At 34.3% G+C, this 144,179-nt stretch overlaps 1 protein-coding gene across 2 annotated transcripts; it reads right to left on the bottom strand.

Moving 5' to 3' along the window:
• Positions 1-36,848: 36,848 nt before the first annotated feature.
• On the bottom strand, positions 36,849-117,788 carry LOC101893103 (muscarinic acetylcholine receptor DM1). Of its 2 annotated transcripts, XM_059124974.1 has the most exons (6): positions 116,773-117,788; positions 96,837-97,110; positions 79,499-80,459; positions 78,235-78,421; positions 62,759-62,895; positions 36,849-38,069 (listed from the first exon to the last, which is right to left on the bottom strand). In XM_059124974.1, exons 3-6 carry the CDS (start codon positions 80,431-80,433, stop codon positions 37,253-37,255), a joined length of 2,076 nt encoding a protein of 691 aa, XP_058980957.1. In that variant the 5' UTR covers positions 80,434-80,459; positions 96,837-97,110; positions 116,773-117,788; the 3' UTR covers positions 36,849-37,252. The 2 variants fall into 2 exon arrangements, with proteins under 2 accessions (XP_058980957.1, XP_058980956.1); XM_059124973.1 differs by lacking the exon at positions 96,837-97,110 and having other exon boundaries at positions 116,773-117,787.
• Positions 117,789-144,179: the final 26,391 nt, after the last annotated feature.

The raw sequence follows: 144,179 nt of genomic DNA, 5'->3' as shown, positions 1-144,179 counted from the left end.
GAACAACCCGATTTCAAGTATATCTACATTTTAACCATATTTTTCGTACTAATTTTAGCTTATGTTGATAATTTAAGAAGAAACCATCTTTGCAAATAATTATCACGTTTTGGTATCACCATCATATGATTTAAGGTATTTTCGGGGTCTTGGCCACTTTTTTCATTTTTTGGCTCTTATTTGACATCTTTGTTTCTAAGGGGGAAGAAAACCTCTTCTTATAAAATTTTTATTTTTCGGAAAAGGGCGCATCTTAGTCTTGAGGCTACCTGGGGTAAAAAACCCTGGGGTAGAAAATCATCTTACAAATAATTATCCACATAGGAATTTATTTAAGTATAGTCCCCACATTAGTATATCCCAAGTCCACTTTCCCAACCAATGTGTGGTCAGAAACGAAAATTTGGTATTCTATTGAATTTGTAACCCCCAAGAGAATATTGGTTGGGAACGTAGATTCAGTCGGAAATTGTGGCAGAAACATGAAAAAAAAAAAAAATAAGAAATTATGAAGTAACTTTATTGGATCTTCACCGCACAATTTAAATGACAAACAAAAATTACGGTAATCGGAGCAAAAGAGTATTTTTTTGGCTATTCTGACAACATTCTGCCTTCAAGTATGAGGTGGACAAAACTGAATACCACGCAGTACGGGATTTTAAACGTTGAAAATACAAATTTCAAATTATAGCTCATTTGAATGCTATTTACAATATCAAAAATTGAGCTGAATTTTCACATGGGGCTATTATAAATGCTTTTTATAATATAGGTATTTAACACTCAAATTAAAGCCTATAGCTGAAAAATAAGATCAGGCAATTCAAAATATCTAAAACCGACGGTAATTATAATTTTTGCCATAAATATTAATTTATATTTAGTCATGGAGTCATTACTCATAATCAAGTCACTACTTATAATCAAAATTGGAGTAATTATAATGGCGTCATTACTTATAATCAAAATTGTGCCGCCTACATAAGTCAGATCTGTGATTTATAATGCGTTAAAGATTAAAAATACGGGCCGGCAACGCGGACCGGGCCAGCTAGTATATATATATATATATATATATATATATATATATATATATATATATATATATATATATATATATATATATATATATATATATATATATATATATATATATATATATATATATATATATATATATATATATATATATATATATATATATATATATATAAAAAACACTATAAATGTACATTAGAAAAAATTAAGTCAAAATGGAAAAAAATCATGTAAAATAAAACATTACTATTGTACATTTCAAAAGTCAAAATGAAAATGGTAATATATCACATTTTTACGCGGTTTTTTTTTTGTTTTTTTTGATATTATCTTCTCTATATTATATATATTCTATATTCCATATATATATATATATATATATATATATATATATATATATATATATACATATATATATATATATATATATATATATATATATATACATATATATATATATATATATATATATATATATATATATATATATATATATATATATATAACACTATAAATGTACATTAGAAAAAATTAAGTCAAAATGGAAAAAAATCATGTAAAATAAAACATTACTATTGTACATTTCAAAAGTCAAAATGAAAATGTTAATATATCACATTTTTAAGCGATTTTTTTTTTTTTTTTGATATTATCTTCTCTCACATATATATATATATATATATATATATATATATATATATAGTCTTTAAAGCATAATAAATCACAGATCTGACTTATGTAGGCGGCACAATTTTGATTATAAGCAATGACGCCATTATAATTACTCCAATTTTGATTGTAAGTAACGACTTGATTATGAGTAATGATTCCATGACTAAATAAAAATTAATATTCATGGCAAAACTTATAATTACCGTCGGTTTTAAATATTTTGAATAGCCTGATCTCATTTTTCAGCTATAGGCTTTAATTTGAGTGTTAAATACCTATATGATAAAGAACATCTATAATAGCCCCATGTGAAAATTCAGCTCAATTTTTTATATTGTCAAAAGCATTCAAATGAGCTATAATTTGAAATTTGTTTTTCCAACGTTTAAAATCCCGTACTGCGTGGTATTCAGTTTTGTTCACCTCATACTTGAAGGCAGAATGTTGTCAGAATAGCCAAAAAAATTACTCTTTTGCTCCGATTACCGTAAGATGGGCATTAATTGTTTGTCATTTAAATTGTGCGGCGGAGATCCAATAAAGTTACTTTATAATTTCGTATTTTTTCATGTTTCTGCCACCATTTCCGACTGAATGAGTCCCAGATTGACATTTCGGAGTTTATTTCATATAGACGTACATCCCAAATCTACGTTCCCAACCAATATTCTCTTGGGGGTTACAAATTCAATAAAATGACAAATTTTCTTTTCTAACCACACATTGGATGGGAAAGTGGACTTGGGGGTATACTAATGTGGGGACTATACTTAAATAAATTCCTATAAGGATAATTATCTGTAAGATGATTTTCTACCCCAGGGTTTTTTACCTCAGGTAGCCTCAAGACTAAGATGCGCACTTTTCCGAAAAATAAAAATTTATAAGAAGAGGTTTTCTTCCCTCTTAGAAACAAAGATGTCAAATAAGGGCCAAAAAATGAAAAAAAGTGGCCAAGGCCCCGAAAATACCTTAAATCATATGAAGGTGATACCAAAACGTGATAATTTTTTGCAAAGATGGTTTCTTTTTAAATTATCAACATAAGCTAAAATCAGTACGAAAAGTATGGTTAAAATGTAGAATATACTTGAAATCGGGTTGTTCCGTTATCGGGGGTTATGATCCATATTATGACCTGCCAAAGCGATTTAAGGTATCTTGAATGTTTAGGTAGAATATCTATTTTGCGTTCTTTATAGTCGGTATTTGACTGATTGCAGTCCCAATGTATTTTGTGTTTTCATTTGACAATTTATTTTCATATGAAAGAAGCAGGTCCACTTTTTGAAATTAACCCCATAACTCTTCTTCGGTCATTTTTGTTTGTTTAAATGTGTTCGCACCTTCCAGCTGAAGCACGATGTGGGTCCTGGAGTAGAAAGCATTTAACATCGTACTGCACCCTCATTTCATTTTTAATATTATTCATTCAGAATTCAAACCAAAAAAAAAAAAAAAATGTACACTTCAATATAGAAAAAGAATCTTCAACTAGTTCGCTGATATTTTTGCGGCAAATTTTTAAAGGTGATTACTAAGTTTGTCGGTAGAATGTACTATTATTTTGAAATTCGATTCTATTGAAAAATTGTCGATTTTTCCCGATTCTAGAATTTTCGTATAAAGCGACAACAGATAAAATTTTCATTTATAGATTTTATGTATATATTGGGTATTACGAATAAATACATAAAATCTATAAATAACAGTTTTATCCGTTGTGGCTTTATATTACCCAAAAAAAAACCAACACATCATATTACAATTAAAAAAAAACACTACAAATGTACATTCGAAAATAGTAAGTCAAAATGGAAAAATATGCAATATAAAACATTACTATTGTACATTTTGAAAGTCAAAATGAAAATGTTCAAATTTCACATTTTTAGGCGATTTTTTTGGATTTTATTCTTTTCTGCCAAGAGGCAATTCCGAATTTGTCTAAATCGTTAAAATCAGACCTGCGGTCTTTATGTTATAAGAGTAGTAACTAACACAACTTTCTTTTACATATAGAGAGATAGATTTAAAAGTAGGCGCGTTTATCAGCCCCTAAATAAGTACTTAGGGTTGGATGGAAAGCCAACAGCATCTCGTGTAATAATTCTCAAACCGATATCTTCACTTTTTTGGCAAATATAAAGATTTCAGATAAATCGTAATAGTGGGCGTAAAAGGAGGCGTGGTCAATATTTTTTTCTTCAAAAACCTAACTCGGGGTATGACGAACGTTTGTACAAAAAATTATGCAAATCGGTCCAGCCGTTTTCAACTGATTCCGTTACCAACAAACAACAATTGATTTTTATATATATAGATATATCTTACTAGCTGGTCCGGTCAGCGCTACCGGCCTTCGTTTTTGAATGCTATACAAATCTATTAAAAAGTATATATCAATCTTATCCCCATGTAGGGGATCAAATTAATTTTTAGTATGGTAAAACGCGTAGCAAAATTTTCCAGTCAAATGAGCAGTTATTTGGAATTTACTGTATTTTGTACACGTCATAATTGAGGGCTGAATGATTTAAGAATAGCCAAAGTTAATTACTTTTTTAAACCCATTAGCACCTCAGATTGTGCATTAGAGATTAGGGGGACTTAATCATGTCGGTCTGTTTGTCCGCCAACAGGTGGGCTTCAGAGAGTACTATTACATGGAGAAAATTCTAAAATTTGTAGATATATTGAAATTTTTCTGTAAGATTTTCACCCCCAAATACAAATTTTTAGCCAAACCCTTTCAAATATGGTTAAATCAGGAGGTACCTTTATATGGGCACTACTCCGAAACATCGACCTACATTGAAAACTTTCTTCTACCCCTTATAATCCAAGATGACAAATAGAGGCCAAATCAAAAATATAGCAGAACAACATAGCATGTCATAGCATTTCGCGTGATTTTAATAAGTTAAAATAGTTCTATCCACTTCATAATTGATGGCAAAATGATTTTAGAATAGTCAAATATAATTACTATTTTACACCCATTACCGTAAGATGGGAATTAATTTTAATTGCCATTTAAATTGTAAGTTGGAGACCCCATAAAGTCCATATTTTTCATCATAGTATAATTCAATGACGATTCAACAAATATTCGGTCCCGTGCTACTTTCTTATATTTGTAATTTGTTCATGTTTCCACAATTTATTTCATATAGATGTACATCCCAAATCTACGTTCCTAATATTCCCGATATTCTCTTGGAGGTTACAAATTCAATAGAATACAAAATTTTCTTTTCTGACCACGCATTAGATGTGAAAGTGGACTTGGGGATACTCCAATGTGGGGACTTTACTTAAACAAATTCCTGTGTGGCAATTATCCGTATGATGGTTCCCTACCCCAGGGTAGAATAAATACAATATTTTAGCCAAATCAATTGGTGAATGTGGTCAAGACCAATATGGGCCCTACTCCGAAAATTTCAAATTTTATGCGAAGAGGTTCTCTACCCCCTTAGAAACAAAGATGCCAAATAAGGGCCAAAAAAGTGAAAAAAGTGGCCAAGACCTCAAAAATAGCTTAAATCATATGATGGCTACATAAATATAAAATCGGGTTGTAGCCTTATCCGTGAGTTATAATCGATATCATGACCTGCAAAAGCGATTTAAGGTATCTTGAATGTTTGGGAAGAATTTCTGGAAGGATAGAAATCCTTTTCTTACTAAGAGTCCCAATCGGTCTACTATTTTCCACCCTTTATATTTGGTATTTTACTGATCCCTAAGAATTTTACTGATCCCAAAGAATTTTGCATTTTGAGCTCTCATTGGACGGATTATTGTCACATGAAAGAAGTTGATCCACTCTTTGAAATAAGCCACATTAGGCTTTTTCGGCCATCTTTGTTTGTTTAAATGTGTTCGCATCTTCCAGCTGTACCACGATGTAGGCCCTGGAGTTGAAGGGTAGATGTCAGTAAACATTCTATTTCGCACTTATTTCATTTTTTTGGTGAAAAATTTTATATAGTGAAAAATTATTCTTTATTTTGTTCACAAAAAATCCACTGAATTCAATATGATAATACAAATTGCAAAAAATTGACAAAATTAGAATAACAAATTGAAAAAATCTTCAACATGTTCGCAGATTTTTTACATCAAATGTTTAAAGATACTTACAAAGATTGTTAATAGAATGTACTATTATTTTAAAATTCGATTCCATTGATTTTTTTTTTCGATTTTTTCCCGATTTGAACATTTTTGTAATTAATATATATATATATATATATATATATATATATATATATATATATATATATATATATATATATATATATATATATATATATATATATATATATATATATATATATATATATATATATATATATATATAACACTATAAATGTACATTAGAAAAAATTAAGTCAAAATGGAAAAAAATCATGTAAAATAAAACATTACTATTGTACATTTCAAAAGTCAAAATGAAAATGTTAATATATCACATTTTTACGCGATTTTTTTTTTTTTTTTTTTTTTTGATATTATCTTCTCTCACATATATATATATATATATATATATATATATATATATATATATATATATATATATATATATATATATATATATATACATATATATAGTCTTTAAAGCATAATAAATCACAGATCTGACTTATGTAGGCGGCACAATTTTGATTATAAGCAATGACGCCATTATAATTACTCCAATTTTGATTGTAAGTAATGACTTGATTATGAGTAATGATTCCATGACTAAATAAAAATTAATATTCATGGCAAAACTTATAATTACCGTCGGTTTTAAATATTTTGAATAGCCTGATCTCATTTTTCAGCTATAGGCTTTAATTTGAGTGTTAAATACCTATATGATAAAGAACATCTATAATAGCCCCATGTGAAAATTCAGCTCAATTTTTTATATTGTCAAAAGCATTCAAATGAGCTATAATTTGAAATTTGTTTTTCCAACGTTTAAAATCCCGTACTGCGTGGTATTCAGTTTTGTTCACCTCATACTTGAAGGCAGAATGTTGTCAGAATAGCCAAAAAATTACTCTTTTGCTCCGATTACCGTAAGATGGGCATTAATTGTTTGTCATTTAAATTGTGCGGCGGAGATCCAATAAAGTTACTTTATAATTTCGTATTTTTTCATGTTTCTGCCACCATTTCCGACTGAATGAGTCCCAGATTGACATTTCGGAGTTTATTTCATATAGACGTACATCCCAAATCTACGTTCCCAACCAATATTCTCTTGGGGGTTACAAATTCAATAAAATGACAAATTTTCTTTTCTAACCACACATTGGATGGGAAAGTGGACTTGGGGGTATACTAATGTGGGGACTATACTTAAATAAATTCCTATAAGGATAATTATCTGTAAGATGATTTTCTACCCCAGGGTTTTTTACCTCAGGTAGCCTCAAGACTAAGATGCGCACTTTTCCGAAAAATAAAAATTTATAAGAAGAGGTTTTCTTCCCTCTTAGAAACAAAGATGTCAAATAAGGGCCAAAAAATGAAAAAAAGTGGCCAAGGCCCCGAAAATACCTTAAATCATATGAAGGTGATACCAAAACGTGATAATTTTTTGCAAAGATGGTTTCTTTTTAAATTATCAACATAAGCTAAAATCAGTACGAAAAGTATGGTTAAAATGTAGAATATACTTGAAATCGGGTTGTTCCGTTATCGGGGGTTATGATCCATATTATGACCTGCCAAAGCGATTTAAGGTATCTTGAATGTTTAGGTAGAATATCTATTTTGCGTTCTTTATAGTCGGTATTTGACTGATTGCAGTCCCAATGTATTTTGTGTTTTCATTTGACAATTTATTTTCATATGAAAGAAGCAGGTCCACTTTTTGAAATTAACCCCATAACTCTTCTTCGGTCATTTTTGTTTGTTTAAATGTGTTCGCACCTTCCAGCTGAAGCACGATGTGGGTCCTGGAGTAGAAAGCATTTAACATCGTACTGCACCCTCATTTCATTTTTAATATTATTCATTCAGAATTCAAACCAAAAAAAAAAAAAATGTACACTTCAATATAGAAAAAGAATCTTCAACTAGTTCGCTGATATTTTTGCGGCAAATTTTTAAAGGTGATTACTAAGTTTGTCGGTAGAATGTACTATTATTTTGAAATTCGATTCTATTGAAAAATTGTCGATTTTTCCCGATTCTAGAATTTTCGTATAAAGCGACAACAGATAAAATTTTCATTTATAGATTTTATGTATATATTGGGTATTACGAATAAATACATAAAATCTATAAATAACAGTTTTATCCGTTGTGGCTTTATATTACCCAAAAAAAAACCAACACATCATATTACAATTAAAAAAAAACACTACAAATGTACATTCGAAAATAGTAAGTCAAAATGGAAAAATATGCAATATAAAACATTACTATTGTACATTTTGAAAGTCAAAATGAAAATGTTCAAATTTCACATTTTTAGGCGATTTTTTTGGATTTTATTCTTTTCTGCCAAGAGGCAATTCCGAATTTGTCTAAATCGTTAAAATCAGACCTGCGGTCTTTATGTTATAAGAGTAGTAACTAACACAACTTTCTTTTACATATAGAGAGATAGATTTAAAAGTAGGCGCGTTTATCAGCCCCTAAATAAGTACTTAGGGTTGGATGGAAAGCCAACAGCATCTCGTGTAATAATTCTCAAACCGATATCTTCACTTTTTTGGCAAATATAAAGATTTCAGATAAATCGTAATAGTGGGCGTAAAAGGAGGCGTGGTCAATATTTTTTTCTTCAAAAACCTAACTCGGGGTATGACGAACGTTTGTACAAAAAATTATGCAAATCGGTCCAGCCGTTTTCAACTGATTCCGTTACCAACAAACAACAATTGATTTTTATATATATAGATATATCTTACTAGCTGGTCCGGTCAGCGCTACCGGCCTTCGTTTTTGAATGCTATACAAATCTATTAAAAAGTATATATCAATCTTATCCCCATGTAGGGGATCAAATTAATTTTTAGTATGGTAAAACGCGTAGCAAAATTTTCCAGTCAAATGAGCAGTTATTTGGAATTTACTGTATTTTGTACACGTCATAATTGAGGGCTGAATGATTTAAGAATAGCCAAAGTTAATTACTTTTTTAAACCCATTAGCACCTCAGATTGTGCATTAGAGATTAGGGGGACTTAATCATGTCGGTCTGTTTGTCCGCCAACAGGTGGGCTTGAGAGAGTACTATTACATGGAGAAAATTCTAAAATTTGTAGATATATTGAAATTTTTCTGTAAGATTTTCACCCCCAAATACAAATTTTTAGCCAAACCCTTTCAAATATGGTTAAATCAGGAGGTACCTTTATATGGGCACTACTCCGAAACATCGACCTACATTGAAAACTTTCTTCTACCCCTTATAATCCAAGATGACAAATAGAGGCCAAATCAAAAATATAGCAGAACAACATAGCATGTCATAGCATTTCGCGTGATTTTAATAAGTTAAAATAGTTCTATCCACTTCATAATTGATGGCAAAATGATTTTAGAATAGTCAAATATAATTACTATTTTACACCCATTACCGTAAGATGGGAATTAATTTTAATTGCCATTTAAATTGTAAGTTGGAGACCCCATAAAGTCCATATTTTTCATCATAGTATAATTCAATGACGATTCAACAAATATTCGGTCCCGTGCTACTTTCTTATATTTGTAATTTGTTCATGTTTCCACAATTTATTTCATATAGATGTACATCCCAAATCTACGTTCCTAATATTCCCGATATTCTCTTGGAGGTTACAAATTCAATAGAATACAAAATTTTCTTTTCTGACCACGCATTAGATGTGAAAGTGGACTTGGGGATACTCCAATGTGGGGACTTTACTTAAACAAATTCCTGTGTGGCAATTATCCGTATGATGGTTCCCTACCCCAGGGTAGAATAAATACAATATTTTAGCCAAATCAATTGGTGAATGTGGTCAAGACCAATATGGGCCCTACTCCGAAAATTTCAAATTTTATGCGAAGAGGTTCTCTACCCCCTTAGAAACAAAGATGCCAAATAAGGGCCAAAAAAGTGAAAAAAGTGGCCAAGACCTCAAAAATAGCTTAAATCATATGATGGCTACATAAATATAAAATCGGGTTGTAGCCTTATCCGTGAGTTATAATCGATATCATGACCTGCAAAAGCGATTTAAGGTATCTTGAATGTTTGGGAAGAATTTCTGGAAGGATAGAAATCCTTTTCTTACTAAGAGTCCCAATCGGTCTACTATTTTCCACCCTTTATATTTGGTATTTTACTGATCCCTAAGAATTTTACTGATCCCAAAGAATTTTGCATTTTGAGCTCTCATTGGACGGATTATTGTCACATGAAAGAAGTTGATCCACTCTTTGAAATAAGCCACATTAGGCTTTTTCGGCCATTTTTGTTTGTTTAAATGTGTTCGCATCTTCCAGCTGTACCACGATGTAGGCCCTGGAGTTGAAGGGTAGATGTCAGTAAACATTCTATTTCGCACTTATTTCATTTTTTTGGTGAAAAATTTTATATAGTGAAAAATTATTCTTTATTTTGTTCACAAAAAATCCACTGAATTCAATATGATAATACAAATTGCAAAAAATTGACAAAATTAGAATAACAAATTGAAAAAATCTTCAACATGTTCGCAGATTTTTTACATCAAATGTTTAAAGATACTTACAAAGATTGTTAATAGAATGTACTATTATTTTAAAATTCGATTCCATTGATTTTTTTTCGATTTTTTCCCGATTTGAACATTTTTGTAATAAGATCTCTTTTTCGTAATTTTTTTAGCGATTTTAAAAAAGTAATTATCTTTTAACATTGGTGTGACCGAGTTAAATTATTTCCATATTATCTATTCCATTTCGCCACCACAAAATTCGGTACTACACTTCCATGTAACCCGCCACAATTTCAGTTCTCAAGAAATCAAGTCAATTAAATAAATTGTTATTAATATTCGAATTAAAAAAAATATATATATATAAATATATATATATATATATATATATATATATATATATATATATATATATATATATATATATATATATATATATATATATATATATGAATTCGATATAGCAACATACTTCGCCGTAATAACCGTATTTCAAATTAATTGTTGTGTTGTTTTTTTGTGTTAGCCTAAGGCGTTGTGGGTCAATGGTTCTTATTAAAATCATATCCCAATCTGATCCGATTAAAATATAATAAAAAAAAAAATACTTTTACACCAAATTCCGCCACACCTTTCATATTTCATTGAAATTGGTGCGTCCAATATGTGAAATCGGCCGAGAATATATATATGGGAGCTATACCCAATTCTTAACTAATTTCCAATTAATTTATCACATTTATTATTATAACCAAATTCCGCCTCACATTCTGAATTTCATTGGAATAGGTCATATATATCGTGTTTGGTGCATAACATGTATGAAATCGGCCGAAATATATATGTTAGCTACACCCAAACCTCAAATGATTTCAATATAATTTGGCATATTTTCTGGTGCCAGATTTCGTTTCTCTCGCTTTGGGTGCATCAAATATGTGAAATCGGCTGAGTATATAAATATGGGAGCTATAATCAAATTTGAATATAATTTGTCAAAATTATTTCTGTACCAAATTTAACCACTCATGCCGAATTTCATTGGAATCGGAAATACGTATCGTGTTTTGTGCATCATATATGTGAAATCGGCGGAAATATATATGGGAGCTATATCCAAATCTGAACCGATTTCAATTTAATAAGACTAATTGATTTTGGCTCCCAATTCCGTTACTTATTTTAAATTTCATTAAAATTGGAAATACATATCGTGTTTGGTCCACCAAATACATGAAATCGGCCGAAAATGTGTATGGAAGCTATATCCAAATCTGAACCGATTTCAATATAATTTGGGAAATAAATTTTTTTAGATAAAATCTATCACATGTTTCAAATTTCATTGAAATTGGGGATACATGGCGTGTTTGGTGCATCAAATGCTTGAAATCGGCCAAAAATATATATGGGAGCTATATCCAAATCTGAACCGATTTCAATATAATTTGACAAATTTATTTTCGGATTAAATCCCGTCACACATTCCAAATTTCATTGAAATCGAACATTCATATTGTGTTTGAGGCATCAAATGAACGAAATCGGTCGAAAATATATATGGGAGCTATATCCAAACCTGAACCGATTTCAATATAATTTGGCAAACTTATTTTTGTTCCAAATTCCGTTACGTATTCCAAATTTGGAGACTGTATCTTCAACCAATCAATAGATATGTGCGTATAAAATCTAAATTATGGGAGGTACTTCCGATTCTGATGCTATATCTCCAGTTCCAAGTGGAAATTTAAAAATGTATATAGCCTATGTTACTTTCAGGCGATGTTGCAGTATATATGGAAATTTTCAGGAAAATCTATTCAGCGGTTTTCGAGTCCATAAATTACCAACAAACAAACAAACAAACATACAAACATTTTCCTCTTTTATAGATATACTAGCTGAACCCGGTGCGCTTCGCTACCCCTTTTGATATTATATGCATTCAAAATTTTATTTACGAATATATGTTGGATAAAGAAAAACAAATTTAAAAATTAAAAAAAAAAAAAAAATATTGCACTATTTTAATGCGTTAATAAACGAAATCATTACAAAAGCAGTAACATGACATGAATACACGAAGGGTTTGTCCGTTGGATTTATTTATTTCATAGCAAATACCAAGCGTGCAGGAAACTGCAATTTTTTTAAGTAGAGTGGCATTTCTATTGCAATTAGTGAATTCGAGATAGCAACGTACTTCGCCGTAATAAGCATATTTCAAATAAATTGTTGTGTTGTTTTTTAGTGTTAGCCTAAGGCGTTGTGGGTCAATGGTTCTTATTAAAATCATATCCCAATCTGATCCGATTTAAATATAATTTTAAAAAAATTATTTTTACACCAAATTCCGCCACACCTTTGAAATTGGTGCGTCAAGTATGTGAAATCGGCCGAGAATATATATATGGGAGCTATATCCAAATCTTAACTAATTTCAAATTAATTTATCACATTTATTATTATAACCAAATTTTGCCACACATTGTGAATTTCATTGGAATCGGTCATATGTATCGTGTTTGGTGCATAACATGTATGAAGTCGGCCGAAATATATATGTTAGCTATACCCAAACCACAACCGATTTCAATATAATTTGGCATTGTTCTTCTGGTGCCAGATTTCGTCTCTCTCGCTTTGGGTGCATTAAATATGTGAAATCGGCCGAGGATATATATGGGAGCTATAATAAAATCTGAGCGAAATTGAATATAATTAGTCAAATTTATTTTTGTACCAAATTTAGTCACTCATGCCGAATTTCATTGTGTTTTGTGCATCACATGTATGAAATCGGCGGAAAATATATACGGGAGCTATGTCCAAATCTAAACCGATTTTAATATAATTTGACTAATTTATTTTCTAATCAAAATCCCGTCTCACATTCCCAATTTCATTGGAATCGAACATACATATTGTGTTAGGTGCATCAAATAAACGAAATCGGTTGAGCTATATCCAAATCAGAACCGATTTCAATATAATTTGACAAATGTATATTCGTTTTAATTTCCGCTACACATTCCATATTTCATTGAAATTAGAGATACATAGCGTGTTTGGTGCATCAAATACATGAAATCGGTTGAAAATATATATGGGAACTATATCCAAATCTGAACCGATTTCAATATAATTTGACAAATTCATTTTTGCTCCCAATTTCGTAACTTATTTTAAATTTCATTAAAATTGGACATACATATCGTGTTTGGTGCACCAAATACATGAAATCGGCCGAAAATGTATATGGGAGCTATATCCAAATCTGAACCGACTTCAATATAATTTGATAAATTTATTTTCGGATCAAATCCCGTTAAACATTCCAAATTTCATTGGAATCGAACATTCATATCGTGTTTGAGGCATCAAATGAACGAAATCGGTCGAAAATTTATATGGAAGCTATATCCAAATCTGAAACGATTTCAATATAATTTGGGAAATCAATTTTTTAGATAAAATCCATTACACGTTTCAAATTTCATTGAAATTGGGGATACATAGCGTGTTTGGTGCATCAAATGCTTGAAATCGGCCGAAAATATATATGGGAGCTATATCCAAATCTGAACCGATTTCACTATATTTTTGCATATTTTTTTTGTTCCAAATTCCGTTACGCATTCCAAATTTGGAGACTGTATCTGTAATCGATCAATAGATATGTGCATATAAAATCTAAATTTTTGGGAGGTACCTCCGATTCTGATGCTATATCTCCAGTTCCAAGTGGAAATTCGAAAATGTATATAGCCTATGTTACTTTAGGGCGATGTTGCAGTATATATGGAAATTTTCAGAAAAATCTATTCAGCAGTTTTCGTGTCCATAAATTACAAACAAACAAACAAACAAACAAACGTACAAACATTTTCCTCTTTTATAGATATACTAGCTGAACCCGGTGCGCTTCGCTACCCCTTTTGATTTTATATGCATTCAAAATTTTATTTACGAATATATGTTGGATAAAGAAAAACAAATTTAAAAATTAAAAAAAAAAAAATATTGCACTATTTTAATGCGTTAATAAACGAAATCATTACAAAAGCAGTAACATGACATGAATACACGAAGGGTTTGTCCGTTGGATTTATTTATTTCATAGCAAATACCAAGCGTGCAGGAAACTGCAATTTTTTTAAGTAGAGTGGCATTTCTATTGCAATTAGTGAATTCGAGATAGCAACGTACTTCGCCGGAATAAGCATATTTCAAATAAATTGTTGTGTTGTTTTTTAGTGTTAGCCTAAGGCGTTGTGGGTCAATGGTTCTTATTTAAATCATATCCCAATCTGATCCGATTTAAATATAATTTTAAAAAAATTACTTGTACACCAAACTCCGCCACACCTTTCATATTTCATTGAAATTGGTGCGTCAAATATGTGAAATCGGCCGAGAATATATATATGGGAGCTATATCCAAATCTTAACTTATTTCCAATTAATTTATCACATTTATTATTATAACCAAATTCCGCCACACATTCTGAATTTCATTGGAATCGGTCATATATATCGTGTTTGGTGCATAATATGTATGAAATCGGCCGAAATATATATGTTAGCTATATCCAAACCTCAACTGATTTCAATATAATTTGGCAATTTTTGCTGGTGCCAGATTTTGTCCCTCTCGCTTTGGGTGCATCAAATATGTGAAATCGGCTGAGTATATATTTGGGAGCTATAATCACACCTGAGCGTATTTGAATATAATTTGTCAAATTTATTTTTGTACCAAATTTAGCCACTCATGCCGTATTTCGTTGGAATCGGAAATACGTATCGTGTTTTGTGCATCAAATATGTGAAATCGGCGGAAAATATATATGGGAGCTATATCCAAATCTGAACCGATTTTAATATAATTTGACTAATTTATTTTCTAATCAAAATCCCGTTACGTATTCCAAATTTCTTTGGAATGGTGCATAAAATACATGAAATCGGTCGAAAATATATATGAGAGCTATATCCAAATCTGAACCGATTTTACTATAATTTGACAAATGTATATTCGTTTTAATTTCCGCTACAGATTCCAAATTTCATTGAAATTAGAGATACATAGCGGAAATCAATTTTTTAGATAAAATCTATCACACGTTTAAAATTTAATTGAAATTGGGGATACATAGCGTGCTTGGTGCATCAAATGCTTGAAATCGGCCGAAAATATATATGGGAGCTATATCCAAATCTGAACCGATTTCAATATAATTTGACAAATTTATTTTCGGATTAAATCCCGTCACACATTCCAAATTTTATTGGAATCGAACATTCATATTGTGTTTGAGGCATCAAATGAACGAAATCGGTCGAAAATATATATGGGAGCTATATCCAAATCTGAACCGATTACAATATAATTTGGCAAACTTATTTTTGTTCCATATCCCGTTACGTATTCCAAATTTGGAGACTGTATCTGCAACCAATCAATAGATATGTGCGTATAAAATCTAAATTTTTGGGAGGTACCTCCGATTCTGATGCTATATCTCCAGTTCCAAGTGGAAATTCAAAAATGGATATAGCCTATGTTACAGGCGATGTTGCTGTATATATGGAAATTTTGCAGGAAATTCTATTCAGCGGTTTTCGAGTCCATAAATTACAAACAAACAAACAAACAAACATTTTCCTCTTTTATAGATATATATATATGTATATATATATATATATATATATATATATATATATATATATATATATATATATATATATATATATATATATATATATATATATATATACAAATACAAATTCTCGTACATGTAGAGAAAATGTACGAGAAATTGGGGTAACATGCAATCATCCTACATGACCTCTATCATTTTTGTACCTCTTTTATTATTTGCTTATCGAATACGAGTCGATTAAAAGTCAATTGTTGTTCGTTGGTAATTGAATCAGTTGAGCAGTCATTCTCAACTGATTTGGATACTCTTCTTAATGTTGTTCCTACCCGAGTTAGGGTTTTATTTAAAAAAATCAACCACGCCAAAATTACAGTTCATTTGGTAGAGATTTTAACAAAAACACCCAAAATATCGAAAGTTTAGTGGTATTATTATACCTAAACGAAGGAGATATATTCTAACTTCCTTGGAATATTGTATAAAATTTCAAAGATTAACCTAAATATAGCGCATTTATTATTTCAACGAACGGCAGCATACACAGACGGATACAGATTGATAGGATACAAAAGCTACGAATTCAAAATTAGTTTTGATTTGGAAAATGTTGCTAAGACCTTTATAAAACTTACTATAAAACTAAAGAATAACCCCGGTGCGCTTCGCTACCCCTCTGATTTCATATAAATTCAAAATTTTATATACAAATATTTGTTGGTTAAAAAAGAAATTCAAAAATTTTAAAAGAATCTATATATATAAAAGAATGTGGTGTTAGTTACTACGCTTATAACTCAGGAACCGATCTGATTTTAACGATTCATACAAATTCGGAATTGTCTCTTGCCAAAAAGAATAAAATCCAAAAAAAAATCGCGTAAAAATTTGAAATATGAACATTTTCATTTTGACTTTTGAAATGTACAATCGTAATGTTTTATTTTGCATGATTTTTTCCATTTTGACTTCCTTTTTCCAATGTACATTTGTAGTGTTTTTTATACTTTATTTTTGAATTCGAATATTAATACCAATTTATTTAACTAACGTGATTTCTTGAAAAGTGAAATTGCAGGCGGGTTACATGGAAGTGTAGTACCAAATTATGTGGTTGCAAAAGGGAATAGATGATATCGAAATAATTTAACGCGGTCACACCAAAGTTAAAAGAAAATTACTTTTTTCTAAATCGCTAAAAAAATCTCAAATCGCAAAAAAAAACTATAAAAAATGTTCAATGGAATCGAATTTTAAAATAATAGTACATTCTATTGACAAACTTCGTAAGGACCTTTTCAATTTGGCTTACCATATTGAATTCAATCGATTTTTTGTAAGTAAAATAAAGAATTATCTTCACAATATAAAAGAAAGTTATGTTAGTTGCTACGCTTAAAACTAAAAAACGGCTTGACGGATTTTGACAATTCATACCATCTTGGAATGGTATCCTGGCAAAAAAAAATCGCGGTAAAATATACCAATACAAATGTAAATGAAAAAAAATCTTTTTGGTGTGTTTTTTTTTTTTTTTTCAAGTTAACACACTATATTGACCTGAACATTTTTTATTGTTTTGAATTCGGCATGAATAATATTAAAAATGGAATGAGTGACCTACGTGGACCTACTTCTTTCATAAGTTAGCAATCCGTCCAATGAGAACTCAAAATGTAATTCATTGGTGACTGCAATCAGCGAAATATAAAGGGTGCAAAATGGTAGAGGGAATTTGACATGTAGTAGAAAAGCATTTATATATTTATATTTAAACTTTTCCTAAGCTTCCAAGATACTTTAAATCGCTTTTGCAGGCCATGATATGGGTCATAACTCCCGGATAAGGGAACAACCCGATTTCAAGTATGTGTTACATTTCAACCATATTTTTCGTACTAATTTCGGCAAATATTGGTAATTTGAGAAGAAACCATCCAATGAACTATTTTCGGGGTCTTGGAATTTTTTTTTAATTTTTAGACCTTTATTTGGCATCATTGTTTGTAATGGGGTAGAAAACCTCTTCTCATAAAATTTTAAATTCCCGGAGTAGGGTCCATCTTGGTCTTGACCACATTCATCAATTGATTTGGCTAAAAAATTGTATTTAGGCTACTCAGGGGTAGAGATTAAATTTACAGATTAGTGTCCACATGGGTATTTATTTGAGTATAACCCCCACATTATGTGTACCCCCAACTTTACTTTCTTAACCAATGTGTGGTCAGAAAAGAAAATGTCGTATTCTATTGCGTATGTAACCCTCAAGAGAATATTGGTTAGGAACGTAGATTTGGGACGTATGTCTATATGAAATAAACTACGAAATGTCAAACTTGGACCCATTCAGTTGGAAATTGTGGCAGAAACATAAAAAAAATACGAATATTAGAAAGTAACACGGGAGCGAACATAACTTAAATCGCCATTAAATTATACTATGATGAAAAATATGACTTTATTGGGTCTCCAACGCACAATTTAAAAACAAACAAAAAAATAATTCCCATCTTACGGTAATGGATGTGAAAGAGTAATTATCTTTGAATGTTCTGAAACCATTTTGCCTTAATTATGAGGCGGACAAAACTAAATACCACGCAGGACAGTATTCCAAACGTTGGAAATATAAATTCCAAATTACAGCTCATTTGAATGAAACATGTTGCTAAGCTCTTTACAATACCAAAAATTGACCTGAGTTTTGACATGGGGCTATTATATATGTTCTATATCATATAAGTTTTTAACACTAAAATTAATGCCTATGACTGAAAAAAAGATTAAAATATCTAAAACCGATGGTAGGTATTTGAATTTAGTAATTACAATGGAGTCATTACTTATTATAAAAATGTTGACTTATGGTCAGATCTGTGATTTATTTTGGTTCAAAAAATATGAATTTAAGACTTAAAGTACGGGACGGCAACGCGGAACGGGCAAGCTAGTATATTATAAAACTTTAATGCGTAAACAAACAATTAGCTCGGTCTACCAACGATCGAACATGCCAAATTTAGTCCGCATAGACGATGGGTTGTCCTCCGGATTTATTCTTTTCATAGCAAATGCCAAACGTGCATTGAACTTCAATATTTTAAAGTTGAGTGGCATTTCTGTTGCAATTAAAGAATTCGAGGTGGCGACATACTTCCCTGTAATAATCGTATCCTCAATTAAATTGTGGTGTAGTTGTTTACTGTTAGCCTAATACCACTGCAAAGGCATTGTGGGTCAATGCTTCTTAATATAATTATATCCCAATCTCAACCGATTTCAATATAATTTGATAAAATTTGCTTTTACACCAAATTCCGTCACCCCTTCCATATTTCACTAAAATTGGAGGTACATACCGTGTTTGGTGCATCATATGTGTGAAATCGGCCGAGAATATACATGGGAGCTTTATCCAAGTCCATGTTGTTGTACAACAATCGTAAAAACAACCACATAAACATGTCTAAAAATGTAAACAAAATAATTAATTTTTAATAAATTATTGAAAAATTGAAAATGCAGAAGAATAGTTCTTAAAATATTTAATTTTAATGCTTCCACATCATTCCCCTGAATGTAAAGTTGTTAGCTGTTTGTCCTAATCTCTCAACACTACAAGCAATCGCTAGTAAATCGTGGAAAAGGCAACATCCCTTTCAAGTTGAACCCAAACAACATTCATACATTGTAATGAACAAACTGACCAGTCAATGATAATGGATGTTGATAAGGTGTTACTACCAGGGTTCTGTCGAAAAGAGGACTGCGGGAGCCATTGATCAGCTATGCTTCAGTCGGGTTAGGGGGGTTCTCGTCCCTTTTTCGCAGAACTAATATTATTACAAAAAAATATTCTAGACTCCCTTCTTAGTAAGAAATTTAAAATAATTAACCAAAACAAAAGAAATAAAAACTACCCAAAAAAAAAATACTGTACCTATTCTATTCTTTAATTCATCTGTTACCTCTCTGATGTTTTGAGAGGCTTACGCATCTTTACCCACCCTTACCTTGGTCCTAATAGCGTGGAAAAATTTATGATAGGACCCCATAATTTCATTCGACCTATATTGTCCCTACCACATCCTTAGTATGAAAACACAATATTTATAATTACCAATTCATGTTAATTCTGCCTAATATTTATTCAAATCATTTTATAGATTTATAATAATACGGAAAGTAGGAATTGAAAAGGTTTATAGTAACTTATAGTAACTAGGAAAATGTCTTAAGTATTGTAAAAAAATACATGCATTAAAAAAAATACAAGTACACTAATTGAGTTTTTGTACATATGTAGTAATTAATTAGTAATTCGTTTATATGTTTTTTCTTTTTTTTTTTTTTCAAAGTAAATTCTCTCTAATAGCAATCGAAATGTGCAATAATATAGTAAAAAAAAATTCAAAGTATCAATATATTACAACAAACATATTCTAACTAATTCAAAAGGTGTAAACCCTAAACGATAAGCAAAAAAAAATTTTTGATAATATGCAGAAATACAAGATAGATGTAGCAACATCAATTCAAAAATGTCAACAACAAAAATATAATGTCCATAAAAAGCACTCATTTTACATAATTATGCACTTCATACTCACCCAACAGCAGAAACGTTGAAGGCCTCCAAGTATTGTGTTGTGTAATTATGATGTTGGTGTGATCTTGTTGCTCTGAAGTCAGACAAATGAGGTTTGATCAAACATGTTTACATACAACTTGCGAGCACATGCAATTACTTCATTATCTGTATTTCTGCAGCTTAATTAAGAAGTATGATCTAATGACACGTTTTTTATGTAAATTAGGGTGGTTTAAGGAATATGATGTATGCCTTAAATGGTAACAAGAAAATATGTTATTCTACATAATTTATCTAAGGTAATTTATAATTCTTCATTTGAAACAATACTTAATTTTAAAAGATCCACATTATGATTCCTTCAAAGGGTTATCTCAGTTTATTAATCAAGTCGAATAGGGAAATTGAGAAGTTATTATTGCTGCTGTTTTAGGTGGTATTTGAGACACTAATTCTTCACAATCGTGATTTTTGATATGGCATCAGTTGCAATAATTACATGTGGGTTTGACTTATTAATTAATTAATCGTGACACCAGTCCATGTTATACTTCTGATACTTCATTAAAATTTGTTGGAATACAGTTCCAAAATTATCCCACGTGGGGATGGAGGGATTCGATGCAATTAAGATGCCGTGTTCTATTTTTTTGTTGTCGCCCCCGGTATCCCCTGATGCTGAAATGGTGTCTCGCCTGATGGAACGTAGGTTACAGAAGAATATGTACCGGTATGGAAATGTGGTAATTTTTAAAGATAACCACAAAATTTTGATAATAATTTTTTCTACACGAAAGAACACTAATTAGTCACAATAAAGCTCACAGGTTTTCACTATAATTTAACTTAATTACCTTTTTTTCAAAAATAGATGCAACGTAATTTTTTAAAAAAAAAATCTTATTATAATTTAATTTAATTTAATTTTAAAAAATGTTGAATGTAATATGTAATGCCCAGGTTAGGTTAAATTAATATCTTGAGAACTGTTCTGTACTTAATGAATGTTGGAATGAAAAGAATTTCTGCTAGTCCGGTTGCCAACTCGAAAGGTAGTTTTTTTGTTTTCTTTTGGCATAAGCCAACAAGATTACAACAACATATTACATGATCTCTCACTTGCTTATGATTGATACGTGATAAAAAGCGAATCGCAACATAGTTGCCACTGTTTATTAATTTAACTGCAAGGTGGGGAAATCGTTTTTTTATTTTTCTAAGGTCTTAAGTTTTAATTATTACAAACGAAGTAATATTGCATATTTATATGCAATATTAATTCGAGACCATTTACGTCCGAATATCCTTTGCGTGAAAGGTTCCGACAACCTTACCGTTCATGTCCTCTAAAACATAGTAATGTTGACCAAGTTTTTCCTTTATTCTGGACTTGATGAAAAGAGGAGAAAGCTTTGCGCTAAAGGATTTTTCGGCATTACTTTGGGCGAAGTTCCTTCTGAAAACTTCTTGACCTATATTAAAAGAAATTGGTCTTGTCCTCAAATTGTATTGAGCCTGGTTTCGGTTGTAAGCATCAGAAATATGCTTTCTAATTTTCGACCTTAATAACTTTAGAGTGTCATCTCGGGGAAGAATGTTGCATGGTTCGTCCAACATTTGCAGGTTTCGGAGTAACTGATATGAGGTCCCATGTGTGACCATATCGAAACCAAACAACACATGATATGGGGAATACTTCGTTGCCTGGTGTACAGAGTTTCTCAATGCACAACTAATCAAGCTGAGATTTTCGTCCCATAGTCGATGGTCCTCTTTCAAAAATGATCTTATGCCCGATAAAATCGAACGATTGACACGTTCAGAGGCGTTTGACTGAGGTGAGTATATAGCAGTATATATGGGAGATGCCTAAGCTCGTGAGAAATGCATTGAATTTATTGCACTTAAATTGTGAGCCATTGTCACTAACTAAGATTTCTGGCACTCCGTACAAATGAAATATTTGGGTCAATAAAAATTCTTGAATTACAGAAGAGGTAAATTTTCTTAGTGGGCAAAGCCAGTGATACTTAGAAAAGTGATCTAAGACAATAAGTAAACCTATGTTGCCTTGTTTACTCCTTGGGTAGGGGCCCAAAAGATCAACATATAAACGTTGGAATGGTCGATTAGAAGTAGCTGCTTTGCCCATTTCAGGCCTTAGTACCTGATTCGGTGCCTTGGTTGTCTTACAAATTTCACACGTCCTTACAAAATCTCGCACGTCTCTAATCATGCCTGGCCAAAAGAAACTTCTCCTAACAAGGTCCAAGGTTTTCAACATACCTCCATGGCAAGCTGTAGGACTGTTGTGAAATCTGGTTATTAGATTTTTTCGCATATTCACAGGTATCCACAGCTTCCACGTTTTTTCGTCTTGATCTGCATCACCGTTATAGTGTTCAGTCCGAATATATATATAGTTGTCAATAATTTTTACGTCTGGGTATTTTGATTGATTTTTCATTATTTTTTCTTTGGTAGCTAAATAATCAGGGTCGTTAAAATGTGGAGATGATAAATCAATTTCTGGCTCAAAACAATCTACGCCACTAACTTCAGCACAGTGGATACGGGAAAGAGCGTCAGGTACTATGTTGTCTTTTCCTTTACGGTGACTGAAGGTGAATTTGAAGCCTTGGAGTTTTAAAACCCATCTCGCAAGTCTACCGGTAAGATCTTGTTGTTTCATTAACCAGACCAAGCTGGAATGATCGGTTATGATTTCAAAGGGCTGAAGTTCAACATAGCACCTAAACTTTTTTAGAGCCTCTACAGCCGCCAAGCACTCTCTTTCCGTTACGCTATAGTTCCGCTGTGCGGAATTAAGCTTCTTTGACATATATGCCACTGGTTTTTCATCCCCATTCTCATCCAACTGTACCAAAACAGCTCCAATTCCATAATCACTGGCATCGCAGTGAATGTAAAATTTTTTTGAAAAATCTGGATTCATGAGGATGGGTGCTGAAGTCAAAAGCTTCTTGATGGTATTAAATGCTTCATCAGCTTCTTTTGTCCAAGAGAATTTTTGTTTTGTTGAAAGAAGCTCTGTAATAGGATAGACTATAGACGAAAAGTTCTCTATAAAGCGTCTATACCATCCAGAAAGGCCTAAAAAGCCCCGCACTTGCTTCAGATTCTTTGGAATTGGCCATGAAAGAATACAGTCTACCTTATCCGGATCAGTCTTTAGACCCCCATGCCCTATTATATATCCTAAATATTTTGCTTCAGTCACGCAAAAGTGGCTTTTAGTGATATTAATGGTCAAATTAGCCTTCCGAAATTGTTCGGCAATTCTCATAAGGATCATTATGTGGGATGAAAAATCTTCAGACACAATAATCAGGTCATCGAGATAACCAAAAACACATCTTTTTAAGTCTACAGGTATTAATTCGTCCATCAGCCGACTCATGGTCTGAGGAGCGTTACACAGCCCGAATGGCATGACCACAAACTGGTATAGTGGTCTACCAGGGACTGTGAACGCTGTCAGAGGTTTTGCTTGATCTGTTAGGCCGATTTGCCAGAAGGCATCTTTTAAATCGATCTTGGAGATCAAATTGGCCTTGGGCAAGCGGGCAAATATTCCATCAATTTTTGGAAGGGGGTATGCATCCTTTATGGTGACGGAAATTAAACTTCCGAGCGTCTAGACACAGACGGACTTTGTTGGGCTTGAGGACTAGCCTCATCGGACTACTCCAGGGTGAAGTTGACGGTTCTATAACTCCTAAATCCAACATTCTGTCAATCTCTTTATTAATTAATTCTTCGACAGCCGGAGAAACTGGGTAGAACCTTTGCTTGACGGGCTTTGCATCGCCTACGTCAATGTCATGTTTTATCAAACTAGTTCTACCTAAACCTTGCTTCTCGAAATTGGGGAATAATGCTTTGACAGTTTCCAATTGTTGAAGTTGGATAGGGTTTAGAGGGTATTGACTTGAATTTGATTTCATAAATTCTTTATTTTCTATCTCGGACGACAATTCGGACTTGGAAACGGACATATCTGACAATATAGCGGGCATATTGGAATCGGACGGACCAGTCATTATAACAGACTCAAAATATCGGGAGCAAGCTGGAATTTCTTCCAAAAGTCTAAGCCTAATATGAGACGCTGGCTTAGTGATGGAACGATTAATATCCTGAGATTTTGTGTTTTGTTTCGAAAGGAAACGTCGACATCGAGGAACCCTGTGACCTTTTGTCGTTTCCCATCTGCGGTTTTCACGTTAGACTTAAAATCATGAAATTCTTTTAAATATGAAAAATCGTTTTGTGCTAATTCTGAACCGAGACAGCTGACATTCGCGCCAGTGTCTAAAAGTCCCAGTTCCTTAAAATTTAAAAATGAAACCATAGCATAAAGTCTTTGATCATGTGAACCGTTGACAATACCAGAGATAATATACTTAGAACCAATTTTTCTCTGTTTAAAGAATTTGCGAAGTCTAGCAGTGGATCGTTTTGGCTTTCTACGTTCTTCTAGAACAATATCTGCATTTTTAAAGATTTCGTCTCTTTTCTTCAAATATTCTGACCATCTTTGATGGTAAGGACGAATTGGAAAAGGATGTGTCTGAGAATTATGTGGAATATGAAAATCTGTCCTCTTCAAAATGGTTGTTGGATGCTTATTGTCAGTATTAGATTTTGGTGAGTCTTGATTTTTATTTATTAAGTTAGGCTGGTTGCTATGATTCTGATTTAGTTTTTTGGATGCTGTTGTTGAACGGAGTTTTTGTACCAAATATTCTTTTGGTTGTGCACTTTAAGCAATTTGGCTTATAAGTATTTTCTGCACCACAGCCGTAGCAAAAAACGGTCCTCTCTTTCAAGCAATCTTCCCAAAAGTGGCCAGGTTCTTTGCAGTTCCAACATTTGAGTGTTGAAGAACTAGCAGTAATCGCATCTACAGATATATCCTTCGGCAGATCAAAATTCATTAAAGGGTCATTATAATGTTCTAATTCTGCGACATTTTTATTAGGATATGAGTTTCCTATCATTTGTCTTCCAGAAAACTGACGTCGAGAACTCTCATCTTTTAAGAGATTTTCACGCATCTGGACTAATTTCCTGAGATGCGCTATAGAAAATATGGGAACATACAGTAGTTCATGACGTATGTCTGTACGCAAATTGCGTTTGACAAGTTCGACTAACTCCGTTTCTTCGATTGGGGTTGATAAACGATCTAAAATCGCGGAAAAAGAGTCATAAAAACTTTCAAATGTTTCTCCTGGTTTTTGTTTTCTGGCTCTCAGCTCTTCGCGAATGTCTGAGTCAGATTTAAAATCCTTGTATTGGTAACGTATTGCGTTACAAAAATCTTCCCAAACAATGCTCTGAACCTGTTTTCTATAACGCCAGAACCATTCTCGGGCTTTCCCGGACAATAAAATATTTAAATGTTTGCAGATTACTGAATAATCTTCCTCGAAATTATCTGCTGTTAGGGATTTGACCCTATATAAAAACTCTTCTACGCTTAGACCCTGTGTAGACCCATCAAAGTGGAGATTCCAATTTTTAATTATGGAAGCGATTTTGTCACTTCCTAAACTATAATTAATTTGACTATTCATTGAACAATTTCGGGAATGTGTTCTATTATCATTAGTATTGTTGTTAGCTACCAGTGGGGGTGGTTGATTAATATATTGTTTATGAGAAATCGAATTGTTTTGATTCGAATTCAAGTTCAAATTTTGAAGAAGTTTTGTAACACTTGCTTCTATCATATGATTTATTTTTGAATAATCAATAGTGTTATGAGTATTTTGACTCATGTTGGCTCTGTTCTGGTTTTGTGGAGTATTTGAGTTCGGATTCATGGCTTCTAGTATTCCAGGTGTCGAAACCTCTTCACCCGTGGCAGAAGTATTATCCAAATGATCAAAAACTAAAGAATTATTCGTATCTGGAAATAAATGTCGATTACTTCGGGTGTTGTAGTGTTTTGAAAGGGCACCACGACCTCTACGACTATTCGGTTTAGTTTTTTGTTTCTGGCCTTGAATGGCTTGATTAGAGTGATCAGTGATTTCACTAGGATTTTCCGGCAATATTTGAGATTGGCTGTTCATAGAACGAAGATCAGATAACTCACATGTTTGATTGCATGTTGGACAAGCAGTTGAAGTAGATAAGTGCTTTTCGATACAGTCACGATGAAAAGAATGTTCACATTGCAAAAGATAAAGACACTCATTTATGTCCGTTAATGTTTCAGTACAGATAGAACAGTTTTCATTTATAACAGGTAAACCTTGTGTAAATGGAGGAGTTCGTGCTAATGCCATTGTAATATTTCAAAATTTCTAATATGCAATTAGTGACGTATTTTTAAATGACGTTTGTGTTTTCATATTTGGATGTGGAGGATTAGGGATTTTTATATTAAAGAATAGAATAGTTAAAAAAAAAAGGTCTATGGAATGAAGGTGAAAATTATTGGTTCATGTAATCTAGTCAAACCGAATGAGAAAACCAATATATCTAATTTTGCTTGATACAATATTGGACATTGAGTGCAGGTAGCAAATCAACAATGTATTCCAAATATTATTCAAGATTCGATAGCTAAGACTTCGATTACTGAAAAAATACTATTTCATCAACATATTAGATTAGCAGTCTGAAAAATAAAAATAGTCTCAATTCAAAGAAAAGCTTTCAAGACAGTAGTCGGTCAATATACTCGAACCTTTTGACCTCAAGTATTTGAAAGTCCTGATAACCTCTACAAAGTATTCTTCAATATAAAGCCTAAACTCAAATTTCCCAAACTAATATAATCCGTTGAGCTCTAAAGAAAATTTAAAAGCAAATAGGCCGTAAAAGCACAATAAGATTATACTTCTCGGGCCCCACGTTGGGCGCCATTTCTGTAATGAACAAACTGACCAGTCAATGATAATGGATGTTGATAAGGTGTTACTACCAGGGTTCTGTCGAAAAGAGGACTGCGGGAGCCATTGATCAGCTATGCTTCAGTCGGGTTAGGGGGGTTCTCGTCCCTTTTTCGCAGAACTAATATTATTACAAAAAAATATTCTAGACTCCCTTCTTAGTAAGAAATTTAAAATAATTAACCAAAACAAAAGAAATAAAAACTACCCAAAAAAAAAAAAATACTGTACCTATTCTATTCTTTAATTCATCTGTTACCTCTCTGATGTTTTGAGAGGCTTACGCATCTTTACCCACCCTTACCTTGGTCCTAATAGCGTGGAAAAATTTATGATAGGACCCCATAATTTCATTCGACCTAGATTGTCCCTACCACATCCTTAGTATGAAAACACAATATTTATAATTACCAATTCATGTTAATTCTGCCTAATATTTATTCAAATCATTTTATAGATTTATAATAATACGGAAAGTAGGAATTGAAAAGGTTTATAGTAACTTATAGTAACTAGGAAAATGTCTTAAGTATTGTAAAAAAATACATGCATTAAAAAAAATACAAGTACACTAATTGAGTTTTTGTACATATGTAGTAATTAATTAGTAATTCGTTTATATGTTTTTTCTTTTTTTTTTTTTTTTTCAAAGTAAATTCTCTCTAATAGCAATCGAAATGTGCAATAATATAGTAAAAAAAAATTCAAAGTATCAATATATTACAACAAACATATTCTAACTAATTCAAAAGGTGTAAACCCTAAACGATAAGCAAAAAAAAATTTTTGATAATATGCAGAAATACAAGATAGATGTAGCAACATCAATTCAAAAATGTCAACAACAAAAATATAATGTCCATAAAAAGCACTCATTTTACATAATTATGCACTTCATACTCACCCAACAGCAGAAACGTTGAAGGCCTCCAAGTATTGTGTTGTGTAATTATGATGTTGGTGTGATCTTGTTGCTCTGAAGTCAGACAAATGAGGTTTGATCAAACATGTTTACATACAACTTGCGAGCACATGCAATTACTTCATTATCTGTATTTCTGCAGCTTAATTAAGAAGTATGATCTAATGACACGTTTTTTATGTAAATTAGGGTGGTTTAAGGAATATGATGTATGCCTTAAATGGTAACAAGAAAATATGTTATTCTACATAATTTATCTAAGGTAATTTATAATTCTTCATTTGAAACAATACTTAATTTTAAAAGATCCACATTATGATTCCTTCAAAGGGTTATCTCAGTTTATTAATCAAGTCGAATAGGGAAATTGAGAAGTTATTATTGCTGCTGTTTTAGGTGGTATTTGAGACACTAATTCTTCACAATCGTGATTTTTGATATGGCATCAGTTGCAATAATTACATGTGGGTTTGACTTATTAATTAATTAATCGTGACACCAGTCCATGTTATACTTCTGATACTTCATTAAAATTTGTTGGAATACAGTTCCAAAATTATCCCACGTGGGGATGGAGGGATTCGATGCAATTAAGATGCCGTGTTCTATTTTTTTGTTGTCGCCCCCGGTATCCCCTGATGCTGAAATGGTGTCTCGCCTGATGGAACGTAGGTTACAGAAGAATATGTACCGGTATGGAAATGTGGTAATTTTTAAAGATAACCACAAAATTTTGATAATAATTTTTTCTACACGAAAGAACACTAATTAGTCACAATAAAGCTCACAGGTTTTCACTATAATTTAACTTAATTACCTTTTTTTCAAAAATAGATGCAACGTAATTTTTTAAAAAAAAAATCTTATTATAATTTAATTTAATTTAATTTTAAAAAATGTTGAATGTAATATGTAATGCCCAGGTTAGGTTAAATTAATATCTTGAGAACTGTTCTGTACTTAATGAATGTTGGAATGAAAAGAATTTCTGCTAGTCCGGTTGCCAACTCGAAAGGTAGTTTTTTTGTTTTCTTTTGGCATAAGCCAACAAGATTACAACAACATATTACATGATCTCTCACTTGCTTATGATTGATACGTGATAAAAAGCGAATCGCAACATAGTTGCCACTGTTTATTAATTTAACTGCAAGGTGGGGAAATCGTTTTTTTATTTTTCTAAGGTCTTAAGTTTTAATTATTACAACATAAAGTATCCTACATTTTGCAATTTTAGGAAACATGAAATATACGAATATATTATCTAACGTGGTGTCGCTGTTCCTTAACCGCAAAAAAGTTTCCGAACCAGCGGCTTTGGCATTTTGTTAAGTACAACGGCGATTTTTTCTATTAGTAGGCAAAAAATATGTTCACATCGCCCTGCCGGATACATATCGTGTTTGGTACATAAAATGCATGAGATCGGCTGAAAATATATGTGGGAGCTATATCTAAATCTCAACTGATTTCATATAATTTGACAATTTTTTTTAGATCAAATCCCGTCAAACTTCGATTTTTCTAGAGGCTTTTCTCAAAATTGTATTCATGAAAACGTTTCCACTTTAATTACAAATAACCAAAAGAAAATTTGAGTCAAATCGGCGCAGCCGTTCTCAATTGATGTTGATGCTGCTTTTAATTTTATATATATAGACTAGCTGACCCGGAAACCTCTTTGAAAAAACCTAAACTTTGATATAAATATTGACTTACAACCATGATATGGGAACATTGATATGTCAACACTTTTAAAGTTTTTTTTTCAAATTTGATATTTGATGTTCGTAATAACAGCCTATGACAGAAAAGTGTCTGTGTAGGTCCAAGTCTTCGTATAGCCCCCATATAACGATACCTCCGGAATTGTTTCAAATTTGGTATTCGAAGTTCGTAATGGATACTACAGCCTACGACAGAAAATTGTTTATTCAGGTCCACGTATTCGCTTACCCCCCAACCAAAGGTACCTCCAGATTTGCGGTATTTTAATTGTTTTAGCGACATTATTCACCGGAATTGTTTAAAATTTGGTATATGATGTTCGTAATAGATACTACAGTCTATGACTGAATATTGTCTGTGCAGGTCCTTGTTTTGGTATAGCCCCCATATAATGGTACCTCCCTGTCTTCGGTATTTTGATGATTTTAGCGACACTATTCAGCGGAATTATTTCAAATTTGGTATTTAAAGTTCGGAATGGGTACTACGGCCCATGACAAAAAATTGTCTGTGCAGATCCACGTCTTCGTATGGCCACCATTTAGCGGTACCTCCCGATATATATTTTGATGATTTTAGCTACATTATTCACCGGAATTGTTTAAAATTTGGTGTATGATGTTCATAATAGATACTACAGTCTATTGTCTGTGCAGGTCCTTGTTTTGATATAGCCCTCATATAATGGTACCTCCCTGTCTTCGGTATTTTGATGATTTTAGCGACATTATTAACCGGAATTATTTCATATTTGGTATTCGAAGTTCGGAATGGATACTACGGCCGATGACAAAAATTGTCTGTGCAGGTCCACGTCTTCGTATGGCCATTTAAAAAAATATCCAAATCGGTCCAGCCGTTCTGAACTGATTCAATTACAAATTGATTTGTATATATATAGATTAAATAGTAGGCGTGGTCAGTTCCTCGGTCCCCAAATAAATACTTAGTGTTGTATAGAAAGTCAACAGTATCTCGTATAATAATTTTCAAACCGATATTTTCATTATTTTACAAATATAAGGATTTTAGATAAATCAAGTGGAAGTAGGCGTGGTCAATATTTTTTATTTTTTGGTTCATAGCCTATTATCTTCTGGAATGATATTATTCGTATAATTCCACTTTCCCAATAAATACATAAAATCCATAAATAACTGTTTTGTCCGTTGTGGCTTTATACTCCCCAAAAAGACTACACATCATATTAGAATTAAAAAAAAACACTACAAATGTACATTCGAAAATAACAAGTAAAAATGGAAAAAAATCATGCAATATAAAACATTACTATTGTACGTTTCAAAAGTCAAAATGAAAATTTTGAAATTTCACATTTTTACGAAATTTTTTAGGATATTATCCTTTTCTGTCAAGAGACCATTCAGAATTTGTCTGAATCGTTAAAATCAGATCGGTTCTTGAGTTATGAGCGTACACCACATTCTTTTATATATATAGATTTTTTTTAAATTTTTGAATTTATTTTTTTAACCAACAAATATTTGTATATAAAATTTTGAATTCATATGAAATCAGAAGGGGTAGCGAAGCGCACCAGGGCCAGCTAGTAAGTTTTATAAAGGTCTTAGCAACATTTTCCAAATCAAAACTAATTTTGAATTCGTAGCTTCTGTATCCGATCAATCTGTATGCGTCGGTGTATGCGGCCGTTCGTTGAAATAATAAATGGGCTATATTTAGGTTAATCTTTGAAACTTTATAAAATATTCCAAGGAAGTTAGAATATATCTCCTTCGTTTAGGTATTATAATACCACTAAACATTCGATATTTTGGGTGTTTTTGTTAAAATCTCTACCAAAAGAAATGTAATTTTGGCGTGGTTGATTTTTTAAAATAAAAACCTAACTAGGGTAGGAATGACTGCTTAACTGATTCAATTACCAACGAACAACACTTGACTTTTAATGGACTCGTATTTGATATGCAAATAATAGGATGATTGCATGTTACCCCAATTTCTCGTACATTTTCTCTACATGTATATATATACTAGCTGGCCCGGTCCGCGTTGCCGGCCCGTACTTTTGTTTAAAGCCTAATAAATCACAGATCTCGCTTATGCAAGCGGCACAATTTTGATTATAAGTAATGACTCCAATTTTGATTATAAGTAATGACTTGATTATAAGTAATGACTCCATGACTAAATAGAAATTAATGTGTTAAATACCTATATGATAAATAACATCTATAATAGTCCCATGTGAAAATTCAGCTCAATTTTTGGTATTGTAAAAAGCTTAACATTTCCATTCAAATGAGCCATAATTTGGAATTTGTATTTCCAACGTTTAAAATCCCGTACTACGTGGTATTTAGTTTTGTCCACCTCATAATTGAAGGCAGAATGTTGTCAGAATAGCCAAAAAGTTACTCTTTCGCTCCGTTTACCGCAAGATGGGCATTAATTTTGTTGTCATTTAAATGATGCTTTGGAGATCCAATAAAGTCCACATTTTTCATCATAGTATAATTCTATGACGATTAAACAAATGTTCGATCCCGCGTTACTTTCTAATTTCGTATTTTTTCATGTTTCTGCCACAATTTCTGACTTAATGAGTCCCAGATTAACATTTCGGAGTTTACTTCATATAGACGTACATCCAAATCTACGTTCCCAACCAATATTCTCTTGGGGGTTACAAATTCAATAGAATACCAAATTTTCTTTTCTGACCACACATTGGTTGGGAAAGTGAACTTGGGGGTATACTAATGCGGGGACTATACTTAAATAAATGCCTATGAGGTTAATTATCTGTAAGAAGGTTCTCTACCCAAGGATTTTTTACCATAGGTGGCCTCAAGACTAAGATGGGCCCTTTTCCGAAAAATAAAAAATTTATGAGAAGAGGTTTTCTTCCCCCTTAGAAACAAAGATGTCAAAATGAAAGAAGTGGCCAAGACCCCGAAAATACCTTAAATGATATGATGGTGCTACCAAAACGTGATCATTTTTGTAAGGATGGTCTCTTCTTAAATTATCAACATAAGCCAAAATTAGTACGAAAAATATGGTTAAAATGTAGAATATACTTGAAATAGAATTATTCCGTTATCGGGGGTTATGACCCATATCATAACCTTCCAAAGCGATTAAAGGTATCTTGAATGTTTAGAAAGATTTTCTGGAAGGAATTCGCTCTACTATTTCGCGTCCTTTATAGTCGGTATTTCACTGATTGCAGTCCCAATGTATTTTGCAGGTCCACTTTTTGAAATGACCCGCATAACGCTTTTTCGGTAATTTTCATCTTCCAGCTGAAGGTCCTGGAATTTTATACATGAAAGATCGCCATTTCGTACTGCCCACTCATTTCATTTTTAATATTATTCATTCAGAATTGAAAACAAAAAGAAAAGTACACTTCAACATAGAAAAAAGAAAGAATTTAAAAAAGAAAAATAATCTTCAACTGGTTCGGTGATTTTTTTACGCTAATTTTAAAAGGTCATTACGAAGTTTGTTGGTGAAATGTACTTTTATTTTGAAATTCGATTCCATTGAAAAATTGTCGACTTTTCCCGATTTTAGAATTTTCATATCTTATTCTCTTCTGGAATGATATTATTCGTATTACCCAATAAATACATAAAGTCTAAAATAACAGTTTTATCCGTTGTCGCTTTCTACTACCCAAAAAAAAACTACACATCATATTAGAATTCAAAAAGAAAACAAGTAAAAAAGCTGTAATTTCGGCCGGGCCGAACTTTGAATACCCTCCACCATTTGGTACAAATTTAACAATTTTCAAAAAAAAAATAAAATCCCTTAAAAATCTGTTATATACGACGATGTGGACCTGCATAGGCAACTTTTGTCACAAGCTATTACAATATTCAAATACGAAACTTGAAAAAAATCTGTTTATAAAAAAATCTGTTTATTTTAGGCTTTAATATCGAACTTCACGAACTTCAAATGCGAAATTTGAAACAATTCCGGTAAATAATGTCGCTAAAATCATTAAAATACCGAATATCGGGGGATACCGTTATATGGGGGCTATATGAAGACGTGGACCTGCACAGACAATTTTACGTCATAGGCTGTAGTATTCATTACGAACTTCAAATGCGAAAGTTGAAACAATTCCGGTAAATAATGTCGCTAAAATCATGAAAATACCGAAGATCGGGGGGTACAGTTATATGGGGGCTATAAGAAGGCGTGGACCTGCACAGTCAACTTTCTGTGATGGGCTGTAGCATCCATTATGAACTTCAAATGCAAAATGTGAAACAATTCCGGTAAATAATGCCGCAAAAATCATCAAAATACCGAATATCTGGAGGTACCGTTATATGGGAGCTATACGAAGATGTGGACCTATATGACTCATTTTTTGTCTTAGGATGTAGTATTCATTACGAACTTCAAATACTAAAACTGAAACAATTCCGGTAAATAATGTCGCTAAAATGATCAAAATACCGAATATCGGAGGGTACCGTTACATGGGGGCTATACGAAGACGTGGACCTATATGACCCATTTTCTGCTTTATGCTGTAGTATCTATTAAAAACGTCAAATACCAAATTTGAAACAATTCCGGTAAATAATCTCGCTAAAATCATCAAAATACCGAATAGTGGGAGGTACCGTTATATGGGGGCTATACGAAGACATGGACCTACATAGCCCATTTTCTGTCTTAAGCCGTAGCATCTATTATGAACTTTAAATATTAATTTTGAAACAATTCCAGTAACAAATGTCGCTAGAATCATCATAATACCGCATATCGGGAGGTACCGTTATATGGGGGCTATACGAAGACGTGGACCTACATGGCCCATTTTTAATACCAAAAGTCCTGCAGACATAGTACACATTTGAGTACAATTTTATAAACCTAATTCATTTCGTTCGGAAGCTAGAGTGATTTCCACAGACGGACAGACGGATAGACGGACAGACGGATAGACGGACAGACGGATAGACGGACAGACGGATAGACGGACGGACATTGATAAATCGACATAGAATTTTATGCTGATCAAGAATATATATACTTTGTGGGGTCTAAAATGTATATTTCGAGGTGTTACAAACGGAATGACAAACTTAATATACCCTCCATACTATGGTGGAGGGTATAAAAAACACTACAAATGTACATTCGAAAATAGTGAGTCAAAATGGAAAAAATATGCAATATAAAACATTACTATTGTACATTTTAAAAGTCAAAATGAAAATGTTCAAATTTCACATTTACAAGCGATTTTTTTTAGATTTTATTCTTTTCTGCCAAGAGGCAATTCTGAATTTGTCTGAATCGTTAAAATCAGACCGGCGGTCTTTATGTTATATGCGTAGTAATTAACACAGCTTTCTTTTACATATAGAGAGATAGATTTAAAAGTAGGCGCGTTCCTTAGCCCTTGAATAAATACTTAGGGTTGGATGGAAAGCCAACAGTATCTCGTGTAAGAATTCTCAAACAGATATCTTTATTATTTTGGCTAACATAAGGATTTTAGATAAATCGAAATAGTGGGCGTAAAAGTAGGCGTGGTCAATATTTTTTTCTTTAAAAACCTAACGAACGTTTGTACAAAAAATTATGCAAATCGGTTCAGCCGTTCTTAACTGATTCCATTACCAACGAACAACAATTGATTTTTATATATATAGATAGAAGATAGATTTAAAGAAGTAGGCGTGCCAGTTCTTCTGTCCCCAAACAGATACATGGAGGGAGAGTCAAGAGTACGTCGCATACTACCTGTGGAGCAGATATCTTCATTATTTTGGCAAATATTAGGATTTTAAGTAAATCGAATCGAATGGGCGTGGTCATTTTTTCTTTGCATAAAAATCTAACTCGGGGTAGGACGAACATTTAAAAAATTATCCAAACCGGTCCAGTCGTTCTCAACTGATTCAATTCAATAAAAAATAGGCGCGCTCAGATCCTCACAAACCCCCCAAATAAATACTTAGGGTTGGAGGGAAAGTCAACAATATCTCGTGTAATCATTTTCAAACCGATATCTTCATTATTTTAGCAAATATAAGGATTTTAGTAAATAGTGGGCCCCCTAAATCGGGACATGACGAACGTTTGTACAAAAAATTATGCAAATCGGTCCAGCCGTTCTCAACTGATTCAATTACCAACGAACAACAATTGATTTGCATATATATAGGAAAAAATACATCTTAGGCTTTGAACGTGTAATATTTGTTGAAGCAATATGCTTATTTTAAGGCCAATCTTTATCAATCTTAATTCATATTTTTCTTGACGTTGCACTATGGGACCAACTGCATCTTTTTAAGGCCTAAAATCGCAGGAACGAGGTAGAACTGGCAAAATTCGTTTTTAGATGCTAGATATGGTGGGAACAATATCTACCAAATTTCTTTCAAATCGGCAAGAATATAGATGTAGCTCCCACATATAACTTTCAACCGATTAGAATTGTATGGCTCTCAAAGCCGTAATATTAACTCTAAAACAATGATTTTCGGTACATAGTATCAGATACGACTTAGAAATACTTTTGACATTCCTCCATTGGAGAAATTTACCCATTTAAGCCAACAATTAAAACACATTGCTTCTTGTAACTTTTAATTTTTTTAAATTTATTTTATTAATGTCTTCGTGTTACTTTATAGTTAATATTTTTTTCTCCACGGTACTGGAGTTACAGAATAGTTCTCAAATTCACCTCGCTGTGTTCTTGAGCAGTTGGGATGTGTAATCAGTCATATTATATGAATGCTATGGTGGTGTAGAGGAGGGGTGAACGGATGGATGGTTGTGTTAAATTTTCGGCTAGGAGCATGCTTCCATTCGAGTTCAACTCTAAATTTAGAATAAATGCTCCCTAAACGTAATCCATGGAGAATAAGTGTCAAACGCACCAAATTCAATTGTAATAAAATGTCTTTATACTAAGGTGTATGGTGTGTGGGTATGTACATTTATATTCGAAATATTTTTAATATAAATACATTTATACGCGGTAATCAGTTGTAAACTCCACGAACCATTCCTTCGCGGTTGCGGGTATGCCATTTACACGTAAGAATCCGTATATATGTCCTTCGAAAAGATGCGTTGCAAAGGGCATAACAAACGGGATTAATAGTCGAGTTGATGTAGCACAGGGCATAGAAAAATTCCCACAACTCGTTGGGTATGCAGTCGGAACAGGTAGTTAGTGGTTTAATTAAGACTAGAATGTTGTACGGTGTCCAGGTGATAATGAAGCTTAAAAGAATTGCTGATAGTGTCTTTGCTGCTTTTGATTCTTGTCGTTTTTCTTGGGATTTCTTCTTTTTCTTGCCAGCATGTCGAGCTATGGCATGTGTAGTTTTACCCAATGGCTTGGGTATAATTTTTGCATTTAACGGGATGCGAACATCTGGTGCTATGTGAGACATTCTACGACCCAATGGCAGACTATATTCTGAATCCCTCGATGGCAATGTTCTCCGTGGAAGTAGACTTGTGGGGGCTATTGGTGAATCCTCGTGAATCATTTTTATAGACGGTGCCATATCAATTCCATTTCCAGCGCTAGCCCCATCTGGCGGTAAGCGTATCAATATTGTGTACACTGACTCTTGGCTAACCGAACGTGTCGTCATTTTGTTGTTGTTCGACAGGGATCGTGATTCTCGATTTCCTCCCACAGAGTTCATGTCCTGCATTTGTGACAAGGGAGTCATCGGAGGCCTAAGTGGTATTGGTGAGACATCTGGTAGTAAAATACTCGGTGGACGCACGCCACTTACACTTCCGCCAAGTGAATATGTATCCCGCATCATATTAGGGGCACAACTTGAAAAAAAAAAACAAAAGAAAAAAATTATATTACCATAAATATGCAAAGTTTCAATCTTAAAAATGATTTTAAATTATTACAGATCTATTCCACTGCTTTTATTTTTAATATCATTATTTAATTCGCTACAAAGATTCTGTTTGAAAGTTAGTATACGAGGTACTGTTGACACTCCATTCAACTGTAAGTATCTCTTTGGGGTCAGAGGAACTGGCCACGCCTACTTCTTTAAATCTATATACAAAATATACAAAAGAATATTTTGGGGAAAAGCCTCTAAAAAAGTCGCGAAACTTAAAAAATCGAAAGATATTTTTTGATATAGAATTTTGTGCAGAATTGTTTCAGAATGCCATTGAATTTGAAAATTCTTATTGAGAAATTCCGAAAAAAGGGGAAATTTTGCATTTTTTATTTATGGCGCTATATGGTTGTCATGCCAAAACAAATGATTACAAAATACTTCTCAGAGCAACAAAACACTCAAACTCTTGACGTACTTTTAAATTACGGCTATGCTGAATGGAAAAATTCAGTTAACAGTTATTGACGGAATAGATTTAACAACACTGAAAACTTGAAATGTCAAATAACAATTCATTCGGTAGAAATTGCAACAAACACATGCAGAAGGGCGAATTTTTAATGGTAGTATTAAACTTAAACAATCATCCTAGGAATATTGTTAACCAAAATAATGCGCCTTAATTGCGATTTGCAGGTTTTAACATTGATCGAGAATACATGAGGTTGACAAAACTGAATTGATTTGGAAAAAGTTGCTAAGTCCTTTATAGAATACTAATAATTTAAGTTTGAAAATGTATTGTATACGATGATATAACGAATGTAAAGAGGTATTGGTAAATAGGAAATAAATCATAAATAGGACTTTTGTTGCAATTTTTTTTGGCAAAGGCTTTATAACCTCGAAAATACATTTGAATCCTTCAAAATAACTCAAATTGGCAGGTTATGAGGGTGGAACTAGTATTAAAGAACTAGATTTAATTGTACTGAAATCATCAAATGCCAAATTAGAGCACATTTAGTCGAAGAATATTAGGAGATAATTTTGTATGAGAGCTATATCTAAATGATGTAACATCAATCATTCAAAGAATGATGGCGAGCGGAGAGGCACACGGACATAATTTAATCGACAAATATTTCTACTCTTTTACATACTTTATGGTATCTCTAACATATATAAACCAATGAGATCTTACTTTTAATAGTTAAATTAAAGCCATGTACACAGGACATTAGAAACACTTATAAGAGACCGTGACGTGAGCCTATATTGACATTCTTGCAGTGAGTGTTTACTTTGATTTTGAAATCATTATCGAGGACGAAAGCTCTAAAAATATCAAAAAATATATATACAAGTGAATATGCGAAATTTCCTTCATTCATCAAATAAATGTATTGAAAGAAATACTATAATAAACCAAAAAAAAACAAGGAAAACGTCAATAAGTTTGAACAATGAAAACCGGCAAATGTGTAATGTAATGCCATTGTAAGCCAACATTTTTATCAAAGTTTAGGCTTTGTCGAAGAGAAAAGGTAAACGTTTGCAACTTATATTAGGATCCTAAAAATATACATTAAACACTAATAATATGGGCCAGCAACGGGGTTCGATAATTTCAAGCATCTTTCTGAAAACATAAAACTGGGTACTAAGTTTTATTACTTAAATTGGAATTTTATTTAATTAATAGCTTAACACGTGTAAACGCTTTCTGCATATATTGCATTACTCTAACACAGATCTAAGGTGGATAAGGTTGTGGTAAACAACACATGTAGTTTGTCTCTATTTACGTTATGTAAGTTCTCTTGCAATTTTTTCATGTCATCGCAAAATCAAACAGCATTGGGGTTAGAATACATAAAAGGGCTTTAGTGGGTTCATTTTTATACCCTCCACCTTGTAAAGGAGGGTATATTAACTTTGTTAATCCGTTTGTGACATCCCTAAATATTCGTCGTAGACCCCATAAAGTATATGCATATTCATAATCAGCATAAAATTCTAAGTCGATTTAACGATGTCCGTCTGTCTGTCTGCTGATATCCTGATACTGCCAACATTATTTGACGTAGAGCGTCAAAATTTAGCAGAACAATTTGTATTGTATCTAGGATGGTTGGTATTGGTATTTTGATGATTTTTGAAACATTTTCTCACGTATTTGTTTAAAAGTTTGTATTTGTGGGTCATAATGGGGCCAGCAGAACTTAATGTTTTCTTAATTGTTCTTTTATGAGAAAGACAGTCAACGACATATGCAAATAAAATTTGGTTAAAATTAGAAAATATATGGACAGAAAATATGTAGCCAAAAAATCAACATAGCTGAAATAAATGTTCACCATTATCCTATTTTATGCAAATTTAACGCAATCTGAATTATAAAAAGTCATTTATGAGATACTCGTGATTCTGAGTGATTTTCCACAAATTTTGCGTATGCATGTATTTATATCTATATCAATAAAAGAGGAAAATGTTTGTAGGTTTATAACTAATTTTTTTCTGAAAATTTCCAAGTATACTACAACATTGCCTGAAAGTAACATAAGCTATATACATTTTTTGAAAATCACTTGGAACTGGAGATATAGAGCTTCTAAGGGGGTAAAAGATCTCATCACTCAAATTCTTCAATGTCAATGTTTCGGAGTAGCGTCCATATCAAAGTGCCTCCTGATTTTACCTATTTGGAGAGTTTTGATTATATTTTCGAATCGATTTGGTTTACTTTGGGGGAAGCATCTATTATAAACAGTATACTTTCTAATATATGTGCTATATTACTTTGGTTTTAACCTCTTAAGTTAAAACCTCTGGCTGAAAAATAGTATTGACTTTTTGCGATGCTTATTTATTTCTATTTAGTCCATTTATACCAACAATTGTGCCACTTATATGAGCCAGATCTGTGAATTTTTATGCTTTAAAAACTATGCATCAAAGACTAAAACTACGGGCCGGCAACGCGGACTGGGTCATTTCAACCCGTAAATATTTTGCGAACATCTTCAAAAACAATAAGCTTATATTCTGACCCTAACCCAACACCCAAGCCCTTTGGGATTTTTATCTACCAACCGAAAAGTTTCCCAACCTCATGATTGTCTGCGGCGGAGGTTACGGTTACTTTTAAGGGTTATCAGTATTATAACTGTAGAATATATCCGTTTGGTTTAGGTATATATAATAATACCACTAAAAATTCGTCCTTTTGCATGTTTTTGTTACAAAATTTTACCGAATGAATTGTAATTTGACATTTAAAGTTTTCAGTATTGTGAAATCAATACCGGCAATAACTGTTTATTATTGCTTCTCCATTACGCATGGCCTTAATTTAAAAGTACGTTGAGATTTTAAATGTTTTGATGCTTTGAGAAGTATTTCTTAATCAAAATTGAAAATGTTGATATGGCAAATGTGCAAAATTTCTCGATTTTTTCGGATTCTTTTTTCAATAATTCCAAAGGCATTCTGAAATAAAAAATCTATAAAAAATTCCATATCAAAATAGAACAGTCAATTTTTTCAGTTCCGCGATTTTTTTAGAGGCTTTCCTCAAAAATTTCTTCCATAAAAAGGTTTCCACTATAATTTCAAATAACCTACAGAAAATTTGAGTCAAATTTTTATTTTCTAATATACTTTTTTAATTTTTTTTCATATAGATTTAAAGAAGTAGGTTTGATCAGTTCCTCTGATACCAAATAGATACGAAGGGTTGGAGAGAGAGTCCAGATTACGTCGTATACTAACTGTGAAACAGTTATCTTCATGATTTTGGCTAATATTAGGATTTTAGGTAAATCGAAAAAATGGGCGTAAAATTGGGTGTGGTCCCTTTTTTGCATATAAACCTAACTCGGGGTGGGACGAATATTAAAAAAATTGTCATCCAAATCGTTCCAGCCGTTCTCAATTGATTCAATTACCAAAGAACAACAATCTGTATATATACAGATTAAAAAGTAGGCGTGGTCAGTTCCTCAGCCCCCAAATAAATAATTAGGGTTGGAGGGAAGGTCAACAGTATCACGTGTAACAATTTTCAAACCGATATATTTATTATTTGGCAAATATAAGGATTTTAGATAAATCGAAATAGTTCGCGTAAAAGTTGGTGGGGTCAAAATTTTTTTCTTCAAAAACCTAACTCGGTGTATGACGAACGTTTGTACCAAAAAATCGGTTCAGCCGTTCTCAACTGATTCCATTACCAACGAACAACATTTGATTTTTATATATATCTGCTAGTTGGCCCGGTCCGCGTTGTCGTAGTTTTTGTCTATTATGCATATTTTTCAAAGCATAATTATTCGCAGATATGACTGTTATAAGTGTTCATGTACTGGTCAATTACTTTTTAGTCAAATGAGCAGAAATTTGGAATTTACTGTATATTGTACACGTCATAATTGAGGACTGAATGATTTAAGAATAGCCAAAGTTAATTACTTTTTTAAACCCATTAGCAGCTCAGATTGTGGATTTGAGTCCTCATAAGTCCCCCTAACCATGTCGATCTGAGTGTCCGCCAAAAGGTGGACTTGAGGGGGTGCTATTACATGGAGAAAATTCTAAAATTTGTAGATATGTTGAAATTTTTGTGTAAGATTTTCACCCCCAAATACACATTTTTAGCCAAATCCTTTGAAATATGGTAAAATCAGGAAGTACCTTTATATGGGCACTACTGCGAAACATCGACCTACATTAAAAACTTTCATCACCCCTTATAATCCAAGATGACAAATAGAGGCCAAATCAAAAATATAGCAGAAAAACATAGCACGTCAAACTGAAAAAAAAATTCACGTGATTTAAATAAGTAAAAATATTTTTATCCACCTCATAATTGAAGGCAGACTGATTTCAGAATAGTCAAATATAATTTCTATTTTACACCCATTACCGTAAGATGGGAACCAATTTTATGTGTCATTTAAATTGTAAGTTGGAGACCCCATAAAGTCCATATTTTTCATCATAGTATAATTCAATGACGATTCAACAAATATTCGGTCCCGTGCTACTTTCTTATATTTGTAATTTGTTCATGTTTCCACAATTTATTTCATATAGATGTACATCCCAAATCTACGTTCCTAATATTCCCGATATTCTCTTGGAGGTTACAAATTCAATAGAATACAAAATTTTCTTTTCTGACCACGCATTAGATGTGAAAGTGGACTTGGGGATACTCCAATGTGGGGACTTTACTTAAATAAATTCCTATGTGGCAATTATCCGTATGATGGTTCCCTACCCCAGGGTAGCATAAATACAATATTTTAGCCAAATCAATTGATTAATGTGGTCAAGACCAATATGGGCCCTACTCCGAAAATTTCAAATTTTATGCGAAGAGGTTCTCTACCCCCTTAGAAACAAAGATGCCAAATAAGGACCAAAAAAGAAGAAAGTGCAAAGACCCCAAAAATAGCTTAAATCATACGATGGCTGTATATGATCGATATCATAACCTGCAATTTAAGGTATCTTGAATGTTCGGGAAGAATTTCTGGAAGGATAGAAATCCTTTTCTTACTAAAAGTCCCATTCGCTCTACTATTTTGCACCCTTTATATTTGGTATATTACTGATTGTACTCCCAAAAAATTTTGCATTATGAGCTCTCATTGGACAGATTATTGTCACATGAAAGAAGTAGGTCCACGCTTTGAAATGAGCCCCATTAGGCTTTTTCGGTAATTTTTGTTTGTTTAAATGTGTGCGCATCTTCCAGCTGAAGCACGATGTAGGCCCTGGAGTTGAAAGGTAGATGTCAGTTAATATCGTATTTCGCACATATTTCATTTTTTTGGTGAAAAATTGTATATAATGAAAAATTATTCTTTATTTTGTTCACAAAAAAATCCACTGAATTCAATATGATATTACAAATTGAAAAAACAAAATGGACAAAAAAACAAATCTATGTCTGCGTGTAAAGTACTCACAAGGAACTCCTTGTGTAGATTTTCAAAATACCGAATATCGCGGTGTATCGTTATATGGGAGCTATACGTTATCGTTAACCTATATAGAGAATTCTCTATCGGGGGATAAAGTGCTCACAAAGAACCCCTTGTGACCATTCCGTTGAAAAATATGGCTAAAAACAACAAAATACCAAATATCGGGGGTACCGTTCTATACGACATGGTGGACCTATATGGATAATTCTCTGCTGAGGTATAAAGTACCCACAAGGAACTCCTTGTGTGGATTTTCAGACAATTCCGATAAAAAATGTGGGTAAAAGCATCAAAATACCGAATATCGGGGGTACCGTTATATGGGGGATATACGATATCGTGGACCTGTATAGACAATTCTCTCTCAGAGGGTAAAGTACTCACGAGGAACTACTTGTGTGGATTTTAAGACAATTCCATTGAAAAATGTGGCTAACATCATCAAAATACCGAATATCGGGGGGTACAGTTATGTGGGGGATATCGTGGACCTATATAGACAATTCTTTTTGAAGTGGTAAAATGTCCACAAGGGACACCTTTTGTGGAATTTCAGACAATTCCATTGAAAAATGTGGCTAAAATCATTAAAATATCGAAAATATCTTCGAACTTGACCTGCCTGCAGACAAAAGAGAGATCTGTGCAAAATGTTAGCTTCCTATCTTAATTCGTTTAGACTGTAGCGTGATTACAACTGACGGACAGACGGACGGACGGACAGGGCTAAATCGTCTTAGAATTTTACGCTGATCAAGAATATATATACTTTGTTGGGTCTAAAATGATTATTTCGATGAGATACAAACGGAATGACGAACTCAATATACCCTACATACTTTTTTTGGTGGAGGGTATAAAAAAAGTAAGTCAAAATGGAAAAAAATCGAATAATTCGAATTTTAATTCGAATTTTAATACCAATTTATTTAATTGACTTGATTTCTTGAGAACTGAAACTGTGGCGGGTTACATGGAAGTGTAGTACCGAATTTTGTGGTGGCGAAACGGAATAGATAATATGGAAATAATTTAACGCGGTCACACCAAAGTTAAAAGATAATTACTTTTTCAAAATCGCTAAAAAATCACGAAAAAGAGATATTATTGCAAAAATGTTCAAATCGGGAAAAAATCGAAAAAAAAATAATGGAATCGAATTTTAAAATAATAGTACATTGTATTAACAATCTTTGTAAGGATCTTTAAACATTTGCTGTAAAAAATAAGCGAACATGTTGAAGATTTTTTCAATTTGTTATTCATATTTTGTCAATTTTTTGCAATTTGTATTATCATATTGAATTCAGTGGATTTTTTGTGAACAAAATAAAGAATAATTTTTCACTATATACAATTTTTCACCAAAAAAATGAAATAAGTGCGAAATAGAATGTTAACTGACATCTACCCTTCAACTCCAGGGCCTACATCGTGGTTCAGCTGGAAGATGCAAACACATTTAAACAAACAAAAATACCTTAAATCGCTTTTGCAGGCCATGATATCGATTATAACTCACGGATAAGGCTACAACCCGATTTAAGCTATTTTTGAGGTCTTGGCCACTTTTTTGGCCCTTATTTGACATCATTGTTTTTAAGGGGGTAGAGAACTTCTTCGCATAAAATTTGAAATTTTAGGAGTAGGGCCCATATTGGTCTTGACCAAATTCATCAATTGATTTGGCTAAAATATTGTATTTATGCTACCCTGGGGTAGGGAACCATCATACGGATAATTGCCACATAGGGATTTATTTAAATAAAGTAACCACATTGGAGTATCCCCAAGTCCACTTTCACATCTAATGCGTGGTCAGAAAAGAAAATTTTGTATTCTATTGAATTTGTAACCTCCAAGAGAATATCGGGAATATCAGGAACGTAGATTTGGGATGTACATCTATATGAAATAAATTGTGGAAACATGAACAAATTACAAATATAAGAAAGTAGCACGGGACCGAATATTTGTTGAATCGTCATTGAATTATACTATGATGAAAAATATGGACTTTATGGGGTCTCCAACTTACAATTTAAATGACACATAAAATTGGTTCCCATCTTACGGTAATGGGTGTAAAATAGAAATTATATTTGACTATTCTGAAATCAGTCTGCCTTCAATTATGAGGTGGATAAAAATATTTTTACTTATTTAAATCACGTGAATTTTTTTTTCAGTTTGACGTGCTATGTTTTTCTGCTATATTTTTGATTTGGCCTCTATTTGTCATCTTGGATTATAAGGGGTGATGAAAGTTTTTAATGTAGGTCGATGTTTCGCAGTAGTGCCCATATAAAGGTACTTCCTGATTTTACCATATTTCAAAGGATTTGGCTAAAAATGTGTATTTGGGGGTGAAAATCTTACACAAAAATTTCAACATATCTACAAATTTTAGAATTTTCTCCATGTAATAGCACCCCCTCAAGTCCACCTTTTGGCGGACACTCAGATCGACATGGTTAGGGGGACTTATGAGGACTCAAATCCACAATCTGAGCTGCTAATGGGTTTAAAAAAGTAATTAACTTTGGCTATTCTTAAATCATTCAGTCCTCAATTATGACGTGTACAATATACAGTAAATTCCAAATTTCTGCTCATTTGACTAAAAAGTAATTGACCAGTACATGAACACTTATAACAGTCATATCTGCGAATAATTATGCTTTGAAAAATATGCATAATAGACAAAAACTACGACAACGCGGACCGGGCCAACTAGCAGATATATATAAAAATCAAATGTTGTTCGTTGGTAATGGAATCAGTTGAGAACGGCTGAACCGATTTTTTGGTACAAACGTTCGTCATACACCGAGTTAGGTTTTTGAAGAAAAAAATTTTGACCCCACCAACTTTTACGCGAACTATTTCGATTTATCTAAAATCCTTATATTTGCCAAATAATAAATATATCGGTTTGAAAATTGTTACACGTGATACTGTTGACCTTCCCTCCAACCCTAATTATTTATTTGGGGGCTGAGGAACTGACCACGCCTACTTTTTAATCTGTATATATACAGATTGTTGTTCTTTGGTAATTGAATCAATTGAGAACGGCTGGAACGATTTGGATGACAATTTTTTTAATATTCGTCCCACCCCGAGTTAGGTTTATATGCAAAAAAGGGACCACACCCAATTTTACGCCCATTTTTTCGATTTACCTAAAATCCTAATATTAGCCAAAATCATGAAGATAACTGTTTCACAGTTAGTATACGACGTAATCTGGACTCTCTCTCCAACCCTTCGTATCTATTTGGTATCAGAGGAACTGATCAAACCTACTTCTTTAAATCTATATGTAAAAAAATTAAAAAAGTATATTAGAAAATAAAAATTTGACTCAAATTTTCTGTAGGTTATTTGAAATTATAGTGGAAACCTTTTTATGGAAGAAATTTTTGAGGAAAGCCTCTAAAAAAATCGCGGAACTGAAAAAATTGACTGTTCTATTTTGATATGGAATTTTTTGTAGATTTTTTATTTCAGAATGCCTTTGGAATTATTGAAAAAAGAATCCGAAAAAATCGAGAAATTTTGCACATTTGCCATATCAACATTTTCAATTTTGATTAAGAAATACTTCTCAAAGCATCAAAACATTTAAAATCTCAACGTACTTTTAAATTAAGGCCATGCGTAATGGAGAAGCAATAATAAACAGTTATTGCCGGTATTGATTTCACAATACTGAAAACTTTAAATGTCAAATTACAATTCATTCGGTAAAATTTTGTAACAAAAACATGCAAAAGGACGAATTTTTAGTGGTATTATTATATATACCTAAACCAAACGGATATATTCTACAGTTATAATACTGATAACCCTTAAAAGTAACCGTAACCTCCGCCGCAGACAATCATGAGGTTGGGAAACTTTTCGGTTGGTAGATAAAAATCCCAAAGGGCTTGGGTGTTGGGTTAGGGTCAGAATATAAGCTTATTGTTTTTGAAGATGTTCGCAAAATATTTACGGGTTGAAATGACCCAGTCCGCGTTGCCGGCCCGTAGTTTTAGTCTTTGATGCATAGTTTTTAAAGCATAAAAATTCACAGATCTGGCTCATATAAGTGGCACAATTGTTGGTATAAATGGACTAAATAGAAATAAATAAGCATCGCAAAAAGTCAATACTATTTTTCAGCCAGAGGTTTTAACTTAAGAGGTTAAAACCAAAGTAATATAGCACATATATTAGAAAGTATACATCAACTGTTTATAATAGATGCTACCCCCAAAGTAAACCAAATCGATTCGAAAATATAATCAAAACTCTCCAAATAGGTAAAATCAGGAGGCACTTTGATATGGACGCTACTCCGAAACATTGACATTGAAGAATTTGCGTGATGAGATCTTTTACCCCCTTAGAAGCTAAGATGGCAAATAAGGACAAAATCAATTGAAAAATGTGAATTATTATGCTTTAAAAACTATGCATTAAAGACTAAAACTACGGGCCAGCAACGCGGACTGGGCCAGCTAGTAAAATATATAAATATATATGTGCATATAATATCAATTTTTATTCTGATGCTATATCTCCAGTTCCAAGTGATTTTCAAAAAATGTATATAGCTTATGTTACTTTCAGGCAATGTTGTAGTATACTTGGAAATTTTCAGAAAAAAATTAGTTATAAACCTACAAACATTTTCCTCTTTTATTGATATAGATATAAATACATGCATACGCAAAATTTGTGGAAAATCACTCAGAATCACGAGTATCTCATAAATGACTTTTTATAATTCAGATTGCGTTAAATTTGCATAAAATAGGATAATGGTGAACATTTATTTCAGCTATGTTGATTTTTTGGCTACATATTTTCTGTCCATATATTTTCTAATTTTAACCAAATTTTATTTGCATATGTCGTTGACTGTCTTTCTCATAAAAGAACAATTAAGAAAACATTAAGTTCTGCTGGCCCCATTATGACCCACAAATACAAACTTTTAAACAAATACGTGAGAAAATGTTTCAAAAATCATCAAAATACCAATACCAACCATCCTAGATACAATACAAATTGTTCTGCTAAATTTTGACGCTCTACGTCAAATAATGTTGGCAGTATCAGGATATCAGCAGACAGACAGACGGACATCGTTAAATCGACTTAGAATTTTATGCTGATTATGAATATGCATATACTTTATGGGGTCTACGACGAATATTTAGGGATGTCACAAACGGATTAACAAAGTTAATATACCCTCCTTTACAAGGTGGAGGGTATAAAAATGAACCCACTAAAGCCCTTTTATGTATTCTAACCCCAATGCTGTTTGATTTTGCGATGACATGAAAAAATTGCAAGAGAACTTACATAACGTAAATAGAGACAAACTACATGTGTTGTTTACCACAACCTTATCCACCTTAGATCTGTGTTAGAGTAATGCAATATATGCAGAAAGCGTTTACACGTGTTAAGCTATTAATTAAATAAAATTCCAATTTAAGTAATAAAACTTAGTACCCAGTTTTATGTTTTCAGAAAGATGCTTGAAATTATCGAACCCCGTTGCTGGCCCATATTATTAGTGTTTAATGTATATTTTTAGGATCCTAATATAAGTTGCAAACGTTTACCTTTTCTCTTCGACAAAGCCTAAACTTTGATAAAAATGTTGGCTTACAATGGCATTACATTACACATTTGCCGGTTTTCATTGTTCAAACTTATTGACGTTTTCCTTTTTTTTTTGGTTTATTATAGTATTTCTTTCAATACATTTATTTGATGAATGAATATATCTATATATATAAAAATCAATTGTTGTTTGTTGGTAACGGAATCAGTTGAAAACGGCTGGACCGATTTGCATAATTTTTTGTACAAACGTTTGTCATACCCCGAGTTAGGTTTTTAAAGAAAAAAATATTAATCACGCCTCCTTTTACTCCCACTATTACGATTTATCTAAAATATTTATATTTGCCAAAATAGTGAAGATATCGGTTTGAAAATTATTACACGAGATGCTGTTTGCTTTCCATCCAACCCTAAGTACTTATTTAGGGGCTGAGGAACGCGCCTACTTTTAAATCTATCTCTTTGTATGTAAAAGAAAGTTGTGTTAGTTACTACTCTTATAACATAAAGACCGCAGGTCTGATTTTAACGATTTAGACAAATTCGGAATTGCCTCTTGGCAGAAAAGAATAAAATCCAAAAAAATCGCCTAAAAATGTGCAATTTGAACATTTTCATTTTGACTTTTAAAATGTACAATAGTAATGTTTTATATTGCATATTTTTTCCATTTTGACCTTCTATTTTCGAATGTACATTTGTAGTGTTTTTTTTTAATTCTAATATGATGTGTAGGTTATAAAACTGTTATTTATAGATTTTATGTATTTGTTCGTAATACCCAATAAATACATAAAATCTATAAATAACAATTTAATCCGTTGTCGCTTTATATGAAAATTCTAAAATCGGGAAAATCGACAATTTTTCAATGGAATCGAATTTCAAAATAATAGTGCATTCTACCGACAAACTTCATAAGGACCTTTAAAAATTTGCCGCAAAAAAAAATCAGCGAACCAGTTGAAGATTCTTTTTCTTTTTTCTATATTGAAGTGTACATTTTTTATTGGTTTGAATTCTGAATGAATAATATTAAAAATTAAATGAGGGCGCAATACGATGTTAAATGCTTTCTACTCCAGGACCTACATCGTGCTTCAGCTGGAAGATGCGAACACATTAAAACAAACAAAAATGACCGAAGAAGCGTTATGGGGTTAATTTCAAAAAGTGGACCTGCTTCTTTCATATGACAATAAATTGTCAAATGAGAACACAAAATGCAATATACATTGGGACTGCAATCAGTCAAATACCGACTATAAAGAACGCAAAATAGAAATTCTACCTAAACATTCAAGATACCTTTAATCGCTTTGGCAGGTCATGATATGGGTCATAACCCCTGATAACGGAACAACCCGATTTCAAGTATATTCTACATTTTAACCATATTTTTCGTGCTAATTTTAGCTCATGTTGATAATTTAAGAAGAAACCATCTTTGCAAAAAAATGGCTCTTATTTGACATCTTTGTTTCTAAGGGGGAAGAAAACCTCTTCTTATAAAATTTTTATTTTTCGGAATAGTGCGCATCTTAGTCTTGAGGCTACCTGGGTAAAAAACCCTGGGGTAGCAAATCATCTTACAGATAATTATCCTCATAGGAATTTATTTAAGTATAGTCCCCACATTAGTATACCCTCAAGTCCACTTTCCCAACCAATGTGTGGTCAGAAAAGAAAATTTGGTATTCTATTGAATTTGTAACCCCCAATAAAATATTGGTTGGGAACGTAGATTTGAGATGTACGTCTATATGAAATAAACTCCGAAATGTCATTCTGGGACTCATTCAGTCGGAAATTGTGGCAGAAACATGAAAAAAATACGAAATTATAAAGTAAATTTATTGGATCTCCACCGCACAATTTAAATGACAAACAATTAATGCCCATCTTACGGTAATCGGAGCAAAAGAGTAATTCTTTTGGCTATTCCGACAACATTCTGCCTTCAAGTATGAGGTGGACAAAATTGAATACCACACAGTACGGGATTTTAAACGATGGAAATACAAATTTCAAATTATAGGTTATTTGAATGCTTTTTACAATATCAAAAATTGAGCTGAATTTTCACATGGGACTATTATAGATGTTCTTTATCATATAGGTATTTAACACTCAAATTAAAGCCTATAGCTGAAAAATAAGATCAGGCTATTCAAATTATCTAAAACCGACGGTAATTATAATTTTTGCCATGAATATTAATTTATATTTAGTCATGGAGTCATTACTCATAATCACGTCATTACTTATAATCAAAATTGGAGTAATTATAATGGAGTCATTACTTATAATGAAAATTGTGCCGCCTACATAAGTCAGACCTGTGATTTATTATGCTTTAAAGACTAAAAGTACGGGCCGGCAACGCGGACCGGTCCAGCTAGTATATATATATAAATATACTAGCTGGCCCGGTCCGCGTTGCCGGCCAGTAGTTTTTGTCTATTATGCATATTTGTCAAAGCATAATTATTCACAGATATGACTGATATAAGTGTTCCCGTACTGGTCGATTAAAAGTGTTTTAAAATACCTGTACCCATATTTAAGCCGTGGGCTTCAAAGGTGTGGATGTGCTATTATATATGTGCTAGTATATATCAATCTTATCCCCATGTAAAGGATCAAATTAATTTTTAGTATGATAAAAATCGTAGCAAAATTTTCCAGTCAAATGAGCAGTAATTTAGAATTTGCTGTATTTTGTACACCTCATAATTGAGCGCTGAATGAATTAAGAATAGCCAAAGTTAAATAGAGACCAAATCAAAAATTTAACAGAACAACATAGCATGTCAAACTGAAAAAAAATTTCGCGTGATTTAAATGAGTAAAAATAGTTTTATCCACCATATCTTCTATATATATAAATGAAAGTTGTGTTAGTTACTACGCTTATAACTTAAGAACCGCTGAACTGATTTTAATGATTCATACAAATTCGGAATTGTCTCTTATCCGAAAAGGATAATATCCAAAAAAATCGCGTAAAAATGTTTTTGACTTTTGAAATGTACAATAGTAATGTTTTATTTTGCATGCTTTTTTCCATTTTGACTTACTTTTTTCTAATGTACATTTGTAGTGTTTTTTATATTTTATTTTTGAATTCGAATATTAATACCAATTTATTTAATTGACTTGATTTCTTGAGAACTGAAATTGATAACGGGTTACATGGAAGTGTAGTACCGAATTATGTGGTGGCGAAACGGAATAGATGATACCGAAATAATTTAATGCGGTCACACCAAAGTTAAAAGAAAATTACTTTTTCAAAATCGTTAAAAAGAAACACGAAAAAAGAGATCTCATTGCAACAATTCTCAAAACGGGAAAATATCGAAAAAAAAATTCCAATGGAATTGAATTTTAAAATAAAAGTACATTCTATTGACAAACTTTGTAAGGATCTTTAAACAGTTGCTGTAAAAAATCAGCGAACAAGTTAAAGATTTTTTCAATTTGTTATTCTTCTTTTGTCAATTTTTTTCAATTTGTAATATCATATTGAATTCAGTGGATTTTTTGTGAACAAAATAAAGAATAATTTTTCACTATATACAATTTTTCACCAAAAAAATGAAATAAGTGCGAAATACGATGGTAACTGACATCTACCTTTCAACTCCAGGGCCTACATCGTGCTTCAGCTGGAAGATGCGCAGACATTTAAACAAACAAAAATGACCGAAAAAGACTAATGGGGCTTATTTCAAAGCGTGGCCCTACTTCTTTCATGTGACAATAATCCGTCCAATGAGAGCTCAAAATGCAAAAATTTTTGGGAGTACAATCAGTAAAATACCAAATATAAAGGGTGCAAAATAGTAGAGCGAATGGGACTTTTAGTAAGAAAAGGATTTCTATCCTTCCAAAAATTCTGCCTGAACATTTAAGATACCTTAAATCGCTTTAGCAGGTCATGATATCGATCATAAATAATCATCGTATGATTTAAGCCATTTTTGGAGTCTTCGCCATTTTCTTCTATTTTTGGCCCTTATTTGGCATCTTTGTTTCTGAGGGGGGTAGAGAACCTCTTCGCATAAAATTTTCGGAGTAGGGCCCATATTGATCTTGACCACTAAAAAAATTTATTTATGCTACCCTGGGGTAAGGAACCATCGTACAGATAATTGCCACATAGAAATTTATTCATGTAAAGTCCCCACATTGGAGTATCCCCAAGTCCACTTTCACATCTAATGTGTGGTCAGAAAAGAAAAAATTGTATTCTATTGAATTTGTAACCCCCAAGAGAATATTGGTTGGGAACGTAGATTTGGGATATACATCTATATGAAATAAATTGTGAAAACATGAACAAATTACAAATATAAGAAAGTAGCACGGGACCGAATATTTGTTGAATCGTCATTAAATTATACTATGATGAAAAATATGGACTCCAACTTACAATTTAAATGGCAAATAAAATTAATTCCCATCTTACGGTAATGGATGTAAAATAGCTATATTTTTGATTTGGCCTCTATTTGTCATCTTGGATTATAAGGGGTGAAGAAAGTTTTCAATGTAGGTCGATGTTTCGCATTTTACCATATTTCAAAGGAAATGAGTATTTGCGGATGAAAATCTTACACAAAAATTTCAACATATCTACAAATTTTAGGATTTTCTCCATGTAATAGTATCCCCTCAAGTCCACCTTTTGGTGGACAAACAGACCGACATGGTTAGGGGGACTTATGAGGACTCTAATGCACAATCTGAGGTGCTAATGGGTTCAAAAAAGTAATTAACTTTGCCTATTCTTAAATCAATTAGCCCTCAATTACGAGTTGTACAAAGTACAGTAAATTCCAAATTACTGCTCATTTGACTAAAAATTAAAAACTAATCGTCCAGTACGTGAACATTTATAACATTCATATCTTTGAATAATCATGCTTTGACAAATATGCATAATAGACAAAAACTATGGGCCGGCAACGCGGACCGGGCCAGCTAGTTATCATATAGATGTATATCCCAAATCTACGTTTCCAACCAATATTCTCTTGAGAGTTACAAATTCAATAGAATACAAAATTTTCTTTTCTGACCACACATTATATGTGAAAGTGGACTTGGGGATACTCCAATGTGGGGACTTTACTTAAATAAATTCCTATGTGGCAATTATCTGTATGATGGTTCCCTAACCCCTTAGAGACAAAGATGCCAAATAAGGGCCAAGCAATGAAAAAAGTGGCCAAGACCTCAAAAATAGCTTAAATCATATGATGATTATATAAATATGAAATCGGGATGTACCCTTATCGTGAGTTATGATCGATATCATGACCTGCAAAAGTGATTTAAGGTATCTTGAATGTTTGTGAAGAATTTCTGGAAGGATAGAAATCCTTTTCTTACTAAGAGTCTCATTCGCTCTACTATTTTCCGTCCTTTATATTTGGTATTTTACTGATTGTACTCCCAAAGAATTTTGCATTTTGAGCTCTCATTGGACGGATTATTGTCACATCAAAGAAGTAGGTCCACGCTTTGAAATGAGCTCCATTAGGCTTTTTCTGTCATTTTTGGTTGTTTAAATGTGTTCGCATCTTCCATATGAACCACGATGTCGGCCCTATAGTTGAAAGGTAGATGTCAGTTAACATCGTATTTCGCACTTATTTCAGTTTTTTGTTGAAAAATTGTATATAGTGAAAAATTATTCTTTATTTTGTTCACAAAAAAATCCACTGAATTCAATATGATAATACAAATTAAAAAAAATGCAAAAGAAGAATAACAAATTGAAAAAATCTTCAACTTGTTCGCTGATTTATTACAGCAAATGTTTAAAGACTCTTACTATTATTTTAAAATTCGATTCCACTGAAAATCTTTTCGATTTTTTCCCGATTTGAGAATTTTTGCAATGAGATCTCTTTTTCGTGATTTTTTAGCGAATTTGAAAAAGTAATTATCTTTTAATTAATAATTATCTTTCTTTTGGTGTGACCGCGTTAAATCATTTCGATATCATCTATTCCGTTTCGCCACCATATAATTCGGTATTACACTTCCATGTAACCCGCCATCAATTTCAGTTCTCAAGAAATCAAGTCAATTAAATAAATTGGTTTTATTATTCGAATTCAAAAATAAAATATAAAAAACACTACAAATGTAAATTAGAAAAAAGCCAGTCAAAATAGAAAAAAATCATGCAAAATAAAACATTACTATTGTACATTTGAAAAGTCAAAATGAAAATGTTAATATATCACATTTTTACGCGATTTTTTTGGATATTATCCTTTTCGGAGAGGAGACAATTCCGAATATGTGTGAATCGTTAAAATCAGCGGTTCTTAAGTTATAAGCGTATTAACTAACACAACTTTCTTTTATATATACAGACTATCTGGCCCGGTCCGCGTTGCCGGCCCCTACTTTTAGTCTTTAATGCGTATTTTTTAAAGCATAATAAATCACAGATCTGACTTATGTTAGCGGCACAATTTTCATTATAAGTAATGACTCCATGACTAAATACGAATTAATTTTTGTGTTAAATACCTTTATGATAAAGAACATTTATAATAGCCCAATGTGAAAATTCAGCTCAATTTTTATTGTTGTAAAAAGCTTAACATTTTCATTCAAATGATCTATAATTTCGAATTTGTATTTCCAACGTTTAAAATCCCGTACTGCTTGGTATTTAGTTTTGTTCACCTCATACTTTAAGTCAGAATGTTGTCAGAATAGCAAAAAAAAAATACTCTTTTGGGCATAAATTTTTTGTCATTTAAACTGTGCGATGGAGATCCAATAAAGACCACATTTTTCATCGTAGTGTAATTCAATGACGATTAAAGAAATGTTCGGTCTCGTGTTACTTTCTAATTTCGTATTTTTTCATGTTTCTGCCACAATTTCCGACTGAATTAGTCCCAGATTGACATTTCGGAGTTTATTTCATATAGACGTACATCCCAAATCTACGAAAATACCTTAAATCATATGATGGTGATACTGAAACATGATCATTTCTTGCAATGATGTTTGTTCAAATTATCAACATAAGGTAAAATTAGTACGAAAAATATGGTTAAAATGTAGAATATACTTGAAATCGGGTTGTTCCGTTATCGGGGGTTATGACCCATGTCATGACCTGCCAAAGCGATTAAAGGTATCTTGAATGTTTGGAAAAATTTTCTGGAAGGAATTCGCTGTACTATTTTGCGTCCTTTATAGTCGGTATTTCACGGATTGCAGTCCCAATGTGTTTTGCATTTTGAGCTCTCATTGGACGAATTATTGTCATATGAAAGAAACAGGTCCACTTTTTGAAGTGAACCCCATAACGCTTTTTCGGTCATTTTTGTTTGTATAAATGTGTTCGCATCTTTCAGCTGAAGTCCTGGAGTTGAAAGCTAGATGCCAATTTTATACATGAAAGATCGCCATTTAACATCGTATTACACACTCATTTTATTTTTAATATTATTCATTCAGAATTGAAAACAATAAGAAATGTACACTTCAATATAGAAACATGTAAAAAAGCTGTAAGTTCGGCCGGGCCGAACTTTTAATACCCTCCACCATTTGGTACAAATTTGGCAATTTCCAAATTCTTATATGACGACGTGGGCCTGCATAGGCAACTTTTGTCATAAATTATTACAATATTTAAATGCGAAACTTGAAGAAAAATCTGTTTATAATGTAGCTAAAATCGTCAAAATACCGAATATGGGGGGTACCGTTATATGGGGGCTATACGACGACGTGGACCTACATGGATCATTCTTTGACTTTGGATGAAGTATCCATTACGAACTTCAAATGCCAAATTTGAAACAATTCCGGTAAACAATGTCGCTAAAATCATCAAAATACCGAATATCGGGGGGTACCGTTATATGGGGCCTATATGAAGACGTGGACCTACATTTCTCATTTTTTGATTTAGGATGTAGTATCCATTACGAACTTCAAATACCAAATTTGAAACGATTCCGGTAAACAATGTCGCTAAAATCATAAACCGAATATCGGGGGGTACCGTTATATGGGGGCTTCAGTAAGACGTGGACCTGCACAGATAATTTTCTGTCTTAGGCTGTAGCATCCATTGCAAACTTCAAATGCCAAATTTGAAATAATTCCGGTGAATAAGGTCGCTAAAATCATCAAAATACCGATTATCGGGAGGTACCGTTATATGGGGGATATATGATAACTTGGACCTGCACAGATAATTTTCTGTCTTAGGCTGTAGCATCCATTGCAAACTTCAAATGCCAAATTTGAAACAATCCCTGTAAATAACGTCGCTAAAATCATTAAAATACCGAATATCGGGGGGTACCGTTATATGGGGGCTATATGAAGACGTGGACCTACATGGATCATTCTTTGACTTTGGATGAAGTATCCATTACGAACTTCAAATACCAAATTTGAAACAATTCCGGAAAACAATGTCGCTAAAATCATCAAAATACCGAATATCGGGGGGTACCGTTATATGGGGGCTATATGAAGACGTGGACCTACATTTCTCATTTTTTGATTTAGGATGTAGTATCCATTACGAACTTCAAATACCAAATTTGAAACGATTCCGGTAAACAATGTCGCTAAAATCATCAAAAACCGAATATCGGGGGGTACCGTTATATGGGGGCTTCAGTAAGACGTGGACCTGCACAGATAATTTTCTGTCTTAGGCTGTAGCATCCATTGCAAACTTCAAATGCCAAATTTGAAATAATTCCGGTGAATAAGGTCGCTAAAATCATCAAAATACCGAATATCGGGAGGTACCGTTATATGGGGGCTATATGATAACTTGGACCTACATGGCCCATTTTCGAACTTAACCTGCCTACTGGGAAAAAATACATGTGTGCAAAAATACATAAAATCTATAAATAACAGTTTTATCCGTTGTCGCTTTATACTACCCAAAAAATCTACACATTATATTAGAATTCAAAAAAAAAAAACCAGTAAGGAAAGCTCAAAAGTCGGGCGGGGCCGACTATATGATACCCTACACCACTATGCATATTTAGTAGAGCTCTCGTAAAAAGGTTTATACAGGGCATTTCAGAGCTCTATGAGATATTTGGTACAAAATCAAAATCTATCTAATTCTATCGTGCATTTTACGAACTATAGCTATCTCTGAACCGGGGTTCTCCAAATTTTACGTATTAGCTTCTAGACTGGTGATTTGGGCTGATATTGACCATTTAGTGCACATTTAACCCGAAATCGGATGAAGATATATATGAGAGCTATATCCAAATCTGAACCGATTTCGATAAAATTTAAAACAGCTATTCCTGTGCTCCATCTAATACCTGGTACCAAATATCACGGTTGTGGAGTGAATATTACAAATGTATGGGACTAAAACTCTAAATCGGATGAAACATATATATGGTTGCTATATCTATATCTGAACCGATTTTCACTAAATTTGATATACTTGCTTCTAGGCTGAATTTGGTCCGATGTACTAAAACTCAGTCCATTTGGACTTATATCGGCCATTTGGTGCACAATTAACCCGAAATCGGATGAAGATATATATGGGAGCTATATCCAAATCTGAACCGATTTCGATAAAATTAAAAACAGCTATTTCTGGGCTCTATCTTATATCTGGTACCAAATATCATTCTTGTGGAGTGCATATTACGAATGTGAGAGGCTTAAACACCAAATCGGATGAAAGATATATATGGGAGCTATAGCTATATCTAAACCGATTTTCTCCAAATTTGATATACTTGCTTCTAGGCCGAACTCGGTTGGGTGTGCCAAAATTCAGGTAATTTTGACTGATAGTGGACATTTAGTGCACATTTAACCCGAAATCGGATGAATATATATATGGGAGCAATAGATGTTTCTGAACCGATTTTCTCCAAATTTGTTGTATTTGCTTTAAGGCTAATCTCGGTCACATGTGCCAAAATTCAGTCCATTTGGACTTATATCGGCCATTTGGTGCACAATTAACCCGAAATCGGATGAAGATATATATGGGAGCTATATCCAAATCTGAACCGATTTCGATAAAATTACAAACAGCTATTTCTGTTCTGTATCTTATATCTGGTACCAAATATCATTCTTGTGTAGTGCATATTACGAATGTGAGAGGCTTAAACACCAAATCGGATGAAAGATATATATGGGAGCTATAGCTATATCTGAACCGATTTTCTCCAAATTTGATATACTTGCTTCTAGGCCGAACTCGGTTGGGTGTGCCAAAATTCAGGTAATTTTGACTGATAGTGGACATTTAGTGCACATTTAACCCGAAATCGGATGAATATATATATGGGAGCTATAGACGTTTCTGAACCGATTTTCTCTAAATTTGTTGTATTTGCTTTAAGGCTAATCTCGGTCACATGTGCCAAAATTCGGGCCATTTGGGATGATATTGGCCATTTGGTGGTCAATTAACCCGAAATCGGATGAAGATATATATGGGAGCTATATCCAAATCTGAACCGATTTCGATAAAATTTAAAACAGCTATTTCTGTGCTCCATCTAATACCTGGTACCAAATATCACGGTTGTGGAGTGCATAGTAGGAATGTGAGGGACTTAAAGATCAAATCGGATGAAAGTTATATATGGGAGCTATAGCTATATCTGAACCGATTTTCTCCAAATTTGATATACTTGCTTCTAGGCCGAACTCGGTTGGGTGTGCCAAAATTCAGGTAATTTGGACTGATAGTGGATATTTGGTGCACATTTAACCCGAAATCGGATGAAGATATATATGGGAGCTGTATCTAAATTTGATCCGATTCTCACCAATTTCAATAGGGTTCGTCCTTGGGCCAAAAAAATATTGTTTGGAAAATTTCATCTCATAATAATAAATGCGACCTGCATTTTGTTCACAAGAATACATGGACAGACGGACGGACGGACGGACGGACAGACGGACTGACATGCATAAATCGACTCAGAAAGTGATTCTATGAAAGTTCTCAAAAGTAACTATGGGTCTATCTCGTTTCCTTCTCCATGTTACAAACAAATGCACAAAGACATAATACCCTTACCACTATGTGGTGTAGGGTATAAAAAAAAACACTACAAATGTACATTCGAAAATAGTAAGTCAAAATGGAAAAAAAATCATGCAAAATAAAACATTACTATTGTACATTTTAAAAGTCAAAATGAAAATGTTCAAAATTTCACATTTTTACGCGATTTTTTTTTTTTGTTTTTTGGATTTTATGCTTTTCTGCCAAGAGGCAATTTCGAATTTGTCTGAATCGTTAAAATCAGACCGGCGGTCTTTATGTTATAAGCGTAGTAACTAACATAACTTTCTTTTACATATAGAGAGACAGATTTAAAAGCAGGCGCGTTCCTCAGCCCCTAAATTAAACCTTACGGTTGGTTGGAAAGCCAACAGTATCTCGTGTAATAATTCTCAAACCGATATCTTCATTAATTTGGCAAATATAAGGATTTTAGATAAATCGAAATAGTGGGCGTAAAAGTAGGCGTGGTCAATATTTTTATACCCTCCACCATACTATGGAGGGTATATTAATTTTGTCATTCCGTTTGTAACTCCTCGAAATATTCATGTCAGACCCAACAAAGTACATATATTCTTGATCAGCGTAAAATTCTAAGGCGATTTAGCCATGTCCGTCGGTCTGTCTGTCTGTTGTAATCACGCTATCTTTCGAACAAATTGAGATAGAAGGCTAAAATTTTGCACACATGTATTTTTTCCCAGTAGGCAGGTTAAGTTCATAAATGGGCCATGTAGGTCCAAGTTATCATATAGCCCCCATATAACGGTACCTCCCGATATTCGGTATTTTGATGATTTTAGCGACATTATTCACCGGAATTATTTCAAATTTGGCATTTGAAGTTTGCAATGGATGCTACAGCCTAAGACAGAATATTATCTGTGCAGGTCCACTCTTCCTGTAGCCCCCATATAACGGTACCCCCGATATTCGGTTTTTGATGATTTTAGCGACATTGTTTACCGGAATCGTTTCAAATTTGGTATTTGAAGTTCGTAATGGATACTTCATCCAAAGTCAAAGAATGATCCATGTAGGTCCACGTCATCATATAGCCCCCATATAATGGTACCCCCGATATTCGGTATTTTAATGATTTTAGAGACGTTATTTACAGGGATTGTTTCAAATTTCGTATGTGAAGTTCGTAATGGATACTTCCGCCCATGCCAGAAAATTGTCTGTGCAGGTCCACGTCTTCGTATAGCCCCCATATAACGGTACCCCCCATATTCGGTATTTTGACGATTTTAGCTACATTATAAACAGATTTTTCTTCAAGTTTCGCATTTAAATATTGTAATAATTTATGACAAAAGTTGCCTATGCAGGCCCACGTCGTCGTATAAGCATTCGGTATTTTTAAGATTTTAACAGAATTTTTAACGGGTTTTATTTTTTGGAAATTGCCAAATTTGTACCAAATGGTGGAGGGTATTAAAAGTTCGGCCCGGCCGAACTTACAGCTTTTTTACTTGTTTTCTTTAAAAACCTAACTCGGGGTATAACGAATGTTTGTACAAAAAATTATTCAAATCGGTGCACCCGTTCTCAACTGATACCGTTACCAACGAACAACAATTGATTTGTATATATATAGATTGTAGAATTTTTAACAAAAGTCATACAAATGCAAAGTATTATTGAAATAATTGATTTTTAGTCTTTTTCGTATTGTAAATCTATTTTTAAAACTGAAAAAATTATGAAAAATTCTTGATCTACAAAAACAACATATTTTTTAATTTAGATTCTATAAACATTTGATCTGCTCTTTAATATCTCCACACAAAATAACAATTTCACATTTCAACTCCATAACATTTCAGAACCTGAAAGAATCATCAAATCATTTAACGGGAAAATGCCAAGCTGTTAGATTCTTTCAGATTCTGGAACAAAACAATAAAATATTAATAAAAATAACATTGAAATTACCCCATATCGGATGGATCCTCGGGTTCGTAGGGATATTCATCAGAGTCTTCTCGACCTGAATGCCACCACGCAATGCACCATTCCTTTATGCTCCCCAGACATGGATATGTACCTTTAGTTTTTTGAATACTCTTTATCTGTAAAAATTGTTTGGAATTGAATTCAATAATTAGATGAGACCAGTTAACCGACATTAATCGGTATGTATAAGTATATAAAGTTCTACAATAATACAAACGCTATAATTCAACACCAACCAACCTATGAGAATTAGTTGTAAGATAAGTATATATAATCAGAAATAGGTGACAATCAGAATTTTTTTTACAATGTTACAAAAATAACAGAATGGCGAATCTTGACTATTTAAATAAAATACATAACATATTCGTGTTTTATTTATTACAAAGCAACACCCGACCTGTCGTACACAACAAGTAAAAACACGATAAGTTCGACCGGGCCGAACTTTTAACACCCTCCACTAAGTTTATAAACCATCCATAATATGGTGAAGGGTATAAGAACAGAAGAGGTAAAAAAGTAGTAAGTTCGGGCCAAACTATTGATACCCTCCACCATGATATTGGGACCTATATCAACAATTTTTTGTAAAACAGTTAGGCACCGTTTAGAAACTTCAAATACAAAAATTCAGAAAATTCAGCAGTGTACCAAATTTCAGCACTATGTCTCAAATCTTTCTGAAAATAACGGGATTAGAACAGACAGACAGATATGGTAAATCGGAATAAAATGATTAATTCTTGTTGGATCTAAAATTATTAATACGATGAGTTACGTTCGGTATGAAAAACCTAATATACCCCCAATGTTATGGTAGAGGGAATAAAATATTAAAATATATGGTATATTTCAAAACCCGTAAGAAATGCCAAGATTTTCAGTGAGAAATGAGTATCCAAGGCAATGTTTGACAGTTGTAATTACATACAAATCAATTTACTAACCCAATAACCCAACAAGTTAAAAAGTGTCAGTCGGTATTGCCGACAGATATATACCCTTAGCCTATGTTCGATTATTTAAATATATGTTGTCTAGTTTTACTACTATTCAAACGTTTGACCCTCTATGGAGCAGGTTCCGAAGGAATGGACCAATATTGTCAATTTCGAATCGGACTCCAAAAATATGATATAAATATTGCGATGTTCCTGGTATGGATTATATCGACTTACTCCTTCACTTTATATGAGATATGTAATAATTTTTAGAAATTCTTAAAATGTGCGTGATGTACCAGATAGAGTCTAACGAAATATTCCATTTTTATACTTCATTTAATACTAATAAAAAATATTGAGCGAATTACAAGAATAGATATTCATGTCCAATTTTATGCGAAATCATAAATTCCGATAAATTTCATATTCATATCAAGCTTCTTATTGACAGAAATATTTGGGCATAACATGTTCGAAAGTTATGACAGATAAAATTATTGAAAATTGTGACCATTTGTGGGTGATATGTCAGAAGGGGTTCGCAGATATATATCAACTTCGCAACAGATCTGGTGTTAGCAAAAATTTGTGTATGTGTGAAATTTGCAGGAGTTGGATGCTTATTTCGCTTTATTTGAGCGTTTTGTTTTTCAAAATCATGAACCCTATGTATGGGGGAGGTACCAGAAAAAGGGTTCGATCTATACCATATTTATAACAGATCTTGTGCTGATAGAAATATTCAGATGTACCAAGCCTAAATGGAATCTGATGTAATTTGGCGTTTTATGAGCTTCATGGGTATTCAACATTTCGACATTTTGTGGGGGAGGTACCAGAAGGAGTGGACCGATATATTCCATGTTAACGCCAGATCTTGGGCTTAGAAAAATATTGGGATGTGTAAAATTTTAAGACGTTGGGATACTTACATCACATTTTATAAGAGTTTTAATTATTCAAAATGACCCTTTGTGGGGGAGGTACTTGATGGAGTGGACCGATATATATTTCGCACCGACCTAGCACTGACGCAAATATTAGGATTTGCAAAGTTGGAGCAAAATCATGTAATTGTTTCTCTTATTTCACATTTTATAAGAGTTATAATTATTCAAAATGTTGACCTTTTGTGGGGGAGGTACTTGATGGAGTCCACCGATATTGTCCATTTTCGTACTTTTCCTTGCACTGTTGAAAAGATTAGAATTTGCAAAGTTGGGGCAAAATCGAATCATCCTTTCTCATTCTGTGCAGAAAATGTATTTTTTGAAAATTTCGACCTTTTGTGGGGAAGGTACTAGAAGGAGTGTATCGATATTACCCATCTCCGAACTCGATCTAAGTTTGACAAAAATATTACGATGTAGCAAGTTTGGACCCAATCGGGGACTCCCTTCGACAGTTATCGTGCGCACCAGCCGGACAGACAGACGGACGGACTGACATCGCTAGATCGACTGTAAATGTCCTGAAACGGATTTGGTAATAAGAGACCTAGGGTCTAAAACCATTATTTCGACTAGACACGTTTTGACCGTATCAAATGGAATTAAAATAATTCCAGTGACAGCTCATTATTTTGATTACCAGTGTACAAAAGCATTTTGGTGAGCATTTTCCAGAAAAAAAAAGTTATTCGTGATAGAGTGATTTCCTTTTATTTGGCTGGAAAACCACAAGTGGCTATCGTTAGAGCAATCCAGCATTTAAATGTGAATAAATCTTTTGTGTTACGTTACGTTAGGGAAGTGGGCGGAAGAAAACAGCAACATCAGCAGAAATGGTTCGAAAAGTCAAGAAACGACTTGATAGAAACCCGCGTCGTAGTGGCCGAAAAATGGCCCGTGAGCTGAACATATCGCAATATTCCAATCGGCAAGTATTGAAATATGAGGTCGGGGTAAAGCCATTGAAATTCCAAAAAGTGCAAGAACTTACACCACAAAAGAAAGAAAATAGACTCAAAAGAGCTAAAGACTTGCTTCGCTTGACCGAAAGTGGTGAACTGCCGATGAGAAAACATTCGTTGTCCAGCAGTTTGTAAACGAAAAAAATGATCGTGTTACTTGCCAAAGTCAGCTGAAAAATGTGCACCTTCGGTTGGCCACCAGAACTCAAGCACCGGCCATGGTGATGGTGTGGGCCGCCGTAACAACCGATGGTCGCTCTCCGCTCGTATTAATCGACCGTGGCATCAGAATAAATGCCGAATATTATCGCGAAAATATTCTGAAGAGTGTATTAAAGCCTTGGGCATGCATGCATCGCACTCATCACACCCCACTCAAAAATGTTTACAAATTGAGGTACAAGTTGAGGTTCCTGTCTGTGCAGGTCCACGTTTTGGTACTGCCCCCATGTACCTCTCTTTATTCGGTATTTTCATGATTCACCGGTTTGTATACCTTCCACCATACATAGTATTGAGGGTATATTAAGTTCGTCATTCCGTTTGTAACTCATCGAAATAATAATTTTAGATTCAACAAAGTGTATATATTCTTGATCAGCGTAAAATTCTAAGAAGATTTAGCCCTGTCCGTCCGTCCGTCTGTTGTAATCACGCTACAGTTAAAACGAATTAAGATAGGAAGCTAACACTTTGCACAGATCTGTCTTTTGACTACAAGCAGGTCAAGTTCGAAGATGGGCTATATCGGTCCACGATATTGTATAATCGGTATTTTGATGATTTTAGCCCCATTTTTAAGAGAATTGTCTGAAATTCTACACAAGAAGTTCTTTTTGTGAGTACTTTACCCCCTAAAAGAGAATTATCTATATAGGTCCCCGATATCGTATAGCCCCCATATAACGGTACACCCCGATATTCGGTTATTTTGGTGATTTTACCCACAGTTTTCAACGGAATTGTCTGAAATTCTGCACAAGTAGTTCATTGTGAGCACTTTACCCCCTGAAAGTACATTGTTTATATAGGTCCACGATATCGTATAGCACCCATATAACGCTACACCCCGATATTCGGTTATTTTGGTGATTTTAGCCAAAGTTTTCAACGGGATTGTCTGAAATTTCACACAAGGAGTTCCTTGTGAGTACTTTATACCCTGAAAGAGAATTGCCTGCATAGGTCCACAATATCGTATAGCCCCCATATAACGGTACCCCCCACATATTCGTTATTTTCATGATTTTAGACACATTTTTCAATGGAAGTGTCTGAAATTCCAAACAAGAAGTTCATTGTGGGTACTTTTCCCCCTGAAAGAGAATTGTCTATATAGGTGCACAATATCGTATATCCCCAGTATAACGGTACCTCTCTATATTCGGTATTTTGATGATTTTAGCCACATTTTTCAATGAAATTGTCTGAAATTCCACACAAAAAGTTCATTGAGAGTACTTTACCCTCTGAAAGAGAAATATCTATATAGGTCCGAGGAGTTCTTTGTGAGTACTTAACTCCCAGACATAGATTTGTTCATATGGGTCCAGATTATCGTATACTCCCCCCCCCCCCCCCCCCAAAATATAGCGGCATCTTCCGATATTTGATATTTTTAAGATTTTAACAGAATTTTTAACGGATTTTATTCTTTGAAAATTTCCAAATTCGCTGGTGGAGGGTATTCAAAGTTCGGCCCGGCCGAACTTACTGCTTTTTAACTTGCTTTTTCAAGTTTAGCATTTGAATATTGTAATGGCTTATGACAAAGGATGCATATGCAGGTCCACGTCGTCGTATAGACCCTAATATTGGTATTTTTATACCCTCCACCTTGGAAAGGAGGGTCTATTAACTTTGTCATTCGGTTTGTAACATCCCTAAATATTCATCGTAGACCCCATAAAGTATAAATATCTATAATCAGCATGGAATTCCAAGTTGTTTAACGATGTCCGTCTGACTGCCTTTTTGTCCGTCTGTCTGTCTGTTGAAATCACGATACGGCCACATTATTAATTTAACAGAACAGTTTGTATTGTGCCTAGGATGGTTGGTATTGAAAATGAGATATATCGGTACACGTTTTGGCATATCCCCCATATAACGGTACCTCCCGATATTCGGTATTTTAATGATTTTTGCAACATTTCTTCACGGATTTGTCTAAAAATCGGTATTTGTAGATTATAATGGGTTCTAGCTCGTTTGGCAAAACATTGTATGTATAGGTCTACGTTTTGGTATAGCCTCCATACAAGGGTACCTCCCGATTTTTGCCACATGTTTTCACGGATTTGTCTAAAAATTGGAATTCGTTGGTCATATTGGGTGCAAGCTACAGTGCCGAAACTTTGTATGTATAGGACCACTCTTTGGTATATAACTGTACCTCTCGATATTCGGTATTTTGATGATTTTTGCCAAATTTTCCCATGAATTTGTTTTACGTGCGGGGCCGACTATGTTATACCCTACAACACTACAATATGGAAGATTTCGCTTTTGAAATTAGGATTTTGACTAGGGACATTTCCTATTCCTTGGATTTCCATACAATGGCAGAACTTAATCTTATATTTTTAAGCTTCTTAGAATATATGAACCTTTATTGGTAGTACATATATATTTCTAAATTTTGGTGGTTTCGGCCTCCAAATTGACTATCATTTTGCTGTAGAAATATCCTAATCAGATTTTCCAGCAATGTGGCTCTAATTTCAATTTCTAATAGATAAAGCACCTCGATCAAAAATGATATGCCCACATTTTACCATAAAACGGCACCATTCCATTATTAGGTCGGTAAAGGTTAAAGTTTTCCAGGTGATTAAGTTATAATTTTTGTATTTGTAATACATAACAATTATCCGATGTATTTAGATTTGTCGAACTCATTATCAAGGTAAGTTACCATTTACCATGAACATGAGTTCAATATAGCGGTACCGACCAGTACCAGTCATAAAACTAGTAAGCAAAGGCTATAGTCGCGCGGGGCCGACTATGTTATACCCTACAACACTACAATATGTTAGAAGCCCCCTTATGTCCAACTCCATATTGGAAGATTTCGGTTTTTAAATTAGGATTTTAACTAGGTACATTTGCCCAATATTTATGCACTCCGTCGGGCTGTTAGTTGTTGTAGTCAATTTTACAGTTAAATATAATCCAATGGTCATCCAAAATGCTAGAATTCTTCCCTGTCTTAACTCTCTTCTCAGGCGCATCGATTGGCTTCGATTGTGTGATCAGAAATTTTGTTCTGTTTTTGGTCCATTTCAACCCCTAAATATATTGCGGACATCTTTGAAAACAATAGGCCTAGCCCATCTGATCCTAACCCTTCCCTTTTTCGTGAGGATCGGACGATAATTGCAAACTGTATATAATAACCCCAACCTGTGTTGTAAGGTGAAAAAATATTACAAAATATGCACTTCAATATTAATGTTATGTTTACGTTAGAACTTTTTTCAGGGTTAAACTACTTCAAGAGGATTTATTTGAAGTATAAGTAATCGATATGACAATTTTAATCCAAATCCAGTAGGTTATCCTATTTATATGTAAACGTACTGTAAGTCAAATTGAAAAAAACGCATGCGATAAAAAATATGAAAAAAAAATGTCACAAATACTACAAAATCTATATTAACATCATTATTAGCATCTTTTTATGCAATTTTTGTTTAGATTGTATTCTTTTATGTCAAGAGGCCATTCTGAATTGACAAAATTTGTCGAAATCTGTCCAGCCATTCTTGAGATATAAGCATTCTAGATAACATCCCCTTCCTTTGTATAAGTTAACGACGGAAACATAAGCAGTTCAAACCAAACAACAACAAGTAAAACCAACCAAACGCGCCAATGCTGAACCTGCCGATTTAGCAAGATTTCGTTCCCAGGTGAAATCTATATGGAGGCTATACGATATTGTGGACCTATATAGATAATTCTCTGCCGAGGTATAAAGTACCCACAAGGAACTACTTGTGTGGATTTTAAGACAATTCCATTAAAAAATGTGGCTGACATCATCAAAATACCGAATATCGGGGGGTACATTTATATGGGGGATATACGATATCGTGAACCTATGTAGACAATTCTATTTTAGGGGGTAAAATGCCCACAAGGGACTCCTTTTGTGGAATTTCAGACAATTTTATTGAAAAATGTGGATAAAACCATCAAAATACCAAATATCGGGGGTACCGTTATATGGGGGCTATAAGATATTGTGAACCCATATAGATAATTCTCTGCCGAGGTATAAAGTACTCACAAGGAACTCCTTGTGTGGATTTTCAGACAATTCCGTTGAAAAATGTGGGCAAAATCGTCAAAATACCGAATATCGGGGGTAACGTTATATGGGGGATATACGATATCGTGGACCTGTATAGAAAATTCTCTCTCAGGGGGTAAAGTACTCGCAAGGAACTACTTGTGTGGATTTTAAGACAATTCCATTAAAAAATGTGGCTGACATCATCAAAATACCGAATATCGGGGGGTACATTTATATGGGGGATATACGATATCGTGAACCTATGTAGACAATTCTATTTTAGGGGGTAAAATGCCCACAAGGGACTCCTTTTGTGGAATTTCAGACAATTTTATTGAAAAATGTGGATAAAACCATCAAAATACCAAATATCGGGGGTACCGTTATATGGGGGCTATAAGATATTGTGAACCCATATAGATAATTCTCTGCCGAGGTATAAAGTACTCACAAGGAACTCCTTGTGTGGATTTTCAGACAATTCCGTTGAAAAATGTGGGCAAAATCGTCAAAATACCGAATATCGGGGGTAACGTTATATGGGGGATATACGATATCGTGGACCTGTATAGAAAATTCTCTCTCATTTTGTAAAGTACTCGCAAGGAACTACTTGTGTGGATTTTAAGACAATTCCATTAAAAAATGTGGCTGACATCATCAAAATACCGAATATCGGGGGGTACATTTATATGAGGGATATACGATATCGTGAACCTATGTAGACAATTCTATTTTAGGGGGTAAAATGCTCATAAGGGACTCCTTTTGTGGAATTTCAGACAATTTTATTGAAAAATGTGGATAAAACCATCAAAATACCAAATATCGGGGGTACCGTTATATGGGGGCTATAAGATATTGTGAACCCATATAGATAATTCTCTGCCGAGGTATAAAGTACTCACAAGGAACTACTTGTGTGGATTTTCAGACAATTCCGTTGAAAAATGTGGGTAAAATCATCAAAATACCGAATATCGGGGGTAACGTTATATGGGGGATATACGATATCGTGGACCTGTATAGAAAATTCTCTCTCAGGGGGTAAAGTACTCGCAAGGAACTACTTGTGTGGATTTTGAGACAATTCCATTAAAAAATGTGGCTGACATCATCAAAATACCGAATATCGGGGGGTACATTTATATGGGGGATATACGATATCGTGAACCTATGTAGACAATTCTATTTTAGGGGGTAAAATGCTCACAAAGGACTCCATTTGTGGAATTTCAGACAATTCCATTGAAAAATGTGGCTAAAATCATCAAAATGCCGAATACCGGGGGTACCGTTATATGGAGGCTATACGATATTGTGGACCTATATAGATAATTCTCTGCCGAGGTATAAAGTACCCACTAGGAACTACTTGTGTGGATTTTAAGACAAATCCATTGAAAAATGTGGCAACATCATCAAAATACCGAATATCGGGAGTACCGTTATATGGGCTCTATACGATATCGTGGACCGATATAGCCCATCTTCGAACTTGACCTGCCTGCAGACAAAAGAGAGATCTGTGCAAAATTTTAGCTTCCTATCTTAATTCGTTTAGACGGTAGCGTGATTACAACAGACGGACGGACGGACAGACGGACGGACAGGGCTAAATCGTCTTCGAATTTTACGCTGATCAAGAATATATATACTTTGTTGAGTCTAAAATGATTATTTCTATGAGTTACAAGCGGAATGACGAACTTAATATACCCTCCATACTTTTTTGGTGGAGGGTATAAAAATTGTTAGATTTTAAGTATAAGCTGGAAATTGTTAAAGAAGAACTGTCTAATATAGAATATGCTATTCATTGGGCCAAATCAAACATTGTAAATTCATTCAATTTTTTCTAATACAGATGTTAACACTTTAAGAGATATTTTTATAATGATAACATACCATTTGCTAATATGGATGAGGTATTACATTTTTCAAAAGTCAAAGTCGCTTCAAATAATAATGAAATAATTTATATTGTTAATATTCCTACAACTAACAATGAAAATTGTGACAATTTGCTAATTAAACCTGTAAGGAAAAATAATAAAATAGTTAGACAATATTTAAAAATGTTTTAAGATGTAACGACAAGATATTTGGTGTTAAGAATGACTGCAAGAATTATAATAAGATAAGTATTAGTGACATTGATAATATCCTAGACATAAGTAAATCCGAATGTATTCCAAATCTGCTAAGGAGTAAACCATCCCGCTGCACAACAACTAACGATGAACATGTGGCGTTAGTTGATGACAGCATGATACTACTGAACGAGTACAAAGGGCAAATAGACATCGACAATTCAACAACAAATATATATGGCACCTTCATAATTCATCACCTGAATTCTACAGTTCGAGTTGGAGACCAAACATATTTAACAACTCAGGTCTCTCTTACCAAACCTCTACCTGCCCTACTGCAGCCAAGTAGTTCTAGTATTCAAGAACAAGTGATAACTTTGGAAAGAATGGAAGCAGTAAATGTTAACAATACCCACATAATCAAGAGACTAAAAATCGAAAATATAATAAATCTTACTATCAACATTGGATTGCTAATGATCTTTATAATTTTGGCTACCATTATCTACTTAACAAAAAGGAGGAAAGGAAATGAAACTGCCAATAAGGAAAATAATTCACCCAAACGTAAACCGGAGTCCTCTAATGCAGACCAGGAAATAGAAATTGTGGAAAATGCTCAACTAAACATTCATTCAAAATCAAACTTATCATTACCATTAAGAGGTTCTAACAGTAAGAAGATTCATGACCTTCCATTCTTCTCAAATGTGGTTGCTCATGCGAGGACGCATGAACTTAGATGGGGAGGAGTTAACGACGGAAACATAATCAGTTCAAACCAACCAAACGTGCCAATGCTGAACCTGCCGATTTAGCAAGATTACGCTCCCAGGTGAAGAACTCCAAATAAAACTGTATCCACACCCGCAACAAGTACATGAGTGAGCTGATGGTTTAATGGAAAATTTGACTTTTATTTAACACAAATGTTATGGTCTATTTTACCCACTAAATATTAACCGATTACCATCAAAATTGGAAGACTTCTGCCCAGCCCTAAGCTCTAGCCCCATCCTAACTTCCGCGTCGTTTGGAACATAATTGCGACCTTTGGAGCAACTACAAAATCAGGAAAAAAAACTACAAAATTTGGTCCATTTCAACCCCTAGATGTTATGCGATCATCCCCAAAAGCAATAGGGTTCTATTCTGACCTTAACCCCACCTCCATTTTCGTGAGGATCGGGCCATAATTGCGACATGTAGAGTGATTACAAATTAACATGGACAGACGGACGGACATACATAGCTAGATCGACTCAGCTCGGCGAGATGGGAAGATCCATATATACTTTCCTATGTGGGAAACCACATAATTGTTGGCCCAATCAAACTTATAATACCCCCAACACATAGTGTTGTAGGGTATAAAAAGGGTATACCTGTCGTATATCGATAAATAGAATTAAATCACAAAACGCCATATCGGATCTTTTTCACAGCAACGTTTTGTTTTTGTAGTGATGGATTTTTTGTCCACAACAACTACATTGCTTCCAATGCATACACTTGTTTTAGTGCTGCTTTAGGAAGACGGGTTAATGTCTCTGAACGTAGAGACGGCAACTTCTAGTTGGCTGCACACAGAGGTCCGCGGTTCAAATCCCACAGCAACAAAAAAAATCCATCACTACAAAAACAAAACGTTGCTGTGAAAAAGATCTGCCAATAGAACTTGAGTCGAACCTGGAGAGTTTCTAGTGTATAATTCGCATATGCTAATTTGCAATAAGTTCGAAATATATACTACTTTCCAGAGAACGGCCCTTGTAAGCCATCATCCACATCAAATAAGCCTGATGAGCCGCTTAACCAACGGCGGAACGCGTCCCATAGTGGTGAGTGTGTGATAGTGTCTATCTGGCTTTCCTTTTCACTGCAAATTTCAGATCATTAAGCTCGTCTCGAAAGAGAAAACAAACACTTAAATCATAAAACCTATGATCTTCGCCTTAACAAGGCAAAACTCGAAAGTAAATTTAGTTTTCTCTCACACCCGAGGTACGCTTTTTTATACAAAAAGTGCAAAACATGAATGAAAATTGTTAAATGAAAGATAAAGTAAATCTTTCGAGGAAAAACAATAATTTCTTCTACTATTAATGCTAATTTCATGTACTTTCGTACAAATTCCTATACAAATCAACAAACAAAAAAATTGAAAGGAATTATGTTACTATGAATTACGAATCGTGCTGTATGAACGGGTTAATTCGTATACCTAATTCTGAGAGCGAACCACGTGATTGAAAGTGCAATGAGAACATAACATTAAGAAAATCGACACGAGACGTATTCACTCTACTCTCTACTCACATAACTCTCGAAGGGAGATCCGATTTGGTCCTAACTTGGTACATCGTAATATTTTTGTAAAACTTAGATCGAGTTCGAAGATAATCAATATCGGTCCACTCATTCTGGTACACAAAAGATCGAAATTTTCAAAAAATATATTTTCTGCACAGAAACAGAAACGATTTTGCTCCAACTTTGCAAATCCTAATATTTGCGTCAGTGCTAGACCAGGTGCGAAAATGGAAAATATCGGTCCACTCCATTAAGTACCTCCCCCACAAAAGGTCGACATTTTGAGCAAAAACAACTCTTATAAAATGTGATGTAAGAGTCCGATTGTCTTAACCCAAGGTCTGGTGTCAAGGAGGTAGACATCGGTTCACTCCTTCTGGTACCTCCCCCTCAAAAGGTCGAAATTTTTTATATCCATTACGCTCATAAAACGCGAAATTAACATCCGATTCCATTTAGACTTGGTACATCTGAATATTTCCATCAACACAGGATTTGTTATAAAAACGGTAGAGGTCGGACCATTCCTTCTGGTACCTCCCCCACAAAGGTTCAAAAATTTGAAGAAACTCATAAAAAGCGAAATTAACATCCGATTCCATTTCAGACTTGATACATCTCAATATTTCCATCAACATAAGATCTGTAATAAAGATGGTAGAGATCGGACCATTTCTTTTGCTACCTGCCCCACAAAGGGTACAAGATTTTAAAAAACAAAACGCTCACAGAAAGCGAAATAAGCGTCCAACTCTTCTTAAATTTCGTATTTAGAAGAATATAATTGAATTTATAATTTAAAATTCTCCTTACTTTTATTTGGTTACTTTAATTTATATGGACCCTGCCTATTTGGGTAATATGGTTGTACAAAGCAATTTACCACAGTGTGGAAGGTGAATTTTGTGGTACGGTACGTTGGATACAAGGTGGATTAATAAGGTGTATGCATCAGCAATAACATTTTACAAGAAGAACATTGGAAAGTAGCGAATATGAGTGATATACGTAAACGTAAATCTTCATCGAAAACTTTTTGGAGGTGGCATCTATTTGAACGTGGGAGGTAGGTCATGTGGGGTTTACGAAAACGTGGACTAATACACCATACCAACACAAAATCCTATACACAATACAAAATATTTACGTCAAATAAAGTGGCCGTATCGTGACTTCAATGGACAGAGAGACGGATATCCTTTAATCGACTTAGAATTTTATGCTGACCATAAATGTTTTGTTTAAGATACTGCCTTAAACGCTCGAAATTACCAAATTGGGATTCATGTTATATTAAACACTTTGCATTATATAATGACAATTTTCCGGCAAATGAAGGAAAATGTCCTTTGTAATACGTGCTTCAAATCTCTTAATCCTGCGATACCTTTAATGAAAATATGACTTCCATTTATTAATTACCTGCGATTACATTTTGAAAACAAAAATTTTCGCTTTCAATTGGAAAGCAATTCAAATTTGGTTTCCATATCTGGGTAGGATAGACAACTTGAAGGAAAACGGAAAAATGTTTAATACTAATGGGTTTCTGTGAAAATAATTTTACTAAAATATGATTGTCAACTTCAATGTAACCAATATTAAACACTAAAGGAAATTACACAAAATTCTTAGTAATTTCTTCGGAAATAGGTTTTTGTACATTTTAGAATTTCATTAGCATTTTCCTAGCAGTGCTGTAAAATAGACTTCCAAATTAGTATAATATTGTGTGGTACACATAAGGTGGTCGGAAAAAAGCCATGAGCTTACGGGGTATCTGCAAATTACAGGGCCAACGTTAACTTTTGAAAATGTATGTGTCTAAAAAAGTTATTTTTTATAGAACTTTGATTTCTGAAAAACAAATATAACAAACATCTCCGATAAGAAAAATCGCCAGTCAGTGCATGTCTTAAAAACCTTAAAAAATTGGCCTTAGCTGGTAGTTATATCCTGGAGCTCATATTTCCGCCCGTCTGTCTATTTGTCCGGCTGTCTATGTAGTTTTGCGTACAAAGTACAGAATAAGAACAATGATTTTCTCAGAGAAATGGAATTTTTGTACCCCACACCACCGGGATCCAAAAAAGAAACGACGTTGTTGATGCCAACCGGTATGAGACAACAATTTGACCTTTATAAATAAAACTAAATTATATAATTTAAACTAATAAATTTAACTAAAAACAGCTGTGAATACCCCAGAACTGCACAGTTATTTAGACCTTTCTGAGCTATCTTACTGGTCGAGTGTAAAATGGTGAAAAACTCATCTTGCAGATCGTTCTCTTTCACCGAACATCGAGTAAGCTGGCAAAGATGTAGAAACCCAAATAATATTTGTTTGGAAGTTAACGTCATATTTTTGTTGAATCGAAAATAATGTTGATCCGTCATGATTGATCTTGAAGAGTATGCGAACATCTGACAGTCATGGTCAAGAAAAATTTAAAGCTTGATCTGGAAAACTCAAAAAAGTAATAAAAATACAACCAATCCAATGAACCCAAATATAAAACAAATCTTCGGAGAGCCTGGATGTTATATAAAACGCACCCCAACCAAGAAGAAGAAAAAAATTGTCAAACGATATAATTGAATACATTTAACAATACAAAAGCAGCAGTTCTGATAGTCCGAACATTTAATACTTTCCACCATTTGAAAGGTACTTGAAAAAATTTTGGTTGTGTCTTAATTAATGGCATGTTACAGCGTTACCTAAAATTCGACGTACTCGGTCGACATATTTCACACACAAGTAAAACACAGGTGTATACGGTAAGTCGAATTTTAGGTAACGCTGTTAAGTGTGCTCGTATTTACACGGAAATAGTTGATACTGTAAACATAATGTTTGTACTCGACGGTGTTGTGTTCAATGTTGAAAACTCTCTGCGGACTTTTATAACTTTGTAAAGGATTTGCAATCGGTATTGACATCAGTGAAAAAACGATTTTCCTCTTTACCATACCGATTTGAGAACTTCTCTACATTGTTTGAAAAAATGTCAAGAGCTAGATAAATATGTACCGTCGCCGTCTGTTTCTGGCCAGAAATGCAAAGAAGATGCGAAAAAGGTGCAATCTAAGGGAATGCTAAGTCGCAGTTTCTGACAAAACTCCACAATCTACTCAAGACATTCCGCAATCATCACCTCCTACATCTGGCGTTCCTCCCGTGAAGGAGGAAATTTGAAACAATTCCGGTGAATAATGTAGCTAAAATCATGACTATCGTGAATACATTTAGATACCGTTATATGGGGCGTATACGAAGACGTGGACATACATATACAATTTTCTGTCATAGCTTGTAGGACCCATTGCGAACTTTAAATACGAAATTTGAAACAATTCCGTTGAATAATGTCGCTTATATAATCAAAATACCAAATAACGAGAGCACCCGTTACATGGGGACTATACGAAAACATGACCCATTTACGAACTTACCTACTGACAAATTACACACATTTGCAAAAATTTAGCCTCATATCTCAGTTCGTTCGAAAAATAGTGATTACAACAGGCATAAACAGAGGAACGTAGCTACATCGACTACATTTTAAGCTGATCCAGAACAGTATATATTTTCTGGATCAGCTTAAAATGTAGTCGATGTAGCTACGTTCCTCTGTTTATGCTAACATGAGTATCTCAAGAAGTTGCAAATGGAATAACAAAGTTAATATACCCCCCATAGAATGGTGGACCGAATAAAAAGAATGAGAAAACAAACTATTGGAATATATTGGATGGTTTTATTCAAAGGACTGATAAATACACTAGCTGATATAAAAACTGACCCAATATGAAAATGAAGAACAAGTAAACAATAATTTGTGATTACTCCACACAAGGTTACTACACATACTTACACTTGATTTTCTGGAATGAATCCCTTGATAACTGGAATCTATGATCATGTTAGGCATGTAAACGCTTTCAGCATCTGCAGACGACTCGGAACGTGGCCTTCTCCATGTTTCGTGTTCGCCACCTATACCTCCTAGATGTGTTATAGACAGCATGGCACCAGTGTGGTTAATGACTGTATTCTCATCACTTAAATAAGCGGAGCGAAAAAAATAAATAGTAGGAAGGAAATCACTTTAGTAGCAAAACAATTAATATGATCATTTGAAGAAAAAATTTTAGAAATCCAACAGAAAACTTGATAATGATTGGAAAGTGGATAGATATTTTTTAAAAGTATATGTTTCCCAAAACGAGACAACAAACACCTATCATAGATTTGGAAATTTATGAGAAAATGAACGAATAAGATAATAAGAAACAATATAGGTTGAAAACGTTTAAATTTTTTCTTTTGCAGTTTCAAATTTGTTACTTTCCAATTCAAACGTGTAAAGTTTATTGAATAGAAAAAACCAGCAAAGAAAGTCGGTCGTAAGTATCAAAGTGGATTAATATAACACGTTTGGTGCACAAAAAAGGCAAATCGGATGGAGTTATATATGGGACCTTTATCCAAATCTGAACCGATCTCGATAAAATTTAGCAAATGTATTTCTGAGCTGTGTTTGATATATTTCCCCAAATATTGTTGTTACAGAGTGCATATTACGTCTGCCGAGGACAAAAATAACAAATCGGATGAACAATATATATGGGAGCTATAACTATATCTGAACCGATTTCGATCAAATTTTGCATACTTATTTTCAGGTCCAATCTGATCGTACGTGCAAAATTCCATACTATTCGCGCTGATATTACACGTTTGGTGCACCATAAAAGGCAAATCGGACGAAGATATATATGGGAGCTATATCTAAATTTTGACCGATTATCTCCAATTTCAACTTGTGGTGCAGGGTATAATTAGTTTTCCAGGCAGACGGCCGAAGAAAAAATGTAATATACCTCGTTTAACTCCTTTCTTTGTCATAAAACCCACTTTTCTCTTCCGTAAAAAATGCCCCTTCTGCTAATGGAGTAATCAATAGGATCATACTTTTGGAATATGGAATTTGCAACGTTTGAAAATAATTTATAGTTTATATTTAAACAAGTTATATCTAATAATATTTTTTAATTCCTGGGAAACAAATCGGAATATATTGGGTTTTCCGTATAGTAGCAAACAAACTTAGGGATTTTGTATTAATTTTGACTTACCTAGAATTCGAGCGTTTAGAAGAATCCTTTTTCCCAGCCTGCAAATTAGGCAAATCCTTTTGACGTTTCTTTGTTTCCTTCCATATGCGATAGTATAGGAAACACATTATTGTAACGGGGAAATAAAACGCAGCGAGTGCGGTTAGGAATGTAATATACTGATTGGTTTCAATGAACTGAATGTAGCATTCATCTTGTGGAACCGTGCGTTTTCCCTCAATGTATGGCCAGCTGTAAATCCAAGGAGGCCAGAGTATTAAACTTATCCCCCATGCGGCTGCTATCATACATGCGGCTCTGTTCGTCGTTCTTTTGGCCCGATAGGTAAGGGGTCTTGTGACGCTGAAATATCGATCAAAGCTTATTATCAGAAGATTAAGAACTGAAGCATTTGAGGCTAAATAGTCCAAGGCGAGCCATGTGTCGCAGATGTGCGGCCCAAGGGGCCAATATCCGACTATGGTAGAGACAGCAAACAAAGGCATCGATATCAGACCAATAGCAAAGTCGGCAATTGCCAAAGAGAATAGAAAGTAATTGCTTATAGTTTGTAGTTGCTTGTCGATTTTAAAGGATATCATCACCATAACGTTACCCACAACAGTTAGCAAACTGAGTATGCCAGCTATGACACCCATTATTATCATTGACGACAGTGAATAACGTGGTCCACGCGGCTCCAAAATATTTGTAACATTTGTATGCATTCCTGTGATGGACTCATTTCCAAACAGAACAACAGCTGTTACATTGTCAAGTATGTCCGACATGATTGTGACGTGTGGGAAGTTATGGCTTCCTGAAGATGTCGGCGGCGTTGACGTTGTCGTGGTTGTAGTGGTGGTCGTAGTAGTCGTCCTAAACGAGGGTGCTAATGGCTCCAGTATGCTTGGTGGGCCATGGGCAGCAAGTGCCAAACTTATGTATGACGTCATTGTGTGATGCCCTTTAATGTTTTAGCCTGCAAAACAAATAATAAAAATTAGTATAGTATTGGTAGTGTTTGAAACATAAATAACTTTTAATTTGATATTCCTTAAACTAGAATTTTTTTCAACTTAAGAAAAAAAAAAGTAATTAAAACTAGAATTTTTTTCTTTTTGCTCCTAAATATTTTGGGAACACCTTCCAAAATACTAGGATTCTATTCTGATCCCAAATCTCCCCGCATGCAAGATTTCATGAAGATCGGACTTTATTAGCGACCTGAATGAAATACCCCAACACGTTGTGTTCCAAGGTGAAAAATATTACGAAATGTACAATTCAATATTGAAAGTCAATATAAAAGAATCTCATGCGATAAAAATACATTACAGAAAAATATTTTTATGCGATTTTTCTAAATGTTATGCCTTTCTGCCAAAAAACCATTCTAAATTAGTGAAAATTGTCAAAATACGTCCGATATTCGGTATTTTAACGGCTTTAGCAACATTTTCTAATGTATTTGTGTAAAATTTAGTTACTGTAGTTCAAAATGGGTTCTACAACCGGTGTCAATACATTGTTCATATTGATTCGCCGTTATTCGGTATTTTTATAATCTTAGACACATTAAACCACGGAATTGTTATATATTTGGCATTCAAGACTCGCAATAAATAAAAATCTTTGTAGTATAAGATAATAATAAAATATTTTTAGTTTAAAGTACAATGCGTTTGAATTCAGATACTTTTATGTAAAAAAAATCTTTAGGTAATGATGGAGGGCATTTAAAGTTCTTAATGTTTTTTACTTGTATCTACTACCAACACCATCTATTAAACCGAAGCAACAATAAAATGTCCTGTTTTTATATAGTATGTGTCTTTGTTTAATAATTCTATGTCTTTGTAAATAGCAATGACAGATAGTACATCCTGAAATTTGCTCCCATTCGGCTAGAGTGAATGAATGAATTTGAAATATTTAAAAAATCATTTCAAACATCGAGGTTCGTTCTCTTATTTTTCGAAAGTAGAAATAATACTCCTTTAAATGTCGACTGTTGCTATTACTACGTTCCTCCGTCCGAATTATCCTCAAAGGTCTGTTAGGAAAATTTCAATCAGAGACACTATACACGTTCACCATGCGTTTCGCCGTTGGTTAAGCGGCTCATCAGGCATATTTGGTATGGATGATGGACTGTTCTTTGAAAAATAGCATTTATTTTAAAGCTATTTTTTTTTAAATTTATCTTTGGATTTTTGTGATTTGGAAATGATTTTGACGAGAAAGTACGCATGCGTATACCTCCCAATAAGGTTGGTCATAAGACCAGGTCAACATAGCAATCTCCAAACTCGTTCACGATTCGTCTTGTAATGAACATCAATCGGAATCAATCAAACCCAAAAGATATGATTTCCATCTAATGTAGAGAAATGTCAAATTTTGGACTTAACGTTCCAGAAAACTCCATCAATTCGTCACTCTCATCGAGCAGTAAATTTGCAGCATTACGCGATTTTAGTATAAAATACAATAAAGCACGTGATAAGAAGTTCATTTGAAAAAGCTGCAGGTGTAAATATACCTAATCGCAGTAAGAAATCTTGCTGTCCTCCCTTGCTTATATCCTCCACATACATAGTGTGGAGTGCATATTAAGTTAGTCATTTCGTTTGTAACTCAGGGAAATAATAGTTTTAAACCCAACAAAGTTAATATATATTTTTAATTAGCGTAAGATTCTAAGTCGATTTAGCCTTGTCCGTCTGTTGTAATCATGCTGAAATCCAAACGACATTTGGTAGAAGATTTTCTTCCAACTTCTTCGTATAGCTTCCATATAATTGTCCTTTCCATTTCCACATAAATTTAGCTTTAAATTCGGTATTGGGAGTTCTTAATGAGTTCTGCCTACTGTGCAGAACATTTTATGTTTTTACATATTTGAATTTCATGCGAAGAAAGTTGAGATGAGTGAAAGGCAATTTTGGTATCTGACATAATAAAAAAAGAATATCTGCCTTTATCGAAACAAGTCAAATTATTGAGTATAATGATAAAAAAATACAGGTTCATCTTAAACATATATCAATGTTCAGAGACAAGCTCAGAAAAATATCTCACACGTCTGAAATCATTCTATTCTGATAGATCTTCCAATCTCCTTCCGGTAAATGAGCTCATGGTAACTGATTTCATAGCAATTGTACAACAGCACAGATATTTCCAGCTGTTTCAGATGCAGAATCTGACAAATTTAAATGAAATTTTAGATGTTTCCACTTTAAGTTAATCCAAAAAAGTTCTTGAGATGCGACTTACTGGTGAGGAGAGGTCCAACAGGCACCGAGCTACACATTTAGCATCAACCCGAACCATAACCCTGCTGCCCACGGTTGCTGTTCTCTTTTGCTGAATTAGGGATGTGAGAGATCGCTTCAAGTTATGTGCCGTAGAAGGCGTAGAGTTCAATGTATGGGTTCGGGCTGCTTTTGACGTTGATGGTTACGGTGAAATGGAGCGAGATTGGTAACGGGACTTATCCCCGGACAGCCGCCTAGGAAGGAGTTGGTCTCGCGGACGAACTTTCGGCAGTGATGACATCTGATATCACTGAAACAAGATCCATAAGAAAGCTTCAACGATAAACAATTAACACAGTATTTATGCTCTCGAACCGACTGTAAATGTTCTCCCATGTTCATCACCAGGAATTTCTTGCACAGACGCATGAAGACGCTGGCAGAGACGGCATAAAAATTGTCCCTTAGAGCTCGGTTCGATCGATTGGGTTAATTTTTGGTGTTAGAATGTTTGGGCATGTTTCTACAATACCGACAAAAGGACACAGAACGGAAAGAAGAAAATGTGAATTTAGAAGGACGACAAGCTTAGTAATACGACGAGTAATGACACCTATTTGAGTTACAATATCTGCGACCCGGATATGACGATCGGAAACTCTACCGAGGCGCCAGGAATTTTGCAGAAGATTGTCATCATAATGTGCGGCAAGTATGTTTTCTTCAATGTTCTTCTCAAATGCTTGTCATTTAAATCGATTTTGCAACTCTCGGCGACATTCAAGAGTTAAGGCGGCAAAGTCTGTTGGCTCAGAGGAAAAAGGAGATAGCGGACGAAAAAAAATTCTTCGAACGTAAACTTGAATAAGCCTGCAAACTTTTTGAGACTTTTAACCCCGGCTTTCCGGAGTCCTTCCATATGAATAGCCCCAGGCGGAATAAAGTGCCAACTAAGGTTTTGCACGGAATAATTGGAAATGACAGCGGAACGAGAAGCTTGAATAAACTCTTTCGCCAGGGCTTTGGACGCTTCCACAAACATTGAGCCATAATCGGAATGAAGATGAGCAGGGCATCATCGTCTAGAGACGAATCTATGAAATGCTGCTAGAAAGGTGAAAATGGAAAGATCGGAAGTTGTTTCGAGATGAAATACCTTAGTGGAAAACATACGAACACACATACGCATCCCTTCGTTATACGGCATAAGCGTCCGCAATATGTTTTAATGTCGAGAAATCTCTGTATGTTCAGGAGGAAGAGCATTCATTATCTGTTTCTGACAGTGATTTTTATAAAGGATTCAAAGCTTGCATTTATGAATAGAGGCATTAATGAGGTTCTTGATTTTAGATCGTCACCATGGATAGTGATTATGTTAACAATATCAACATAAAGCCGGGAAAATGCATGCAATTGTATGGAAGTAATATTGGGCGCTTTTCATTGTATGGAAATGGATTTAGATTTATTTAGGTTCGACACATGTTTCTTGAGGATTCCAGATCAGCAGCTTTCCAGATCAGCAGCGAATGTTAACCAATGACAAGGAGGCTTGGAAAGCCAGGAAAGAACTATTGTGGAGTCTGACCAGAGGAATACGTTGGGAGGAATGCGTCTATAATTTCCGCCAGTAGGACAGCTCCACATAGCTCTAGTCGTGGAAACGACAGCGTGTTCACTGGAGCAACTCTTATTTTGGACCGGCACTTGTACGGAATTATCAAATGTTGAACATAGATTTAAGGTGCAAAGTTTTCGAACGGAAGCCGCAGTGGTGTTAATAAGGCCGAAAATCTACACATTCGTATGCAGATACAGAAGTTTTAATTAATTGAGAAATCTCTCTGAGATAGACGTTCCCTGAGAACCTGAATCGAACAAAACGTGTTTGGTAAAAGACTCCTAAGTGTAGCACATTTACCAACGCAGTCCCCAATAAAACTCTCTTTGAACTGGCGAGAAGCAAGATTGAATGACTCCGTTCCCAGAACTATTGGCTTGTGAGGAATTAGGAGTTAAAAAAAAAAAAAAACAGAATTAAAGTTCAAAGCGGATTTACTATTAGAGGTGGAAGGAAGAGTGGATGAATGGCTATGAACGTGAAGCATTGTGTTGTGTCTATTTGGCGCTCAAAGCACTTGTTTCTGCTTGTACAATTTCGCGCGTGATGCGTTTTGGAGAAATAATTGAGGCACAGGCCTTGTTTGTTCTCTTCGAATGTGCGTTGTCTTATGTCCATGGCAAATAACTTTGGGCAGTTCTAAATGATATGTGAAGAATTGGACACAATGGAAATTTTGGAACCGAAACTTTAATCTGGAATGAATTACATTCTGAATTTTTGGACTGTGAGATGGATTTCCCTTTATTCTCATCAGACTTGGATTGTTAAACTTAAAATTGAAAATAAATATAGGTGGAGGTTTTTTTTTGTTTTTTGAAAAAATCTTGCGACCTTGCGCAACCGAATCATTAGTGAAAAAGAGATCAAATTCTTTATCAAGGGGATTATTTATGTTCTCATTCGCCAATAGTAAAATCATTTTGTTATTCGATTTTGTTTTCTGCAACCAAAAGAATTAAATTTGCCTGGTTATTTTTTTACAGCTTACTTTTCTTACAGCTGAAGTCATTCGAACACATTGCCAGTTTTCATGGTTTAAGATTATAGATATCTTATCAGTATATGTATATACATTCAATGTTTTGGAGGATTCGTCAAATTTTACATAGACATTTCTTATCACATTTTTGTCATCATCAATGAAAATGTCAACATCAATGAAAAATCATATGTTTATGTTTAATATGTTAAATAATTATTTAATAATTGTTATTGCATTATTATTATTCCTTACAACATTTTAATAATTTTATACTCTCCACCATACTATGGTGGTAACTCCGTTGGTAACTCCTCGAAATACTCTATCAGACCCAAGCGATGTCTGTGTGTCTGTTGTAATCACGCTATCTTTCGAACGAATTGAGATAGAAGGCTAAAATTTTGCATACATGTGTATTTTGACAGTAGGCAGATTACAACATTTTGATAATAGAGGCATTATAGATCGAAATCGTTTGAAATTTCGTATTTAAAGTTCGTAATGTGTACTACAGCCTATGATAATTTGCGTATGCTGGTCCACGTCTTCGTATAGTCACCATATAACGATACCTCCCGATATTCGGCATTCAAATGATTTAGAATTGTTTCAAATTTCGTATTTTATACTTCAACCTGTGGCAGAAAATTGAATATGCAGGTAGACGTCTTCATATACCTCATATATAACGGTTTTCATTTAAACGATATTTTTTATGAAATTTTCATAACATTTTGCAAGTTCCTTTCAAATGGGGAAGGGTTTTAAATATTCGGCCGTGCCGAACTTAGCTGCTTTCTTTACTTGTTCATTTTAAACTAGTAACGGTCAATAGATTTGGTATATAATTGTGTTCATCTCAGGATAGGTTCGCTTAAAAAAATTTTAAATGATTCGATATTTCACAATATATTTCAAAATATTTCACAACATGTTCAAAAAAGACTGGAGTTAGGTGAGTAGGTTTGGCTGGACGGCGAAATAGGTGCAGCGTGTCTTGTTTACCTTTGCCACAAGCTGATGTTCTGCACATTACTGTCGATCGGGTGGCTGCACCATCCGGATCTTAACTGAGTCAAAACTTCTCGGCTTTGTCGGGGCAGTTCTCGCTCTTCAGCTGCAAAAGTGTTGACCTAGAGGCTCTCTCTTATATCTCTGTACCTCTCTCTCTAAATCATGAAGGGTTTTCCTTACGTGCCTAAGCGGAGGTTACCTGCTCTTCAGCTGCAAAAGTGTTGACCTAGAGGCTCTCTCTTATATCTCTATACCTCTCTCTCTAAATCATGAAGGGTTTTCCTTACGTGCCTAAGCGGAGGTTACCTATCAACCAGATGGTGATACATTGACAGCATTTTATTATACTGTCGCACAGGTAAGTCGGCTCCTCATGTAATTGGACGACAGGTGTCATAAGGAGGAACCATGTTGTGGTTCTAAGGGCGGCATTCTGGCAGGACTAATATTTTTCCACTGTAGCACTAACGTTGGCGGCCTATCATGTGCTGCCGACCAGAGTCTTGAGAACCTTGTTCCTACTTCTAATCTTATCGCCCAGGATAAAGGGTAATCAGTGTAAAGTAGAGTTACCAGCTGATTACAGTGTTTTCTAAGTGTGCCCGATTTCTACCAATTGTGCATATGTATTTATTGTTTTGAAAAATAAAAACAAAATATGTTTAAAATCAATGACTGAAAACATGCATTGCGGACATTTCATTCATCTTTCGCGCTATTTAACTCATTTCAAACATAAGGAAAAACATCAAATAATTTTGAATAATTCTGATAGGGAGCGGGAATAGCCTAGGGTTGCATTTCTGTAGTTTTGAGAAGCTACTCCACCCCCTTATTGTACCATGGTTCGTAGCATATGAATCACTGTTGGGGTGCTTACCAACGTTTCCAGAGTCGGCCACCACGGTTCAAGGTACCCCGGTCGACTCGATCCACTTACACTTTGGCAGGACGCGCTTTGATGGTGCAGCACGGTGACGATGTCTTCCCCTTTGGGCAAGGTTCTGTTTCAGCACACACTGTTGATGAAGGCAGTGAACGTTCCACTGTTCGGGCAAGGGCAAATAGCACGCAATATTTGTAATATGATTATTTCTCGTTGGCGCTTTATTTCACTACTTTTAATTTATTAGTTTATTCGCACCGATTCACTATAATTTTCCCACAATTCCAAAGAACTAACACTTGTGCTTTATTTTAATAACTTTTATTTATTCTTATTAAGTCGAACTACTGTTCTCTTGGGAAAAAACAAACGGAATGACAAAATCAAATTCAACTCTAACTCCAAAAAAATGATCTTCTTCTTTTTCATTGTTTTCTCTAGTTTCTACGTTTTGTTTTTGTTTTCATTATAGAAAGAGAAAACAATGAGAAGGAATAAACTAAAATAAAATGATTCACAATAGAATCACAATAGGGTGGGAAGACGTTCATGGGTTCATATTCACATTCACGCGTTTTTCTCCCATGAACATCCTCCCCCCCTTGGGACAGGGTTCCAACTAAACTATATAATATTAATTAATGCAATTGTCCATGGAAACTCAATCTAGTGGACACTAAAATCTAAATTAATTACAAACTGTTTTTAATTCAAAATATGACGATAAAATAAATTATGATGAAAGATATGGAAATATACAGTTAAAAAACAACGTTAATTGAGCCAGCAATCGTTGAGTCCCTCTGGGACAAATATGGTACTGCAACGCCTCCTCACACGGGTAAGAAAAAAAAAACATTATTTAAATCTTTCGCTCCACGTCGCCGAAAAATGTCCATCCAAAGACGGTGTTTTGGGCATATGGCATGCCGCGCTCAAAAACGGGTAGGCCCAGGAAAATGCCTTCAGATGCCGGCTTACCGAGTACCACATTGTATTTGCCGGGCTTCTCGAAAGTAGGATCCGCTACCGCCTTCTTCAAATACGCCTTTCTCACGCACTTCAAGTCAACCGGGTGCCGAGGCTCTAGAAGGTCTGACTCGCCCAGCACCTTCAAATTGGTGGTGTATGTCCGAACGTTGTTGTTCGTTGACGTGAGAACGACCCGTACCGGACTGGGATACAATGGACCTTGGCTGGGTAATCCCATTTGAAGGGTACTCTCCTCACGCAGCGGGTCGATAAGCACACGCACCTTCTGTGGGGTTTCATCTAGGCCTGGGAAGTGGATAAAGACCTCTGCCGTCATGGACAACCAAACTTCTCGACGGTTATCTAGCGGGTGTAATAAAGAGTGGTGGGCGAAATTGCACACCCGACAACCTTCATTCCACGGGCAAGTTATCGCTCGGTGTCCCAGACCGAGACAATTTACGCAACCATTGTACTTGCGTACGATGGCTTCCTTATCGGAAGGTATCGCCGACAAGAAGGGGCGGCAGTGCCGGAACGAATGCCGTGTGTGGCATAAAGGACACTTGAACGCATCGTTGAAGCTCATCTGAAAGAGAGTAAGGCATCGTTAGGAAACAAATAGACAACAAGGACATATATTTCATCGGGAAAGACGTCAACGTTGACTGGCCAATCGAGCAAGATCTATTCGGGACGATGAAGGAGGACCAATTTGTGAACAGGGCGTGTAATCACTCCATTTAAAGTCTTGATGTCCACAACCCGAACCCTTTCGTCCTGACCGAAGTGTAATTTCATCACGCGGCCCAATCGCCACTCGTTTGGAGCAAGGGAATCAGAGTGTAGTACGACAATGTCGTCAACCTGTAGGTCATTTCGAGGCAGTTTCCACTTTGTTCGCCTTTGAAGCTCCTTGAGATATTCGGACTTCCATCGTCTGCAGAACTCCTGGGCAATCAATTTCAACCGTCGCCAACGGTTCAAAAGAGAAGTTTTATTTTCTACCTCGTCGGGTTCAGCTGGCGCTAGTAATGGTCCACCGATGAGGAAGTGACCTGGAGTAAGGGCGCTGATATCATCGATGCTATCTGTCAGGGGAGTAAGAGGCCTGGAGTTTAGGCACGATTCGATGTGAGCAAGGATAGTGGATAATTCTTCGAATGTATGACGAATTTGTCCCGAGATTTTCTTCAGGTGACTCTTGCAGCTTTTAACCCCCGCCTCCCACAGCCCACCCATATGTGGAGCTGCGGCGGGGTTAAAATGCCACTCCAATTTCTGGAAGCCGTAACGAGTAAGGGAGTCGTCCTTCGCCTCTGCGACAATCTTCATCAAATTAGAACGAATTTCACGGTCTGCACCCAAGAAATTCTTACCGTTGTCCGAGTAAATATGACGAGGGCATCCACGCCGGGCAACGAATCGGGACAGAGCGGCAATAAAGGCAGGGGTGGAGAGATCACTGACAGGTTCTAAGTGTATCGCCTTGGTGGCGAAGCACACAAACAAGCAAATGTAACCCTTGGAAATGCGGCAACCTCTGCCACTAAAGTTCTTAATTTCAATAGGGCCAGCGAAATCGACCCCTGATGTGGAAAACGGCCGGGTAAAGGTAGTCCTCTCGGGAGGAAGAGCAGCCATCAGCTGCGTTTATCGTTTCTTCTGAGCCAGAACGCACTTCGTGCAATGTCGATAGTGGGTTTTTACTAAGTTTCGGCCTCGTATGATCCAACATTCGAGGCGCGTTGTAGCCAGAGTCAGCTGAATGCCACCATGGTTGGTCATACGGTGAACATGATCCACGTACAGTGCAGCAAATCTGCTCTTTGGGGCAAGAATAATCGGGTACCGTTCATCGTACGGTAGAGAAAGGGTAGAACTCAAACGTCCATTAGCTCGAATAAGACCATCTTTGTCGAGAAAGGGATTTAGCGACAAAAGAGGGCTACCAGAATCAAGTTTTCGATTTTTATGGAGGCAATCATACTCCGAAGGAAAGTAGATTCTTTGAGAAAGAGACATCAAACGGCGACGAGCAAAGCCAATTTCATCTGCGGTTAATTTAATGCTATCAAAACAAACGGTTTTCTTGGTTTTTGGATGTGTCCTTTGGACAAACCGAAATATGTACGCTATGACATGAGTTGCAGTGGAGAGACGAGAAAACCTTTCCAATATATCTTCTTCTACGGCAGATCGAGCAAGATGAACTTTTACAGGTTTAGCTTCAAGGGTTGTTTCGGATATAACCGCGCCTGAGGGCCATTCACTTCTCGGCGATTTGAGCCAGCTTGGTCCATGCCACCATAAACCACACTCCTTTAGCTCTAAAGGAGTCCGCCCCCGGGTTGCTAAATCTGCCGGATTCTCATCTGTAGGGACATGATACCAGTCGCTCCCTACCTTCTCCTGAATAATAGACACCCTATTTGCCACAAACGTCGTCCAAGAGTAAGATGGTTTCTTGAGCCAAGACAAAACGATAGTCGAATCCGACCAAGCGAACAAAGAGGCTTTTGGAATATCCAACTGAGGCAGAACGGAATCGACTAGCTCGGCTAAGAGAAAGGCCCCACAGAGTTCCAACCGTGGCAAGGACAATTTCTTCAACGGCGCCACTTTGGACTTCGCAACGAGCAAATTCGTATAGACATCAGTACCAACTTCAACTCTCAAATATAACGCAGCAGCGTAAGCCGACTCTGACGAGTCACAGAAACCATGCAATTCAATATTGCAATTTGGAGAGTAATTTACCCAGCGAGGTATTCTAATCTCTTCGATTCCTGACGAAGTAGAGACAAAATTCTTCCAGTTTATCAGAGTAAGAGGCTTTAATGGATCGTCCCATCCAATCTCATCTAGCCATAACTGTTGCATCAGAATTTTCGCAGTTATTACAATCGGCGCGAGCCAGCCCAGAGGGTCAAAAATCTTCGCTATAATGGACAACACTTGTCGCTTCGTGTAAGAACTTCTTTCTTGAATTGTATCTATAACGAAGTAGAAACTATCTGATGAGGCATTCCATCGAATACCTAATGTCTTCGCAGAACTCTTGTCACCCAGATCAAGAAAATCTTCATTTAACAGATGCTCACGAGCAAGACCATCCAAAATTTCTCTAGAATTAGACGTCCACTTCCGGAGACCAAACCCGGCTGATGAAAGAATTTTTATCAATTCTTCTCTCGCTCTTAAACCTTCTGAGACAGTATGCACCCCTACCAACGCATCATCTACATACATATTGTTTCGTAGAATTTTGGAACCAATGGGAAAGCGATGCTCCTCGTCATCAGCCAGTTGCAACAGCGTCCTAAGAGCCAAGTAAGGAGCGCAATTGACGCCAAATGTTACTGTCTTTAACTGGTAATCAGAAACTTCCTCTTCCGGGCAAGATCGAAATAGAATGCGCTGATATTTGGAATGCAATGGGTTAATCCAAATTTGGCGATACATTTTAGAAATGTCCGCATTAAATACATATTTGTATAAGCGCCAATTCAAAACGAGCGAAACTATGTCCTTTTGAAGCGAAGGGCCAACATACAACACGTCGTTTAAGCTTTTGCCGTCTACCGAGGGACACGAAGCGTTAAAGACTACTCTCAACTTCGTCGTTACGCTTTCGGGCTTAAATACGCCATGATGGGGCAAGTAAAAACAATTTTGATAGTTGACAAACCCTTCTACTTTCTCCATATGACCCAGAGACAAATATTCAAGAATAACTTTGTCATAATCCGATTTTCGATTCGGATCTCTCATTAGCGATGTCTCATTCCGCAAAAATTGAGTCAGAGCAATATATCGGCTTGATTTTGACGCCAAAGAGAAAGGGTAATCGACTTTAAAGGGCAAGTTTACCGTATATCTCCCATCGGAGCCTCTGGTCGTCGTAGTTCGATAAATATCCTCGCATTTTTGGTCATCTACAGATACAATCGGAACTTTGGGAATCTCCTCAATTTCCCAGAACTTCGAAAGTTCGTCTTGCACTGATACTCTAGTGCAATGCGAGATGCTAAGTGACTTCAGATGGACTAAATCAGTTGTCGGACCGGTTAATATCCACCCAAATACGGTCTCTTGAGCCAAAAGCGAGCCAAGTACGTTTTTCCTTACTCCGTTGAGCAAGATAACAGGGTAAACGTTCCCACCGAGCAAGATGTCTACTGGACTACTTTGATAAAATTTTGGATCCGCAAAATCTAGATCCGGAAGTTCTTCAATTCGAATTTTGCCCAAGGGATGTGTGGGAATATCCCCCGTGATTTCAGGGACCACAAATGCCTCAAGGTCCAACGAGAAAGACCTATTTTTCATCGATCCAATTCTGACGGATGCTATCTTAGAACATTTAGTCAAATGTTCACCGCCCAAACCGGAAATGTCCGCAGACACCGAACTTGTGGGCAACCTAAGCATCTTCTGCACCCGAGCGGAAATAAAAGTGTCGTCCGAGCAAGGATCTATTAGCGCACGTACTTTATATGGAACACCATCCTTCAAAATATTTACCCAAGCCGTGGCAAGCATCGTTCTACTTGTGACCGAGGTATGAAATGCGCGAGTATTCGAAGAAGTAATCGGACCAGCCGATGTACTCGGAGTCACAGCCAACGACGTAGACAAATCTGTAGAAGCATTCGCATTAGAGCTATTATCTTGGGCAATCGTATTTTTATGAAGGAGGTTATGATGCTTTCCTTTGCATTTTGAGCAAGCAGGAGCCCTACAGTCCACCGCTTTATGACCCAACGCCATACAATTGAGGCAACGATTTTCTCTCTTAATAATATTTAATCTTTTCCTGAAATCCATACTAAGGAACTTCGGGCAAGATTTTAAGGGGTGTGTCCCTTTGCACACACTGCATTTGTTCTCATTTACCTTAGTATGATGGACTCTGAATTGTTTCGATTTGTCATATTGGCTGTACTTTGGGCGAGAAGATTGAGAAGATCCTGGTTGTGCTCCATTCGAGCAAGTTATATCTGACACACTTTCCAATGCCTGAAATCTCTCCGTGAGAAATTTATTTAAGTCCTCCCAACGAGGCATTTCTGTTTTACTTGGCAGAGACTGTTCCCATACAGAAAGAGTGAGTTTAGGCATTTTTGAAGAACAATGATATACAAATATAGGGTCCCAAGACTTTACATCAATCTTATATAACTCTAGGACCGATATACAATTAGTAACCTCCCGCTGCAATTTTTTAAGGCCACTCGCCGATTCTTGCCCGCAATGAGCAAGATTAAATAAATTTCTCAATTGAGTATTTATAAGAATTCTCTTATTATCATACTGGTTTCTCAAATTGTCCCAAGCAATTGAGAAACCTTCGGCCGTCAATGGGATATTTCGATTTATCTCTCTTGCCTCTCCACTTGTTTTTTGGAATAAGTGGTACAGCTTTTCAACGGGGCTTAATTTTTTGTTATTGATAAAAATCGCCGTGAATAAGTCACGAAAACTGGGCCAGGAAACATAATCCCCTTGGAACACTTCCATATCACACGGCGGGACTGCTACAGAGGAAGAAACTCTTTGTGTAACGGGAAACACTTTTGCTTTTTCCTTCCATTCCCCCAAAATATTAACACATCTAACGTAACTTTGGTGGGCAAGTTTTTTATTTGTTTTTATAACCTCCTTATTTTTCTTATTACACTCAGCATCGGAGGTACACGCTTTCAGGGTTTCCTTCCATTCTGCCCATAAACTGCTGAGCTCTGACTTCTCAACTTCAACGGCAGACTCATTAAACCCTGACGCATCCGTCTCTTTTAAATTTTCTTCAAAGGAAATAATTTCCTCAGACTTATTTAAAAAGTCTTCAATACTGGCCATTTTCTTCGAGAAAGCTTAATCCCAAATGTTCAAATTTAATTGTAGAAATTATCGAACGTTACGCAAAGCGAAATATTGTTGTTAAAAAACCGAGCAAGAATCCAAGGGATAGTTACGTCCAACAAAGAGGAATATATTTATTGCAAAAATGAGCAAGAATCCCAGCGCAAATTATAATTCATATAGAGCAAGATATTTATTCAAAGTATTCAAATATTCCGTTGTAACTTTAGTTGCGACAAAAATGTCTCCAAAAACAACAACCCAGAATAAGCACTTTTCGAATAGTACTGTATTAAATTATCCAAATGGTATGTATGCGCGAACAAGTTTAATTTTCTACGTGTTCCAAAAAATTCTCTTAGTCTCCAAATGAGCAAGTAATTTTACTTTTGTTAATGCCAACAAATCCACGAAAAATTTTCAATCATCAACGAAAAAGATTTTTTACCCAAAAAATGTACTTTTGTTTCGATATTTCAAACGAGAAAGTTATTTAATGAAATAGCCATAAGCGTTTCAAATGGTATTCCAATTACCAACTTATTTTTCACAGTAGCATCTAAATGGTATACATTTTTATATATGAGCAAGTCACTTTTTCAATTTCTCATTTCTGACCCACTGTGTCAAATACAAAAAGGGCAAAATTCATCCACCATAACAAAATTGTGTTCTTTATGTTTTTATTGTGCAAGGTAATTTTAACAATTAACCTTCACTTATTCCATTCACGACATTCAATTTCGCCAAAATCTCATAGATTCCATTAAACGTCGTTGTCCAAATTTATATACAGCTAAGCTTTACTTTTCCTTTTGTTTATATTTGCCTTGTATGCTTGTAATTATCTCCTAATGAGAATTATAATTCAGCACTCAACAACGAGAAAAAATTCGAGCAAGCAAATCCACCAAAGGGCAAGACCAAAACAAAATAATCGATGAATGTTAATAAATAGACGATAGCAATACGAACGCTCATACAACGAGAAAGTATAAATCATGCAAACAGAGTCAGCGTAACCGCAGTAGACAAACACACAAAAAAACCCAAGCAGAGCAAGAGCGACGTATAAACAACTGTGGCGACGCAAATGCCCAGGCAGAGCTACCACGCACAAGCAGCGACTCTCCAAAATATGTCAACAGTGGCTGCGCAAATGCATATAAGCAGAGCCAACAACGCACAAGCAGCAAATCACCAACAGCCTAGCAAAGGGCAAGCCTTCACATATAAACAAAGCGCCACCAAATGTGCGTATGTCGATATGTCACGCTAATGAGTCTGACGGACGAACAACTTTTGTCTGTCTAACAGCAACACACAGACAAAGACTCAGCGCCACAAAAAAACAGCAAGCCACCAAATGTGTAAATGGATGAAGGGCAAACAATACAAAAAAATGCCGGTTCGCTACAACAACACCATCCAGCGAAAGACGAATGTAAAGGGCAAGGCTTGATAAATACTCCAACGGTATCCAGTTAAAAAAATAACTTAGAATACTTTGGAATTTGTTTGTCACAATTATGCAACAGGTAACCTCAATTTCTTTACAAAGAAAGTCCACGAATTTAGGGCCAATATACGTTTGTCTCCAAATGACAAATTATCGTGAAAAACATGCGTGGTACTTACTTTGACCAATGGATACCCTATTTCTTGCTCTTGATTTTGTTCCCGGTTGAGAAGGACCAGATGTTGGGGTGCTTACCAACGTTTCCAGAGTCGGCCACCACGGTTCAAGGTACCCCGGTCGACTCGATCCACTTACACTTTGGCAGGACGCGCTTTGATGGTGCAGCACGGTGACGATGTCTTCCCCTTTGGGCAAGGTTCTGTTTCAGCACACACTGTTGATGAAGGCAGTGAACGTTCCACTGTTCGGGCAAGGGCAAATAGCACGCAATATTTGTAATATGATTATTTCTCGTTGGCGCTTTATTTCACTACTTTTAATTTATTAGTTTATTCGCACCGATTCACTATAATTTTCCCACAATTCCAAAGAACTAACACTTGTGCTTTATTTTAATAACTTTTATTTATTCTTATTAAGTCGAACTACTGTTCTCTTGGGAAAAAACAAACGGAATGACAAAATCAAATTCAACTCTAACTCCAAAAAAATGATCTTCTTCTTTTTCATTGTTTTCTCTAGTTTCTACGTTTTGTTTTTGTTTTCATTATAGAAAGAGAAAACAATGAGAAGGAATAAACTAAAATAAAATGATTCACAATAGAATCACAATAGGGTGGGAAGACGTTCATGGGTTCATATTCACATTCACGCGTTTTTCTCCCATGAACAATCACTTTCACGGAACTTTAAACGATTGAAAAGTTGTTAAAATTTCATTTGTTATTGAACAAAAACGGAACAAAAAGATATTTTTTTAAAATAAACAATGGGTAAGGTTGTTACAGAATATGTCTACAGGTAAATTAAAGTGATTCCAAGCGAGAACTGTTTTTCAAGATTAATGTATTCGCAGGCTATATTTTATGTTAAATTACAAAGAAAAATACTCGTAAGTGTGCAGCCTGATAATTGATATTGGATGTATCGGCCTCCTTAGGCAATCTCCATTTATGTGCCACAATTTCCGACAGAAAGAAATTTAATTTTAGATTTACACTGTTGATCATGTCCACAATACGGGACAATCGTATGGTAATGGCTAGACTCCACTCACAACTTTGGTGCCCTGCCAATTTTCGTACTTTCAACATGGAAAAGAAATTTTTACCTGGTTGACCCAACTCGGAATAAATATTTTAGAAAACATTATTTGATATGGCTCCACATCATGATACGGCTCTTCTTGAATTTCAGTATTTCACTAAATTTGTGTTCGCATTGAATGGAAATGTTGTCTTTGAGATTTATTTCAATACAGATCCATATTCTGTTATAAGCTTCTTATATCGGTAGTGGATATTTTTGGTTGTTCAAATTCTTTACCCACACTTTAGCAGCCGCGTCGAGTCACAACCATCATCGTTTTGTATACAATTTTTTTTCTGCAAAGTTCCAAATAGAATTAAAAAACAATATATTAAGTCAAATTGAAAAAAATGCATGCGATATAACAAAATGTAACAAAAATATTATATAAATACTAGCTGGCCCGGTCCGCGTTGCCGGCCCGTACTTTTAGTCTTTAAAGCATAATAAATCACAGATCTGACTTATGTAGGTGGCACAATTTTGATTATAAGCAATGACGCCATTATAATTACTCCAATTTTGATTATAAGTAATGACTTGATTATGAGTAATGATTCCATGACTAAATAAAAATTAATATTCATGGCAAAAATTATAATTACCGTCGATTTTAAATATTTTGAATAGCCTGATCTTATTTTTCAGCTATAGGCTTTAATTTGAGTGTTAAATACCTATATGATAAAGAACATCTATAATAGCCCCATGTGAAAATTCAGCTCAATTTTTGATATTGTAAAAAGCATTCAAATGAGCTATAATTTGAAATTTGTATTTCCAACGTTTAAAATCCCGTACTGCGTGGTATTCAGTTTTGTTCACCTCATACTTGAAGGCAGAATGTTGTCAGAATAGCCAAAAAAATTACTCTTTTGCTCCGATTACCGTAAGATGGGCATTAATTGTTTGTCATTTAAATTGTGCGGCGGAGATCCAATAAAGTTACTTTATAATTTCGTATTTTTTTCATGTTTCTGCCACAATTTCCGACTGAATGAGTCCCAGATTGACATTTCGGAGTTTATTTCATATAGACGTAAATCCCAAATCTACGTTCCCAACCAATATTCTCTTGGGGGTTACAAATTCAATAGAATACCAAATTTTCTTTTCTGACCACACATTGATTGGGAAAGTGGACTTGGGGGTATACTAATGTGAGGACTATACTTAAATAAATTCCTATGTGGATAATTATCTGTAAGATGATTTTCTATCCCAGGGTTTTTTACCCCAGGTAGCCTCAAGACTAAGATGCGCACTTTTCCGAAAAATAAAAATTTATAAGAAGAGGTTTTCTTCCCTCTTAGAAATAAAGATGTCAAATAAGGGCCAAAAAATGAAAAAAAGTAGCCAAGACCCCGAAAATACCTTAAATCATATGATGGTGATACCAAAACGTGATAATTTTTTGCAAACATGGTTTCTTCTTAAATTATCAACATAAGCTAAAATCAGTACGAAAAATATGGTTAAAATGTAGAATATACTTGAAATCGGGTTGTTCCGTTATCGGGGGTTATGATCCATATTATGACCTGCCAAAGCGATTTAAGGTATCTTGAATGTTTATGTAGAATTTCTATTTTTGCGTTCTTATAGTCGGTATTTGTCTGATTGCAGTCCCAATGTATTTTGCATTTTGTGTTTTCATTTGACAATTTATTGTCATATGAAAGAAGCAGGTCCACTTTTTGAAATTAACCCCATAACGCTTCTTCGGCCATTTTTGTTTGTTTAAATGTGTTCGCATCTTCCAGCTGAAGCACGATGTAGGTCCTGGAGTAGAAAGCATTTAACATCGTATTGCACCCTCATTTCATTTTTAATATTATTCATTCAGAATTCAAACCAATAAAAAAGTGTACACTTCAATATAGAAAAAGAATCTTCAACTGGTTCGCTGATTTTTTTGCGGCAAATTTTTAAAGGTGATTACTAAGTTTGTCGGTAGAATGTACTATTATTTTGAAATTCGATTCTATTGAAAAATTGTCGATTTTTCCCGATTCTAGAATTTTCGTATAAAGCGACAACAGATAAAATTTTCATTTATAGATTTTATGTATATATTGGGTATTACGAATAAATACATAAAATCTATAAATAACAGTTTTATCCGTTGTGGCTTTATATTACCCAAAAAAAACCAACACATCATATTACAATTAAAAAAAAAAAACAGTACAAATGTACATTCGAAAATAGTAAGTCAAAATGGAAAAATATGCAATATAAAACATTACTATTGTACATTTTGAAAGTCAAAATGAAAATGTTCAAATTTCACATTTTTAGGCGATTTTTTGGATTTTATTCTTTTCTGCCAAGAGGCAATTCCGAATTTGTCTAAATCGTTAAAATCAGACCGGCGGTCTTTATGTTATAAGAGTAGTAACTAACACAACTTTATTTTACATATAGAGAGATAGATTTAAAAGTAGGCGCTTTCCTCAGCCCCTCAATAAGTACTTAGGGTTGGATGGAAAGCCAACAGCATCTCGTGTAATAATTCTCAAACCGATATCTTCACTATTTTGGCAAATATAAAGATTTCAGATAAATCGTAATAGTGGGCGTAAAAGGAGGTGTGGTCAATATTTTATTCTTCAAAAACCTAACTCGGGGTATGACAAAAAATTATGCAAATCGGTCCAACCGTTTTCAACTGATTCCGTTACCAACAAACAACAATTGATTTATATATATATATATAGATATTTTACATTTTATCCTTTTCTGCCAAGAGACCATTACGAATTGGTGTGCATTGTCAAAATCAGTCCACCCGTTCTTAAGTTGTAAGCATAGTAAACGTTTCATTTATTTTAATTATATCGAGATTTTTAATATAAATCATCCTAGGAATGGTATAAAATTGCCGTGCAAAGTTTCAAAGACAGATCTTTAATATGGCTATCTCAATCGTGATTTCAAATGGCGGCCTTAGGGGCACATGGACAAAATTTAATCGAAAAGAATACATACTCTATAGGTTCCCCAACGAAAAACTGAGGTGATACAAAGTGCATGACATAGCTAAATCCATATTAACTAATTCAAAATTCCGAATAATTCAAATACTATATTAAGAGTTCTTAATATGTTCTTCCTCCTGTGGTAGAACATTGTCTTTATAGTCCCACGTTTTCCTATAGCCTAACAGTACTTTAAGGTATTCAGTGTTTCAAACATTTTAGCCAGATTTTTGAACGGAATTTTTTCAAATTTAATAAATTTAATTATTTTTCTATAGCCCCCACATAACAGTTCTTCCCAATATTGTGAATTTTTATGATTTTTACTGTAATTGTTTCAAATTTGGCACTTGAGACAATAGATACCAACCTCTATCCTTATTTAAAATTGGCTTCCCCTTCATGATATTTTGAAGTTTTTAACAAATTATCTAACCGACTACGCTGTCATTTGCAGTTTAAAATTAAGTTTGTTTGAATATTAAAAACCATTCTTTATACCCTACACCACAAGGTGATCAGGGTATTATGTCTTTGTGCATTTGTTTGTAACAGGCAAAAGGAAACGAGATAAACCCATAGTTCCTTTTGATGATCTGCATAGAATCACATTCTGAGTTGATTTATTCATGTCCGTCCGTCTGTCAATGTATTTTTGTGAACAAAGTACAGTTCGCATTTATAACCCGATCCAGATCAAATTTTGCACAAATCATTTGTTTGGCCCAAGGACGAACCCTATTGAAATTAGAGATTATTCGTAAAAATTTAGATATAGCTCCCATATATATCTTCGTCCGATTTTCTTTTTATTGTGCACCAAACGTGTAATATCAGCCCGAATAGTATGGAACTTTGCACATACAACCAAATTAGGCCTAAGAATAAGTATGCCAAATTTGATAGAAATCGGTTCAGATATAGCTGTAGCTCCCATATAAATTTTCATCCGATTTGTCATTTTTGTCCTCCGCAGCCGTAATATGCACTCTGTAACAACAATGTTTGGGAAAATATATCAAATACAGCTCAGAAATACCTTTGCCAAATTTTATCGAGATCGGTTCGGTTTGAATATATCTCCCATATATAACTTCGTCCGATTTTATTGTACACCAAACGTCCAATATTTGTCCAAATGAGATGAAATTTGGCACTTACGACCGAATTGAGTCTAGAAGCTAGTATGTCAAATTTGGTGATCGGTTCACATATAGCTATAGCTCCCATATATATTGTTCATCCGATTTGTTATATTTGTTACCCACAGCCGTAATTTGCACTCCGTAACAACTATATTCAGGGAAATATATTAAATACAGCTCAGACATATCTTTGCCAAATTTTATCGAGATCGGTTCAGATTTGCATATAGCTCCCATATATATAAAATGGGCAATACAAGTCCGAATTTAAATGATACAAATGCTTCGGCATATTTAGTCTTTTGAACTTTAAATTATAATTATAATCATAGCGTGTATGATTGAATTCTCCCATAAAAACTTTTAATTGTTATGTGGAGCTCTACTTAATTAGCAAAGTGGTGTAGGGTATCATAAAGTCAGCCCCTCCCGACTTTAAGACTTTCTTTACTGTTTTATTTTTTGCCTAATGATCAGCCAAACTTAACATGCTTTCACTTGTTTACATTACACTGTGCTACAAAATTCATTTTTTTCAATAATTATGGGGAAAGTCTAGCATATTATGCAAGTAGAGTTAAAAAGCGAAAAGCCGTGTATCGTATTATATCGGTGTTTTAAAAGTTTACCTTGAAAAGTAACCAAAAATTAAATGAAAAAAAAAAAAACGTGAAAAATACTGGAAATCGGTGTTATCCTTACAAGAAGACTACTACCCAAAAGTGAACCGACCCATTGTCTTTAACAATGATTCCGGATGTAATCCACCCTCAATCCTCATTCTAAATATTGCGAAATATATCTCAAACTAAAGGGGCCCCTGTGTACATTGTACATTGTCATTACTATTGCCTTAACAAAATTTAGCCTAAGAACCCAGCATTCCTTTAGGTTTTTGATCTAATAAAAAGTACTATCATCAATCAACTTGGAATTTTCCACAACCTAGACTGGCTATTGTAGAGTGAAATTATAAAAACATTTGTGGCGAATTGGGAAAAAGTAATAATTTTTTTTCCGAAATAAAGATAGCTTTTTATTAACAAAAATTGTTTTTTTATGATACATATCACATTTCTTTTAAAGGAATATTTTGGACATATTTTTAAAAAGGACCAAAACGACTTCTAAAATTTTTGATTAAAGTATTCCCCTTATTTTAATCTGCAATATTGCGGAAGACACTATATGCCTAAAATGCACGGATTTCTATGCATCTTAATCTGAAGATTAATATAACTTAACATTAGTTAGTACAGTATTTGTAATGAGTTAATACACGGGAAATGTTTGCAATGAGTATTGTATTGTTTCGTTTCCAATATTCCGTCATCTTGCAGAGTACATATCAGTTTTGTTTTGTTGTTACAACACAAGTCACGTTATCGGTTTTGTTTCGTTTCGAACTTTGAGAAATGCAGAACGAAACGATTGCAAATGTTTCATATAGTTTATTTTCGTTCGCTGGCCTCAACATTTCTTATAGACAACTAGTTGAACCCGGTTAGTTTCGCTACCCCTTGTGATTTTATATGCATCCAAAATTTTATATACGAATATTTGTTGGCTAAAAAAATAAAACAAATTCAAGAATTTAAAAAAAATATATTGTAATACTTTAATGCGTAAATAAATAAATAACTCGTTCTGCCAACGCGTGAACATGACAGAAACAGCTGAGGCACATTCCAAATTCAGTTCGCATACACGAAGTGTTTGTGCTTCGGATTTATTCATAGCAAATGCCAAGCGTGCAGGAAACTGCAATCTTTTGAAGTTAAGTGGAGTTTCTATTGTGATTAGTACATTCGAGGTAGCAAAATACTTCCCCGTAATAATTGTAGTTTTAGGGTAGTTTTTATACCCTCCACCATACTATGGAGGGTATATTAACTTTGTCATTCCGTTTGTAACTCCTCGAAATACTCATGTCAGACCCAACAAAGTATATATATTCTTGATCAGCGTATAATTCTAAGTCGATTTAGCAATGTCCGTCCCTCTGTCTGTCTGTTGTAATCACGCTATCTTTCGAACGAATTGAGATAGAATATAGCCCCCATATAACGGTACCTCCGATATTCGGTATTTTGATGATTTTAGCGACATTATTTACCGAAATTGTTTCAATTTACGTATTTAGAGTTCGTAATGGGAACTACAGTCTGCCTATGCAGGTCCAGGTCTTCGTATAGGCCCCATATATCAGTACCTCCCTATATTCGGTATTTTGACGAGTTTAGGTACAACACCCACCGAAATTGTTTGAGATATCGTATTTGACGTTAGTAATGGATGCTATAGCCTGTGACAGAAAATTGTCTATGCTGGGCCAGGTCTTCGCACAGCTTCGATACAACGGTACCTCCCTATATACGATATTTTGATGATTTTAGATACATTATTCACCGTTTATTTCAAGTTTCGAATTTGAATATGGTAATGGCTAATGGCAAACAATGCCTATGTAGGTCCACGTCGTATAGACCCCAATATAACGGCTATATTCGGTATTTTTTAAATTTTAACAGAATGTTTTAAGGATTTTATTTTTTGAAAATTTCCAAATATGTTCCAAATGGTGGAGGGTATTCAAAGTTCGGCCTGGCCGAACTTACTGCTTTTATACCCTCCACCATACTATGGAGGGTATATTAACTTTGTCATTCCGTTTGTAACTCCTCGAAATACTCATGTCAGACCCAACAAAGTATATATATTCTTGATCAGCGTAAAATTCTAAGTCGATTTAGCCATGTCCGTCTGTCTGTCTGTTGAAATCACGCTATCTTTCGAACGAATTCAGATAGAAGGCTAAAATTTTGCACACGTGTTTATTTTTCCAGTAGGCAGGTTAAGTTCGTAAATGGGCCATGTAGGTTCACGTTTTCATATAGCCCCCATATAACGGTACCTCCCGATATTCGGTATTTTGATGATTTTAGCGACATTATTCTCCGGAATTGTTTCAACTTTGGTATTTGAAGTTCGAAATGGATACTACAGCCTATGACAGAAAATTATCTGGGCAGGTTCACGTCTTCGTATAGCCCCCACATAAAGGTACCTCCCGATATTCGGTATTGTGATGATTTTTGCGACATTATTTACCGGAATTGTTTTAAATTTGGTATTTGAAGTTCGTAATGAATACTACAGCATAAGGAAAAAATTTGTCGGTGCAGGTCAATGTTATTATTCACCGTTTATTTCAAGTTTCGAATTTAAATGGGGTAATGGCTAATGGCAATCAATGCCTATGTAGGTCCACGTCGTATAGACCCCAATATAACGGCTATATTCGGTATTTTTTAAATTTTAACAGAATGTTTTAAGGATTTTATTTTTTAAAAATTTCCAAATACGTTCCAAATGGTGGAGGGTATTCAAAGTTCGGCCTGACCGAACTTAATGCTTTTATACCCTCCACCATACTATGGAGGGTATATTAACTTTGTCATTCCGTTTGTAACCCTCGAAATACTCATGTCAGACCCAACAAACTATATATATTCTTGATCAGCGTAAAATTCTAAACTTCTTCGCACAGCTCCGATATAACGGTACCTCCCTATATACGATATTTTGATGATTTTAGCTACATTATTCACCGTTTATTTCAAGTTTCGAATTTGAATATGGTAATGGCTAATGGCAAACAATGCCTATGTAGGTCCACGTCGTATAGACCCCAATATAACGGCTATATTCGGTATTTTTAAAATTTTAACAGAATGTTTTAAGGATTTCATTTTTTGAAAATTTCCAAATACGTTCCAAATGGTGGAGGGTATTCAAAGTTCGGCCCGGCCGAACTTACTGCTTTTTAACTTGTTATTGTTAGCCTAATACCATTCATTGCAAAGGTGTTCTGGTTCAATGCTTCTTAACAAAATCATATTCCATTCATATCATATTTTACAAAATGTACTTTTACACCAAATTCCAACACACCTTCCGTATTTCATTGAATTGGAGGTACGTACCGTGTTTGGTGCACAAAATATGTGAAACCAGACAAGAATATATATGGGAGCTATATCCAAATCTTAACCGATTTCTAATTAATTTGTCAAATTTATTATTGTAACCAAATTCCGCCACACATTCTGAATTTCATTGGAATCGGACATACATATCGTGTTTGGTGCTAAAACATGAAATCGGTGCTAAACCGAAATGTATATATGGGAGCCATGCCCAAATGGTACCAAATTTCGTCTCGTCTCGTTCATTTGAATCGGATATACGTATCGTGTTTGATTAAATCCCGTCGCACATACTAAGTTTCATTGGAATCGAACATACATATCGTGTTTGATGCATCAAATAAACGAAATCGGTCGCAAATATATATATATGGGATCTGTATCCAAATCTTAACCGATTTCATTATAATTTGACAAGTGTGTATTTGTTTTAAATACCGTTACACGTTCCAAATTTCATTGTAATTAGAGATACATAGGGTGTTTGGTGCATCAAATACATGAAGTCGAATGAAAATATATATGGGAGCTATATCAAATCTGAACCGACTTCAATATAATTTGCAAATTTATTTTTGCTTCAAATTCCGTTATGCATTCTAAATTTGGAGACTGTATCTGTATAAATAGATATGTGCATATAAAATTTAAATTCTTGGAGGTACCTCCGATTCTGATGCTATCTCCAGTTCCAAGTGGAATTTCAAAAATTTATATAGCCTATGTTACTTTCAGGCGATGTTGTAGTATACATGGAAATTTTCAGGAAAATCTGTTCAGCGGCTTTCGAGTCCATAAGTTACAAACGAACAAATAAACATATAAACATTTTTCTCTTTTATAGATATAGAAGATACGTGGACCACCTCTTAATGTAGAGTTATCGGGTTCTTAAATTTTAATAATAATTTTCGATTTACTTTGTAAATTAATTGTAACCTTCATACTTATAGAATCAAAATTAAATGCTATCGTATAGATCCAAAATTTTAACCCTGTTTCCATTCTGTCCTCAGATAAGTGTGGATATTTCCTGAAGATACTATATCTTTTATTGAGGTGGTCATTGAAAAATATAAACTCCCTGTTCGTTAATAAATTTCAGAAGCTGTAACCTGTACACGTTTGAAGTACTCACTTTTCTCAACTCGAAAAAATTATAATATCGATATAGACTTTTTACAATCCTTACCCCACTCCACTAATATTAAAATTTGCTTGATAAAAGTTATTAACTAAGTACTACTTATTTGGGTAACTATAAACACCATATGATCGCTATTTACATGCAAAAACATATGGAAACAAGTTTATTACATCTCAAGAAAGCTTACTTATTACTTTTGTAACGATCGATGCTTTAAATTTTGAAATATCTGGTCATAATATAATTTATTAATTTTACACAATGGTCGGTTTACAATCCTTAGTTAGTAAAAACTATATACCTTGTCAATACCGAAAATCAGATTCCTTCTAATTGATACATTTTCTATCGATTCACATCAATAAATTTGTACTGCGAGACATTTGGTTTGACCATTTTTGGTCACGGTCGTAGCACTGCAGCAAGTTCCGGGTCAACTAGTTCTAAATAATAAAATTTAATTTGGACATGTCTTATTGCTTTCTAGAAAAAAAATTAATAAATAAAAAAAGACGAAAACAAGAAGAGTATCTGTGTAATAGATGTTTTTTGTAAGAATTTGTACAAAATATATACCATACTAGGTGTAGTAGTTTTGGTGTTTGATGCACATTTTTAAAAATATTACAATGAATAAATCTGGCTTAAATAATTTTCAGACTTTTCCGTTTGAAAGAACTTACACTCTGTTAAAAAAGTAATTGTAATTGCGGTCAATTTAGGAAATTTCAGATCTTCTTGATATTATATATATATATTGATAATATTATATATATAATGAAAATTGATATTATATATAATGAAAATTGTGCTGCTTACATAAGTCATTAATTATGCTTTAATTATTAATTACTTTAAAAAATACGCATTAAAGACTAAAAGTAGGGGCCGGCAACGCGGACCGGGCCAGCTATATATATATATATATATATATATATATATATATATATATATATATATATATATATATATATATATATATATATATATATATATATATATATAGCTATATACATATATAGCTGGCCCGGTCCGCGTTGCCGGCCCCAACTTTTAGTCTTTAATGCGTATTTTTTAAAGCATAATTAATGACTTATGTAAGCGGCACAATTTTCATTATAAGTAATTACTCCATGACTAAATAGGAATTAATTTTTGTGTTAAATACCTTTATGATAAAGAACATCTATAATAGACCAATGTGAAAATTCAGCTCAATTTATATTGTTGCAAAAAGCTTAACATTTTCATTCAAATGATCTATAATTTCGAATTTGTATTTCCAACGTTTAAAATCCCGTACTGCTTCGTATTTACTTTTGTTCACCTCATACTTGAAGGCAGAATGTTGTCAGAATAGCCAAAAAAAAAACTCTTTTGGGCATTAATTTTTTGTCATTTAAACTGTGCGATGGAGATCCAATAAAGACCACATTTTTCATCGTAGTGTAATTCAATGACGATTAAAGAAATGTTCGGTCTCGTGTTACTTTCTAATTTCGTATTTTTTCATGTTTCTGCCACAATTTCCGACTGAATAAGTCCCAGATTGACATTTCGGAGTTTATTTCATATAGACGTACATCCCAAATCTACGAAAATACCTTAAATCATATGATGGTGATACTGAAACATGATCATTTCTTGCAATGATGTTTGTTCAAATTATCAACATAAGGTAAAATTAGTACGAAAAATATGGTTAAAATGTAGAATATACTTGAAATCGGGTTGTTCTGTTATCGGGGGTTATGACCCATTTCATGACCTGCCAAAGCGATTAAAGGTATCTTGAATGTTTGGAAAATTTTTCTGGAAGGAATTCGCTCTACTATTTTGCGTCCTTTATAGTCGGTATTTCACGGATTGCAGTCCCAATGTATTTTGCATTTTGAGCTCTCATTGGACGAATTATTGTCATATGAAAGAAACAGGTCCACTTTTTGAAGTGAACCCTTCGCATCTTTCAGCTGAAGTCCTGGAGTTGAAAGCTAGATGCCAATTTTATACATGAAAGATCGCCATTTAACATCGTATTACACACTCATTTTATTTTTAATATTATTCATTCAGAATTGAAAACAATAAGAAATGTACACTTCAATATAGAAAAAAGAAAGGATTGAAAAAAGACAAATAAACTTCAACTGGTTCGCTGATTTTTTTACGGCAAATTTTTAAAGGTCCTTATGAAGTGTGTCTGTAGAATGTACTATTATTTTGAAATTCGATTTCATTGAAAAATTTTCGATTTTTCCCGATTTTAGAATTTTCGTATCTTATTCTCTTCTGAAATGATATTATTCGTATTACCCAATAAATACATAAAATCTATAAATAACAGTTTTATCCGTTTATACTACCCAAAAAAACTACGCATCATATTAGAATTCCAAAAAAAAAAACACTACAAATGTACATTCGAAAATAGTAAGTCAAAATGGAAAAAAAACATGCAAAATAAAACATTACTATTGTACATTTTAAAAGTCAAAATGAAAATGTTCAAAATTTCACATTTTTACGCGATTTTTTGGATTTTATGCTTTTCTGCCAATAGGCAATTTCGAATTTGTCTGAATCGTTAAAATCAGACCGGCGGTCTTTATTTAATAAGCGTAGTAACTAACACAACTTTCTTTTACATATAGAGAGACAGATTTAAAAGCAGGCGCGTTCCTCAGCCCCTAAATTAAACCTTACGGTTGGTTGGAAAGCCAACAGTATCTCGTGTAATAATTCTCAAACCGATATCTTCATTAATTTGGCAAATATAAGGATTTTAGATAAATCGAAATAGTGGGCGTAAAAGTAGGCGTGGTCAATATTTTTTTCTTTAAAAACCTAACTCGGGGTATAACGAATGTTTGTACAAAAAATTATTCAAATCAGTGCACCCGTTCTCAATTGATACCGTTACCAACGAACAACAATTGATTTTTATATATATAGATTTTACAAAAATATCAATATAGGATAACGTACCAGTAACGGTTGGTCCTTTGCGAGTCCTGATCAAATTTTCCAGCTGTAGGGCTTCAATTATATGTCAACGGCTTATAATAGCCCCATGTAATAGATTAGCTCAATTTTATTCATATTGCACCCAAAATAGCTTGATTTGATCATAAACGCTTTTTTGGTATTGAGCTATGACAAAACTTGCGAATGTTACCTTTGTGCGTAATTTTCAACAAATATGCAATTTCCTTACAAAAGCTTTAAGGAGCTAAGTAGAAAAAAGTTGGTTAAAGCTTTTTCAATATTAGCCGTAAAGTAAAAATGGTATTGTGTACGAATCTGAACTCGTTAAATATTTCTGGAAAATTATGGAAGGAAAATATTTTGAAAGCGAGGCGCCACAGGATATGTCCGATCAGTTTCGATATCGGATGGAGTTTGCATGTAAGGCAGATATAGTTTCGATTTTATACATATGTATATAAAGATCAAAAAACGAGACATATTTAAAATAGTAATGTCAAAAAATGTTTTTATATCCGAATAAATTTGTCAGATTTGATGATGTTAGGAGTTGTCAACAAAGTTCTACAGATAAATTTACACCAATATGTGAAAAAATTGATATTTTGTCTTAACGTTTACTTGATTATTTCAATCCCTCCGAATGTGTTACCATTGTCGACCAATAATTTGGCTTCCGCAGGAAATCCCAATTCCGCTAGTACATACTATGAAGCCTGAGCAATCTGACGGTAGCGGGTTCAACGATACCGGCCAGCAAAGATGTGCGCCGAGTATTTTTACCAACAATTTGTCGTGCACGCCGAGAGCGATAAGGCAAAGCGAAGAGTACAACGTCGTATCAGATCTTCTCCCGCCAAGGAACCACAACAGTTTACAAGGGTTAAGTTGCAAATGTCGTCCGGAACGCTATGTCATCCTAAGCGTTGGGCCCAGACGAAATCTCAATGGCAATGATGAAACAACTGGATACGCCGGGAGTTGAAAACCTGACGAAAGTTCTCATCGTGTCGCTAGCCACCCACATAACCAAAGCCTGGAAAATGGGTCGGGTGGTACCGCTACAGACCGATTTCGATTTTCCACTAGCTAAGAATCTCTAGGACTTACTCCTCCCCAGCATTGGAGGAAGCTATCCAGCTGCCAAGCATCAGCAAGGATTCCGTCCACAATATTGTACTACAACAGTATTACACGCCATTTCCACACATATTAGTATAGGATTGAACCAGATCAAGCCGTATCAGAGAACATTTTTGGTAGCCCTTGACCTACCAAAGGCATTGAAAATTTGAAATCCAAGATGGCGGTCGCTACAAGATGGCGGATAACGTAGGTTTTATCAATTCCATCAATATGGGTATCAAATGAAAGGGCTCAACAAGCAAATTATACATTCTATAAAAAAAAAATTTAAATCCAAGATGGCGGCCTCTACAAAGTGGCGGATAACTTAGGTTTTATCAATCCCATCAACATTGGTATCAAATGAAAGGTCTCAACAAGTAGAATACAATTTACTGTGCAAAATTGAAATCTAAGATGACCGCTTCCAAACGACTGATAAAAAATTTTTATCAATTCCACCAATATGGGTATCAAATAAACGGGCTTGACAAAAAGAATACAGTTCACTATACTACCTCAATATTTAATATGGTCGCAGCCACTAAATGACGTATAATGAATCCACCACCAAAGTCGAGAGTTTGTATAGTGTGGCGTTAGGGTGGCTAAAAATGATACGTCGTTAGCGGTACGCCACACAAGTTAAGGTGAAAGGTTAAAACGCGCCGAGAACTGTATGGCATTAGGGTGGATAAAAATGATATGTCGTTAGCATTTTCCCCTTAATATGCATGCATCTTGTTGAGCATAGCCTTGCCCCTTTATTGGACCTTTGGAAAAGATAGTGAAGGTGATAGAAATAGTCGATTACAGAAACGACGGGAACAATTAGCGTCAAAAACACCTGAGCAATATGATGCCAGGTTAAAAGATAAAAACTAAAAACTAGAAAAAAACAAGTAAAAAGATGTTCCTCCACTATTTGGAATGAAGTGGAAAATGTAGCCATTATATAAGGGGCTATACGACGACGTGGACCTGCATAGGCAACTTTTGTCATAAGCCATTACAATATTCAAATACGAAACATGAAAAAAAAATCGGTGAATAATGTAGCTAAAATCGTCAAAATGCCGTTGTATTGGGGCTATAGTATGCATTACGAATTTCAAATACCAAATTTGAAACAATTCCAGTGAATAGTCATCAGAATACCGAAAATCGGGAGGTATCGTTATATGGGGGCTATACGAAGACGTGGACCTGGCCAGACAGTTTTTTGCCTTAGGCTGTAGTATTCATTACGAACTTCAAACACCAAATTTGAAACATTTCTGGTGAATAATGTCGCTTAAATCACCAAAATACCGAATATCGGGAGGTACCATTATATGGGGGCTATAGCAAAAAGTGGACCTACATGACTCATTTTCAATACCAAAAGTCCTGCAGACATAATACACATTTGAGTAAAATGTAATAAACCTACTTCATTCCGTCCGTCTGTTCGTTTGTGGGGTCTAAAATGTATATTTCGAGGTGTTACAATCGGAATGACAAACTTAATATACCCTCCATACTATGGTGGAAGATATAAAAATATGTAAAAAAAAAAACTTTTTAAGTTAAACGGTTTTATGTGAAACATACATTGCAATGTTTAAGATAAATGTACTCAAAACCAAAAAATGCTAAAATAGATACCGATGTGGGAATTATAAACATATGCGTCGACTTGACTAAAATAAAACCGTGGGGCACGTCAATTGTCTACAAATTATCGACTTAATATGCGATAGAAGAATCGTTTAATTCATCGTTAAGCAGTGGCCCGCAGACGGTGAGGAAATTACTTACTATTTTCTTGCTCATGAATTTTCCAATAGTTATACCCTCCATGTAAATAAAAAAGATGGTTCAACTAGTTAATCATGGGACATTGCTGGCTGGCCAGGAATCGTTTCACTGCTCGTAGTTTGTCTTTTATCGACAAAACATATGGTAAAAGTAATACTCGCCACTATGAAACCCTAAAACTCGCTTATAATGAAGCTTGCTAGTTTGTTTCCACATCCTAGCCCTATTTATCATACGCCCATCGTTGTCGGCGTTGCCTAATTATAGTGTAGCATTACAAAACAAATTATTTTAGTCTAGTCTATGCATATGTTTATAACTCCAACGACTGTATCTATTTTATTATTTTTTTGGTTTTTGGTACATTCATCTTAAACATCGCAAAGTATGTTTAACATAAAACCGTTGAACTTAAAAAGTTTACCAATTTTTATTTGGGTTGTTTTCAAAGGGAATGTAACCATTTGAGAATGGCTGAGAATTGTAAAAATCTAAGTTGTTTTTTGAATTTTGTATATTATTGCATTATTTTTAATATTATTATTATTATTATATATTATTATTATTATTATTATATTATTATTATTATTATATTATTATTATTATTATTATTATTATTATTATTATATTATATTATTATTATTATTATTATTATTATTATTATTATTATTATTATTATTATTATATTATTATTATTATTATTATTATTATATTATTATTATTATTATTATTATTATTCTTATTATTATTATTATTATATATTCATATTATTATTATTATTATATTATATTATTATTATATTTATTACTATTATTATTCTTAGTATTATTATTATTATTATTATTATTATTTATATTATTATTATTATTATTATTCTATTATTATTATATTATTATTATTATTATTATTATTATTATATTATTATTATTATTATTATTATTATTATATATTAATTATTATTATTATTATTATTAGTATTATTATTATATTATTATTATGTATTATATTATTATTATTCATTATTATTATTGCTTATATATTATTATTATTATTATATTATTATTATATTATTATTATTATTATTATTACTTATATAATTATATATATATATATATATATATATTATATATAATTTTTTTTTTTTTTTTTTTTTTTTTTTTTTTTTTTTGAAACTTTGTTCAGAATCCTAGCATATTTCTGATAATTGTGAAATCCATGATAAAAGAATTTTTTCGTTAATTTTGCGTGAGTAAGTTAAGAAGACAAATATTTGATGTTTCTGTGCCGGATCATATATTGTTTTATAAGCTTTACACTTATTTACTATTTGAAATGTTTGTGATATTTTAAGAGAATAGTCTTTTGAATAAGTTTATTAGACGTTCTTGATGACAATTCATTGAATGTGTGCTTGGGTGATCCTTACTCTATTTAGTTTACTTCTAGAGATATAAATAATAGTGTAATGTTTTTTTTTTTTAGTATGCTCTTTAAAAAGGTGTATCAAGTTGTCTCATAACTCCCATGGATTTCGAGATATCCATTTTTAATGATTAAATGAATAAGTTATTGGTCAATATTTTTAACAAACGAATGAACAACAATTTTGACTTATTAGAAGTGTTTCTAAGTAATTACATTTTAAAAAAGAAAAAAAAGTATCATCTATATTTGCTCAGATATACTTCTACAATTATGAAGAAAAATTACATCCAAGCACCTACGAGACAAATTCTCAAATACGTCATTCAATTATGAGGCCTGTTAAACATATTTGAGTTTTTAACGGTTGTTAAATAATACGACGATATTTCGGTGTTTAATTCTAATTATTTTGAGGTGACACAAACATATTGTTATTTTTAGCATAGAAAAATCTAAGTCTTTTGTGTTGTTTCGATCCACAATAAGAAAGATAGAAGCAATATATAAATGTAGAGTTGAAATTAAGTGGAACATTAATTCGGCCTTTTCTATAGAAATGTGAGGATTTGTAATAGGTCAATGTTTTCGTTTTCAAACGTTTTCAAACCGATATCTTCATTATGTTGCGTGGTCAATTTGTTCTTTCCATAGTTGGGTAATGAAGAACATTTGTAAAAAAAATATCCAAATCTGTCTAGCTGTTTTCAACTGATTCAATTACCAGCGAACGACATTTAATTCAATATTCAATTTGTCATTTCGTTTGCCATACCTCGAAATATTCGGTGGTGACCCCAAAAAGTATATGTATTGAAATTTGGTACAAAGGAAAAATTATATGCAGGCTGATTGGTATTGAAAATGGGCTATATTGGACCACGTTTAGGTATAGCGTCGGATTATAGAACAGTTGCCGATTTTATTGGCGAATTGTAGAAAATTACGCATTTTTTTAATTTTGTTTAAATTTTAACAGAAAATACTTTCAATTTGTAGTTTATAATCAATGACTTGAGAACTGCCATTGACAAAACCGATTATCGGAAAAGAAAAAGCTTTAATGCACCATTTTCAATTTTAATTGCAGTCAATTATCGCAAACATAATCTAAGTTGTCGAGAAGCCATGAAAAATTAAGAACTACGGCTGAAATTAAAATCTATAAATTGGAATAAATATAAAAAATACATGATTTTTGGTGTTTATGATCACCGTGATGCGGCACGTTGAAGAAATATCATTAACAGTAGTGCCTGTCAAGATCCATCTTGATATTTTGGATGCTCTTTAGCGAGTAATAAATTATTTTAATACAAATAAATATGTTGTTATTCTTGTACACCAACTCAAGATATGTTAAAAAGGTTCAACTTTTCAAAAAGATTTAGACTTGGCGAGTTTATTTTCAGTAATTTTTGTCGTTCTCTTTTGAACTTGCATCTTTTTTATACCCTCCACCATTCTATGGAAGGTATATTAGCTTTGTCATTCCGTTTGTAACTCTTCGAAATATTTATGGTAGACCATAGGACATTCTAGGACGATTTAGCGATGTCCATCTGTCCGCGTTTTTGTATAATCGTATTCGATTTTTGTAATGGGTGCTACAACCTATGCCTAAAAATTTCGTATAGCGACATTCTTCACCAGGATTATTTCAAATTTCATATTCAAAGTTCGTAATGGGTACTACAGCCTATGACTAAAAATTTTGTATGCTGGTTCATGTCTTGTAATAGTAGCAATTGGTCTCAAGTAGATTTAAATGATCACTAAGATTTAAATAATTCTTTCTATGAACGTGAAGAATTTGCATTAGATAAATTAATTAGAAATTATTAAAAAATGCAGTATAACTTTTAACATAAACTGAAGAATTTTCGTTTTGTGGATTTTTGGCTATTTCTGACAATTGATTTGGCGATGGCGGTACAAAAAAATCGGATAGTCCTGGTTCCAACCAAATCCAAATCACTTGAAACCTTACATTTGGATTTCATGGTACGCTACAGGCAAACTAACTGGTATAGCCCCCGCATAACGGTACCTCAGAATTTTCGGTATTTTGAAGGTTTCTGAAACAATTTCCAATCAAATCGGCTGAAGCTTAACATTTGTGGTTCTTGAATCGTCTGTTCTCTCATTTTGTAAAATGTTTAATTAAGGTCCACTAATTTTTGTAAGATTTCTGATACAATTTCCAACCACGCCACGCTATTTGGACTATTTTTTCAGTTTAATTAAAACGTATTGTAATTATAAGTTATCTTTTTCTACTTTGTTCATTATTTCATGTTATTTTGATAAACATAGTTCGGGCCGTGTATTTTTTAGAAATATTCTGAATTATAATATAATAGAATTAACATTAAAAATTACAAACTATTTGTTGTATATAATATAATGTTACCAACGAATTGTGTGTCTTTATTGTATTGCAGAACTCATAAAACACTAATGTAAATTAAACCTTTTCAACAGGTTGCGTGCAATACGAATAGCAATAGTTAAAGGAAATCCCTAAAAATGTCAACATGGATCAAATTGTGGATTTTGGTTAAAGCCGCTCTGAAATTAGGCTTGGTAATGTGCTTTTGATTTATGCTGTCAAAAATTGCCTAAAAACATAATATCTGAAGAAAAATTATTTGTGGTATATTTTATTGTTGTTGCGTTTATTCATCAAATCCTCGCATTACGCAATATTATCGGGAACAACAACGATAAGTTTACCAGCTTACATTTATTTTATTTATAATGAGTCCATATTCTTCAAAAGACGTTGAAAATAAAGTTATTTTTCCGAACACATGTTGATTAGTTTTTCTTCCAAAAAAATATATATTACAAAAATGTGCAAATGCATTTTTCGAAACGGCCTACTCGCGGAGTATTGAATTAATGCAAATTACCGTTTAGAGGTAATAATCACATCAACAAGAGGAAGTGTACACAAGCACATACACTAATTTCTATTGCTTCGTTCATATGCTCCTGCATTGAAGCAGTGACATCTGTTACATTTCAGTGAAATACTTTGCTTGCCAATTCTACATCCTTTTGGTAACTTAGTTTGCGCTATTCAAAACGTGCTCATCGGAAGTGCCCCAGTATTAAATTGTCTCTATAACATTGTGTCTCTTTTTCTATACCTATGACCCTTCTCTCGTTCTCTCTCTCTCTCCCTTGAATAATTCATTTGCTCCAGTTTCTTTCTCTCTACTACAACCACAAAATGTGTTTGTGATGTCGCATCTTTGACTTTTGAATAGATTTCCTTTGCATGCAATATAGAACACAAATCTGAACACATGTAAATATAAATGTATGTACATATACAAGTAATATTATTTGTACTCACACATTACAGCGATTGAATATTATGCTACACCCCACGGTTCTGAAGCGGCTACTCCTGCTGGCCTTCCGTACAACTCAGGTGTCTGCAGCGCATATCTCTTCTTTTAACACAAACACATACATCCATGTTTACAAAAGCTAAGCATTAGCTGACAGAAAACACCGCTCCCTAAAGTATGCTTTGCTTTGGGTTCGCTTCCCTTCTAAATGTATGATAGTCGTATAAGCATACATAAGTATTAAGTAAAATACACGTGCGTGTGAATATTTGGTTCTTCGGTGGGTCGGTTGGTTGACTGGTCGCTCATTCACTAATTTGTTCGCTCGCTTGCTCGCTCGCTCGCCCGTCTAAAAATTGTGTACACAGTATTTTATTCCATTATTATTTTACACCACACCGATACATTTTGTTTTATATTCATGGTGGCTGATACGTTTAACAGTCATCGCACTTTTATATCGATGCTATTCAATTCAATTGGCGTATAAATTTTAGTTTTTCAATTTAATTTCAGTCAGTTCTGAACAAACCAGGACAAGTTTATACCATTAGATTCTCACTTAACCCAGTATTTTATATTCATCGATTAAGGGCGTCACATCACTTTTATCTCAAACATAACATTTTTATACAAATTGCTGAATTCGACTTTTATTATTAACAGATCTTATAATTAATATTGCCTATGTTAAGTATTTTAGGTAGTATTTATAATGCGATTTTGAATATGTGTAAATAAAAAAGAGTTGTACAAAAGTTTTAAATTTGATTAGAAAAAAATATCCTTAAAAATACTCGCTTAGCTTTTTCACAACAACGTAACTGTTCCACATCTCGTCCTCGACTAAAGTGAAAATTTCAAATTTGAGATACAAGATGGCCGAGAGAAAAAATGTGTTCTCATACGAATACATACCTACTAAAGCGATGCTTGAACTAGCAATGTCTATTGTGTGTGCAGTTGTCAATAGAATAAATGACAAGAACTTTTTCAAATATGTACCTTACAGCCTCAAAAATGTTAATATACTGCAACACATCTAAATAGGTATAATACATTTTGAGCTTTGCTATTTTTAATTAAAAAGGAAAGTGACAAGAATTTTTTATTAGAAAATTAATATTACAACACACTTTTTAAAAGCGATTCAAGCGAAATATCAATTGTAATTCATTTATTCCATCTCTAATTCCAAAATTCTATTCTATTTGTAGTTCATCAAATAAAGTAAATTGTAATGTTTTAGAAATTTTCTAAAATATCTGAAATATCTATTAATGTTTTTTTTTTAATTTTTCAACATTTTTATTTTTTTAATAAAACATGAGGGCTTTGTTGTTGTATTTATTTTATTTTCCAATATTTCGAAATTTGTGAATTTCATCTTCAATAAAATAAAATAAATTAAAAGTTAAAATAAATTAAATTAACTATATCACAGTGATACCAAATACCTACAGGTAAATACATTTAAATTGAATTCCGAAAATAAGTGAACGGTGAACTCAGGGTATTCAGGGCATTAGTTTTGTATATGGACTCTCAAAAGGATGCGAAAGAAAAATACCGTTCCAAATAAGTTTTTCAATTTTTTTTATTTTTGGAGCGGTGCTTTTCTTTTGCATTTACATTCGTATAAACATTCAGAAATGGGAAATATCAACAATGGACGAACTGTTTGATTCAAGTGGATCTAACTTAAACAAAATTATAGTATGTATCAGATTAAGCAACCGATATATCAGATATTCACACAGGATGTAATATTGGTATGTGCGTATTTTTATGCCTATATGTTGAAAGTAATATAGTGTCATATTGCATGGATATCCTCAACATTCAGAGACATATAAGGTTAAAAACTTCAATAGGATCAAGAGCATAGTCTTTTCCTCTTTTTATTGGGCGTTTGTCTACGTGGATTTCGAACATTAAAAAATGTGTCACAAATTTTACATTTCAATATTGCATGCGTATATTTTAGCAAATATCTATCTTCCTCTACCATTCTGAAATGCTCTGTTGGCAGACAAAGCCATATGGCTAGAGAGGGTATATATCATTTTATACGGCCGAAACGTGCCACATCGAAATAACGTTTTTAGACCAAAGGTCTCTGTGGACCTAGCTTTGGACCAAATCAGCGTACGAAAACTTTCGAAGGGAGTATCCGATTTCATCCAAACTTGGTACATCGCAATATTATTATCAAACTTATTATCAAACTTAGACCAACTTCAGACTGCTGTCATTTCTAAGCCACTCGTCCGACAGCTGTTAAAATTATTCCAGTGACAGCTCATTGTATTGTTTACAAGCGTATAAATTTATTTTGGTGAGAATTTTCCAGAAAAAAAGTTATTCGTTATGGAATTTAAGGTGATAGTGCGTTTTCTTTTTTGCTCTGATTTTAACGATTCATATTCAAAATAACCAAATTTGAAAATGTTCATTTTGACTTTTAAAATGTAGATGTGTAATGTTAAATATGTATGCTTTATTTTGCATGATTCTAATATGTTGTGCGATCTTTTTGGGGAGTATAAAGCGACAACGGACGAAACTGTTATTTAGAGATTTTATGTATTTATTGGGTAAGTGGAATTATACGAATAATATCATATCAGAAAAGGATAAGCTATGAACAAAATAAAAATCAATATTTTATTCTTATCGAACGGTTTTTTCAATTTGATTATCATTATTTAATTGACTCGATATCTTGAGAAATGAAATTGCAGGAGTATTGCATTGAAGTGTAGTACCGAATTACGTAGTGGCGAAACTAATTTCATAATTTCATGTCACACCAAAGTTAAAGGATTTTTTTAATTTTTATTAAAATTCTATATTTGTAAAAACCTTACTATTGGTCCACTGTTTCCATGTAACAATACCCGCTTAGAATCCGTATTTTGATTATTCTAGCCACATTCGTGAGCTGAATTGTTTAAAATGTAGTATTTAAGACCCGTATGAGATAACAGGCCTTATAGCAGAAATTTTTCTATTTATTTTTGGTATTGCACCCTACTTTTTGATATTATGAAGACCGATCTCATTAGTGTTGGCAGTTCAAAGTGAAACGCGTTCGAATATTAAACTACTTTTATATTCAACCAAGTAAAAAATAGTAGCATGGTTGCCAGTATCAACACGAAATGTACACTTCTCTCTTTCACTAGTTTTATCATTAAAAAGTACGGGAATGCAATAGTAATAAATGAAAAACACTGTATCTTTAAATAAAAATTCAACTTGTAATTTGATATTTACCTTAATATATGCTCCAAAATTTAACACTGACTATCGATTACGCTGTTCGGATAATATATACTTCATAGCTGAAAAATCCATATCCAGGGTTCTGGACGGGGTTGCGGTTTTAGAGCGGTTGGTCTTGGGGGTTGGAAAAAATTATTACCAAAATGTTGACCTTGCGGCATTCGGTTATAATAATTCCTTGGATGAAAACTGTTATTAAACTGTTGGGAATTCTGGTGAACATTGGGTATGTGAGCTGGCTGAGGATAAAAATTGGGAGAGACATTCGGACGGTGTTGAATTCGCGGTGGTAAAAAATTGGGTTTATTGATTTTCTGCCCACGATTAGCAAAATCAGCTCTAACTATTTGGTTTTCCACTTTTAAACAAAGTTGAAGGGCTTGTGGAAGGTCTCTTGGCTCCTTCATCCCTAGATGAATAGACATTTGGCCTTTAAGACCTCGGATAAAAGTATCCAGAGCCTTATCTCTGTAGGTTTGAGCTAGAATGTCGAGGGAATCTCGTCCAATATCCAAACAAGATAGCTTATTCATTATGAGAAACAGGTGTGAATATACCTCCTGATAGAAATCTTGGACCTCGCTATTTCCCTGCACTAGAGTATTCAAGAGTTGTAAGGTCCCGGCGTAATGTAGAGTTAAACATTTAGAAATGGAGTTCCAGTTAAGGGGGTATTATAAGATTCGAGCGCTGCATCAGCGTTCCCTACAATTTTATTTCTAACCACATTCAGAATTGCATAGTATTTAGGAGAACCTTTTTTAGGCTCATAAAGTTTCATTATCCTGTCTAGAGTCTAGAGTCTTTCACATTTTATTTTGTTTCTACTTGCTTGACATATTTCATATTTTGTGGATGGTGGTGTCATATGACGTTGGTTCGTTGACACAGTGGCGTATGCAACGATAATGATGAGTTAGCAACAGTGGCATGTGTGTTCAAAAATTATGGGTTAACATATATACTTCACAGCTGAAAAAAGCCTTTCCTTACTTTGACACGTGGATTCAAGAAGGCGGTACATAATTCCCTATATCATAGCTGTTAAGTTTGAATTTTTTTATAACGGTGCAAATAGGTTTAAGAATTCCATCAAACTCGTTTGTGAAACTTATATATAATTTCGAATTATCCTATATTCTACATATCAGCTATCTATTGATGTGGTGCCTCTATAAAGTATAAAAATTAATTTTAAGACCAAGAAAATCAGCAATTCTTACAACTATTTTATGGGTTTAACTTTTGATGCAAACAAGTGTTTTTCTTTTAATATCCGTCAACACTGAACCAGTTAAAACAGCTCAACCACCAAATTAAATTTAATTTTTTCAGTAGGTCTATTTTAATAATTCTCTCTATTTTCTCATACCTCTTAGCTAAACTAAAAATCCAAAAAAACAAACAAGCCACACTGTTCTATTAATAGACAAGGCACGGTCGACGAAGGGGTTTTTGTTGTAACAGACAAAACCAACTTACATGGTTATGCTACTTCGTTCAGGCTGAACGAAAGCATAACAAGTGGAGAAAGATGTAAATGTTTATAAGTGCGGTTGTAAGATTTAGAAGACTTTCCAAGAGAATTTTAGTTTTATTTAATTCTTTGGTTCCTCTTCTATTGAGCTTACGATCTCGTCACTTGGGTAAAAAAATGTTTTTTGTCATAGAAGTTATTTTTAAAATAACTTCTGGGGAGAATATCCCAGACAAAAACAAGGGAACTGATGAGGATTGGTGGCTCTTTCCGAAACCTAGGTATTCCCTGCCTTACCCCCTGGTAAACATTACCATCGTTCTCCACTAATAAACAAACGTTGTTTTTATAAAAACAACAATAAAGGGATAAAGCCAGACCATTTTGCAACAACAAAATACTACGGTATCCCGAACAAACAAGCCACACTGTTCAATCCATAAATATAATAAATTTAAGCATCGAATTTTCATAATATTGAATTTTATTTATTATGGTTGCATTACTGTCAAAACACCAAACATCAATATTTCATCTCAAGTCGTAAACAACAACGTAAGAAATTTAAATGCACGTGTTTCATACTTTTATAATATTTTAAATCATGCATTCTCATCCTCAGTTCCAGCCTTTAAAGTTAGTCCTGAGGAAGAACCTGCTTGGTCCACTCCTTATCTTAGGAAATTACGAAATACTAAAAGTTAATTATTTGAAAAATTCAAAAAATTCAATTCTTCGTTAAATTGTTCTAATTATTCTAACTAGAAGTAAGTACATCACTGAAAATTCAAGGTGTTACTCTAACTATTTATCTAAATGAGAAGAGACTTTAAGTCAATTCCGAAATTTTCTAATAATTTATTAATTCAAAAAGAAGAGTCCGACAATTCCCTGGTAGTATGAAGCTTGGTAACAAAAAAGCTCTCTACCTCTGTTGAAATTGCGGATATATTCGGCGAATTCTTTCAAAAAGTTTACTCTACTTATACTTTTAATTCTAATTATTGTTATAGCATTAAAAAAGTAAACAATTATCCTTTAACTGTTCTTACTGATGCTGAAGTGTTGATTGGTTTAACTTCTTTGAAGTACTGCTGTTCCCCAGGTCCGAACGGTGTTCCTGCTAATATTCTAAAAATGTGTTCATTCGAATTGTACAAACCACTCACTAATATTTTTAACGATTCTTTAGCTACAGGCCTTTTTTTGGAGATCTACCTTTATAGTACCTTTACATAAATCAGGTAGTAACAATGTGACTGAAAATTATAGTGGAATTGAAAAATGTAGCTAAAATCATTAAAACACCGAATATTGAGGGTACCGTTGTATGGGGAATATACGATATCGTGGACCTATATAGACAATTCTCTGCCAGAGAGTAAAGTGCTCATAAAGAACTCCTTGTGTACAATTTCAGACAATTCCATTCTAAAATCATCAAAATACCGAATATCGGGGGTACCGTTATATGGGGGCTATACGATATCGTAGACCTATATAAATAATTCTCTTCTAGGAGATAAAGTACTCACAAAGAACTCCTTGTGTGGATTTTCAGACAATTTAATTGAAAAATGTAGCTAAATTCAAAAAATACCGAATATCGGAAGGTGCCGTTATAAAGGGGATATACGATTTGTTGGACCTATATAAACAATTCTCTTTCAGGGGGTAAAGTACTCATAAGGAACTCATTGTGCGGATTTTCAAACAATTCCGTTGGAAAATGTGGCTAAAATCATCAAAATACCGATTATCGAATTTTAGCTTCCTGTCTTAATTTCAAAATACTGATTATCGAATTTTAGCTTCCTGTCTTAATTTGTTTTGACTCTAGCGTGATAACAACGGACAGGGCTAAATCGTCTTAGAATTTTACGCTGATCAAGAATATATATACTTTGTTGGGTCTAATATCATTATTTCGATGAGTTACAAACGGAACATACCCTCCATACTATGTATGGTGGAGGGTATAAAATGTGACTAAAATCATCAAAATACCGAATATAGGGAGGTGCCGTTATATGGGGGATATACGATATCGGGGACCTATATAGACAATTCTCTGTCAGGGGGTAAGGTACTCATAAAGAACTCCTTATGTTCAATTTGAGACAATTCCATTATAAACTGTGGCTAAAATCATCAAAATTTTTACATATTTTAAATGTTATAGAATGAAAGCAAAAAATGTCCATTGACCCATTCCCGGCGAAGCGCTTGCTTGAGGTGACGAAACTTTGGTATTTTTTAGTGCCAACCTTGCTTTCCAAAATACTCCAGACACAATAGTCCAACGAATTGGTATTCGGAGATTTTGGTGGCAATTGTGCGCTGGAAATAAAGAGAGGAACCTCATTTTGTAACCATTCTTGGGTGGCGCGAGCTGCGTGCGATGGTGCTGAGTTCTGTTGGAATGTCCAAGGTCTGCGGCCAAAATGTTTGCGTACCCACGGCATTAATACACCCTCCAGTATATTTTTGCGACAATATTCGGCATTTATTCTGATGTCACGGTCGATTAATACGAGCGGAGAGCGACCATCGCCTATTATGGCAGCCCACACCATCACCATGGCCGGCGCTTGAGTTCTGGTGGCCAACCGAAGGTGCAGAATTTCAGCTGATCTATTTGGCAAGTAAACGCGGTCATTTTGCCTCATCGGAGAAAACCAAATTTCGGCAGTTCACCACTTCGGTCAAGCGAAGTAACTCTATAGCTCTTTTGAGTCTATTTTCTTTCTGTTGCGGTGTAAGTTCTTGCACTTTTTTTAATTTTAATGGCTTTATCCCGAGCTCATTTTTCAATATTTGCCGAATTAAGTATTGCTATATGTTCAGCTCACGAGCCATTTTTCGGCCACTGCGACGAGGGTTTCGATCAAGTCGCTTCTTTACTTTTCGAACCATTTGTGCTGATGTTGCTGTTTTCTTCGGTCCACGCCCTTCGGGCTACGCTACCAGTATCACGGTAACGATACTGGATTTTTCACATTTAAATGCTGGAGTGCTCTAATGATAGCCACTTGTGGTTTTCGAGCCAAATATAAAGAAATCACACTATCAAGCTTGATATTAATGATTTTAGCGACATTATTCACTGAAACTGTTTCAAATTTTGTATTTGAAGTTCGTAATGGGTATAGCCTATGACAAAAAATTTCGTAAGCAGGTCGACGTCTTCGTATAGTTTCCCTACAAGGGTTTTCATTTAAGTGTTAGTTTTCGGTTTTTTTTTTTAATTTTTTCAAGTTCCTTTCAAATGGTGTAGGGTCGGCCCGGCCGAACTTATTTGACTTTTTTGATTGTTTGATATGGATTTGTTGGAAAATATATTTTCAAATAGAAAATTTATTATTTGGAATCAAGTACAGCGGCTTTCAGCAGCTCTTCGTCGATTGAGTTAAAAAGTAGCTTACGTACGCTGGCTTCAATTTCTTGTTGATCTTCAAGCAACATAAAACAAAAAACAAATCCGTATCAACGGTCTCCCGTATTGCCACCGTTGCCAGGACCGCTCTGCTTCAAGCAATACTTACGACCATTGAGCAGCGCAGTCATTAGCCAAAGCCAAACCTTGGCTGCTCAGAACACAACCCCGTTGCTTTACTGCCACGAATCAGGTCATTCCAGGCCTCCCCTGTCACATGTGACATTGATTCAGCTGCCAAATTCATTGATGCTAGTGCTGCAACAGTCGGTGTAGATGGTTCCGGTGCCGGTGTCGGATCAGTATTCTTTTCTGTCTTTTGATGGCCTTCTAGCTCCTCTTCGCTTTTTAGAAAGTGTATTTGTGTCCTAAGAAGACTTTAAATCTTAAAATTATTAAACAAACAAAAATAATAACATCTGTAGCACAGCAACAAAAAATCTTCATTAAGAACTCAAAAATTTTTGTTACCATTTATAATATAGTTTTTATATTTTGTCATTATTTTATATCGCATGATTTTTTTTTCAATTTGACTTTCTACATTGAATTACAAATACAATTTGGAGGAGTATTCCATACAATTTGCAGCAATATAGAGAACTAAAATGTAGAAAATATATCGAGAATTGTTACCGAAATATAAAAGATTGTCTACAATGCCTTTTATAGAAGAAATATAAAAAATATTCTGATACTAACTAACCCGGACCGCGTTGCTGGCCCATAGTATTAGTGTTTAATGCATATTTTAGGAACCTAATATAAGTTGTATTCTCCTTGAAAAAAAAAAACATAAACTTTGGTATAAATGTTGGCCTACAACTGCAATCCTTCTAAAATTTGCCGGTTTTCATTGTTAAGCTTATTGACGTTTTCTTTGCTTTGTGGTTTATTGTTGTATTCCTTTCTACATGTTTATTTAAGGGGCACAATATTTATGATGAATGAAAGAATTTTTCATATACAATTGTATATATATATTTTCGAATGATTTGGAGTTTTCGTTCGCGGAATCGATAGTAATTTCTAAATTAAAGTAAACTCTCACAGCAAAAATGTTAGTTTATATTCACGTAACGGTCTTTTTTAAGTGTTTCAAATGCCCTGGCTACAACGCTTTAATTTAACTATCAAAAATAATGTATCATCGGCTTATAAATATAACAAGTTAAAAAACATTAAGTTCAACCGGGCCGAACTTTTAATACCCTTCACCTTAGGGTAAATGAAACATTAGAACCCACCATGACCACAAATACCAATTTTTAGACACTTTCAAATATGGGAAAATTTGGCAAAAATCATCAAAATACCAAATATCAGGAGGTAATGTTATATGGGAGCTATACAAAAACGTGGACGTACATACATTCATGCAATGTTTCGCCACCGGAGCTAGAACCCATTATGACCAACAAATACCAATTTTTAGACAAATCCGTGAAAAATGTGACAAAAACCATAAAAATACCGAATATCAGGAGGTACCGTTATATGGGGACTGTACCGTAGATTATACGTATAAATTTAAAGAACTAGGCGTGGCCAGTGCCTCTGACCCCAAATAGATACTTAGGGTTGGATGGAGAGTCAACAGTACATCGTATACTAACTTTCAGATAGATATCTTCATAAATTTGGCAAATATAAGGATTTTAATTAAATCGAAAAAGTGTCCGTAAAATGGGCGTGGTCAATTTTTCTTTGCACAAAAACCTAACTAGGATAGGACAAACATTTAAAACAAAAATTGTCCAAATCGGTTCATCCATTTTCAACTGATTCAATTACCAACGAACGACATTTGAGTTTTATATGTAGAAGACACATCCATCTCATTTTCAATACCAACCATCCTAGACACAATACAACTTATTTTGCTAAATTTTGACGCTCTACGTCAAATAATGTGGGCTGTATCGTGATTTCAACAGACGGACATCGTTTAAGCGACTTAGAATTTTATGCTGAAGCTTATATATATACTTTATTGGGTCTACGACGAATACTTAGTGATGTTACAAACGGAATGACAAAGTTAATATACCCTCCTTTCCAAGCTGGAGGGTATAAAAATAAAGTATATTAAAGGGTAGAAATCTTTGTCGATTAAATTATGTCCGGTCGCCATTTGCAGTTGCGAAAGAGGTCGCCATGTTCAATATGCGTCTTTGAAATTTTGTACAGGCTTTTATTTTGTACATTTTCCTATAGCGCACATAGAACGGCACCCACCGATATTCGGTAGTTTGATAATCTTAGTCACATTTGGTATTTAAGACTAGCAATAAATAAAAATTTTTGTGGTATAAAATTGTCTGTATAGGGTATGACCCCCATGTGGAACACGTTTGAATCCAGACACTTTTTATAAAAATGTTTTCTTACCCAATGGTGGAGGGTATTAAAAGTTCGGCCCGGTCGAACTTAGAATTTTTTATACTATTCTTATACATAGATTTAAAGAACTAGGCGTAGCCAGTGCCTCTGACCCCAAATAGATACATAGGGTTGGATGGAGAGTCAACAGTACCTCGTATACTAACTTTTAGATAGATATCTTCATAAATTTGGCAAATTTAAGGATTTTAATTAAATCGAAAAAGTGTCCGTAAAAGTGGGCGTGGTCAATTTTTCTTTGCACAAAAACCTAACTAGGGTAGGACAAATATTTAAAACAAAAATTGTCCAAATTGGTTCATCCATTTTCAACTGATTCAATTACCAACGAACGACATTTGATTTTTATATAGAAGACACATCCATAATCATAAGGCCAAAACAAAAGTTTTTAACGCGATAACACGACTACAAAAACAACAATGAAATTCCACAACTATCGAAAGATTAGCGCCAGGGACACCTAACGACGATCTAGAGTTATTTCTTTATCTGTAGCAAAGCATTTGTCAATCCTTTATAATGCATATAAATAATAAAATGAAAATAAAATTAATTTTGTGTAGCGCAGATGTTACAAAGCAATTTTTCTTGAAAATAGAATATAGATGAATCCTAAGTTATCAAATTAATTAAACAGGATTAACAATTATAGACTGTTTCGGATTCTTTACAAACTCTTTATATTGCAAGAAAGGCACAATGTAATGCATTTAACGTTCCACTTTCTATCTTAGAATCATCGGTATATATGGCTATACCGCTGAAAGGTGGAGTGTCCAGATGTCCCTGCTTGGCATGTGGATGTCCAGTGTTTCGAAATCTAGCCTAGGTATATAGTCACTGGTCAAAACCCAACCCCTATGTTCTCCACATACTTCCAAACGACCGAATGCCCAAATGATTGGCTACGCCATTCAACAAAGTCATTGAGCCTGATGGCAAATCTTGCTGCTTGTTCCTCTACGAATAGACTTAAGGATTTCAGGTTAAGTAATTTGCCCAAAGCAGACTGAGGTGTGCTTCTAAGTGCACCTGTAATTAATAGAGATGCCACTCTTTGGACTTCGTCAATGTTTTTGTTCGCCTTCCATAAAGAGTGCCACCAAACTAAACCTCCATAAGTCAGAATCGGACGGATAATTGACTCATATAACCATTTGATGATATACGGCTTCAGACACATCCTGTTAATCAGGCTAACGTTCTCGGCCGCACAGTGCTGATGAAGTCGATGTGACTGTTGATCACTTGTCGTCTCGGTGTAATTCGGAAAGTGAGTGCTGGCCAACAGATTGAGAGTCCACGTACCGTCGGAGTGTTAAAGACGTGTTTTAATATTGAAAACAAGCAAACGAATGAAAATTTTATTTTCTGTATATACATACAAAACTTATGTATGACAAATATTATATCAAAGCATTCTACAATAAATAAGATTAAGGTTTATTTTATCAAAGTACAATCTTCAATCTCAACACCCCCACTAGATTGGTCTTTGATACCAAGTAAATTGCAGCAGTGGATATGTTTAGAGGATGGCAATGCTTTGGTCATCACGTCTGCTACCATATCTCCTGTTTTTATATAGGATATCTTTATTTGATCTTCTTCGATTAATTCTCTAATAAAGTGGTGGCGAATGTCGATGTGTTTAGATCGAGCATGAAACTTGCTATTTCGAGAAAGATAAATTGCGCTCTTGTTGCCACATTTGATTTCAATAGATTGAAATTCATTAAGCTCTGTGAGAAGTGATTTCAACCACATAGCTTCTTGTGCTGAAGTCGATAGTGCCATGTACTCGGCTTCGGTGGTAGAAAGTGCTGTGGTTTGTTGCTTCTTTGAGTTCCAGGATATTGGCCCGTTTTGGAATTTGAAAACATAACCAGTGGTTGACTTTCTATCGTCCACGTCACCAGCCCAATCAGCATCGGTAAATCCATTGAATTGGATTGAATCATCTTTGCTAAATTCCAATGCATAGTGTTTCGTGCCTTTTAAGTAACGAAAAACCCTTTTGACGGCTTGCCAATGTGCTTTCCCCGGATTTTTATTAAATCTTGAAAGAACCCCACTGCATATGAAATATCTGGTCTTGTTACCTGAGCTGTATATATAATACTTCCAATTGCTTCCTGATATGGTACATTTGCCATTTCAATTATTTCTTCTTCGCTTTTAGGACACATATCTTTAGGAATTTTCTGATTAATGTCCATTGGAGTTGTAATTGCGTTACATTGATCCATGTTGAACTTTTTCAGCATATCATCTATATATAGTTTTTGATCCAACCATAGCTTTCCTTTTTCTCTATCTCTTGTAAGTTTTATCCCCAATATGTAATGCGCCGGACCAATGTCCTTCATCTTGAAGCATTTTGTGAGACTTTCCTTTATATGTATGCACTTTTCGTTTTTGATTATTCGAGAAAATTAATATGTCATCGACATAAACTGCAACCTAAGTTTTCTCTCCATTTTGCGTTTTGAAATAAATACATGGCTCGGTTTTGGATTGTGTAAGTCCAATTTTCTTAAGTTATTCGTCCAATTTTCTATTCCAAACCCTACTTGCCTGTTTCAATCCGTTTATCGATTTCTTTAGGCGGTAAACTTTTCGTTTGTACTCTTTGCACCCTTCTGGAATCTTCAATTATATTTCTTCCTTGATATCACTTTGCAGAAATGCAGTCACCACATCCATTTGATCTATGTCCAAGTCGTATCGCACTGCCAAGCTCAGGAGTAGTCGAACTGATGAATAGCGCACAACTGGAGAAAAGGTCTCACTGTAGTCGATTCCTTCTTTCTGTGAGTATCCTTTAGCTACGAGTCTCGCCTTGTAGCGATCAATTTCACCGTTGGAATTTCTTTTTATTTTGAATGTCGATTTGCTATCAATTGTATTCTTTCCTGGAGGCAAATTTGCTTTTTCCAAGTACCATTTTCAGATAAGGCATTTCATCAGCGATAGCTCTTTTCCAGTGTTCACTTTTTAGAGCTTGGTTCATACTTGTCGGCTCTTCAGGGTATTCAATATGACTCACTTGTGCATATTTTGGATTGGGTTTCATAGTTCTGGAAGACCTTCTTAATTGCGGAGATGTGATTCCAACTTCATCATTCATTTCGTTTGACAAATCAGTACATTCTTCAATTTCTTCTTCGGAATTTTCTTCCAGATCAGTAATATTTTCAATATTTTGTACTCCCTGAATGATGGGACTTTCTTCCCCCACTGAATCACATCCGAGATCAATTTTGTAAAATGAAAATCCATTTTCTTTAGGTTCCGATTCGTACATGAAATCTGTCTCAAAAAAATTCGCATCTCTACTTAAGATTACGTTGTTAGTTTTGGAATCGTAAAATCTGTAAGAAGTCGGATGTTTTGAATAACCAACAAAAATAACCTCTTTGCCTTTTGGGTCCAACTTCTTGCGTTTCTCCTTTGGAATTTGAATGACAGCTTTGCATCCAAAAACTTTCAAATTTTTCACATTAGGCTTCACACCATACCAGGTTTCATCAGGACTCTTGAAATTTTGGCTTTTACAAGGTGTACGATTCAATAAATGTACCGCAGTATTAACAGCCTCCGCCCAAAAATCTTTAGGCAGATTGGAATCTATTAAGAGGCATCTTGCTTTGTCGATAATAGCAGCGGTGTTAAAAACCGTGTTCTAGAACATGAAGAGAAAAAAGAGATAATTTAAGAGAAAATTAAAATTATGTTTTTCTTTATATTTTACGGTTCTATTTAATTGTTTTTAAACACGAATGTTTGCCAAATAATTTATAAAGCAAATGGATAAAAAATATTTGTATAAATAATGACTTAACACTGTTTTGTTCTTGATTTAAATAAGCAAAGAGAAATTTGACTGATAAGAGATATTTCTTCTTGAGCACCCCTGATAATAAAACGATTCATTCTTTCTGACTTACCGTTTTGTTGCGGTGTGAAAGGCACAGTAGTTTGATGCTGAATACCACTTTGCACGGTGATAGATTTCATTCTGGAATTGCAGAACTCAGACCCATTGTCGGTCCTGAGAATTTTGATTGTTTTGCCAGTCTCGTTTTCGACATTGTTCTTGAATTCCAAAAACTTCTCAGCCACTTCACTTTTCGCCTTTAAAAAATATACGAAAACTTTTGAAGAAAAGTCGTCAACAAAGATCAGCATGTATCTTGAGCCTGCAAATGAACGGCATTCCATTGGACCGCAAACATCACTGTGTATCAACTGAAGGACATCAGTGGTACGATTTGCCGGTTCGTGAAATGGATGCCTAGAAAATTTTCCTTTGTAGCACGTAACACATTCAATGTTACATGGCTCACAGCGACAGATCCTTCAACCATTTTCTTTAAAATTTCACTACTGACATGTCCTACTCGCTTGTGCCACATTTTACCATCTTGCGGAATTTTGCCCATGTAAGCACCATAATTTGAAGTCTTCAATTGAAACATGCCATTCATATGATATCCATCTGCAATTACTTCCTTGTCATTATTGATAACTTTGCAGCCTTTACTATTCAAATGAACTTCGTGACCATTTTGTACTATTTTTGACACCGACAACAGATTAAGGCACAATTCAGGTACCAGCAGTACATCTTTGAGCACAACGCTTTCGGATTGTTTAGCCACACGAGTTATCAATACCACATTACCTATACCTTTAACATTGATTTTTGAATTGTTCGCAATTGTCACTTCAGCAGTCTTCGATTCCAGCTTCCCATTGAAAAATTTCTCGTTGGAGGACATATGAAGCGAAGCTCCAGAGTCAAAATACCAATTTTCCTTCCCAGTGCTACTTACAGAGAACGAACCAATCATAGCATTTGCCTTCTTCTTTGTATTGGACTTATTTGGACACTTAGCAGCTATATGTCCAAATTTCTGGCAATTGAAACATTTTAGACCTTTGGGTTTTTTCTTCTGACGGCTAGAAAGATCGAGATTTTCATCATCACGGGTTCGTACATCCTGCAAAAGTTTTAGCTTGATGGAATTGCCGGTGATTTTCATTCCTGAACTTTGTATGCCCATGATCATTGGTTTGTACTCCTCTGGAAGACCAGCAAGCATCATGGATCCGACCCATTCTTCATCCAACTTCAATCCAGCACTCCTTAGCTTATGGGCACTAGTCAATATATCGTTTACATACCCTTCCACGGACGCAAAGCTATTGAGTTTCGCAGAACAGAACCTCTGGATAAGGCCGACTCTTCTTACTAACAAATTAACAAATTTAAATCTTTTACGCGTTCAGGCCCATAACCTCTTAAAAGACGTGTTTTAATATTTAAAACAAGCAAACGAAAGAAAATTTTATTTTCTGTATATACATACAAAACTTATGTATGACAAATATTATATCAAAGCATTCTACAATAAATAAGACTAAGGTTTATTTTATCAAAGTACAATCTTCAATCTCAACAGGAAGCGGCATTGACATCTTCTTTCCGATTTCCGACATCTTCTCCAAGATTTCCGTTTAGCCTTTTTAGTCTCACTATTGTACTTCTTTAAAGTCAACTATACGCCCCCAGTCCGTACTAAGTTTGGTCTTGTTGGCCCTGTTATACAAGCGTCTACTTACTTTCCTAAGATAGGCTAGGATCTTAGACCACCATAACTGTTCGCAATTCATGCCAGGGAATGTAAGCGGACATGTCTTTTTATAGCATTCAAGTATGGCGTTTGTTATGAAATTCACAGAGTCGTCTATACTCGAGGCTGAGTCCACCTGTATATTGCCTGCGGATCTCAGTCTCAATGCAGCATATTCAACAAATTTGTTCCAACGGACCTTCCTTAGATTCCTGTGAGGTGTTTGATGAATGCCCTCTACCGAGACATCGCATATGATCCTCCGGTGGTCCGAGAACGAGCGGTGAGATCAATGACCTCCTCCCTATGTAGCGTCATTTCCCCGATTACATATTTTGAGATTATGTCTAAAAATAACATCAAAAATGGACTCACCCCTGACATTGGTATCCTTACTTTCCTATTGAAAGTGGTGTGTGCGTTGGCATCGCGTCCAGCGATGAGACTGCTTCCCAGCTCCGTGAAAAGCTTTTCTACTACATAGCCCGGTGGGTCAGAGTACTCGCAAGCCAGGTACAGGGAAATGAAAACGAGAACCCTCCCAGATTTTGTCTCCAATCTAACCGCTGTGGCGTCTACTCGGCTGAAATCATTGAGGAATATTATATTCAAGCTTTTGTAGCGACGATACACGTACTAACCTTATCTCCATTGGAGGTGGTGTAGATGATGTACCGTTCGTTCCCCAAACCAGTCACCTTATTTTTGTATATATAAGGTTCCTGGACCAGGGCTATGTCAACTTCAGCCTTTGTAAGGGATAGGAGAAGTTAAGCCGCAGCCGCTTAGTAGTGATGCAGATTAATGCTAAGCAGCTGCTGCCGCACGCCTCCTACTGCAGAGGCTTTAGACGGAACCGAATCCATCCTGTGCCGAAGTGCAGCTTTCCCCCTCGTGCCTGAAGGTAATACTGGCCAACGGTATCAGTTGACACCTTGATTACCATGCCTCCTCCTTCCGTACTCGAACCGACTTGCCGCCAGTTGTTTGTGTTAATGTTGGGATTCTGTTTTCCCAATATTGTCAGCATACGTGGCGGGTCCACCGAAGGTGTCGGCACCTAACCCGGCCGTATTTTCCTACACAGAATTTCCTCCGAAGAAACAGCCGCCAGCTCAATTCCTTCCCAAAGTTCGTAAAAGCCAGCTGACGCGGTGACGATGAAGCTTTTGGATTCCTCATTTTCGTAGCAGATGACATTCACTCCTTTGAAAAGGGTGACACTGTCAAACTGTATCCTAACAGGATCAGCGGTTCCTCCGTAGACAGTCCCCTCATCGTCGTTGAACGAGAGGGAGTTCAGTCTCCTTCGGTTCCACTGAGACAGCGATGCCTTCGGGCGCTACCTTCTGATTTTTCCGCCTTCTGCCCCACAAGGGGCTCACCCTCTTGATCCTTTCCAGGGGAACACTTAGGCAGAAGCGGGAGGTTCTTTTTCAACTTCCGCACTGCTTTCAGGTTCCCCTTAATTAGGGTATTTTCCCTCTCCGTTACTTGAGAGGGGTCACGGTCAATAAATTTTTTCACTGCGTAACTGCGGTTAATAGGGATACTGTAGTACCCTCATCATCACCTTCCACAATGAGTTGAGTGTTCCCGGTGGATTTATGGATCGGCTTGGTTCTCTAAGATGAGGGTATGACGGTGACGTCGAGTTCCTCATCGGAGAGGTGAGTCATTCCGAAAGCCAGATGGACTACTTTCCTGTCTGAGCCTCAGGGTATTGGTTTTCTCGTGAAGGGCGGACACCTGTTCACACTGTCTTTGGATGCTTTCGCATACTACGTCTCTGTACATAAGCAGAGTCTCGTCCTCACCCACATTAGAATCATGTCCGTGTTCGTTGTCCTGGTCGACGCCTCCGAGGATGCGCTTGAAGTGTTGTCGGACCTTGTGTTGGTTTTTGTTTTTTGATTAGTTTTGTTCTCCATAAGAAGTTTGGACAGTGGAGGTGACGATGTCCTCCATGGCATAGCCTCCATAACATGGCGAGGACTTGGATTGAATTCAATGTAGGACAGAACTACCATATGATTTAAATTTTTTTATTTTTCTGGCTTAGTATGTCAACTTCATTTATTTACAGTGGTGGCCATATCATATGCAACTAAGATTCATCTACGTTAAAAGGCTATATAAATTTGTAAATTTCACAACGAAGTATATAAAGATGGGTTAATTATAGTCAATACGTTCTTACGATTTCAAATTATTACCAAAATGTGCAGCTTTTGTTTATATCTCTATGTTCACAGGTGTTTTGTTGACAAATGTGAAATTTGGTGTGGTCAAAACATATGCAACTTTATATATTTGGTTTAAATAACGGCATTTTTACAATTTCCTTTGTTCTATTGTTCTTCTTATTATTAGCTAGAGACACTGCGTAAAGAGATTTAAAGCTACCTTCACATTTTTATTGCGTTGTTTTTTCACAAAGCTAAAATAGAGTTTGTTCAAAAATGGCACGCGATAAATTTGGATTTGAGCTCAGACAACGAATTGTGACTGCGTATTCTTCTGGATTATCACAGAAATGTATTGCCGAGAAATATACCGTTCATAAAAGCTCCATATCACGCATCATTAACAATTACAAAAAAAAATTCACAAGTCTCTGTTATACACCGTGGTGGTCGAAGTCGAAAAACAAGCGATCGGACGGACAAAATAATAATCAGGCACGTGAAAAAAGACCCATTTATATCTTCCTCTAAGATAGTGGAAAGATTTCAGTTGCCAGTTTCTGCTCGCACCATCCGTAGAAGACTTTTACAAGCCTCCCTCTGCGCAAGACGTCCTGCAAAAAAACCACTGATATCGAAGCGAAACCAGAAAAAGCGTTTGGAATTTGCTAAAGCTCATATAAATTGGACAGAGAGTAAATGGAGAACTATATTATTTAGTGATGAGTCCAAATTTAACATCATTGGTAGCGATGGCATGTGCTATGTAAGGCGACCAGAAGGAAAACGACTCGAAGCACGTTACTGTAAAAAAACGGTCAAGCATGGAGGTGGCAATATAATGGTGTGGGGTTGTTTTTCTGGTGCTGGAGTTGGTCCACTGCATAGAATTGTTGGTATTATGGATAGATTTATGTATAAAGACATATTGCAAAGGATAATGCTCCCATACGCAGAATATAATATGCCATTGCGGTGGGTCTTTTGACAGGACAACGACCCCAAACACGCTTCGAAGGTGGTCAAATCGTGGTTTGCCGATAATAGAGTTACGGTAATGGAATGGCCACCCCAATCCCCAGATTTAAACCCAATAGAGAATCTGTGGGAAATCGTAAACAAAAAAATTGATCGAGAAAATTGTACAAGTTTAGATCTTTTATTTTGCCGGCTGGAAGATGCCTGGAAATCAATCCCAAAAAGCGTCATTGACCATCTTATAGCGTCAATGCCTCGAAGATGTCAGGCTGTAATCGACAACAACGGATTTGCAACAAAATATTAACTTTATTTGCACTTTACTGAGCTCGATTTAATTAGTTGCATATGTTTTGGCCACTTAATAATAAGACTGAATATCTTTTCCTAATTTTTTTATAAATGAATTGAATATCTATGGAGTATATGTTTTTTTTTCTTAAACTACAAGCAATAAAAAATAATATTTAAAAAAAATAATTGCATAATTTTGTTTTCAGAAAAAATTTTCACGGTTTTTGGTAAAGGTTAGATTTCAGTTGCATATGATATGGCCACCACTGTATGTGTGTGTATTCTTTTCAATAATAAAAAAATGTTCAGAAAATATTCAAATTCGGGTGTTTTCAAAATGCTTATTGCGTCTATGCATCGACAAAATCTACATTTTTTGTCGCAAAATAAACCATAAGAGATATATAGTACATGATTTTGAAAATAAGTTTTGACCTTTCATTCAGTTATCGCGGTTTTCAATTATTTATTCAAAATCGATGCAACAAGTTGTTTGCTTTTTTATTGTTTTGATAGTAATTCTGAGATTACAAGCCAAACATGTAGACCTCTATACTTGCAATTTTTTCAAAGTTAGCCTACCTTGTATTCATTGTACCATGCCTGCTACCATGGTACAATGATATCAAGGTAGGGCTATGATATTATATGATTTTAATTATACCCTACAACACTATGTGTTGGGGGTATTATAAGTTTGATTGGGCCAAAAATTATGTAACACCTCGAAATATTGGTTTCCCACATAGGAAAGTATATATGGATCTTCCTAGCTCGCCGAGCTGAGTCGATCTAGCTATGTATGTCCGTCCGTCCGTCTGTCCGTCTGTCCATGTTAATTTGTAATCACTCTACAGGTCGCAATTATGGCCCGATCTTCACGAAATTTAGAATGGAGGTGGGGTTAAGGTCAGAATAGAACCCTATTTCTTTTGGAGATGATCGCATAATATTTAGGGGTCGAAATGGACCAAAAATTGAAAAATTTCTTGATTTTGCAGTTGCTCTACAGGTCGCAATTATGGACCAATCGACGCGGAAATTGGCATGGGGCTAGAGCTTCGGGCTGGGCAGAAGCCTTCCATTTTTGATGGTCATCGGGTAATATTTAGTGGGTGAAAAAGACTATACATTTGTGTTAAATAAAAGTCAAAATTTCTATGAAACCACGAATATTTTTAGTCCCGGCGAAATCATAAATAGACGAACAGGTCAATTCTGACCGTTACGTAGATACCGATAGTAAATATATCGGATATATATAGCGAAATATATACAATGTGTATATACAAAGGAAAGGAATGTTAGATGGAATGCTTATATCTCAAGAATGGCTGGACCGATTTTGACAAATTTTGTCAATTAAGAACGCGCTCTTGACATAAAAGTATAAAATCTAAAAAAATCGCATAAAAATAAGTCAAAAATGATGTTAATATAGATTTTGTAGTATTTTGTGACATTTTTTTATTTTTTTCATATTTTTTATCGCATGCGATTTTTTTATTTTGACTTATAATATTAAGGTATACATTTTGTAATATTTTTCCACCTTACGACACAGGTTTGGGATATTATATACAGATTGCAATTATCGTCCGATCCTCACGAAAAGGGTAGGGTTGGGCTCAGAAGGGCTAGGCCTATTGTTTTCAGAGATGTCCGCGATATATTTAGGGGTGAAGTTAGAGTTTAGGACAGCGGGAAGAATGAACCACTACTTTTGTCTGACTACTTTTGCTGATTTCGTTAACGAATATAGCCAAATATCCTAGACAAGCAAATTATATAGATGAGTCTAAATTTAGAAATACAGAGGGACCTCTTGCTTTTGGAGATGATCGCACAATATTCAAAAACAGGGAAAATTTCCTGATCACGCAATTGAAGCCAATCGACACGCCTGAGAAAAAAGTTAGGGACAGGGAAGAAGTCTAGCATTATGTATGGCCATTGGATTATATTTAGCTGTAAAATGGACCACTACAACCAACAGCACGACGAAGTTCGTAAATATTGCTTGAATGTCCCTGGTCAAAATGCTAGTAATATCTGGGCAGTGCTCCGTGACATAATTTCAAAAGCGAAATCTTCCAAAATGGATTTGGACATAAGAGGGCTTCTAACATATTGTAGTGTTGTAGGGTATCACATGGTCGGCCCCGCACGACTATAGCCTTTGCTTACTTGTTTTTTTTATTTTCTTGGTTTAATATGTCATCTTTATTTGTTTATGGATGTGTTTTCTTTTCAATAACAAAAAAAAATGTTCAGAAAATATTCAAATTCGGGTGTTTTCAAAATGTTTATTTCAACGTATGCATCGATATATAGTACATGATTTTGAAAAGAAGTGTTGATCTTTCATTTAGTTATCGCGGTTTTCAATTATTTATTCAAAATAAATGCAACAAGTTGTTTGATTTTTTTATTGTTTTGATACTAATTTTGACATTACAAGCCAAACAGGTAGACCTCTATACTTGCAATTTTTTCAAAGTTGACCTACCTTCTCTTCATTGTACCATGCCTGCTACCAAGTATCGACGAGGTGACCGTTCGAATACAGTCGGTACCCTGACTTCAAACCTTGGAACACTTATAAGCAGCTGCCCGATATATATCGGGCGTTCCACTATCCGCAACCTGTGGACGAGTTCGGTTGCACTCAGCTATACATCCGCGAACGGCTGGATCCTTCCCATTGTGGAAAATAAGTGGGCATTGAGATACCAGCTACAACAGTGGTAATACAAAGCCACAATTCCAATGAAAATCTCTCGGCGCAAAAAGCAGAAATTGTTTTTGCACTGATTCAATTTTATCAGCATAGAACCATAATAGAATCCCATACCACTGAACGGTATTTCAGTTAGCGAAACTAATAATTGTATCAGAGGACTTTTTAGCCCTCATTATTAAAAGATAGTTTAGGATCCATTAAGAGGATTTAGGATCAACAAAAAATTTCACGGGTGATAGAATGTTCCCGTTAATATTAAATACTGCAGATCTTGCAAGAGCACATGTGTTCACATATTTTAACATTTAAATAAATGAAATTTAAATTGCACCACGAAAACAAACTATTGGGCTTGTATAAATTTGAATTTGAAAATTTTTGTATTCTAATCAAAAATGTTTGTTTATATATACATGGTTTTGTTTATACAAAAAAACGTTGGTGATAGACACGATCAAACGCTTTACTGTGATCTGTATAAATTGTATCAGTTGAGAAGCTTTATTAGAATAAACGAATAAGAAATGTGCAAAGCATTCAGCGATTTCGCTATCATTAGGTGTGTCTGGTTACCATAAAATTTGTAAAGTTTGCAAATTCTTGCTGGACAAATTTCTTATTGCAATCACTTGCAACTCTTCTTCTTCTCATTTATCGACATTCAATCAGATGTTTTCTATTGTTTGTTTATTTATTTTTGTGCTTTTAATTTGAAAAAAAAATTTTCTTTAAAAAATGTGGAAAACGTAAATATTAATATGTAATAAGGAAATAAAAGACTATTTCCTAAATTTTTAGACAATCACCATTAGCAACACATTTAAAGTATTTCGGGGAACACATAAAATCTATCTTTCTTTTATTGCTCATATTTGTATTTTATTGCTAATGTTTACTTTTCGCCTTTTCCTTGCAAAAGAGAATAAAACTAACTTACTCTCTCAGAAAGATGTTGCTGAACAATTCCAGTAGGAAAAGTAACCAGACACACCTATTAATGAAATAAAATACCCATGGTAGAAGAAGAAGAATAGGTTTTTATGTTTTCTTATACGACGCATATCAGGGGTTTTTAAGAAATTCATGTAAAAAAATTACTAATTTAAAAAAAAAATCATTCAAAATTTTTAATTCCCAAAATTGGTTTGACAGTTATTGCCCCAGCAGCCGTGCCGATGCGACTACCTGTATTCTTCCATCATGGAAAGAATGAACGAGGAATCGAAACAAAACATGATTAGAAAACATTGTAGAAGTGTAAATTGTGAAAAATATTCTGATTACAAGAGTTTTTTTATACAAATAGAAATATTACAATTGACTCATCAATTTCACTGAGCACGTATTTGTTGAATTCCGAATTCTTGTGCTACTAAAATATTAATTAATGATTAATTGTTTAAACAGCATTCCACAATATATATTTTACATATTTTAAGATACTTACATTTTTGTACAAAATTCTTTTTTTGAGTTTGATTTTCACAGATGAATAATTTTTGTTTGAAGAAAAAAAGTGGTTTTCAATAAAAAAAACGATGTGGCAACATTTTGTTGACAATTGGCTTTGTCAATTGAGAAACCATTAAAATTTGCTAATTATTTTAAATAAAAGTATAAAAATGTAAATTTAATTGTATATTTGTCATTAAGACAACATTTTTTTACTTAGACATAATAATTTAGACACTCTCAAAATGCTGTTAAGTAATAAAATTATTACTAAAAGTACTTAAAAGTATTTTGAGTGTTTTAAAGTCACAATTTTCTATAAAAAACAATTTCACTTGCAAAAACAAAAGTGGTTTCAATTCGAAAAAAATTGCGTTTTTTGTTTTCTGAAAAAGCTAAATATGGAATTAAAATCACTTTCGTAAGGAATTCGTTCTTGTGACATGCCTGATAGTCTCTGTTTTTGAGGAAGAATTTGTTTTAAATTCATAAAATGATTTAAGATGTCTGTTAATATAATTGGGGTAATATTTACAAGGCGTTGAACATTCAATTATATATTTAATTAAGGTTTCATATTTCTTCAATAAATTTAGGGATCCAATCTACAGAAGACCGTAGTGAATTTAGTTTACAAAAATCAAGTTTTTATTACTTAGTAGAGTTTCATTTGTAGGATTGAATGAACTTCTTTGTGTAAGACATCGGGAGTTGATAATAAATCAAAATATTGTATTAGTAGAATGCCATATTTTTTCTATAAAATTGGTATTTTTTACAAAATATTTCGGCCTGGAGGCTCTAAATCTGCTGGTAGGTACTGAATTCCCCGACTACACGTGATGCTGATTAGTAAAATTGTAAAAGTTCCTAAGACATAGACACATGCATACGAGCCGTTTAAACAATTCTCGCCATTCTACACCATGAATACGGTAATGATTCCGTCCCTTGTTGAAATATTTGGAGAGAGGTCCTGTAACTTATATCCCCAGGGCAGGAAAATCGTTTAGTCACTGTCTAAAACTCCAGACCAATCAGTCGTTTCCCTCGGTTATTTTAAAACCTTAGATCTATACCTATAAAAGAGGAAAATGTTTGTATGTTTTCTATAAAATTGTTTTTTTTTTTTTTTTTTAAATATTTCGGCCTGGAGGCTCTAAATCTGCTGGTAGGTACTGAATTCCCCGACTACACGTGATGCTGATTAGTAAAATTGTAAGAGTTCTTAAGACATAGACACATGCATACGAGCCGTTTAAACAATTCTCGCCATTCTACACCATGAATACGGTAATGATTCCGTCCCTTGTTGAAATATTTGGAGAGAGGTCCTGTAATTTATATCCCCAGGGCAGGAAAATCGTTCAGTCACTGTCTAAAACTACAGACCAATCAGTCGTTTCCCTCGGTTATTTTAAAACCTTAGATCTATACCTATAAAAGAAGAAAATGTTTGTTTGTAATTTATGGACTCGAAAACCGCTGAACAGATTTTCCTGAAAATTTCCGTGTATACTACAACATAACCTGAAAGTAACATAGGCCACATAAATTTTTGAAATTCCACTTGGAACTTGATATATAGCATCAGAATCGGAGGTATAAAAAATATTTTTATCTGCACACATCTATTGATCGATTACAGATACAGTCTCCAAATTTAGTATATGGGAAGGAATTGGAAAGAAAAATGAATTTGTCAAATTATATTGAAATAGGTTCAAATTTGGATATAGCTCCCATATATATTTTCGGCCGATTTCAAGCATTTGATGCACTAAACACGCTATATATTCCCAATTTCAATGAAATTTGAAACGTGTGATGGATTTTATCAAAACAAATTATTTGCCAAGTTATATTGACATCGGTTGAGATTTGTATGTAGGTCCCATATACATTTTCAGCCGATTTCAACACGCTGTGTATGTCAAATATTAATGAAATTCAGAACGTGTGATTGAATTTGGTCTAAAGATTTATTTATCAAATTATATTTAAATCGGGTCAGATTTGAATATAGGGCCTATATATATTTTCAGCCGATTTCTCATATTTCATTCACCAAACACGATACGTATGCCCGATTCCAATGAAATTCGGCTTGAGTGACTGAATTTGGTACAAAAATAAATTTGCAAAAATTTATTGAAATCGGTGAAGATATCCAAATCCCATATATATTTTCGACCGATTTCGTTTATTTGATGCTTCAAACACGATATGTATGTTCGATTCCAAAGAATTTTGGAATGTGTGCCGGGATTTGATCAAAAAAAAAATTGTCAAATTATAATGAAATCGGTCCAGATTTGGATATAGCTCCCATATATATTTTCGGCTGATCTCACATATTTGATGCACCAAAAACACGGTATGTAATTTTTTTAAATATATTGAAATCGGTTCAGATTGGGATATGATTTTATTAAGAAGTATTGACCCACAAAGCCTTTGCAATGGTATTAGGCTAACAGTACAAAACTACACAGCAATTTAATTGAGGATACGATTATAACGGGAAAATATGTTGCTACCTCGAATTCTCTAATTGCAACCGAAATGCCATTCAACTTCAAAAGATTGCAGTTTCCTACACGTTTGGCTTTTGCTATGAAATTAATAAATCCGAAGGACAAACTCTTCGTGCATGCGGACTAAATTTGACATATTCCTGCTTTCCTCATGGTCAGCTGTGCCTGGCATGTTCACGCGTTGGTAGACAGAGCTATTTCTTTGTTTACGCATAAAAGTATAACAATAATTACTTTTTAAATTTGTTTAATTTTTTTTCACCAACAAAAATTCGTATATAAAATTTTCATTGCATATAAAATCAAAAGGGGTAGCGAAGCACACCGGTTTCAGCTAGTATATTTATAAAAATACAAATTCGTTGTAACTGCGCGGCATAAGGTGGTTGAGCATTGAGAATAAGTAAAAAGACAGTATGTTCTGCAGGACCGCGGCGATCTTTCGAAATATTTTTCAATAAAAGTACACCTAAGTCTGTTTTTACACGGTCTTTTTGTACACGGTTTTGATATAACACGGTTTGAAAATTGAATATTTTTAATTTATTTATACGATTTTATTCCATTTAGCACGATTTGAAATTTTATGTACTTAAATTGTTTTGTCAAATTTAATTTTTGCGAAGTATGTTCATATCACAAAAAAGTATTTATGAAAGTAAAAAGTCTGAAACCATCGATAGTTTGCGAACACTAGCTTAAAGATTTAAGTGAATTCCCCTTTAGCGCGTACAAACATTTTTTTTCGGTCAAAGCAAACGTGAATAGCACTATGTGCATACAATAAAATTTACTGGTCAGAGCAATTGAAACGTGTTAATATTTTGTGAACTGTTAATGCAATAAGACGTGTTTGGTAAAAAAAAAATCTTGTTTTCCACTAATTTTAATAGGTTTTAGAGATTAGGAACAAATCACCCATTTTTGTATAAGATCAATGTCTTTTTTACACGGTTTTTTTTACACGGCTTCT

The sequence above is a fragment of the Musca domestica genome, unplaced genomic scaffold (genome assembly GCF_030504385.1).
Source record: "Musca domestica strain aabys unplaced genomic scaffold, Musca_domestica.polishedcontigs.V.1.1 31, whole genome shotgun sequence".
Taxonomy (NCBI): domain Eukaryota; kingdom Metazoa; phylum Arthropoda; class Insecta; order Diptera; family Muscidae; genus Musca; species Musca domestica.
The sequence above is the reverse complement of the archived record's forward strand: the minus strand, read 5'-3'. Positions and strand labels throughout refer to the sequence as shown.

What these genes read in the sequence shown, in the direction of transcription:
- LOC101893103 (XM_059124974.1), bottom strand. Translation starts at nt 80,433, where the DNA reads ATGACGTCATACATAAGTTTGGCACTTGCTGCCCATGGCCCACCAAGC. An exon ending in TCTAAACGCTCGAATTCTAG is followed by an intron (nt 78,422 to 79,498) that starts GTAAGTCAAAAT and finishes CGCTTATTTAAG; the next exon opens with TGATGAGAATACAGTCATTA. An exon ending in TTCATTCCAGAAAATCAAGT is followed by an intron (nt 62,896 to 78,234) that starts GTAAGTATGTGT and finishes CAATTTTTACAG; the next exon opens with ATAAAGAGTATTCAAAAAAC.